The 122500-nt window shown below is 32.6% G+C and overlaps 2 protein-coding genes and 1 pseudogene across 3 annotated transcripts in view; all 3 read left to right on the forward strand.

The window, feature by feature from the left end:
- The window catches only part of LOC145263015 (retinol dehydrogenase 7-like), a 70932-nt gene extending 68201 nt beyond the window's left edge, over positions 1-2731 (forward strand). Inside the window, exon 5 of one of the 2 annotated variants that reach the window (XM_080119848.1) lies at positions 2438-2731. In XM_080119848.1, the coding sequence (XP_079975974.1) occupies positions 2438-2667 (230 nt within the window). In that variant the 3' untranslated portion in view covers positions 2668-2731. The remainder of the gene's footprint in view (positions 1-2437) is intronic. The other variant, XM_080119847.1, reaches the window with a different exon arrangement.
- On the forward strand, positions 713-831 carry LOC145263510 (5S ribosomal RNA; annotated as a pseudogene).
- Positions 2732-35547: 32816 nt separating the features above from the next.
- Positions 35548-106106, forward strand: LOC145263186 (glycogenin-1-like). The gene is made up of 7 exons (XM_080120242.1): positions 35548-35660; positions 43946-44081; positions 78282-78456; positions 93862-94024; positions 96226-96352; positions 102817-102997; positions 105861-106106. The coding sequence occupies exons 1-7, from the start codon at positions 35648-35650 to the stop codon at positions 105984-105986; spliced, it is 921 nt and encodes a 306-aa protein (XP_079976368.1). The 5' UTR covers positions 35548-35647; the 3' UTR covers positions 105987-106106.
- Positions 106107-122500: the final 16394 nt, after the last annotated feature.

A 122500-nucleotide genomic window follows, 5' to 3' on the forward strand; every position in this document is an offset into this window, starting at 1 on the left:
TCTACACGGCCGCTATTTACCAGTGCTGGGCTTGTGTATCTACCGCTAGTCTTTCTCTCTTGGACATCGTAATACAGCTTCTTATTCCAGTAGCTTTTTTTCAAGAACTGTAGCTTGTGGAACTCTCTTTCTGCTCACTGTTTTCCCTATTACCGACAGCCAAGACTAAGGTCAATAGGCATCTTTTGTCTTTGTGATAATCATCTTTTGTTCTTAGTAGTTCCTTGCATCAAGTGGCTTCATGCCTTGTCTCAAGCGATTGTCATAAAAAAATTTCGTGCAAGATGGTCCAAAAGCAGTCTGAAGCATTCAATACGTTTCTGTGGTATTTTTTTTCCAAGTTTAAAACAGAATTTTATTGTATATCGTTTTTCTAAAGTCTCCTCATGTCCAGATTGCATTTTTGAAATTCATCAGCTGTGACAATCAGGCTTTAGTAGGGTGTATTCCAATTCCTGCTGTAGTTGTTTATTTGAACGTGAAATCATAAAAATTGGTCAGTCATCTCATGAGATGCATAGCAATAACATATTGAATTTTTAAGAGTCTACAATTTTAAATGCCTGTACAAAAAGCGTTTGAAACTTTTACTTAAAATGCCTCGTGTGTTTACTTTAAATATGGTTGTATAGACTCAAGTAATGCTGAATATGCAGGCCGCCCAAATTCAGCAATTGTGCTGGAAAACATTTTTTTAAAAGTCCACATACTTTTATTCGGCATAATCACGTTGACACACCGGTTCCCATCAGATCACCGGAGTTAAGCAACGTTGAGCCTGGTCATTACTAAAATGGGTGACCAATTTGGGAAGTCCAGGTGTTGTATGTAGGAGGACGTCAACACCTCCCTGCAAGAGTTGCAAAAACCTAACGTCGTCATTTCCCCTAATGGGGATATACATGTGACTGGGGACCGCTTGTGAATTTCATACTCCCATGAAACTTCCTCTTTCGGAGGAAGCCGGTTAAACTCTGAATAGGGTTGGTGCTGACTACACATACTCATTTTAGCCGAACATAAATTGAAATTGTGTGAGATAGCAAAGGAGTTGAAAATATTCGCGGGCAGTGCATTCACCATTTTACTTATTTTCAACAAGACAATTGTGTTCAGTGTGTCGTGTTTGTTAACAGTTAACCATCATCATCATCACAGTTAACCATCATCATCATGCAGTCTGTCAGCCTTGACGATGATTAGTCGGAGCCTCAGTGCTTTATCCTTCCGTACAGGACTTTCCACCTTCAGCTCCTAACTTGCTTGTGCAGTTTAGGTGTCGTATCTGCTGTGCTTCAGATAAACACCCTCTGAACCTCCAATGCTCATTTCCAGTGGAGCAAATCCACGAAGACTGGCAGCAGAGGAGGCCACAGCTTCTGGCCGAAAGTAATCTCAGTGAGGTAGATAGTTGCCCTATAATGTCTGCTACTACACCTTTTCTTTCTGGATGAGGTTCCATAGCCTTTTAAGGAAAACTTCAAGGCAGCAGTAGGATTTGAAGTCAGTTCCCATCTCTTAGCCTTTTGCTGTGATAAGGTCATCAAGGCAGTGGTGTTTGATTTTGGGGTTGGTTTCCCTAGTCTTCGTCCAACCAAGGGCACCCAGAAGACAGTGGGGTAGGGGTTGGTAGTGTGCCATGGCGCGTCCACACATCGGTGAGGCATAACACACTGCCTCTGGTGCCCCCTATTATTCCAAGATCTCCTACAAGTTTAGCCTGGGGCCGCAAGGCACCCAGTTACCATATGTGGCCAATGTGGAGGCACTGTAGGAGTCTTGATGATGGAGAGGCTATGTACTGGCAGGGAAGACTCATGCATAGCTGCTCCCTTTTCACCGTGAGGTTAGCCAGCAGTGTTAGCTGGAAGCGAGAAGGCATGCAAGCGTGCAGTTAACACTAACTTGTATCTAACGCACTAGACGCATCACATCTCCTGCAGGATTAAGAATTCAAACACATACACAATAACCAAAAATAACACATTTATGAATTCAGTGTATTGATTACAATTGTTTCAGACGTGATGTTGCTAGTCTCTATCTTTTTTTATAAATACTATTGTGGCATATGTTCTTCAGAATTGTCTGATCTATTTTCTGCTTCCTTTGTTGCAGCTCATTTGACTCAGTGCTCTAGTGGTCTCCACCTGTTTGCTGTCTTAATACCTTATTGTAATACAGCTTCTTATTCTAGTAGTTTCTTTCTTAGAATTACAAGTTTGTGGAATTCCTTTCCTGCTCACTGTTTCCCTCCTACCTACAGCCTTGGTCTCCTCAAGATTAAGATCTATAGGCATCTTTTGTCACTCTTAGTAGCTTCTTACATCAAGTGGCTTCATGCCTTGTCTCAAGCGATTGTCATTAAAAAAATTAGTTTCTTAATATTTTTTTCTGTTTTTATTTTTATTTATTTTTTATTTTTTTTTTTTTACAGTTACCTGGGTCGTGAAGTTAATGGGTTTTGCCAGCAGCCAATTCCACAAGGTCGTAAACTCCCACGTCCATGCCATCACCGCAAAATACCCCAAGTACAGGTACCTTGTCGGTTACGACGCACATTGTTATTTCTGGCCGTTAATGTACTTACCTGAGTGGATCAGCGACTTCTGTTTAGACATTGAATTTGTACCGCCTGCTGGAGCACAGAAGAAGAAAAATAACTGAAGCGACAGATTATTAGTGTATATATATATATATATATATATATATATATATATATATATATATATATATATATATATATATATATATATATATATATATATTGGTGCCTTTGCACATAACATAATATTAACTAATATGAGTACGACAATCAAAAGAGACATTGAAACATGCTTGGATATATAGATCTTTTTTAAACATATACGCTTCCAATATAAGGTAATATACTATGTATATTACTTATTTCAATATTTACTCAACAGTTCTCAATATATGGATAGAGCTTAACAGTATTATAAAAAGAAGCTTACAGCACGTGGACTACACGGGAACGTTCGTATTTCATTCCATCATATATATATATATATATATATATATATATATATATATATATATATATATATATATATATATATATGTTATTTGTTTTGTTTTTACGATACATCTTGAATTAATTCAATTATTTAAATATATATATATATATTATAAGGTATATATATATGTGTGTATAGATATATATGCTTATATATATATGCATATAGATATATATGCTTATATATATATTATTATATACATTATAAAGTATATATATTATATATTATATATTGTATATTATATATTATATATATATATTATACAGTATATCTATATACATATGTATGTATACATATATACATATTATATATTATATATATTATTATATATATTATAAAGTATATATATTATATATATATACATATATATATATATATATATATATATATATATATATATATATATATATATATATATATATCGGCCACCTCGTTCGTGCGATTATTTCCTTTGAGGATATGTAAAGTCCCATGTCTACGCTGATAAACTAGACACAATAAACCACTCGGAAGACAACATTCGGCGTGTTATTGCCGAAATACCACCTAATTTAATGCATAGAGTTTGCGAAAATTCAACTCCTAGAGTCGGCCGCATATGCGCGAGCCACGAGGAGAGGGGACATATGTTTGAAATTGTATTTAAATTATAAATGCCAAAAATTAATCTTTGAAATAAACCACATATTTGTATAATAAAAATATTTTTTCTGATTAATTTTAATTTAAATTTCGTCGCCTCTAAAAACACTCTCCACGTGTGTGTATGTGTAGATATATGTGTGCGTGTGTGTATATATATGTATGTGTGTATATATGCATGTGTGTATATGTGTCTATATATATATATATATATATATATATATATATATATACTCGGGTTTTTTATATTCAAAAGTAATGGACTAATGAATTCAACGAGGTTGTTAGATAGTGCTCAATAAAAAGAGCTGATAATACTTGTTTATTGTTATATAAACATGCTCACATCCCGCTGCTACAAATAGCCACTTGTTTCAATCAAACAACAGATATCATCAGGCAGCGACTTGACTATTCAAAAGTTCAATGAATAATGGATTTTTATTTTAGGTAGGAACTCTTTAAAATGTGTGTGTGTGTGTGTGTGTGTGTGTGTGTGTGTGTGTGTGTGTGTGTGTGTGTGTGTGTGTAGGTACATATGTATATACATGCATGTATATGTATATATATGTATGTTCGTATGTATATATCTATGTAAGAGAAAATAACAACTCCATACCTTTTCTGGACATCAATATCATAACTAACAATGATCATCTAAGTTTTAAAGTCCATCGAAAAGTCACGAATAAAGATGATTGCATACACTTTTACTCTCATCACGATGATAAAGTAAAAGGAGGTGTTCTAATAGGATTTTTTCTTAGGGCCCTGAGAATATGCAGTGAAGAATATATCGTGGAAGAATTTGAGTATATCGAACGTACATTCATGAACTTGCAATACCCTCAACATTTTTTTGGCAAATACAAAAAGAAACGCATTAAAAATTTACCATAACCGAAACCGAGACCATTCCCTAAATAGCCAGACACACAACAGACAATTAACATTACCAACTAATAAAAACAACGACACAATCTATAAGAACCTAACTAAGACAGGCATTCAAATAACAAAATTAAACTCTTTAACAATTAGGGATCTAACACGTAAAATTATGACTAACACCAAAGCCGGAATATATTCCATACCCTGCCTTGATTGTTGAAGAATATACGTAGGAGAAACTCAACGTAATTTAAATAAAAGAATATATGAACACAAAAGAGATGTAAAAAAACAACAATACACTCAACGCCATATTTTGTCACATCATGGAGAACGACCACCATTTTAATTTTAACAAAGCAACTTTCCTTAAACACATACATAACAGATCCACACGGCGTTTAATTAAGTCAGCTATAATCTCCCATTCCAGCAATATAATTAAGCAAAGAAAAGGTTTTTTCCACGTTGCTCCCTTTCTGTAGAAAATAATTATTAAAGAGAACAACTTAGACACCGGTTAAACGCGATATATATATATATATATATATATATATATATATATATATATATATATATATATATATATATATATATATATATATAAAATTCGTAATTTCACTTAATTTTATTATTTTTATTTTACTTATTTACTGTATTTTATTTTATCATTATCTATTTTTAGACTCCATTTTATCACCTCCTATTCTTATTTTTAGACACCATCTTTTAAGTTACTACGCTATTTTATCCCAATTCAATTATCTCTTATTAAAAAAAAAACTTCCTTCGTAATCTCGTGTCATTTTATTTACTTAATCTATCACCGCTATATTTCCAGACGCATTTTTTTTAATCTCTACGATATTTTAACTTTTAGACGTAATCCACCACACTAGTTTAGTCTAATTTATTTTCTCTCATAAAATGTATATATATGTATATGTGACATCTAATTTACATAAGAAAAACACGTTGCTCTCCCCCATCATTATATATAGCCCCAATCCTCCGACTCTCTCGTCAATGATCATCCCTCTTGAAGAAGCCCGCATAAATCGGGTGAAACGTTGAGTATTCAGGTCCTTCCACCTCCATTTTATTTCATATCTATGTATATATATATACGCAAATGCATATATCCATGTGTATATAAAGTATATATATATTGATGTGTATATAAAGTATATATATTCATGTGTGTGTGTGTGTGTGTGTGTGTGTGTGTGTGTGTGTGTGTGTGTGTGTGTGTGTGTGTGTGTGTGTGTGGCAAGCGTCGTCAACACAAGCCTAGGAAGAGGAACTCTACAAAGAATAATTTGAAAGTCTTACAAATCGACATCGACACATAGGACGAACTTACTCTGCAAAGGCCGAAGTGGCGAAAGCTTGTACGTGAAAGTTGTGATGCTCTAGAGAAAAGAAAGCAGGCCCACAGCAATCTGAAGCGAGAGCTTCGCAAAGGTTTAATTGGTGGTCTTAACCATGGTACACAGAGCTGGAAATGCGACACTTGTGAACGAGTGCTTTTGTCAAAAGCTGGCCACCATCTTAAGTCGCACAAAACTCCTGTTTAGGTCAACTTTGCACCTATTAGTCCGAACCAAACGATCTGTTTAACGTGCAGCAAATTTGTATGTCAAATCTGCTTCAAGATGTGCAAATCTGCGGCGGGAGTGCAAAGTCATCTGAGATGGCATGGATGACAAGATTGGGAGAACTCAATGTGACGGCAATCATCTGGAAAGATGCAGCAATCATCATGTGTGTGTGTGTGTATATATATATATATATATATATATATATATATATATATATATATATATATATATATATATATATATATATATATATATAGTGTTATAATGGAATAATTCCAGAGGAAATCCGGGTATGAGAGCTCAATGTGGTATACAGAGCAATAACATAAAAATATAACACGGAAAATTACATAATTGTCGATGCAATAATTTATTTCAACCTTATGGTATTTTCAAGCATCTAAACTAGACAATTACATTTTTGATACTGTATATCTGTATATATTTTGATACTGATAGAGTATCAAAAATGTAATTGTCTAGCTTAGATGCTTGAAAATACCATAATGTTGAAATAAATTATTGCATCGACAATTATGTAATTTTCCGTGTTATATATATATATATATATATATATATATATATATATATATATATATATATATTATTGTTGTTGTTATTGTTATTGTTAGCATTACGATTATTATTATTGCCTTCATTCCTAGGAGCGCTTAAACTACTAGGATAATAACCATTATAAATAGCACCTTCTTTTAAATTCCCTTGGTAAAGGACTCCATGAAATATTGTGGCATTGTAACCCTTTTTAGTGGCACCAGGTGCATGATAGGCATACCAGGAATGAAGACAGCTCTTGAGGAACTAATGTGCCGAGTACTCGGTAACCTACTGGTAGAGGGACATGTGGCAAAATTCACTGATAATCTTTACTGTGGTGGGAACAGCACTGAGGACCTATTCTCAATTTAGCACAGAGTCCTTTAAGATTATCAGCTAGCAAATCTATAATATGCCTGAAGCAAACCTCCATCCTTGGGTGTCGTCTGAAGGATTCTCGTTAGCTGGACCCCGCCGAATCACTGCACTTAGCTCCTGTCAACCTCCAAAAACAATGAGGGGCCTATGATCATTTATTGAAGCATGCAAGGTCTTAAAACTATATCATCTCAAAATATTCCCACTTGCTTAGCCCTTAATTGACATCATTTGTATGAACCATCTGTCATTTCCAGGCTTCTGTCCAATATTTTGTGAGCAGGGTTAACATACCTACTGATTTTACCAGACGTGATGCTCCTGAATGCATCCAACCGACATGTCAAGTTTGACCCTTCTTGTAAATGCAAATGGGGGCCTCCGTGTTTAGGACTTCTCTTAAAGTCGCCGTCCCGCATGAAAAGAGATACAAGCCGAATGCCAAGATCTCAGACGAACACAGGCACAACTGGTGCAGGGAATTTTCCCTTTGGAGCAACTTGACAATATTAAAGGTGTAAAGATATCTACAAACTGCCACATTGGCTCAAGACGGCCTTGTAGTTGTGTAACAGATGAAATGCCGAGCTGTGTGTGAAGAAAAAGACTATAAAAGAACGTGTGTACAGACCGGCGATCATGTTCGAGAGCATGTTCGTGATCATGTTCGAGACATTATAAGTCATGCCTGACAGGAGAATGAAGAAATAAATGCTGTTGTTATAAAAAAAAGGAGTTAGTCTAAGTCTTGGCCTCCTTTACGATGTACTCAGAAATCTACATGGAATTTCGAATGGAACAGTTTATTTAATCCACAAGAGTAACATAATATCGTCCTCTCAGACATGACTAGATAGAAATCCTAAATAATTTGTAATTGTATTTTAAATGTCACTCGCACTAAGAACTTTCAACCGTAGGACTCCTCCTTCATGGCTGACAGAACGAAAACATACTACCCTGATTAAATAAAGAATTCCATTCAAAATTCTGTGTAGATTTCCGAGTTCAGTAGAAAGATTCCCGAGTTCAACAGATTTTGAGTTTGACAAGATAAACCTGAAGAAAGTCAGAGGTGCCATCGACTGAAACGTTGTGAAAATAAAACTCAAGATGAGACCATTAGTGCGATGAATCCGAATGATGCGAAATATCTACCTTAATCACATAAATTTTGAAACATAATACTTACACAAGTACTGACATCAGATTACTCACAATCATCATCTGGTTGAGCGATCCCATCTTTTAAAAAAGGGGAAAAAGGTGAGTACATACGAGCATGAAATTTTGTTTGAAGGGAGTTGGGTAAGATAAAAACCTTGCTTTCGATGCGGTTCGAAAACTGCTCATGCACTAACTGTCGTTACTTTCTTCCACTTTAAAAAGCTAAATTTTCAACGTTATGGCATCTGTGACCTCTTGGGCCCATCGATAACGCGTTCACTTGCTAACTTGAGTTATGTGAGTTTGCATCTGACATATGTCGGGGGGGTTTCATTTTTTTTTTTCAGTTTTTTTTTTTTCATTTTTTTTCATTTTTTTTTTTTGTTTTTTTTTTTTTCACTTATAAAATTTTGCTTTCAGTTTCGCTGATGTCACTCAAGTTCCGTTTTTTATTTATTTTTTTTTTTTTAACGACCAGGCAACATCAGGCGCCTCCTCCCTCGCTAGTATATAATATAAAAAAATGTTTAAATGGATATTCGTAAATATTATTTGCACCACTAATCTACGTATAGAATTTTATATGTTCCCACATGGGAACGTTGCTGGGGCAAAGATTAAAAATATTTTCTCTCTTTTACTCTCTTCTTTGTTTTCTCTTTTTATTTTGTGATGTTTTTTCTTTGAATTTTAAGGTATCGACTGAGTTCCAATCTGTGGTCCCACCCTGTAAAACATTCACAAATACTCGCCTCGCTGCAACCATTGTCAACAAATTCCCCCACTCTCTGTCTGTGCCTAAATCTAAACGCAGATTCCATGAACAAAGTTTCTTTCTCAGAACTGAGCACCTGTTGAACTTTATAAGCATGTCTGTTTTCCAGCTGACTACAACATGATAGTCTTCAAGTCCAATGTAAACAAGTTCTTTTAAATAATCAAATTCAACCCAATTTCAACACTAACAATCACCATGCCGTTGTCTCACTGACCACCTTACACTCATTAACCCTTGGCCTCAAGTTGCTTTAAGGCCTTTATAAGTGGTGACATGAATTTTTTATGCTTATTCAGATTGGCACTCATATCAATAAACAATATATTGCATGTACTTGTTACGGAATGAAGAGTGTATATTCCAAAAATCACAAAAATTGATTTTTATTTTTATTTACAAAAAACAAATTTGCTGTTTTTTACAGATAAATGACAGACGATATCATATTTCTCTAGAGAACATAATAAGGGGGGTAATCAGTGGTTATTTGGAGTGTCCAAGTGCATTAGGGTTGTCTGCTCTTGTCCACCGTTTTGTAGACTTCATTTTTTCACCCTCATCAAAACAGAATAAAATTTAATTTCTTGAATGAAAAAAAAAAAAAATCTTATTTTTGGAATTTTCCATCTTCGTCTTGTGATTGGTACATACATCATAAGGACATTTTTTTATTTTTTATTTTTTATTTTTTAATTTTAAATGTCGCCATGAGTGCCAATTTGAATAAGCACCAATTTTTTTTTCTCTCTAAATTCACATTGTACTGCTTGAAAAACAGTTTCGATTTAAATATTCCGAACCAGAAGATCTTTTCCTTTCCGGTTGGAATCGAAACACGCAAACGATATTTGATTTTAATTATCCTGTTAAGCAACCCATTCAATTCGTCAGTCTATTGTTAGCAAGACTTATTTTGAAACGTTGCACAGGAATAAAAGCATTTATTTTTGAAACCTTGTGCACATGACCGTGGTGCGGACAAATGGAGGGGTGGGGGATAAAGGAGGGAGGAGGGGAGTGGAGGAGCCTGAACGAACATGTTATGCTGCTAATTACGCCAATAAGCAACACTTTCCCTCTGTAATTATTCGGCATAAGCTGAATCGGTTAAATTCAACAGAATTATGTCACTTCGACTTCCGCTTTCTGTGTAGCAGAAGTCAAGCCAGTGAAGCAGAAGTTAAGCCAAGGAAAAGTCCCTTTTGATTAATGTTTATGTAATTCCAGTTTAATTTTAAAAGTTTACATTGTTTTTTAATATGGAAATCGCTTAAGACAAGACATGAAGCCACTTCAAAGTAATCAGCTAGCCAACGATAAGTGTTAGGTGGATATATTCAAGTCCGGAAAACAGCAATTCTTTCTCCTTTGTCAGAAACATCGCTCATGGAATGTAGGAACTAAACGACGAAATAAGGAAAATGATAGTTATGAGGCTGCCAAAATAAACCTAAGAGTCTATACTTTGAAATGATGTGTTTTTTTCAGCACGGTTTATATTTAATTAAAATATTTTTTTTTTTAGTCTTGTAGTGGACTGGTGGATATATTATACATCCACCAGTCGTACAAAATATGAAAAATGATTTGAATTGGGAAAGGAAAAGTCAATTGCTTTGAGGAAGGAACGAACAAAACGTTTACTTGAATTAAACGAACTAGGATTTATTTCGTGAAGAAACAAGTGAAAGAAAAGTGTACAACACGTGTTCATTTCCGCGTTCGTGTCTCGCTGTTTACTGGTGAGGAGGAAAGTCTATTGTTGTAGAGAGAGAAAGAAAGAAAATGTCAATCCAGGCCATGGAGATAGAAAACGTATAAAGTGTACATACTGTCTGTTAACTCGTGCCCCCATACATAGTAGCAGGTGGCGTGAGGCACGCGCCACCCGAAAGAGAGGCGGCTGGTTCGTCAAACCTCTCAGCTCGAGAGCTGGTCCGGAAAAAGGGCTGGAAACAGCTTGTCTCTTGCTTTTATAATTGTTTCCGGTGGTCTTTTGCGCATGTGTGGATTTCCTTTGAAAGGGAAGTGATGTTGTCCATCTGTGCGTACATGTGCGTACGTTAGCGTGTGCGTGTATACACGTGAATGTGAGTGTATGTACGCGAACGTGAATATATCTACTTGTGTGTGTACATGTGCGCGTATGTTTGTGTGCGCGTATGTATATGACAAGAAAAGTGGCTTGAAATGTGAACGCGTGTTTTTGTGTGAGACTAGGAAAGGCTCCCACAGTCTTTACTTTGCAACGTTGCTTTTTGTTTTGTTGTGTTTTGTTTTTCGGAATGATTTTATATAAGTAAAAATATATTTGAAAAGTTTGCATGAAAAGCAGTCGGTACTTATGCACTTATTATCTCGTGCTGAAATAATAACATTATTATTCATAAAGCCATTCTTAACATGGTGAGAGGAGAGTGTTTTGTAACTATTCTGTACTTTCACCTAGTAATTTAATTACAAAGATATCGTAAAACTTGAATTTAACTTGGAAATATTAAAAAATAGCATGGTAACGTAATTGCATAAACACCAAATAGTCTTTACTTTGAAATTTTTTTTTTTATAATAGATAATTTGAAAAAAAAAAGACCAATTAAGCTCACATAACAAAGAATTCTGAAATTATGATTCCCAATTCAATAGAGTATTTGTAAAATGAAATTGAATTGCGGAGTGTAACCCAAGAACGCTCATCCTTTCTTTAAATGTGGTTATAATTTATAATATAAATCTCACTTGTCTGTTTAAATGTATGTATGTATGTATGTATGTATGTATGTATGTATGTATGTATGTGATATGTGTTGGTCAAGGTCTGGTGTGGATGTGTGTTAAAAGCACACAGATGCCTTAGCGTCATACTGTGCTTCTCCCAGACAAATCAACCCCACATGCACGTCATGACCACTGCCACACAGATGGGGCTCTGATGAACGGTGGGTATCCTGTGCCATATAACTGGACCTCCACTGCCTTGCGGGCCAAGGTTCTTTTAACCAAAAGCTAAGGGTGAGGTAACCCTGACAGAAACTCCAGAGGAGCTTAGCTGCGGCATACATTACCCACCAGCGTGTGGAATATGCTCTGGTGCCCAGCAACCTAAGTCCCAGTCATGGATCAAATGGCATGATGGGTGGAGAGGGCTCTGTAAGCCATGGTGAAGGCAACCTCTCTAGAAGAAGGAAAACTCAGATATAAAACCTGCAGCAACTGCTGCATCCAATGATGTTGACTTGCTCTTCTTTTTGGTTCAATGTGGCAGTTGTTCAGAGAGTGAGATTGTCTCGGTTCAAAGTCTTTCCTCATTATAAAAAGTTTCAAACACAGGCATTACTTGATATGTAATGGAATACACATTTTACCATCAGAGTGTATTTCGATAACAAAAAGGCTGGCTGTAGCCTAAAACAGCAAACGGACACTCAATGAGGACTGATGGGGATATAGGCGTCAATGAAAAAAAGGCTCTGGAACATCCAAGGTTTGGTCTGTCAGGTGTTTAGGGCACCACAGCCTGGACCCGGTCATCAGCAGATGTGCAGGACTGTAGAAGGTTCATAGAAGTGACCGTCCGGCTCATGCTGCTAGTGGCTCTCATGTCTGCCTCATTTGAGCCAGAGATGTATTAAGTAATGGCAATACTTGAGAACGAGTTTGCGGCCATCATTTATGTATGTATGTATGTATGTATGTATGTATGTGGTCCTGGATATGACCTTAAACTATATTCGATGGTGAGGCCTCAGCTTGCAGGATTTGGAGAGTGTGGAGCTACACTTTAATTGACATTGCTCCCAGGTCCACTCTACCCCAGAGTGGTAGTACCTCGTAGGGTCCCAACTGTGGGTTAAATAGAAACCGACTTAAAAAAAACACAAAAAAAAACAAATATATTCTATTAAAAAATTTTCTTCAAAATCACTGGATTCGGCATTAAATAACCTGAAAAGGCTTGATATGCCGTAAAACAAAAACAACCAAACCTTGTATGTGTGCCAAAAAATTTCGACAGAGGCGATGGATTTTCACGAGATCGGTATCGTTTTTAAGCTTGACTCTTCGGACGACAAATATCGAAAAAATTGGTTAAAAACATTAATTCTTTCACCCTCGACTTAGCATTTTTCTACAGAGAGAAGTCGCTTTTTTTGCCGAGATTTTCGAAAATCATCCCCCTCTTTTTGATTAACTAGCCTAAATTTAAATCTTTGCCACTGCTCGTTTGGTGATGGGCGCAACGGCAAAGACGTCACTTTTTTTTTGGGGGGGGGGGTTCACATTCTTTTCCTCATCCATGGTACAAGTTCGAACCTGCCACTAATTTTTTATTTATTTATTTTTTTTTTTTGCTCAACACACACTTCCAAACACCCGGGCAACGCCGGGCACCCAGGCTAGTTACTTCTATAAATAACATTTTCAAATAACTATTCACATATGCTAATTCGGTTAAATTAAACAAACTTACGTCATTTTGACTTCTACTTTCTGTTTAGCAAAAGTCATACCGGTGTATGTCAAAGAAAAGTACCTTCTGATTAATACTTACATTTCCAACTTAATTTTAGAAGTTTAGGTATTAGTCCATATTGTGAATCAGACGTATCTTTGGTCGGAACATGACGTCAACAGCCGGATTATGCTGACATAACACGCCGATCAGCCAATCATAACGCAATGCACTGAATTTCAATGAGGCAGTGACGCGCGTGCCTAGCAGACGACTTTTTAATTATTTGTAGAAATCTGCGGGGAGAGGGGATATATTTCTTCTTTTTCTTTCCTTCTTCTTCCTTTCTTTTGAGTTTGCTTCACTGCTGCTGATGTTGGCCATGTGACTCATTTATGTCTGTTGATTGATCTGCGCATTCCTATGTTTTGTGATAAAATTCAAGCTGAAATTGGCAGGTCAGACTTGGCACTTGAAACGTGTTGACATGCTCTCTCCTCAGCGTCTTAAATGTTGAAGTGAACTCGTCTAAGTTACCTGTCAACGTTTTTAATGTGAAGTGATTATGTTTAAGTGATCTGACAAATTCGTATCTCGCTGTGAGAAATCTACTTCAAGTAAATCCAAGAAAACTGTCGAGGGTTGTAGAGTTAAATATGTTGGAAAAGTACCAGCTTACAGGAGAGAAGACACATGTGGGAAATATTCTCACGATGAACGATTGAATTGGAAGTGTCTATCACTATAACTAGATATGTTCTTCTAAAGCCTGAAGAAAATGGATACGTCTCAAGCTGCGGTTTTTCTAAGCCAAAAGAAAAGAGCATTTCTATTCTGACAGGACTCAAAGAAGGAATCAGGAAGTTTGTTTTACTTCTTTTTTTTTTTACCAGACTTCTTGCCTCTTCAGAGAACGTTATTATACAAAGAACTATTTTTTTTTCTGCTTATTCCTTCAGGAAAATGAGGAAATAAATTCCTCACTACAAAAGAACTCTCTGCGAACATTTTTTTTTTCAGATAATAAGTTATCTTTGCAGATATTTCCACTAATCTATACGAGAATATTTTTACTTTAAAAAAAAAAAAAGATGACATTAAAAATGTAAGCTTAAATTACAAATAAAAAGAGTGAACATTTTGGACTTTGCTAAAGTATTTCGACCTCTCTTTAAACCCTACGTTGATTGAAATCTCATATCACAGCAGTAAGTAAAAAAGGCCTTCTCAATCCGACTTTCTATCTTTCGTAATTGTTACCACACAAAGGACTTTCTTTGTAGCTGAGAGCAAAATCTTAGTAGCAAACAACTCGTGAACTTTTTTATTTTGCTCTAAATTTGTTTTCTTCTTTTCCTAATAAAATTGTTTCTATCCATCAAGTCTCTTCTCTTCACATTTTTTTTTTTTGTATTAGTAACGTTTATATGTGTCGAAAAAAAAAACATATCATAAAACTTTAATTAAACTTGGAAATACGATTTAAAAAATAGCGCGGATCACTCTCTGCATCACCACCTCATTATTTTCATCATTTTTTATTAGACTAAAAGTACGACATTCGAGGCCGCCATAAAATTACGCTGGTCTCTGCTTTTTTCCTAGATTTTATGCCATCATTTTACAGGCTAAGCCAACAGGAGGTCGTTTGCGAGAGTGATAATTTTTATTACAAATAGTGCATTATGTTTTTATTTCTGCTTCTGCAAATCGAATGGTCGTAGCAGCTGAGAAGATTTTACTCCCTCCCCTTCAAGAGGTTTCTGAAAATGTTTTTGCCGGTTTTTAGAAGCGTCATTTTAACCGATTTTAATTTATTTTATGCATACTGTCATTGCTTTAACATATCGCCATGATCAATTTATAACTTTTTCTTTCAGATTATTGAAGTATCATTCATATTTTCTGCAGTCTTCTCACCCATGTTGACCTGAAAACAGAGAGGGAGCCATCTTCCATCATGATAAGGCTCATTTTCACACAGCACTAGTGACCAAAGATCTCCAAGGAGAATTTGGTTGGGAAATCTTGCCTCATCTTGCATATTCTCCTGATCTCTCAGAGTATCACTTATTTTGATGATTACAAAACCATTTAGATTTTTTTTTTTTTTTTAAACAAAGGAATCACCACTTATCAAGGCCCAGAGACCACTCGAGGATAAGGGTTAAAGAGTGTACAGTGGTCAAAAGGACAATATCATACTAATCGTGAGAAGTGTAAATTTGATAAATTGGATTAATTAAAGGGAACGGTACTAGTGCACTTATTGATACGTGATGAAATAATAACGTTATTATTTAAAAAGCCATTCTTAACATAGGGAGGGAAGAGTGTTTTGTACCTATTCTATACTTTAATCTTATAATTGAATAAAAAAACATATCATAAAACTTTAATTAAGCTTGGAAATACGATTTAAAAAATAGCGTGGATCAGTAAGTGCTCTAGCACCAAAGGAACGGCTCATCAAGAACTTGTTTACATTGGACTTGAAGACGGCCATATTGTAATCAGCTGGAAAGCAGGCAAACGGAAGAGAGTTCCACAAGTGTGCACTTCTTAGAAATGGAATCTACGTTTAAATTTAGGCACAGATAAAGAGTGGGGAAAATTATTGATATTGTTGTCATCCAAGTAAGTGTTTTTTGAGAATGTTTGGTGAGGGGGGACCATAGATTGGCGCTCAGACGAGCACTTGCCATGAAAATAACGATAAAACAGAGACAGGCTCACAATGTCTCTTCTGTGAAAAAGAGGTTGCAGGAAAGAGAAAAGGGCATTCCCCACTAGGCTACGAAGTCTATTCTGAACTCTGTCAAGGCAGGATAAAGTCTTCCTAGCAGCTCCTGCCTAGATGTGGCAACAATACTCCATCCTTGGACGTACCTGGCTCTTAGATAGGTGGAGAATTGCATCAGCAGGTGGATAACTACTGGATCGATAGAAGGATCCCATCATTTTTCCAGCGACCTGGGCAACAGATTTGATGTACATATTCCATTTTAGATCAGGAGTAAAGGTCAAGCCCAGAAGCTTGTCAAAACATAGAGCCTCCCCAAGACGAGAGCCATTCATTTCAATTGATGCCAGATGGGGATCAGAACGTCGATAGCCATTACAAATGAAGAGTTAGCTTTAAATTTCACATCAAAACCTAAAGAATTTTACGAGCGAGCCATATATATATATGCTCGTTAATGGATGGAATCAAGTTATAGAGGGCAAAAGTCGTTATTACAGTTTTTCTTAAATTTTAAATCAGCAGAGACATTTAAAATCATTGTAATTTATTTTATTCATATTGTTATTTTTTTTTTTACATAGGAATCACCACTTATCAAGGCCCAGAGACCACTCGAGGATAAGAGTTAATGGGTATACATTAGAAAATGTGATTATGGCGTAGTAAACATAAGTAGTGGGAATTTTGTAACTTGGATTACTTAGGGGGACGGATCGTCAAGAACTTGTTTACATTGGACTTGAAGACAATCATATTGTAGTCAGCTGGAAAGCAGGCAAGCGGAAGTGCAGTTCTAAGAAAGAAGCTTTGTTCATGGAATGTTTAGGTTTAGGCACAGATAAAGAGTGTTGGAAATTATTGATAGTGGTTTTGGCTAGATGAGTGTTTTTCATGAAAGTTTGGCGAGGGGGGACCATAGATTGAAGCTCAGACGAGCACTTGTCATGAAAATAACGATAAAGGGTATTACTTTAAGATATCGCCATGATTGATTTATAATGTTTTGTTTTGTTTTTCTTTTTAAATTATCATTCATATTTTTCTGTAATATTTTCACTCATGTCAGCCCCAAAACAACCTTCTTTCGTCAACTGAAAGGGAATCAGCTTTCATCATGATAATGCGTGTCCTCACACAACACTAATGACCAAAGATCTCCGAGGATGATTCAGTAGGAAAATTTTGCCCCATCCTGCATATTCTCCTGACCTAACTCCCTCGGATTACCACTTATTTCGAGGATTACAAAACCATTTAGATGGCCTTGGGTGTAAACAAAATTTAAGAGGGGTGATGCTTAAGTTAGGTGAGTCCATTCGTTGGGGGATAAAGGAACCAACATGAGCAAAGCATAGCAAATGGTATTATGGTCAAGGGGGTGAGAAGTCGTTTAAAACCTATAAAACAGGTTCTTCCATTCCATTCCGAGTTATCATGGCGACTAGACCAGGCAGTTTGACTTGCTCCGGCAAGTATTTTTCATACTGTCAAAAACAGCATCCAGGAACTGTCAATCCAGTACCCTCAACCCATCAGAGGACGATAGAGCTTGTTTGTATTTCACTTGCACTCGATTCATTGGGTATACTTGCTAAGTACTTTTTAAAGTTCTTTTTCATGAGCCCAGTTGGTCCTATGATGATTGAGTATAATTGAAACCTCTTTTAGTCTTCAGTTTCGTTTCATGTTATACATAAGTCCTTGATACTCTGTTATTTTTCCCTTTCAGCTCTGTTAAGCCTTGTATGATTGGGTGCATTGACCTCTACTATGGTCGCTTTTTTATACGCTCTGTCCCAAATCACTGTCTGCAAACATGTATGGTATTTACACATTGTCTAAAATAAAACTTGGTCAGTGTACACTTCTTTTTTTTTTTACACAGTGGTCACCAATTATCAAGGCCCGGAAGCCACTCAGGGATAAGGGTTATTGCAAGTACATTACGTTAGTGTGGAGATTTGAAGTGTTTACTTAAGGGGGGCGGTTCATTAGGAATTTGTTAACGTTGGACTTGAACACATCCAAGTTGTAGTCAGGTGGGAAGCAGGCAGACGGAACAGAGTTCCACAGGCGTGCAGTTCTAAGAAAGAAGCTTTGTTCATGGAATCCACGTTTTGATTTAGGCACAGATAAAGAGTGGGGGAAATTTTTCACAGTGGATTCAGCTAGACGGGTGTTTTTTGTGAAAGATTGGCGAGGGGGGACCAGAGATTGGAGATCAGACGAGCACCTGCCATGGAAATAACGATGTTCCACTTGACCTCTCGTTCTTCACTTTCTTTATTTTTATTGCTTCTCCATCTCCTCTCTATCCATAGATAGATAGATAGATAGATAGATAGATAGAAGAAATACTGACCCAATGGATCATTGGATGTCCCTATTTATTTTTCTTTCCACAAGGGTTGGAATCAGACACCGGGTCAGTTTTTTAATGTGGGGAAAAATCTAGCTTCCTTATAAAAGGGCATTTTAAATTGAGACAAAAAATTTTAATTACCTTGGTCTAGAAGGATTTCTCCTTCACTGACTGAGGAGAGAAAAAGATTAATTGTGGTATCAGAACTACACTTTGCTTATTGCCAAAATGACAAGAAAAGACAATGACTGGAAGAAACGTGCAAACATAATATTTATTCAACTTTTGCTCACAGAAGAGAGGTTGCTAGTCTTTTTATACTCTATCGTTATTTTAATGCTTGAGAGAGCTCCAATCTATGGTTCAACTGTAAAATATCAACAGCAAGAACTTGTCGACGGACCTGAACAAGTTTTCCTCCTTCAGACCTGAATGAGCTTTCCCCCTTCACCTGAACGAGCTTTCCCCCCTTTGAACCTGAACGAGTTTTCCATATTCGGACCTGAATGAGCTTTCCCCCTTCAGACCTGAATGAACTTGCCCCTTCAGACCTGAATGAGCTTTTCCCCTTCGGACTTGAACGAACTTTTCCCCTTTGGACTTGAAGAGCTATCCTCCTTCAAACCTGAACGAGCTTTCCCCTTCGGACCTGAATGTTTTCCTCTTTCCGACCTGAATGAGCTTTGCCCCTTCAAACTTGAACTAGCTTTCCCCCTTCGTACGTGAACGAGCTTTCCCCCCCTTTTGATCTGGACAAGCTGTCTCCCCTGCCGAAAAAATAATTTTTCACGTTTTCTTATTTTTTCGGCGGATTATCGTTGATAACAGACTTAATTTTCATATTAGTAGGAAAAATTATTTTTTAAAATTTATTTAATAACTTTTAATGCGGAGGATCACTTTTCAATTATAACGTTCTATTAAATTAATACCCCCACTTTGTGATTGTTCTTCTTTATAAACGTTAAAAGTCATTAAATAAACTTTTTAAAATAATTTTCCTGCTAAGATGAAAGTTAAGCCTATTATCGACTAGAATCTGAAAAAATAATAAGCAAACATGAAAAGGAATTATTTTTATGGCAGGGGGAAAAGCTCATTCAGATCCGAAGAGGAGAAACCACATTCAGGTCCGCCAACTCATCTAACTACCACCACTGTAAATAATTTTTATTTCTCCCTCTGTGTACCTCAAACTAACCGGAACACATATGAGAAAAGTTTCTTTTCAAGAACTTCCCGTCTGTGGAACGCAATATCACTGAGCTGCTTCCCACCTGACTACAACATGGTTGTTTTCAAGTCTAATATTAGGAACTTTAATATCCGGAAATATTGGGGGTTAGCAGCCTTGGTCGCAAAGGGTGGAATTAGCTGCAAAATTCTTGGCAAAGAGTTTGGCTTTGTCTGGGCATGAGCTGCTAGAAAGGACTTGTCCTGCCTTGATAGAATTCAAAATAGACTTCTTAGCCTCATAGGAGATGTCCTTTTCTCTTCCCTGCAACCTCTATCTCACAGAAGAGATGTCGTGAGTTTGTCTCTGCTGTATCATTATTTTCATGGAAAGTGTTCGACTGAGCTTCAGTCTATGGTCCCTCCTCGACAAACTTTCACAAGAAACACTCGTCTAGCTGTAAACACTATCAATAATTCCCCCCACTCTTTATCTGTGCCTAAACCTAAACGTAGATTCCATGAACAAAGCTTCTTTCTTAGAACTGCACGCCTGTGGAATTGTCTTCCGTTTTCCTGCTTTCCAGCTGACTACATTATGGTTGTCTTCAAGTCTAACGTAAACAAGTTCTTGATGAGCCGTCCCACTTGTTAACAAATATACCGAATTTCCATTACTAGCGATTACTATATTGTTCCAATTTCTACTGTACACGCTTTAACCCTTATCCTCGAGTGGCCTCTTGGCTTTGATAAGTGGTGATGCCTATGTAAAGAAAAAAAGAAAAAAGAACTTTTTGTTGAGCCATCCTCCTAAATAATCAAACTCTGTCTAGTCCCAACCAATGTTACCAATATTCCGAACACACTCGAGTGGTCTTTGGGCCTTGATATTTAGTGACTCGCTAATATATATATATATATATATATATATATATATATATATATATATATATATATATATATATATATACAGAGTGTCCACAAAGGCTGGCTACTTAATGTAGTAAGACTTTGTGGGCACCATATATATATGAAAAATTATTCGACTATTTACATAGTACTAAAACTCTGTTTGTCTCTGTGCACACGGAATGATGTCAAAAGGATAACATCATAAAACGTTCTCTCTCTCTCTCTCTCTCTCTCTCTCTCTCTCTCTCTCTCTCTCTCTCTCTCTCTCTCTCTCTCTCTCCATTGTTTGATGGATGATGTCATCATTTTATTAGGTCATTGATGGTTTACCGTTAGTTTTTTTTTTTTAGCGAAATCGCTGCAGACACTGCATGAAGCCACTTGATGTAAAGACCTAAAAAAAAATACTTTAAAGTAAAAAAAAACAGCCAAGTGAGATGGATGGATTCTGATTGAGAAAACAGCAATTCGTTCCCCTCTGTCAGAAACATTGCTCATCGAACGTGAGGACTAAAGAAGAGAAGTGAGAGTTACGAGCTTGCTAAAAGTAAACCCAAGGTTCACTTTAATGAATGATGGCTTCCTTTAGTGATGTAATCCAGTGTGCACGGTTATCTTCAGCTGTTTTAATGGATTATGTAACAACATTATGACGTCATTCAGTGTCAATCACAACATTATGACGTCATATATAGATAGATAGAAGAAGAAGAAGAAATATTGACTTAATGGGTCACTAGATGTCCCTATTTATTTTTTATTTTCTTGAGATCAGAGTTAGGCACAAGGTCAGTTTTTTTAATGTGGAAAAGATTCAGTTTCCTTAATGTGGAAAAGATTCAGTTTCCTTATAAAAGGGCATTCTAAATTGGGGCATCCGGTGTCCAGTATGACATCACAAGATTCAGCATGTATTGGAACAAAGAAGATCACTAAGTTATAGATAGATAGATAGATAGATAGATAGATAGATAGATAGATAGAAGAAATACTGACATGGATCATTCCAAATTTGGACAAAAAAATTTAATTGCCTCAGTCTAGAAGGATTTCTCCTTCACTGATCGAGTAGTATCAGAACTACACTTTGCTTCTTGCCAAACTGAATATCAGACAAAACAAGGGAAATAACTCTTCCTGCTTTAAAACAATTATGCTAGCTGTAAAATTGCAAGTCATTTCATCTCATTTTTATTTTTCTTATTGATTTTTTGTAATACTTCAAGGCATTGTATAACTCTCGATTAAGCACCAATTTTGCAACAACATAATTCACTACTTGCATATGAGGATGCATTTTGCCGTCTAAGTTAGCATTTTCCTTGCTCTCAGTGCAGGAAGATGTGCAACAAATTCAAAAGGTGGGCATTGAAAAGCCAGAGCTCAAAAAAGCTTTAGCCTCCAAAAAAACGCCTGAGCAGTTCCGTCGACATTCCCCAGTAAGGGATGGAAACCTCAGACGATTAGTAATAAACTAACCCATTGGTTCCAAAAGTAAGGCCTCCTATTTTATAACTATAAAACTAAAATGTTGAAGAACTATGAAGATAGGAGTGGTATCATTAAAATGCGTGACTTTTTGTGCTCCAGAAATTATTTTTGTACATAGCCACTCCTATTCGCAATACTCTTTTTCTACCTTCTTTTGATGCCTTGATCATAAAAGTCTGGAACGTGCTTTGTCACTTACATCTCTGCCGTCACTCTGAAATCGATGAACCCATCTCCCAATAGTGCTGGCATCAACTGTATCAGCTTTGTAAACGTCTAACAGGAACCGGTCAATGTTGATAGGTTCAATTTCTTTTTTTGCATGGAGAAATTCAAGGACGCATCTTTGCTTCTGACGCACGCCCATAATAGGGGTTGATGTTTTTAGAGTTTCACACCGTCAATATCTGCAACAGAGGGATTAAACTTTAAGGTCATGAATGCATACGTTCAGTTCATAACAATGCAACTTAGAATACCTTTTGATCCATTCAGGCGGAATAAAAAATTAGAGGCATTACTTTTGGTGAAAGACACAGGACATCGGGAGGAGCCATACATTCCGATGTCTAATGGTGAAGTCTTTTTGTTTAGTTTTTGGGTCGGACTCGTTTCGTGATTTGTTATAAAAACGATATCACCCTTAAGGCTAGATGATCCCATGGTTGTAAGTTCATCATAGAACAGCTTCCCCCCCCCCCACCATTTCAAAAACCAGCATATACTTTATGACGTTCATTCTATTCTACATCACAGCTTCGGATTTAATATTATCTTGTTTTATTTTGCTTATCTATATATCTATAAAAGTGAAAATGTGTGCGTGTGTGTGTGTGTGTGTGTGTGTGTGTGTGTGTGTGTGTGTGTGTGTGTCTGTCTGTCTGTCTGTCTGTCTGTCTGTCTGTCTGTCTGTGTACATTTCCCTAACAAATAACTCTGTCAATTTTCAATCTACAGACTCGAGATTTGACATAAGAGTTATTGAGATTTGGGAAAATGTTTTTGATCGGTTTTCGGACAGAAATTTGACTGGTGAGGAGTCAAAGTTCAACGATTTGACCTTTGAAAACTCTACCAAACTCCTCTGCCAATTTTGGGTCTAAACACTTGAAATTTTAAATATATATTACTTGGACATGGATTTGAAACAATAAATGCTAAGGGGTCATAACTGGGGTCAAAGTTTTTTTAAAAATTGACCTCTGCGATTTCTACCAAATTATTCAGCCAACTTTTGGTCTAAACATTTGAAATTTTACATAAAATGTATTCAGACATCGGCCAAGCTTTTTAATCGTTTTTTTTTTGTTTTTGTTTTTTTTGGCTGAAAATTTGGCTGCCAAGGGGTCAAACTTCAAAAGATTTTATCTTTACGGTCTCTAGCAAACTATTCAGCCAATTTGGGGTCTAAACATTTGAAATTGTACATAAAAGGTAATCAAACATGCAACAAGCTTTGTAATTAGTTTTGGGGCGAAAATTTGGCTTCCAAGAGGTCAAAGTTGACAGAATTAATCTTTGTAGACTCTACCAAACTCCTCCGCCAATTTTGGGTCTGAACACTTGAAATTTTAGATGTAGGTTACTCGGGCATGGGTCAAACATTTTAATTTGATTTGAGCCCAAAACAATAAATGTTAAGGGGTCAAAATTAAGGTTAAATTTAAAATAAAAAAATTGACCTCTGCGGTCTCTATCAACTTTTTTCTATTGTAGTTAAGGAAGCCTATTATATAGAAAGTACATATTCACACTTTTTAATATATACATATGCACATAAAGTTATGAACAGTACATAAGGCCCGGGCAAAGCCGGGCGGAACTGCTGGTAGATGATAAATTGAATGGGTTTTGGCACTTATGTATGACAACAAAGGCGCAATTTTTTTTTTTTTTTTTTTTTTTTTTTTTGTGCATTTCGCTAAACTGTCGCCTGGTGGTGTTTCAATCTAATTCAACAGTGACAGTAAGTCAACCAATTTCATTCAAATTGTTTAATAATTTAGAAATTAAAACTATATTTTGTTACAGTGGCAATTTTAATTTAATTAAAAAAATGTTTCATTAAAAATATATTTTCTTACGGTGACTTTCCGTTAAATTGTTCGGGAAAAAAAATTCATTTTTATTTTAATTCAAAAAAATTCAATTTTACTTTAATTCAAAAAATGTTTCGGAAAAAAATTCATTTTTATTTTAATTCCAAAAAAATCAATTTTACTTTAATTCAAAAAATGTTTCGGAAAAAAAAATTCCAATGTTGATTTAATTCAAAAAATGTTTTATAAAAATTATATTTTCTTACGGTTACTTTTCAAAAAATCCTTTGTTTTGTTTTCGCTGTTGTTTTTTGTTGTTTTGTTTTTTGTTTTTTTACAATTATATTTAAATACATTTTTGGGTATTATTTTACTTTAAGGCCCGTCTCACGTTCGTATAGAAGAAAATGTTTTTTTTTTGTAGATTCCAGTGTGCTGAAAAAGAATATGAAAACCGTTTCCGTCGGAAATTTACCGTTTGCATGGTATGAACCTCGGAATGTTGGAAGTACGCGCGAGCGCGCGGAAACATAAGCGAGCTTTTTTAATGGCGGAATCGCGCGCGCACTCGCGTACCTGACGGCCTTTTCAGAGTAATAGTAATGTTTGGCGGAAAATTTCAAAGTAGATGAAAAACAAGAAAAATAAAACAACTTTGCGGGGGAGGGGGATGTCGGAAAGACCCTTTTTTTGTGGCGGACAAATCAGTTTTTTTTTTTTTTTTGGAGGAGGGGGTTAAGTTGGAATAGCATTAATAATCTCGGAAAGACTTTTTTTTTTTTTCAAAACAATTCTTTTTCTTCAGTGGCAGACAAATTACTTTTTTTGGGGGGGGGGATAAGTCGGAATCAGAATGATAAAAAATGTCAAAATGACACTTATATTATGTCCGTTGTTGGCAAATGTTCCTTGGCGCGTGTAACCGGTGGCTGGGTAGGTGCTATAAACAAATATAACTTCCGGCGCAAATTAAACCCCACACCCCCACCCCCACCCACCCCAATATATACGCGGAAGAATATCAATTAAAGAATTTTCGAATTTTTCGAAATTATTGATTCTTTCTAAAATATATTATAGCACTTTTTGGGTGGAAAATTTGAAATTAGCTGAAACATTAGCGCGCCCCAACATCACATCCGCCCCCCCCCCGCTCGCGCCCCCAATGTACACAGTAAAATCTTCGGAAAATGTTAAATGGTGTTCTAATTGGTAAATGTCGGTGCGGTGCGTTACTTTTTGAAAATTTGAAAATTCTATGTTCCAGGTAAAAAAAAAAAAAAAAAAAAAAAAGAAGATAAATTACCCCCCCTCCCTACTCCAACTTCGAGTGCTGTTTTATTTCTTTTTCAGCTACAACTAATTTTAAATTTTCCACCAAAAAAGTGCTATAATATATTTTAGAAAGAATCAATAATTTCGAAAAATTCGAAAATTCTTTAATTGATATTCTTCCGCGTATATATTGGGGTGGGTGGGGGTGGGGGTGTGGGGTTTAATTTGCGCCGGAAGTTATATTTGTTTATAGCACCTACCCAGCCACCGGTTACACGCGCCAAGGAACATTTGCCAACAACGGACATAATATAAGTGTCATTTTGACATTTTTTATCATTCTGATTCCGACTTATCCCCCCCCCCAAAAAAAAAGTAATTTGTCTGCCACTGAAGAAAAAGAATTGTTTTGAAAAAAAAAAAAAAGTCTTTCCGAGATTATTAATGCTATTCCAACTTAACCCCCTCCTCCAAAAAAAAAAAAAAAACTGATTTGTCCGCCACAAAAAAAGGGTCTTTCCGACATCCCCCTCCCCCGCAAAGTTGTTTTATTTTTCTTGTTTTTCATCTACTTTGAAATTTTCCGCCAAACATTACTATTACTCTGAAAAGGCTGTCAGGTACGCGAGTGCGCGCGCGATTCCGCCATTGAAAAAGCTCGCTTATGTTTCCGCGCGCTCGCGCGTACTTCCAACATTCCGAGGTTCATACCATGCAAACGGTAAATTTCCGACGGAAACGGTTTTCATATTCTTTTTCAGCACACTGGAATCTACAAAAAAAACATTTTCTTCTATACGAACGTGAGACGGGCCTTAAAGTAAAATTTTACCCATTTTTGTACACTGTTTTGATTTTCAAATATTCTTGTGTTCGGAAGAAAAAAAAAAGTGTTATTTACTTGTCGTGTTATTTGACCAAGAAAAATTAGAGTTATCGCCCCCTAACGATGGCGCCGTCGTTGTCATGCATAAGTGCCTGTGTTTTATATTGCTGTATTAATTGCTCCTCTATTGATGTTACGTTTTGATAGGGATCAAAATTCATTCGAGGGTAAAACGGATGAACATGCTATTTACCAGGGGGCAGAACTCTTGATTATTTTATTTTTCTGCTAAGGGGTTACTTCCCATAAGTAACAGATATTTTGCTTTGATTCATTTATTACAATGATAAAACAGTTTGAATTTACTTTGACTCATTTTATTCTTTATTCTCTTGAGAAATTCTTGTAGATGAGCACTAGTTCTTCACCCCAAAAGAAAAATAGGATTCTACTTTTTTTAGGAAATTATATGTAAATAGTCTGAAAAGTAGGTAGTCAAGTAGTTTTTTCGCATATAAATTTAGAGTAAAATGATCACACTCTTCCAGATCATATCACGTCTTTACGGATATCTAACTACACCTTTTTTCTTTTCTTTTTTTTTTTTTTTTGAATTTTGCCGATTTTCATAATTTCTTGCAGATCAAGTGTGAGTGTTTAAGGAGACAATTGGGTAAAAATATATTTTAAAACATATCATAAATAAAATAATTACTTACTTTTCTGGGAAAAAAATTGAGGTTTAACAGTTCGTAACCTATAAATTAACTTTTAACAAATCCATTACATTATGTTGCAGGAACCATTTCTGTTTATTTAATTGTTTATTTATTTATTTATTTATTTATTCATTTATTATTATTATTATTATTATTATTATTATTATTATTATTATTATTATTGGCTCACAAAGAGCTTTCACACAGGTCATCAAAGATCTGTCCTTGAAAATAGTCTGTGGTGTTCCCTGGAAGCTGAATGACAACAAGTCTCCCCAGATTTTCAGTGATGTCCACCTCTTTCGATAACATTTGCAAATAAATTTGCATTATCGCAACAGCTGCTTGCCATTGATTTCTCGTTGGTAGCAGCCATTGGTGTTCACTGGAATTTGAGTGGAAATAAGCCTCCCCAAAGTCCCAGTTCTCTTTGCACTTATCCGGCAAAGGTCTGGTCAGTTCTTCAGTCTTTTCTTTCTCCTTGACTGTACTTAGCTATTTGGTCTCACTATTTTTTTGTGGGGGGGGCAGTGATGTGGCAATGGGGGGATGGAGGTTGAGTTAGAGAACTTATAGATATGCGGCTTCAGTGTTCTTGGTTCCATGTAGCACTTCATATTGTTGCTTATGTTTGTCTCCACATTCAAGGGTTTTTCTTAATATTTAAGCTGTTTTCATTATTGTTGTTCGTTGTATTTTTTCAGTCATTTCTTTGATTCCAATTTCTCCCATTCTTTTTTCAAAGTTTTTCGGGATTGTTCCTAGTGCTCCTACTATTATAGGTATTATTTTGATTTTCTTCATCTTCCATATCTCTTTCAACTCCTTGGCTAGCTCTTTGTATTTGCTGCCTTTCATCTTTTCTTTGATATTCACCCTGTGGTCAGCTGGAACAGCGAAGTCTACGATTTGACAGAACTTTTCTTTCTTGTTAATTATTACAACATCCGGTCTTCTTGCTTGGATGGGTTTATCAGTTTGTATGTCCATGTCCCATAGGATTTTGTGATTCTCCTTTTCAAGTACTGTTTCTGGCTTATGTTTGTACCACTTGTCTGTGCATTTGAGATGCAGTTGTTTGCATAATTCCCAGTGTACTACCCTTCCCACTTGGTCGTGTCTGTTCTTGTATTCCTTTTGGGCCAGTTTGTTGCATTCACTTACCATATGGTTTATCGTTTTGTCTCTTTGTCTACAGAGTCCGCATTTACTGTTATCTTGTGTTTTATCGATCTTTGCTCTGATGTAATTGGTTCTTATCGAGTTATCTTGTGCTGCGGTTATCAGGGATTCAGTTTCTTTTCTTATGTGTCATTTTCACATCCATGTGCAAGTGTTTTCGTTATTTTCATCTTTTGTCATCCTTATGAATCTTCCGTGTAGTTGTTTTTCTTCCCATTTTTCTTTTCTGGTCTTATCCTTTATCTCTCTGTTTTCTGTTTTGTCGATTTGTTCAGTGTCTTTCGCTGTCATGATTATCTTTTCCGTGTTTTGCGTTATGTATTTTTCAATTTTTTTTTTTGTGTGTGTGTGTGTGTGTGTGTGTGTGTGTGTGTGTGTGTGTGTGTGTGTGTGTGTGTGTGTGTGTTCTGCACACAGTCTTCTATACAAACTAGTCCTCTCCCGCCTTCTTTCCTTTTCACATAGTGTCGGTCAACATCGTGCATTGTGCATAGTCATGAGTTTCCTGGTCTTCTGATCGAGCTGTCTCAGTTCTTGGTTGGTCTACCCTATGAACGGTCCTGAGTATCTTACTAGTGATACTGCCCATGTGGTTATACCTTTTAATAGGTTTCTGCTATACAATTTTGTTTCGAGAAGTTTTCTTGTTTTCCTGACGTATTCCTTTCCAATTGTCTCTTTCATTTCTGCTGCTTTGATGGTGTCTGCTTCCAGAACATCTAAATATTTACAGGTGTCTTGTTCCCATAGTGCTCTCATCTCCATTTAGTTGAGTAGTTCCATGCCTTCTGTTGTCTCCAGTTTTCCCTTTCTTATCACTAGTAGTGCACACTTTTCCATTCCAAATTCCATTTGGGTATCCTGGCTGAAGATCCTGGTAGTGTTTATTAGTGTCTCTAGTTCCTTTTCAATCCTTGCAAAAAGTTTCAGATCGTCCATGTACATCAGGGGATTCATTTTTTACTCTGAGAACTTGTATTCGGCTTGGCTCTTGCTCAGTATCTTGTTCAGGAGCATCATGGCTATAGTTGTTAATTTCAGTCTCCATGTTCTCATCACATTTTCTATCACGTTGATTATCCTGATTGGTATTTTATACGTTTTTAGGCATTTTATTATCCATGTTTGTGGGATTCTGTCGTATGCCTTTTTGTAATCCATCCATGCCATGGCTAAATTCTTTCTCCTTCTTTTTACCTCCTTTAGGATCTTATGATTTATATATAGCAGATCATGTGTTCCTCTTTTTTCTTTCTGGCATCCTTTCTGTTCCTCTGCGAGAAGTCCGTGATTATTCAGGGAGTGGTAGATTTGTTCCCTCAGTTGTGCTGTCAGTATTTTCCATTTTTTTTTTTTTTTTTTTTTCATTTTTCTTCCTTTGAAGATTGTAATGTTGGTTATGGGGCAGCCAAACCAGCTGCCAACATTGCCCCGCTTTTTATTGAAACCAACCGAGAGCTCTTTTTAGTGTCCTCGCTGTTCCCTTAAGTGCAATTGTCTGGATCTCTTTTGCACTTGGTTCACCAGGAATATTAGTTAGGTAGGACTTCAGGTTCTTCTTCATAAGCCCTGTGGCATCTATGATAACTGGTATGATTGATATCTCTCTAAGATTCCAGTTTCATTTCACATCATACATGAGACCTTGATATTTGGTCTGTTTCTCTCTTTCAGCTCTGTTCAGTCTGCCATCATTAGGAACACTCACTTTAGTGGGTAAGCACGTGATAAGCCTATAGTTGCTGGGGGTGGTTCCTTTCTCTGTGTCCTTCTGTATCAGTGTGGTTCTGCCTTTTTTCATCCAAGCTGGAACGTTTGTTTCCTGTATACATCTTCTCATGTTTTGGGCTAGTCTTTCGTGTAGTGTTGTGAATTTTTTGAACCAGTATGCATGTATCCCGTCATGCCCTGGTGCTCTCTAGTTTGGCATTTTTCCTATGGTTTTCTTTAGGGTTTCTTTGCTGATTTCATTCACTGATCCTTCTTCGATTTGTTGTAGCTCTTCTTTCATGTCTTTCAGCCATTCAGAGTCCTTTCCCTGAAAACAGCCTGTCGTGTTCACTGGAAGCTGAGTGACAACAAGCCTTCCCAGGTTTGCAGTACTCTCCACCTCTTTCGATAACATTTGCAAATAAATTTGCATTATCGCAACAGCTGTCGCTCTTCCCATACCTTACTCCAATAGAGTTTTGTTTCTGTCGGGTTTGGTCGTTCCGTTTTTGTTTTAATTATTATTATTATTATTATTATTATTATTATTATTATTATTATTATTAAACTCCTTATTTAAGCATTGCAATATATCTAACTTTGAGTTTTATTTTCAGCATTAATTGTTCTTATTCTCTGATCTAACTGGCATATTGAGCTTCCAATTATTGTGATAGCTTCTAATTTAAAAACAATGCTTTTCCGTTATCTTTATGTATGTATGTATGTATGTATGTATGTATGTATGTATGTATGTATGTATTGTTCAAAAACAAAGCTAAGTGTTTATGAAGCATGCGTTATCACTACATTGCTATATGGGTCAGAGACCAGGACCATATATAGAAAGCATATCAAGTTATTGGAAAGGTTTCATCTAAGTTATATTCAGAGAATACTTAATATTAACTGGAGGTTTCTAACGCCTGACACTGTGGTTCTTGAGCAATCAAATAGTAATAGTATTGAAAAAAAAATCATTCAAAATCAGATGCGCTGGACTGAACACTTGGTTAAGATGGTGGACAAAAGACTTCCTAAACAACAGTTTTATGGCGAGATAGATGGAGGTAAAATACCACAACATAAACCAAGGAAAAGGTATAAAGATTCTCTGAAAAACAACTTGAAAATACTTGAGATGGATGGATATAACTGGGAAGCTCAGACGGAAGATCGATCACTCTGGAGGAAAACCATCAGAGAAAATTGTAAGATTTTTGAAGAGCAGTGTGTAGATCTTGCTGTCTTAAAACGCGTTTTAGGAAAGCAGGATGATAGTGTACTGTCAGAGAAATTGCAACAGGAAATAAAGTGCACTGTATGTGGCAGATACCTTTTGCCAAAAGCTGGTTTTGTTAATCATATGAAATCACATAATGCAGCGAGGATACTAAAAAGAGCTCTCGGTTGGTTTCAATAAAAAGCGGGGCAATGTTGGCAGCTGGTTTGGCTGCCCCATACCCAGCGTTATAATCTTCAAAGGAAGAAAAATAAAAATAAAAATTTAAAAAAAGACCATGTAATCCCTACAGCTACCTACCTTGAAAATGCTGCTGTGAAACCTGACATAGTTGTATGGAATAAGTCAGAGAGAGTTGCAACCTTGGTTGAAGTGAATGTTCCTAATGATGGAGGTCTGAACAGGGCTGAAAGGGAGAAACAGACCAAATATCAAGGTCTCATGTATGATATGAAAATAAACTGGAATCTTAATGGGATATCAATCATACCAGTTATTATAGGTGCCATAGGGTTTATGAAGAAGAACCTGAAGTCCTACCTAACTAATATTCCTGGTGAACCAAGTGCAAAAGAGATCCAGACGATTGCACTTAAGGAAACAGCGAGGATACTAAAAAGAGCTCTCAGTTGGTTTCAATAAAAAACGTGGCAATGTTGGCAGCTGATTTGGCTGTCCCATACCCAGCATTAAAATCTTCAAAGGAAGAAAAATAAAAAGATGTGGACGATAGTCTTATGAGGAGGCTTCTACAGCACACCTGGCAACGCTAAGTTGTCATATTTGTGGTCTAATCGGCAAATCTAAAAATGGTCTTACACGGCATTCGAGGATTCACAATATTATCATGCGATCACCTTTACAAGAAGGGAAGTCTTTATGCCACATTTGTGAACTTTCATGTAGGACTAAAGCTGGATTGAAGAGTCAATTACGTCAACACGGACGCAAAAACACTTAAAGAAGAGATGACAAACTTCTGTCAAAAAGTAGCAATCATCATGTATGTATGTATGTATGTATGTATGTATGTATACGAGTGTGGATGTGTGCGGAAGCAGAGAGGGAGGGAGAGACGTATGGATACACAGACGGGCAGAGAAACCTTAGATATCAAATAGTCACAAATCTAAGAGTTTTCGCTGATATTTTATTATGTTTGAACCGAAGTAGAAATAAAATTAAGTAAATAAAATTATGTAAGTAAAATAAAGAAAAATATCCTTCGTTTACTTTTATAAAACAATAAATGTGTGTATCAAGTAATGCTCGACATTAAAATCTACAGTAAGCGGTTGAAATAAATATGTGTTATGTTTTATTGTTAATATAGCTTTATTCAATAGAATACCGACCTCTCTATTTGTCTTAATTCGGCTTTCTTTTGATTTTCGGAAGTTGGTTTTTTCTCCCCCCCCCCCTCTCTCTCTCATATATATATATATATATATATATATATATATATATATATATATATATATATATGTGTGTGTGTGTGTGTGTATGTATGTATATATGTATGTATGTATGTATGTATCAGGTCATGTCATATGCTACTGGTACCATGTAACCCAGTACTACCTGCCTCATGGTCGGGTCACCGGCGACTAAACTGGTTCCCCCACCAGACTTGTTTGGTGAGGAGGGCGGCTAGTCTCCCTGGAGGATTAAAAACAAGACCTTCCAAAGGGCGAATGAACTCTTTTTCTGGGTCAACGGCCAACTAGCACCGTGTATATTTGTGTGTGAGTGTATATGTGTATTGGGGTGGAGAGGGCTCCCGTAAGCCGTGGTGAAGGCAACCTTTCTAGGAGAAGCAAATCTCTGATTTAAAAAACCATAAAGCGGAAGACCATTAACCGCATTAAGCTGGTCTGCAGTTTAATTTGTTGCTGGCTATCTTGCTCTTGCTTGTTGCTGGATCTCAACATTTTGAACCGAGAGAGAGACTTAGCTGTCATACAAAGCTAAGACTCTGTAACATCATATTTGTATAGATACTCCCTCAGGCATTTTGGCTCATGGATTTTAAATGTCTGAGGGAGTGGCACTCGTCTGACCAGACGTTGCAATTATCATCATCATCATGTATGTATGTATGTGTCAGGTCATGTCATATGCTACTGGTACCATGTAACCCAGTACTCCCTGCCTCATGGTCGGGTCACCGGCGACTAAACTGGTTCCCTCACCAGACTTGTTTGGTGAGGAGGGCGGCTAGTCTCCCTGAAGGATTAAAAACAAGACCTTCCAAAGGGCGAATGAACTCTTTTTCTGGGTCAACGGCCAACTAGCACCGTGTATATTTGTGTGTGTGTATATGTGTATTGGGGTGGAGAGGGCTCCCGTAAGCCGTGGTGAAGGCAACCTTTCTAGGAGAAGCAAATCTCTGATTTAAAAAACCATAAAGCGGAAGACCAGTACCCGCATTAAGCTGGTCTGCAGTTTAATTTGTTGCTGGCTATCTTGCTCTTTCTTGTTGCTGGATCTCAACATTTTGAACCAAGAGAGAGACTTAGCTGTCGTACAAAGCTAAGACTCTGTAACATCCTCTTTGTATAGATACTCCCTCAGGCATTTGGGCTCATGTATTTTAAATGTCTGAGGGAGTGGCACTCGTCTGACAAGACGTTGCAATCATCATGTATGTATATATATGTATGTATGTATATATATATGTATGTATGTATGTATGCGTGTATATGTATCTATATATGTATGTATATTAGACATTAAGAGTAGATTATAGATAGATATATAAATATCCGTTCACATACACCTTTTTACGATAAAGCTAGAACCCAGAATTAGATAGAATCGAGCAATTGCATCGACAACGGACAACGCCAGACCCAAAGTGGGTTTCGATGTACTGCATCTCATCAGTGACGTGCTCCGACATAGGCGCAAACCCAGGTCGTCGCACTCATGAAGTGTGCAATACTGACGACCTAACCATATGGTCTGGGGAGTCGGCTAATTTCAGTTAATGTTTGTAGATGTGATATCTACTGCCTGCATACCAGCGGTAACTATCTTAGTTGTATATGACGCGTTGCTTGTCACATCGTAGAATAGAGAACTGGATAAAAATATAAGAATTTAAAAATCGAGGCATAGTCAATAGATTGCGCCGTGGCCCATATGGTTAGGTCGTCAGTATTGCACGCTTCATGAGTGCGACGACCTTGGTTCGCGCCTATGTCGGAGCACGTCACTGATGAGATGTTGTCCGTTGTCGATGCAATTGCTCGATTCTATCTAATTCTGGGTTCTAGCTTTATCGTAAAAAAGTGTATGTGAACGGATATGTATATATATATATATATATATATATATATATATTCCATTCCCATTTTTCCCCATGTATGCTCATACTTTCACTACACCGATGAAGACTGAAGGATCGGTCGAAAATCTGTATCTGTAAAAAAAGTTTTTAAATTTTTTTTTCATAATATTATTTTGTATTTCTGCACGTCACCAACTGAAAACGAATAAAGAAAAATTATAAGTTTTTATACTTTTCGTATTCTTTTTTTATATATTTCCATTCATATATATATATATATATATATATATATATATATATATATATATATATATATATATATATATATATATATATTGGCTAGGATCTCCTTGAAAGTATTACTTCAAATAATATCTATCAGGATTTTTCATCTTAATTCTATCAGTGTCTTATCTCGCTTATATATATATATATATATATATATATATATATATATTGAGATGTGTACATCTTCCCACTTCCCATCTTTACTTATGTATATATATATTTATTTTAGGTAGTATGCATTGTAGAGCCCGCAATTTCCACGAAGTTGGCTCATGCTTGTTCAGCAGCTGACGGAAATAACCGGAAAAGGCCGAGCTTTCCTCAATTGTAAAAACGCTACACATTTATCTAACCCCCAACCTTAACCCTAACCATAACCCTTAACTCTAAATCCTAACCCCTAACACTAAGCCTAACTCATAAACCTAAACCTTTAATCTTAACTCTTAACCCTAACTCCTTACCCTACACCTTAACTCTAACCTCTAATCCTAAACCCTAAGCCTTTATCCTAAACCTTAACCTTAACCTTAAACCTTAAACCCTAACCCTAAACCCTAACCTTAAATCTAGCTAAGAGTAGATAAAAGTTTTACTATCAAAACAGAATAACACTCAACCGCATCCCTTTCTCCAGCTTCCAATTTTTTATTTGACTAAATAAATTGGCTAAATAAAACGTCATTAAGAATTTCTTTTATCAACCCCCCTTTTTCTCTGGTTTTAAAAATAATATCATTGATATGTTTCGTCATCCTTTATGACGTGATAAAGGATATTCCTGATGTCTTCCACTTCCGTTTTAGTGGAATACGTCATTCCTTTGTGACGTCATTTATGGTGACAAACAAAATTCACAGTTTGATTTATCTTCTTTAACATGGGAGAAAAAGGTATGTCTTTCAGACGATTTTTTTTTTTCAAACATTTTAACATTTGTTAAAAACGAATTATTTTTATCAAGAACATTTTCTATTTACTTTATTTTCTGTTTTATTCTTGAGAAAATTGTTAGACTTAAGATTGCAAAATATTTTCAGTTATGTTTTTTTTTAACGACAAAAAATTAGATGCATGCAGCTTTTAATTCTTTAATACATAAAAAAAATAAAATTATTAACTATGAAAATTTCTGAACTCGTTCGGCTACAACAACTACCACGATTTATTCTATTTTGACTTCATTCGGAAATTCATAAACATATCTTTTAAATATATTCTTCTTGCTTAAATAAAAATAAAATCTTTACTTTATATATATATATATATATATATATATATGTACTTTACATACGTATCACAACTTGTCAAGGCCTAGAGGCCATTCGAGGATAAGGGCTAAAGAGTATACAGTAGTCAATTGGACAATATAGTAATCGTTAGTAATGGAAATTCGGTAAATTTGTGAAGTGGAACGGCTCATCAAGAACTTGTTTACGTTGGACTTGAAGACAACCATATTGTAGTCAGTGTGAAAGCAGGTAAACGAAAGACAGTTCCACAGGCGTGCAGTTATAAGAAAGAAACTTTGTTCATGGAATCTACGTTTAGGTTTAGGCACAGATAAAGAGTGAGGAAAATTTTTTATAGTGTTTTCAGCTAGACGAGTGTTTCTCGTGTAAATTTGGCAAGGATGACCATAGATTGGAGCTCAGACGAGCACTTGCCATGAAAATAACAATAAAGCAGAGACAGACTCGCAACATCTCTTCTGTGAGAAAGAGGTTGTAGGGAAGAGAAAAGAGTATCCCCTACTAGACTACAAAGTCTATTTTGAACTCTATCAAGGCAGGATAAGTCTTTAATAATAATAATAATTCTGATTTTGTTTTGAACGTCGTTCTGGAAAGGGATGGGATTCATTTCCAAAGGATTTCCTTCAATCCCGGCTTCAAACTAGGAGCTTCAAAGATCAAGGGTTTTCCTAAAGATGTTGGTGGTACCTACAATTGCAGAGGTCTGAAGGCCGCCTAAAACATTGGAGATTTGTAGTTTTTTTCAATTGTCCTTCCAGACGACTTGATACTACCCCTAGCGTATCAACTACGACCAGGATTGTTTATGCTTTAACCCCGTGTATACGCCTGATCTCCAAGGCCAATGGAGCATAATTGCTCCAATTCTCATTCTCCTTCTCTTTCACATTCCTGCCCCAGGGTACTGAAAAGCCTACAATCTGCCAGTTTTTTGAGACCTTGTCAATGACATCCAAATCCAGACGATTATGTTCCAATTGCTTGGTCATTATGACACTTTTGTCCCACCATACCTCTACCTTGCCTTCCTCACTTGTTCTCACTTCATCAGGCACCTCCTCAAACCATTTTCCAGTACACTTCACCCCAACCCTCTTACACACCTCCCAATATATCCGGAGTCTCATGTGATCGTGTCTTTTGTGGTACTCTCTCTGGGCCAATCCACTACACCCTGTTGCAAGGTGCGCAATTGACTCTGAGGTCTTACCACAAATCCGGCATTCTGCAGCAACTTCTTCTAGAACCACTTTTTTGAACAATCATGTTCATAATGCCTGCTCTCGTGCTGCACAAATAAAAGCTTCAGTACTCTTAGCTCTAAGCTCTTTCATCGGCCACTTCTGCTATACCCTGGAAGAACCTTCCGTGCATTTTCTTCCTAGCCAGTTCCTCTGTCCTTTCTCTATCCATAAGTTTCACATAATCAGCTTTGGTCTCATATACCTCCACTTCATTGGCCACAACCTTAAGCATCCACTCCTCACTTCTAACCACATGCTCCTTCAACGACATCTCCTTGGTTCTAACACAATTTTTTACACTTTTCAATCCTCTCCCAACGTCTTTCTTCTTTTGATACAGCCTTGCTACGCTACTTCAAATGTGAAATATACCAAACATTGCTAAAACTCTTCTTGTTTTGGTATTCATGGCATGCAAATCCTTGTCAGACCATTCTAAAATTCCCGCACTGTATCTCAAAACACTGACTGCCTATGCATTCACTGCTTTCATTAGGTTTCCTCCATACAGTTTCGACTTTGCAATTAGTTTCACTCTTCGAAGATACTCCTTCCTGACTTTCTCCTTCATTTCTCTGTTCATGATGCCTACACCCTCCAGCACTCCCAAATACTTATATCCGGTATCTTTATTTCTTTCATGATTTCTCCATTTGGCAGCACTGTTCCATTCGAATGAACCTTTACTCCTCTTTTTATCACCAGCACCACACATTTACTAATTCCAAACTCCATCCCATAGTCTTCTGAGTATGTCCCCACAAGTTCTACCAGTCTCTCCATTTCCTTTTCATTTCTACCGAATATTTTCAAATCATCCATAAACAATAGATGGTTGAGACGTCTGTCGCCAGATCCAAAGTTATACCCTAGTTTTTCTCTCTTCAAGAAGATGCTCAGTGGCATCATTATCATTACAAAAAGAAATGGCGATAATGAATCTCCTTGAAATATTCCACGTTTAATGCCAACCTGCCCCATCTCCTCTCTGTTTGCTGTCAGCACCGTTTTCCATTGAGCCATACTTGTCTCCAAAAGCCCTACCACATTCTCAGCAATCTTCATCATCAATAGTGTTGTTAATAATAATAATAATAATAATAATAATAATAATAATAATAATAATAATAAAGACTAGAACGTGGTCGTCTTCAAGTCCAATGTAAACAAGTTATTGTTGAGCTGCCCCTCTCTAAATAATCCATTACTACACCATTTCCACCACTAACTAGTAATACACTATTTTTTCAGTGACTACTGTATTTAGGGATGTCAGTCATTAGTTTTTAGGGATAGGTTTCGCATCAGTTTTGGGGTTTTTACTTTAGTTTTTTTGTTTTTTTTTTGTGGTGGGAGATGTATTTTTGGGATGAGATGGATTCAGAAAAATATTTTCAGTGAAAAAGGTTTGCAGGGTTTCTGATCAAATGTTAGAACACTAGGCAACTCCAAAATTCACCACAGAATCAACTCCCCACCCCTTATATAACACGATGTAACTTTATTATAAGCTAATATTATCAATATGACTTTTATATCATTTAAAAGAAGGGCAAAATAAACTAGTAATAATTTTTTTAAAAAAATTTTTCATCGTACGAAAATAATGAAATTAACGTTCCCACGTAGTAAGCATTCCGAACGTGAAAAGAATACGAGAGACATTTCTATACAGTAAACAAAACAAAATAATGAGTTAAAAAAGTATATATTCATAAAAGAGATAATTTATATGTTTTAAATGGAAGGGTTACAGCAATAGGAAAAACATAGAATGTTTGTGAATATTTTAGAGTTCTTCAAGGGGAGGGGGTTCATTAGCTGAGACATTAGAAGAAGTCTGGATCGATTTATTATGAGCCGTGAGTTCAGGGGTCGGGAAAAATCGTATTTAAAAACTTCTCTGCTCAATTAAATAAAATATAATTCATTGAAAGTTGGGCCCTCTTGCACTATAAGGAAACTAAAATAGGAAGAAAGAAAAAGGAACAACAGTCGTCTTACACCGGTTGAAAGAATGCCATTGATTGGATAGCGAAATTATGACGTCATGTCATAAATAAAATGGAATAATGAAATTGACAATATTAGAAAATAATGTTAGTTTTCTTTTTGATAAATGATTTTTATGAATGCAGGGATTTTTAAAACAATTTTTTAAACGTAATTTTAAAAATAGAATAATTAGAAATGATAAAAGAAATGATATTGCAATTGACAATATTAGAAAACGTAGAATCTGCATATACGTTTTTTTTTTTAATGGATGCTCCCTGAAAGCGCATGCACAAAGGGTTTTCATTTGTTTATTAATAAATAAATAAATAAATACACATGATTAAAAAAAAAACAGAAAAAAAAGGTTTATGAGATATATACGAAGAAAGTGGCAAAACTGTTTGCGCATTTCGGGGAGCAGCCATTAAAAGGAAACTGTTTACGCAGGGCCCACGTTTCCCGTGAAGTACTTTTTTTTTTTTTTTTTTTTTTTTTTTTACAAACAACCAAACAAAGATAATTAGAACTGATATTGTTCTCTGATACAAATTATACGCGGAAATATTTGCACCGATTTCCTTTGTTTTTTTAATTTTTAAAATAAAGAAAACTGGTTAACTATAAATAGACAATCGAATTGTGTAACTTAAATGTGACTAACTTTTAAAAAATTATTTTACAATGTTTTTTTTTATACAAATAATTATTAAATACTTAGTAATTAAAATTTTTTTTACAATAATTTCAATTTCTATCAATATTTTATAGTAATGACAGAAAATAAAATGGTTCACTATAAATAGGCGATCGAATTGTTACTTAAATGACTTTAATTCTTTAAAAATTCTTTTACATTAATTCTTTTTATACTAATGTTAAATACTTATTAAATTCTTTTACAATAATTTCAATTTTTAAATTCTATCTTAACTTTAAAAAATTCTTTTACAATATTATTTTTTATACTATCAATTATTAAATACTGTTTTAAAACTGTTTTTCTAATATTGTCAATTGCAATATCATTTCTTTTTATCATTGCTAATTATTCTATTTATAAAATTACGTTAAAAAATTGTTTTTAAAAATCCCTGCATTCATAAAAATCATGTATTAATAAAAAATTCTGTTTTCTAATACTGTCAATTTCATTATTCCATTTTATCCTCCCTATATATAAAAAATGAACTCATTTTCCCCCTCTGATTTTGACCTTAATAGGATTGAAAATCGAGAGATTTCATGCAAATGCTATATGCACAAACTGCAGCACATTATCTGAGGTGTGTTATAGGCCTATTACCTTTACACTTCCTTGATAATCGTGGATTCTTATATTTTTTCTGGTGAGAGTTCACGGGAAAAATCGGTTAGAATCAATGAAAGTTGTAAAATCTTTTCTCTCTAATAAATTCCTCCTACCCCCGCTTCCACTTACACTGTTGCGGATCAGTTCACAGGGGACAGTACGAAAAAACACCGGTTTGGGTTCGTAAAAAAAAACTGGACTGGACTGGACTGGACTGGATGAAACGCACCATTGGATCTAAGCCATTTTTTTTTTCGCTTTTCACTTTGCACTGTGTTTTTTTTATTGTTTTTTTTTTTCGTTTTTCAGAATATGTCTTTCTTAAAGAAACTTCGCTGTTTTTTTGGGGGGGGGCGATTTTGTACAGAAGTTTAAGATCGTTTTTATTTTTGTTTTGATATTTAAACAGGGTTAATTCTTTGCTTATTCTTTACTTTAGCCCCCCCCCTTTTCCCCCCCTTACACTCCCCCTCCTTTTGCACACACCTCCAAACAGCCGGGCAACGCCGGGTACTCCCACTAGTTTATTTATAAAATGATGCCATAATTTCGCTATCCAATCAATGACATTCTTTCAACCGGTGTAAGACGACTGCGGTTTCTTTTCTTTCTCCCTATTTTACTTAAAGTGCAGGAGGGCCGAAAGTTGTTCATAAGAGTTAATGTTCATTTGAGTTTGCATTAATAAGATATTTCAGTGAGAAGATTGGAAATATTTCAATGAATAAAGTTTATATATTTGCAGACGATAATGAGACCATGTGTGTGTCTCTGTGTTCGTTAATGCTTGTGTGCGTGTGAGTGGAGAGATGTAGCTGAAGGAAGCGCCCACAATGGGTGTGCCTCACGACACTGATCCGTATATTCTGGTCCACTAGTTTATTGAAAAAAAGAATTTGAATTTTCAAGGATCTAGGGAGCTCTCATAAAAACCATTTCAAATAAATTCAGAAAGTTTTCTGATTAGTCCCATGTTTTTATTTGGGATAGTGTATGCGCAGACGACATGCGTACAAACGCATTTATGCATTTCGATTTTGTATGTCGATATCTAAATATGGACTACTACATGTACACTCATTAACCCTTATCCTCGAGTTGCCTTCGGACCTTGATAAGTGAAGACTCCCACGTAATTTTGTTTTTTATTGTGATAATTATTTACTATTATTTTCGTTTCTGTTGTTGCTGTTGTTATAATAATAATAATAATAATAATAATAATAATAATAATAATAATAATAACAACAATAATAATAATAATAACAATAATAATAACAATAATTATTATTATTATTATTATTATTATTATTATTATTATTATTATTGGCTCACAATGAGCTTTCACACAGGTCATTAAAGATCTCCCCTTGAAAACAGCCTGTGGTGTTCCCTGGAATTTGAGTGACAAGTCTCCTCAGATTTCCAGTATTCTCCTGGCAATAAGCCTCCCCAAACTCCCAGTTCTCTTCACACATTTCCAGCGGAGATCTGTTCAGTGCTCACTTCTTGGTCTTTCCTTCCTCCTTGACTACTTGGCTATTAGGTCTCACTCTTTTATGGGAGGGGGGGCGCAATGATGTGGTGATGGGGGTTAGGTTAGAGAACTTATGGATATGCAGCTTCAATGTTCTTGGTTCTATGAAGCACTTCATGTTTTGCGGTAGTTTGTCTGGCCTGCGCTTGTTGCTCATATATGTTAGTTTCCACATTCAAGGGTTTTCCTTAATATTTCAGTTGTTTTCATTATTGTTGTTCGTTGTATTTTTCCAGTCATTTTTTTAATTCCAATTTCTCCCATTCTTTTTTCAAAGTTTTTCGGGATTGTTCCTAGTGGTCCTACTATTATAGGTATTATTTTGATTGGAAAAGAAAACTAGATGACACATATACTCGTATGCAACGAACAGTATTAAATATATCTTGGCAAAATCATCCCATGAAGCAGCAACTTTATGGCAACCTACCTACCATATCTAATACCATCTGGGAAAGACACCTACGATTTGCCGGTCACTGCTTGAGGAGCAAGCATGAACTGGTGAGTGATGTATTGCTATGGACTCCACGACACGGACGAGCAAGCAGAGGACGACCTAGATCCACGTACATCCATCAAATAGCACACGACACCAACTGTGAACCTGAAGATTTGAGGCAACTGATGGAAGATAGGAAACTCTGGAGAGGAAGAGTCACATTGATCCAGGCAAGAAGCCCATCCTGCTGCTGCTGATGCTGCTGATGATGATGATGATGATGATGACGACGACGACGACGACGACGATGATGATGATGATGATGATGATGATGATGATGATGATGATGATGATTTTCTTCATCTTCCATATCCCTTTCAGTTCTCTGGCTAGCTTTGAGTATTTGCTTCGTTTCTCCTTTTCTTTGATATTCACCCTGTGGTCAGCTGGAACAGCGAAGTCTACAATTTGACAGGATTTTTTGTTGTTAATTATTACAACATCCGGTCGTCTTGCTTGGATGGGTTTATCAGTTTGTATGTCCATGTCCCATAGGATTTTGTGATTCTTGTTTTCAAGTACTGTTTCTGGCTTATGTTTGTACCACTTGTCTGTGCATTTGAGATGCAGTTGTTTGCATAATTCCCAGTGTACTACCCTTCCCACTTGGTCGTGTCTGTTCTTGTATTCCTTTTGAACCAGTTTGCTGCATTCACTTACTATACTTACCATATGATTCAGTGTTTCGTCTCTTTGTCCACAGAGTCTGCATTTACTGTTTTCTTGTGTTTTGTCGATCTTTGCTTTAATGTGGTTGGTGCTTATCGAGTTATCTTGTGCTGCGGTTATTAGTGATTCAGTTTCTCTGCTTATGTGTCCTTTTCGCATCCATGACCAAGTGTTTTCGTTATTCTCATCTTTTGTCGTCCGTATGAATTTTCTCAGTTGCACATCTTAAAGCAGGGTGTAGCGGATTGGCCCAAAGGGAGTACCTCAGAAAGCATGATTGCATGGGGCTTCGGATTTACTGGGAGGTTTGTAGGAAATTTGGTGGGAAGTGTGCTGTGAAGTGGTTTGAGAAGGAATCTGATAATGTAAGAACTAGTTAAGATGGCAATGTTGAGACATGCATGAATTCATAGTTGCTCATCATTCACAACCCGCATTCACACTGTTTTCACGAAAGTGTTTTTATAATGAGAGAGATTGGAATCAGGGTAAAAATGTAGCTATTAATAAGTGTTACATAGATAGATATCGACCCAGACACCGGCAGTTCTTCTCCCTGTTTCAGAAACATCACACATGGAATGTGAGGATTATTTATATAAGATTGAAATTGCAATTTCATTTTGATTATAACTATTTGATATTTTGTTGGTTTAACTTTAGGTGAGGCTTTTGTAACACTTACTACAAATGATGCTTATGTGTTGGGTAGCTTGGTGTTGGCGGAGTCCCTTCGAAGAGTGGGCACAAAAAGAAGGCTTGTGGTTATGATCACCAATGAAATATCCGAAACGTTAAAGTAAGTATTGATTTACTTGTGCTATACTTATGATCACCAATGAAATATCCGAAACGTTAAAGTATTGATTTACTTGTGCTATAGTTATGATCACTAATGAAATCTCCGAAACATTAAAGTATTGATTTACTTGTGCTATAGTTATGATCACCAATGAAATATCCGAAACGTTAAAGTATTGATTTACTTGTGCTATAGTTATGATCACCAATGAAATATCCGAAACGTTAAAGTATTGATTTACTTGTGCTATAGTTATGATCACCAATGTAATATCCGAAACGTTAAAGTATTGATTTACTTGTGCTATAGTTATGATCACCAATGAAATATCCGAAACGTTAAAGTATTGATTTACTTGTGCTATGGTTATGATCACCAATGAAATATCCGAAACGTTAAAGTATTGATTTACTTGTGTTATAGTTATGATCACTAATGAAATCTCCCAAACATTAAAGTATTGATTTACTTGTGCTATAGTTATGATCACCAATGAAATATCCGAAACGTTAAAGTATTGATTTACTTGTGCTATAGTTATGATCACTAATGAAATATCCGAAACATTAAAGTATTGATTTACGTGTGCTATAGTTATGAACACCAATGAAATATCCGAAACATTAAAGCATTGATTTACTTGTGCTATAGTTATGATCACTAATGAAATATCCAAAACGTTAAAGTATTAATTTACTTGTGCTATAGTTATGATCACCAATGAAATATCCGAAACATTAAAGTATTGATTTACTTGTGCTATAGTTATGATAACCAATGAAATATCCGAAACAATAAATTATTGATTTACTTGTGCTATAGTTATGATCACCAATGAAATATCCGAAACATTAAAGTATTGATTTACTTGTGCTATAGTTATGAACACCAATGAAATATCCGAAACGTTAAAGCATTGATTTATTGTGCTATAGTTATAATCACTAATGAAATATCCGAAACGTTAAAGTATTGATTTACTTGTGCTATAGTTATGATCACTAATGAAATATCCGAAATATTAAAGTATTGATTTACTTGAGCTATAGTTATGATCACTAATGAAATATCCGAAACATTAAAGTATTGATTTACTTGTGCTATAGTAATGATCAACAATGAAATATCCGAAAGGTTAAAGCATTGATTTACTTGTGCTATAGTTACGATCACCAATGAAATATCCGAAACATTAAAGTATTGATTTACTTGTGCTATAGTTATGATAACCAATGAAATATCCGAAACAATAAATTATTGATTTACTTGTGCTATAGTTATGATCACCAATGAAATATCCGAAACAATAAATTATTGATTTACTTGTGCTATAGTAATGATCACCAATGAAATATCCGAAATATTAAAGTATTGATTTACTTGTGCTATAGTTATGATCACTAATGAAATATCCGAAACGTTAAAGTATTGATTTACTTGTGCTATAGTTATGATCACCAATGAAATATCCGAAACGTTAAAGCATTGATTTACATGTGCTATAGTTATGATCACTAATGAAATATCCGAAACGTAAAAGTATTGATTCACTTGTGCTATAGTTATGATCACCAATGAAATATTCCGAAACGTTAAAGTATTGATTTACTTGTACTATAGTTATGATCACTAATGAAATATCGGAAACATTAAAGTATTGATTTACTTGTGCTATAGTTATGATCACTAATGAAATATCCGAAACATTAAAGTATTGATTTACTTGTGCTATAGTTATGATCACTAATGAAATATCCGAAACATTAAAGTATTGATTTACTTGTGCTATAGTTATGATCACTAATGAAATATCCGAAACATTAAAGTATTGATTTACTTGTGCTATAGTTATGATCACCAATGAAATATCCGAAACATTAAAGTATTGATTTACTTGTGCTATAGTTATGATCACCAATGAAATATCCGAAACATTAAAGTATTGATTTACTTGTGCTATAGTTATGATCACCAATGAAATATCTGAAACATTAAAGCATTGATTTACTTGTGCTATAGCTATGATCACTAATGAAATATCCGAAACATTAAAGTATGGATTTACTTGTGCTATAGTTTTGATCACCAATGAAATATCCGAAACATTAAAGCATTGATTTACTTGTGCTATAGTTATGATCACCAATGAAATATCCGAAACATTAAAGTATTGATTTACTTGTGTTATAGTTATGATCACCAATGAAATATCCGAAACAGTAAAGTATTGATTTACTTGTGCTATAGTTATGATCACCAATGAAATATCTGAAACATTAAAGCATTGATTTACTTGTGCTATAGTTATGATCACTAATGAAATATCCGAAACATTAAAGTATGGATTTACTTGTGCTATAGTTATGATCACTAATGAAATATCCGAAACATTAAAGGATTGATTTTCTTGTGCTATAGTTATGATCACCAATGAAATATCCGAAACATTAAAGTATTGATTTACTTGTGCTATAGTTATGATCACCAATGAAATATCTGAAACATTAAAGCATTGATTTACTTGTGCTATAGCTATGATCACTAATGAAATATCCGAAACATTAAAGTATGGATTTACTTGTGCTATAGTTTTGATCACCAATGAAATATCCGAAACATTAAAGCATTGATTTACTTGTGCTATAGTTATGATCACCAATGAAATATCCGATACATTAAAGTATTGATTTACTTGTGTTATAGTTATGATCACCAATGAAATATCCGAAACAGTAAAGTATTGATTTACTTGTGCTATAGTTATGATCACCAATGAAATATCTGAAACATTAAAGCATTGATTTACTTGTGCTATAGTTATGATCACTAATGAAATATCCGAAACATTAAAGTATGGATTTACTTGTGCTATAGTTATGATCACTAATGAAATATCCGAAACGTTAAAGCATTGATTTACTTGTGCTATAGTAATGATCACCAATGAAATATCCGAAATATTAAAGTATTGATTTACTTGTGCTATAGTTATGATCACTAATGAAATATCCGAAACGTTAAAGTATTGATTTACTTGTGCTATAGTTATGATCACCAATGAAATATCCGAAACGTTAAAGCATTGATTTACATGTGCTATAGTTATGATCACTAATGAAATATCCGAAACGTAAAAGTATTGATTCACTTGTGCTATAGTTATGATCACCAATGAAATATTCCGAAACGTTAAAGTATTGATTTACTTGTACTATAGTTATGATCACTAATGAAATATCGGAAACATTAAAGTATTGATTTACTTGTGCTATAGTTATGATCACTAATGAAATATCCGAAACATTAAAGTATTGATTTACTTGTGCTATAGTTATGATCACTAATGAAATATCCGAAACATTAAAGTATTGATTTACTTGTGCTATAGTTATGATCACTAATGAAATATCCGAAACATTAAAGTATTGATTTACTTGTGCTATAGTTATGATCACCAATGAAATATCCGAAACATTAAAGTATTGATTTACTTGTGCTATAGTTATGATCACCAATGAAATATCCGAAACATTAAAGTATTGATTTACTTGTGCTATAGTTATGATCACCAATGAAATATCTTAAACATTAAAGCATTGATTTACTTGTGCTATAGCTATGATCACTAATGAAATATCCGAAACATTAAAGTATGGATTTACTTGTGCTATAGTTTTGATCACCAATGAAATATCCGAAACATTAAAGCATTGATTTACTTGTGCTATAGTTATGATCACCAATGAAATATCCGAAACATTAAAGTATTGATTTACTTGTGTTATAGTTATGATCACCAATGAAATATCCGAAACATTAAAGTATTGATTTACTTGTGCTATAGTTATGATCACCAATGAAATATCTGAAACATTAAAGCATTGATTTACTTGTGCTATAGTTATGATCACTAATGAAATATCCGAAACATTAAAGTATTGATTTACTTGTGCTATAATTATGATCACTAATGAAATATCCGAAACATTAAAGGATTGATTTTCTTGTGCTATAGTTATGATCACTAATGAAATATCCGAAACATTAAAGGATTGATTTTCTTGTGCTATAGTTATGATAACCAATGTAATATCCGAAACATTAAAGTATGGATTTACTTGTGCTATAGTTATGATCACTAATGAAATATCCGAAACATTAAAGGATTGATTTTCTTGTGCTATAGTTATGATCACTAATGAAATATCCGAAACATTAATGTATTGATTTACTTGTGTTATAGTTATGATCACCAATGAAATATCCGAAACATTAAAGTATTGATTTACTTGTGCTATAGTTATGATCACTAATGAAATATCCGAAACGTTAAAGCATTGATTTACTTGTGCTATAGTTATGATCACTAATGAAATATCCGAAACGTTAAAGCATTGATTTTCTTGTGCTATACTTATGATCACCAATGAAATATCTGAAACGTTAAAGTATTGATTAACTTGTACTATAGTTATGATCACTAATGAAATCTCCGAAACATTAAAGTATTGATTTACTTGTGCTATAGTTATGATCACCAATGAAATATCCGACACGTTAAAGTATTGATTTACTTTTGCTATAGTTATGATCACTAATGAAATATCCGAAACATTAAAGTATTGATTTACGTGTGCTATAGTTATGAACACCAATGAAATATCCGAAACATTAAAGCATTGATTTACTTGTGCTATAGTTATGATCACTAATGAAATATCCGAAACGTTCCAGTATTAATTTACTTGTATTATAGTTATGATCACTCATGAAATATCCGAAACATTAAAGTATTGATTTACTTGTGCTATAGTTATGATCACTAATGAAATATCCGAAACATTAAAGTATTGATTTACTTGTGCTATAGTAATGATCAACAATGAAATATCCGAAACGTTAAAGCATTTATTTACTTGTGCTATAGTTATGATCACTAATGAAATATCCGAAACGTTAAAGTATTAATTTACTTGTGCTATAGTTATGATCACTAATGAAATATCCGAAACATTAAAGTATTGATTTACTTGTGCTATAGTTATGATAACCAATGAAATATCCGAAACAATAAATTATTGATTTACTTGTGCTATAGTTATAGTCAACAATGAAATATCCGAAACATTAAAGTATTGATTTACTTGTGCTATAGTTATGAACACCAATGAAATATTCGAAACGTTAAAGCATTGATTTATTGTGCTATAGTTATGATCACTAATGAAATATCCGAAACGTTAAAGTATTGATTTACTTGTGCTATAGTTATGATCACTAATGAAATATCCGAAACATTAAAGTATTGATTTACTTGAGCTATAGTTATGATCACTAATGAAATATCCGAAACATTAAAGTATTGATTTACTTGTGCTATAGTAATGATCACCAATGTAATATCCGAAACATTAAAGTATGGATTTACTTGTGCTATAGTTATGATCACTAATGAAATATCCGAAACATTAAAGGATTGATTTTCTTGTGCTATAGTTATGATCACTAATGAAATATCCGAAACCTTAAAGCATTGATTTACTTGTGCTTTACTTATGATCACCAATGAAATATCTGAAACGTTAAAGTATTGATTAATTTGTACTATAGTTATGATCACTAATGAAATCTCCGAAACATTAAAGTATTGATTTACTTGTGCTATATTTATGATCACTAATGAAATATCCGAAACATTAAAGTATTGATTTACGTGTGCTATAGTTATGAAAACCAATGAAATATCCGAAACATTAAAGCATTGATTTACTTGTGCTATAGTTATGATCACTAATGAAATATCCGTAACGTTCCAGTATTAATTTACTTGTGCTATAGTTATGATCACTAATGAAATATCCGAAACATTAAAGTATTGATTTACTTGTGCTATAGTTATGATCACTAATGAAATATCCGAAACATTAAAGTATTGATTTACTTGTGCTATAGTAATGATCAACAATGAAATATCCGAAACGTTAAAGCATTGATTTACTTGTGCTATAGTTACGATCACCAATGAAATATCCGAAACATTAAAGTATTGATTTACTTGTGCTATAGTTATGATAACCAATGAAATATCCGAAACAATAAATTATTGATTTACTTGTGCTATAGTTATGATCACCAATGAAATATCCGAAACAATAAATTATTGATCTACTTGTGCTATATTTATGATCACCAATGAAATATCCGAAACATTAAAGTATTGATTTACTTGTGCTATAGTTATGAACACCAATGAAATATCCGAAACGTTAAAGCATTGATTTATTGTGCTATAGTTATGATCACTAATGAAATATCCGAAACATTAAAGTATTGATTTACTTGTGCTATAGTTATGATAACCAATGTAATATCCGAAACATTAAAGTATGGATTTACTTGTGCTATAGTTATGATCACTAATGAAATATCCGAAACATTAAAGGATTGATTTTCTTGTGCTATAGTTATGATCACTAATGAAATATCCGAAACATTAATGTATTGATTTACTTGTGTTATAGTTATGATCACCAATGAAATATCCGAAACATTAAAGTATTGATTTACTTGTGCTATAGTTATGATCACTAATGAAATATCCGAAACGTTAAAGCATTGATTTACTTGTGCTATAGTTATGATCACTAATGAAATATCCGAAACATTAAAGTATTGATTTACTTGTGCTATAGTTATGATCACTAATGAAATATCCGAAACATTAAAGTATTGATTTACTTGTGCTATAGTAATGATCAACAATGAAATATCCGAAACGTTAAAGCATTTATTTACTTGTGCTATAGTTATGATCACTAATGAAATATCCGAAACGTTAAAGTATTAATTTACTTGTGCTATAGTTATGATCACTAATGAAATATCCGAAACATTAAAGTATTGATTTACTTGTGCTATAGTTATGATAACCAATGAAATATCCGAAACAATAAATTATTGATTTACTTGTGCTATAGTTATAGTCAACAATGAAATATCCGAAACATTAAAGTATTGATTTACTTGTGCTATAGTTATGAACACCAATGAAATATTCGAAACGTTAAAGCATTGATTTATTGTGCTATAGTTATGATCACTAATGAAATATCCGAAACGTTAAAGTATTGATTTACTTGTGCTATAGTTATGATCACTAATGAAATATCCGAAACATTAAAGTATTGATTTACTTGAGCTATAGTTATGATCACTAATGAAATATCCGAAACATTAAAGTATTGATTTACTTGTGCTATAGTAATGATCACCAATGTAATATCCGAAACATTAAAGTATGGATTTACTTGTGCTATAGTTATGATCACTAATGAAATATCCGAAACATTAAAGGATTGATTTTCTTGTGCTATAGTTATGATCACTAATGAAATATCCGAAACCTTAAAGCATTGATTTACTTGTGCTTTACTTATGATCACCAATGAAATATCTGAAACGTTAAAGTATTGATTAATTTGTACTATAGTTATGATCACTAATGAAATCTCCGAAACATTAAAGTATTGATTTACTTGTGCTATATTTATGATCACTAATGAAATATCCGAAACATTAAAGTATTGATTTACGTGTGCTATAGTTATGAAAACCAATGAAATATCCGAAACATTAAAGCATTGATTTACTTGTGCTATAGTTATGATCACTAATGAAATATCCGTAACGTTCCAGTATTAATTTACTTGTGCTATAGTTATGATCACTAATGAAATATCCGAAACATTAAAGTATTGATTTACTTGTGCTATAGTTATGATCACTAATGAAATATCCGAAACATTAAAGTATTGATTTACTTGTGCTATAGTAATGATCAACAATGAAATATCCGAAACGTTAAAGCATTGATTTACTTGTGCTATAGTTACGATCACCAATGAAATATCCGAAACATTAAAGTATTGATTTACTTGTGCTATAGTTATGATAACCAATGAAATATCCGAAACAATAAATTATTGATTTACTTGTGCTATAGTTATGATCACCAATGAAATATCCGAAACAATAAATTATTGATCTACTTGTGCTATATTTATGATCACCAATGAAATATCCGAAACATTAAAGTATTGATTTACTTGTGCTATAGTTATGAACACCAATGAAATATCCGAAACGTTAAAGCATTGATTTATTGTGCTACAGTTATGATCACTAATGAAATATCCGAAACATTAAAGTATTGATTTACTTGTGCTATAGTTATGATAACCAATGTAATATCCGAAACATTAAAGTATGGATTTACTTGTGCTATAGTTATGATCACTAATGAAATATCCGAAACATTAAAGGATTGATTTTCTTGTGCTATAGTTATGATCACTAATGAAATATCCGAAACATTAATGTATTGATTTACTTGTGTTATAGATATGATCACCAATGAAATATCCGAAACATTAAAGTATTGATTTACTTGTGCTATAGTTATGATCACTAATGAAATATCCGAAACGTTAAAGCATTGATTTACTTGTGCTATAGTTATGATCACTAATGAAATATCCGAAACGTTAAAGCATTGATTTACTTGTGCTATACTTATGATCACCAATGAAATATCTGAAACGTTAAAGTATTGATTAACTTGTACTATAGTTATGATCACTAATGAAATCTCCGAAACATTAAAATATTGATTTACTTGTGCTATAGTTATGATCACCAATGAAATATCCGACACGTTAAAGTATTGATTTACTTTTGCTATAGTTATGATCACTAATGAAATATCCGAAACATTAAAGTCTTGATTTACGTGTGCTATAGTTATGAACACCAATGAAATATCTGAAACATTAAAGCATTGATTTACTTGTGCTATAGTTATGATCACTAATGAAATATCCGAAACGTTCCAGTATTAATTTACTTGTAATTTAGTTATGATCACTCATGAAATATCCGAAACATTAAAGTATTGATTTACTTGTGCTATAGTTATGATCACTAATGAAATATCCGAAACATTAAAGTATTGATTTACTTGTGCTATAGTAATGATCAACAATGAAATATCCGAAACGTTAAAGCATTTATTTACTTGTGCTATAGTTATGATCACTAATGAAATATCCGAAACGTTAAAGTATTAATTTACTTGTGCTATAGTTATGATCACTAATGAAATATCCGAAACATTAAAGTATTGATTTACTTGTGCTATAGTAATGATAACCAATGAAATATCCGAAACAATAAATTATTGATTTACTTGTGCTATAGTTATGATCACCAATGAAATATCCGAAACATTAAAGTATTGATTTACTTGTGCTATAGTTATGAACACCAATGAAATATTCGAAACGTTAAAGCATTGATTTATTGTGCTATAGTTATGATCACTAATGAAATATCCGAAACGTTAAAGTATTGATTTACTTGTGCTATAGTTATGATCACTAATGAAATATCCGAAACATTAAAGTATTGATTTACTTGAGCTATAGTTATGATCACTAATGAAATATCCGAAACATTAAAGTATTGATTTACTTGTGCTATAGTAATGATCAACAATGAAATATCCGAAAGGTTAAAGCATTGATTTACTTGTGCTATAGTTACGATCACCAATAAAATATCCGAAACATTAAAGTATTGATTTACTTGTGCTATAGTTATGATAACCAATGAAATATCCGAAACAATAAATTATTGATTTACTTGTGCTATAGTTATGATCACTAATGAAATATCCGAAACAATAAATTATTGATTTACTTGTGCTATATTTATGATCACTAATGAAATATCCGAAACGTTAAAGTATTGATTTACTTGTGCTATAGTTATGATCAGTAATGAAATATCCGAAACGTTAAAGCATTGATTTACTTGTGCTATAGTAATGATCACCAATGAAATATCCGAAATATTAAAGTATTGATTTACTTGTGCTATAGTTATGATCACTAATGAAATATCCGAAACGTTAAAGTATTGATTTACTTGTGCTATAGTTATGATCACCAATGAAATATCCGAAACGTTAAAGCATTGATTTACTTGTGCTATAGTTATGATCACTAATGAAATATCCGAAACGTTAAAGTATTGATTCACTTGTGCTATAGTTATGATCACCAATGAAATATTCCGAAACGTTAAAGTATTGATTTACTTGTACTATAGTTATGATCACTAATGAAATATCGGAAACATTAAAGTATTGATTTACTTGTGCTATAGTTATGATCACTAATGAAATATCCGAAACATTAAAGTATTGATTTACTTGTGCTATAGTTATGATCACTAATGAAATATCCGAAACATTAAAGTTTTGATTTACTTGTGCTATAGTTATGATCACTAATGAAATATCCGAAACATTAAAGTATTGATTTACTTGTGCTATAGTTATGATCACCAATGAAATATCCGAAACATTAAAGTATTGATTTACTTGTGCTATAGTTATGATCACCAATGAAATATCCGAAACATTAAAGTATTGATTTACTTGTGCTATAGTTATGATCACCAATGAAATATCCGAAACGTTAAAGTATTGATTTACTTGTACTATAGTTATGATCACTAATGAAATATCCACAACATTAAAGTATTGATTTACTTGTGCAATAGTTATGATCACTAATGAAATATCCGAAACATTAAAGCATTGATTTACTTGTGCTATAGTTATGATCACTAATGAAATATCCGATACATTAAAGTATTGATTTACTTGTGCTATAGTTATGATCACTAATGAAATATCCGAAACATTAAAGTATTGATTTACTTGTGCTATAGTTATGATCACCAATGAAATATCCGAAACATTAAAGTATTGATTTACTTGTGCTATAGTTATGATCACCAATGAAATATCCGAAACATTAAAGTATTGATTTACTTGTGCTATAGTTATGATCACCAATGAAATATCTGAAACATTAAAGCATTGATTTACTTGTGCTATAGCTATGATCACTAATGAAATATCCGAAACATTAAAGTATGGATTTACTTGTGCTATAGTTTTGATCACCAATGAAATATCCGAAACATTAAAGCATTGATTTACTTGTGCTATAGTTATGATCACCAATGAAATATCCGAAACATTAAAGTATTGATTTACTTGTGTTATAGTTATGATCACCAATGAAATATCCGAAACATTAAAGTATTGATTTACTTGTGTTATAGTTATGATCACCAATGAAATATCCGAAACAGTAAAGTATTGATTTACTTGTGCTATAGTTATGATCACCAATGAAATATCTGAAACATTAAAGCATTGATTTACTTGTGCTATAGTTATGATCACTAATGAAATATCCGAAACATTAAAGTATGGATTTACTTGTGCTATAGTTATGATCACTAATGAAATATCCGAAACATTAAAGGATTGATTTTCTTGTGCTATAGTTATGATCACTAATGAAATATCCGAAACATTAAAGTATTGATTTACTTGTGTTATAGTTATGATCACCAATGAAATATCCGAAACATTAAAGTATTGATTTACTTGTGCTATAGTTATGATCACTAATGAAATATCCGAAACGTTAAAGCATTGATTTACTTGTGCTATAGTTATGATCACTAATGAAATATCCGAAACGTTAAAGCATTGATTTACTTGTGCTATACTTATGATAACCAATGAAATATCTGAAACGTTAAAGTATTGATTAACTTGTACTATAGTTATGATCACTAATGAAATCTCCGAAACGTTAAAGTATTGATTTACTTGTGCTATAGTTATGATCAGTAATGAAATATCCGAAACGTTAAAGCATTGATTTACTTGTGCTATAGTAATGATCACCAATGAAATATCCGAAATATTAAAGTATTGATTTACTTGTGCTATAGTTATGATCACTAATGAAATATCCGAAACGTTAAAGTATTGATTTACTTGTGCTATAGTTATGATCACCAATGAAATATCCGAAACGTTAAAGCATTGATTTACATGTGCTATAGTTATGATCACTAATGAAATATCCGAAACGTAAAAGTATTGATTCACTTGTGCTATAGTTATGATCACCAATGAAATATTCCGAAACGTTAAAGTATTGATTTACTTGTACTATAGTTATGATCACTAATGAAATATCGGAAACATTAAAGTATTGATTTACTTGTGCTATAGTTATGATCACTAATGAAATATCCGAAACATTAAAGTATTGATTTACTTGTGCTATAGCTATGATCACTAATGAAATATCCGAAACATTAAAGTATTGATTTACTTGTGCTATAGTTATGATCACTAATGAAATATCCGAAACATTAAAGTATTGATTTACTTGTGCTATAGTTATGATCACCAATGAAATATCCGAAACATTAAAGTATTGATTTACTTGTGCTATAGTTATGATCACCAATGAAATATCCGAAACATTAAAGTATTGATTTACTTGTGCTATAGTTATGATCACCAATGAAATATCTGAAACATTAAAGCATTGATTTACTTGTGCTATAGCTATGATCACTAATGAAATATCCGAAACATTAAAGTATGGATTTACTTGTGCTATAGTTTTGATCACCAATGAAATATCCGAAACATTAAAGCATTGATTTACTTGTGCTATAGTTATGATCACCAATGAAATATCCGAAACATTAAAGTATTGATTTACTTGTGTTATAGTTATGATCACCAATGAAATATCCGAAACATTAAAGTATTGATTTACTTGTGCTATAGTTATGATCACCAATGAAATATCTGAAACATTAAAGCATTGATTTACTTGTGCTATAGTTATGATCACTAATGAAATATCCGAAACATTAAAGTATTGATTTACTTGTGCTATAGTTATGATAACCAATGTAATATCCGAAACATTAAAGTATGGATTTACTTGTGCTATAGTTATGATCACTAATGAAATATCCGAAACATTAAAGGATTGATTTTCTTGTGCTATAGTTATGATCACTAATGAAATATCCGAAACATTAATGTATTGATTTACTTGTGTTATAGTTATGATCACCAATGAAATATCCGAAACATTAAAGTATTGATTTACTTGTGCTATAGTTATGATCACTAATGAAATATCCGAAACGTTAAAGCATTGATTTACTTGTGCTATAGTTATGATCACTAATGAAATATCCGAAACGTTAAAGCATTGATTTACTTGTGCTATACTTATGATCACCAATGAAATATCTGAAACGTTAAAGTATTGATTAACTTGTACTATAGTTATGATCACTAATGAAATCTCCGAAACATTAAAGTATTGATTTACTTGTGCTATAGTTATGATCACCAATGAAATATCCGACACGTTAAAGTATTGATTTACTTTTGCTATAGTTATGATCACTAATGAAATATCCGAAACATTAAAGTATTGATTTACGTGTGCTATAGTTATGAACACCAATGAAATATCCGAAACATTAAAGCATTGATTTACTTGTGCTATAGTTATGATCACTAATGAAATATCCGAAACGTTCCAGTATTAATTTACTTGTATTATAGTTATGATCACTCATGAAATATCCGAAACATTAAAGTATTGATTTACTTGTGCTATAGTTATGATCACTAATGAAATATCCGAAACATTAAAGTATTGATTTACTTGTGCTATAGTTATGATAACCAATGAAATATCCGAAACAATAAATTATTGATTTACTTGTGCTATAGTTATAGTCACCAATGAAATATCCGAAACATTAAAGTATTGATTTACTTGTGCTATAGTTATGAACACCAATGAAATATTCGAAACGTTAAAGCATTGATTTATTGTGCTATAGTTATGATCACTAATGAAATATCCGAAACGTTAAAGTATTGATTTACTTGTGCTATAGTTATGATCACTAATGAAATATCCGAAGCATTAAAGTATTGATTTACTTGAGCTATAGTTATGATCACTAATGAAATATCCGAAACATTAAAGTATTGATTTACTTGTGCTATAGTAATGATCAACAATGAAATATCCGAAAGGTTAAAGCATTGATTTACTTGTGCTATAGTTACGATCACCAATAAAATATCCGAAACATTAAAGTATTGATTTACTTGTGCTATAGTTATGATAACCAATGAAATATCCGAAACAATAAATTATTGATTTACTTGTGCTATAGTTATGATCACCAATGAAATATCCGAAACAATAAATTATTGATTTACTTGTGCTATATTTATGATCACTAATGAAATATCCGAAACGTTAAAGTATTGATTTACTTGTGCTATAGTTATGATCAGTAATGAAATATCCGAAACGTCAAAGCATTGATTTACTTGTGCTATAGTAATGATCACCAATGAAATATCCGAAATATTAAAGTATTGATTTACTTGTGCTATAGTTATGATCACTAATGAAATATCCGAAACGTTAAAGTATTGATTTACTTGTGCTATAGTTATGATCACCAATGAAATATCCGAAACGTTAAAGCATTGATTTACTTGTGCTATAGTTATGATCACTAATGAAATATCCGAAACGTTAAAGTATTGATTCACTTGTGCTATAGTTATGATCACCAATGAAATATTCCGAAACGTTAAAGTATTGATTTACTTGTACTATAGTTATGATCACTAATGAAATATCGGAAACATTAAAGTATTGATTTACTTGTGCTATAGTTATGATCACTAATGAAATATCCGAAACATTAAAGTATTGATTTACTTGTGCTATAGTTATGATCACTAATGAAATATCCGAAACATTAAAGTTTTGATTTACTTGTGCTATAGTTATGATCACTAATGAAATATCCGAAACATTAAAGTATTGATTTACTTGTGCTATAGTTATGATCACCAATGAAATATCCGAAACATTAAAGTATTGATTTACTTGTGCTATAGTTATGATCACCAATGAAATATCCGAAACATTAAAGTATTGATTTACTTGTGCTATAGTTATGATCACCAATGAAATATCCGAAACGTTAAAGTATTGATTTACTTGTACTATAGTTATGATCACTAATGAAATATCCACAACATTAAAGCATTGATTTACTTGTGCAATAGTTATGATCACTAATGAAATATCCGAAACATTAAAGCATTGATTTACTTGTGCTATAGTTATGATCACTAATGAAATATCCGATACATTAAAGTATTGATTTACTTGTGCTATAGTTATGATCACTAATGAAATATCCGAAACATTAAAGTATTGATTTACTTGTGCTATAGTTATGATCACCAATGAAATATCCGAAACATTAAAGTATTGATTTACTTGTGCTATAACTATGATCACCAATGAAATATCCGAAACATTAAAGTATTGATTTACTTGTGCTATAGTTATGATCACCAATGAAATATCTGAAACATTAAAGCATTGATTTACTTGTGCTATAGCTATGATCACTAATGAAATATCCGAAACATTAAAGTATGGATTTACTTGTGCTATAGTTTTGATCACCAATGAAATATCCGAAATATTAAAGCATTGATTTACTTGTGCTATAGTTATGATCACCAATGAAATATCCGAAACATTAAAGTATTGATTTACTTGTGTTATAGTTATGATCACCAATGAAATATCCGAAACATTAAAGTATTGATTTACTTGTGCTATAGTTATGATCACCAATGAAATATCTGAAACATTAAAGCATTGATTTACTTGTGCTATAGTTATGATCACTAATGAAATATCCGAAACATTAAAGTATGGATTTACTTGTGCTATAGTTATGATCACCAATGTAATATCCGAAACATTAAAGTATGGATTTACTTGTGCTATAGTTATGATCACTAATGAAATATCCGAAACATTAAAGGATTGATTTTCTTGTGCTATAGTTATGATCACTAATGAAATATCCGAAACCTTAAAGTATTGATTTACTTGTGTTGTAGTTATGATCACCAATGAAATATCCGAAACATTAAAGTATTGATTTACTTGTGCTATAGTTATGATCACTAATGAAATATCCGAAACGTTAAAGCATTGATTTACTTGTGCTATAGTTATGATCACTAATGAAATATCCGAAATGTTAAAGCATTGATTTACTTGTGCTTTACTTATGATCACCAATGAAATATCTGAAACGTTAAAGTATTGATTAATTTGTACTATAGTTATGATCACTAATGAAATCTCCGAAACATTAAAGTATTGATTTACTTGTGCTATAGTTATGATCACTAATGAAATATCCGAAACATTAAAGTATTGATTTACGTGTGCTATAGTTATGAACACCAATGAAATATCCGAAACATTAAAGCATTGATTTACTTGTGCTATAGTTATGATCACTAATGAAATATCCGTAACGTTCCAGTATTAATTTACTTGTGCTATAGTTATGATCACTAATGAAATATCCGAAACATTAAAGTATTGATTTACTTGTGCTATAGTTATGATCACTAATGAAATATCCGAAACATTAAAGTATTGATTTACTTGTGCTATAGTAATGATCAACAATGAAATATCCGAAACGTTAAAGCATTGATTTACTTGTGCTATAGTTACGATCACCAATGAAATATCCGAAACATTAAAGTATTGATTTACTTGTGCTATAGTTATGATAACCAATGAAATATCCGAAACAATAAATTATTGATTTACTTGTGCTATAGTTATGATCACCAATTAAATATCCGAAACAATAAATTATTGATCTACTTGTGCTATATTTATGATCACCAATGAAATATCCGAAACATTAAAGTATTGATTTACTTGTGCTATAGTTATGAACACCAATGAAATATCCGAAACGTTAAAGCATTGATTTATTGTGCTATAGTTATAATCACTAATGAAATATCCGAAACGTTAAAGTATTGATTTACTTGTGCTATAGTTATTATCACTAATGAAATATCCGAAATATTAAAGTATTGATTTACTTGAGCTATAGTTATGATCACTAATGAAATATCCGAAACATTAAAGTATTGATTTACTTGTGCTATAGTAATGATCAACAATGAAATATCCGAAAGGTTAAAGCATTGATTTACTTGTGCTATAGTTACGATCACCAATGAAATATCCGAAACATTAAAGTATTGATTTACTTGTGCTATAGTTATGATAACCAATGAAATATCCGAAACAATAAATTATTGATTTACTTGTGCTATAGTTATGATCACCAATGAAATATCCGAAACAATAAATTATTGATTTACTTGTGCTATATTTATGATCACTAATGAAATATCCGAAACGTTAAAGTATTGATTTACTTGTGCTATAGTTATGATCAGTAATGAAATATCCGAAACGTTAAAGGATTGATTTACTTGTGCTATAGTAATGATCACCAATGAAATATCCGAAATATTAAAGTATTGATTTACTTGTGCTATAGTTATGAACACCAATGAAATATCCGAAACGTTAAAGTATTGATTTACTTGTGCTATAGTTATGATCACCAATGAAATATCCGAAACGTTAAAGCATTGATTTACATGTGCTATAGTTATGATCACTAATGAAATATCCGAAACGTAAAAGTATTGATTCACTTGTGCTACAGTTATGATCACCAATGAAATATTCCGAAACGTTAAAGTATTGATTTACTTGTACTATAGTTATGATCACTAATGAAATATCGGAAACATAAAAGTATTGATTTACTTGTGCTATAGTTATGATCACTAATGAAATATCCGAAACATTAAAGTATTGATTTACTTGTGCTATAGTTATGATCACTAATGAAATATCCGAAACATTAAAGTATTGATTTACTTGTGCTATAGTTATGATCACTAATGAAATATCCGAAACATTAAAGTATTGATTTACTTGTGCTATAGTTATGATCACCAATGTAATATCCGAAACATTAAAGTATTGATTTACTTGTGCTATAGTTATGATCACCAATGAAATATCCGAAACATTAAAGTATTTATTTACTTGTGCTATAGTTATGATCACTAATGAAATATCTGAAACATTAAAGCATTGATTTACTTGTGCTATAGCTATGATCACTAATGAAATATCCGAAACATTAAAGTATTGATTCACTTGTGCTATAGTTATGATCACCAATTAAATATTCCGAAACGTTAAAGTATTGATTTACTTGTGCTATAGTTTTGATCACCAATTAAATATCCGAAACATTAAAGCATTGATTTACTTGTGATATAGTTATGATCACCAATGAAATATCCGAAACATTAAAGTATTGATTTACTTGTGTTATAGTTATGATCACCAATGAAATATCTGAAACATTAAAGCATTGATTTACTTGTGCTATAGTTATGATCACCAATGTAATATCCGAAACATTAAAGTATGGATTTACTTGTGCTATAGTTATGATCACTAATGAAATATCCGAAACATTAAAGGATTGATTTTCTTGTGCTATAGTTATGATCACTAATGAAATATCCGAAACATTAATGTATTGATTTACTTGTGTTATAGTTATGATCACCAATGAAATATCCGAAACATTAAAGTATTGATTTACTTGTGCTATAGTTATGATCACTAATGAAATATCCGAAACGTTACAGCATTGATTTACTTGTGCTATAGTTATGATCACTAATGAAATATCCGAAACGTTAAAGCATTGATTTACTTGTGCTATACTTATGATCACCAATGAAATATCTGAAACGTTAAAGTATTGATTAACTTGTACTATAGTTATGATCACTAATGAAATCTCCGAAACATTAAAGTATTGATTTACTTGTGCTATAGTTATGATAACCAATGAAATATCCGAAACGTTAAAGTATTGATTTACTTTTGCTATAGTTATGATCACTAATGAAATATCCGAAACATTAAAGTATTGATTTACGTGTGCTATAGTTATGAACACCAATGAAATATCCGAAACATTAAAGCATTGATTTACTTGTGCTATAGTTATGATCACTAATGAAATATCCGAAACGTTAAAGTATTAATTTACTTGTGCTATAGTTATGATCACTAATGAAATATCCGAAACATTAAAGTATTGATTTACTTGTGCTATAGTTATGATAACCAATGAAATATCCGAAACAATAAATTATTGATTTACTTGTGCTATAGTTATAGTCACCAATGAAATATCCGAAACATTAAAGTATTGATTTACTTGTGCTATAGTTATGAACACCAATGAAATATCCGAAACGTTAAAGCATTGATTTATTGTGCTATAGTTATGATCACTAATGAAATATCCGAAACGTTAAAGTATTGATTTACTTGTACTATAGTTATGATAACTAATGAAATATCCGAAACATTAAAGTATTGATTTACTTGAGCTATAGTTATGATCACTAATGAAATATCCGAAACATTAAAGTATTGATTTACTTGTGCTATAGTAATGATGAACAATGAAATATCCGAAAGGTTAAAGCATTGATTTACTTGTGCTATAGTTACGATCACCAATGAAATATCCGAAACATTAAAGTATTGATTTACTTGTGCTATAGTTATGATAACCAATGAAATATCCGAAACAATAAATTATTGATTTACTTGTGCTATAGTTATGATCACCAATGAAATATCCGAAACAATAAATTATTGATTTACTTGTGCTATATTTATGATCACTAATGAAATATCCGAAACGTTAAAGTATTGATTTACTTGTGCTATAATTATGATCAGTAATGAAATATCCGAAACGTTAAAGCATTGATTTACTTGTGCTATAGTAATGATCACCAATGAAATATCCGAAATATTAAAGTATTGATTTACTTGTGCTATAGTTATGATCACTAATGAAATATCCGAAACGTTAAAGTATTGATTTACTTGTGCTATAGTTATGATCACCAATGAAATATCCGAAACGTTAAAGGATTGATTTACTTGTGCTATACTTATGATCACTAATGAAATATCCGAAACGTTAAAGTATTGATTCACTTGTGCTATAGTTATGATCACCAATGAAATATTCCGAAACGTTAAAGTATTGATTTACTTGTACTATAGTTATGATCACTAATGAAATATCGGAAACATTAAAGTATTGATTTACTTGTGCTATAGTTATGATCACTAATGAAATATCCGAAACATTAAAGTATTGATTTACTTGTGCTATAGTTATGATCACTAATGAAATATCCGAAACATTAAAGTATTGATTTACTTGTGCTATAGTTATGATCACTAATGAAATATCCGAAACATTAAAGTATTGATTTACTTTTGCTATAGTTATGATCACCAATGAAATATCCGAAACATTAAAGTATTGATTTACTTGTGCTATAGTTATGATCACCAATGAAATATCCGAAACATTAAAGTATTCATTTACTTGTGCTATAGTTATGATCACCAATGAAATATCCGAAACGTTAAAGTATTGATTTACTTGTGCTATAGTTATGATCACCAATGAAATATCTGAAACATTAAAGCATTGATTTACTTGTGCTATAGTTATGATCACTAATGAAATATCCGAAACATTAAAGTATTGATTTACTTGTGCTATAGTTATGATCACCAATGAAATATCCGAAACATTAAAGTATGGATTTACTTGTGCTATAGTTATGATCACTAATGAAATATCCGAAACATTAAAGGATTGATTTTCTTGTGCTATAGTTATGATCACTAATGAAATATCCGAAACATTAAAGTATTGATTTACTTGTGTTATAGTTATGATCACCAATGAAATATCCGAAACATTAAAGTATTGATTTACTTGTGCTATAGTTATGATCACTAATGAAATATCCGAAACGTTAAAGCATTGATTTACTTGTGCTATAGTTATGATCACTAATGAAATATCCGAAATGTTAAAGCATTGATTTACTTGTGCTATACTTATGATCACCAATGAAATATCTGAAACATTAAAGTATTTATTAATTTGTACTACAGTTATGATCACTAATGAAATCTCCGAAACATTAAAGTATTGATTTACTTGTGCTATAGTTATGATCACCAATGAAATATCCGAAACGTTAAAGTATTGATTTACTTGTGCTATAGTTATGATCACTAATGAAATATCCGAAACATTAAAGTATTGATTTACGTGTGCTATAGTTATGAACACCAATGAAATATCCGAAACATTAAAGCATTGATTTACTTGTGCTATAGTTATGATCACTAATTAAATATCCGAAACGTTCCAGTATTAATTTACTTGTGCTATAGTTATGATCACTAATGAAATATCCGAAACATTTAAGTATTGATTTACTTGTGCTATAGTTATGATCACTAATGAAATATCCGAAACATTAAAGTATTGATTTACTTGTGCTATAGTAATGATCAACAATGAAATATCCGAAACGTTAAAGCATTGATTTACTTGTGCTATAGTTACGATCACCAATGAAATATCCGAAACATTAAAGTATTGATTTACTTGTGCTATAGTTATGATAACCAATGAAATATCCGAAACAATAAATTATTGATTTACTTGTGCTATAGTTATGATCACCAATGAAATATCCGAAACAATAAATTATTGATTTACTTGTGCTATAGTACTGATCACCAATGAAATATCAGAAATATTAAAGTATTGATTTACTTGTGCTATAGTTATGATCACTAATGAAATATCCGAAACGTTAAAGCATTGATTTACTTGTGCTATAGTTATGATCACTAATGAAATATCCGAAACGTAAAAGTATTGATTCACTTGTGCTATAGTTTTGATCACCAATGAAATATCGGAAACATTAAAGCATTGATTTACTTGTGCTATAGTTATGATCACCAATGAAATATCCGAAACATTAAAGTATTGATTTACTTGTGCTATAGTTATGATCACCAATGAAATATCCGAAACGTTAAAGTATTGATTTACTTGTACTATAGTTATGATCACTAATGAAATATCGGAAACATTAAAGTATTGATTTACTTGTGCTATAGTTATGATCACTAATGAAATATCCGAAACATTAAAGCATTGATTTACTTGTGCTATAGTTATGATCACTAATGAAATATCCGAAAAATTAAAGTATTGATTTACTTGTGCTATAGTTATGATCACTAATGAAATATCCGAAACATTAAAGTATTGATTTACTTGTGCTATAGTTATGATCACCAATGAAATATCCGAAACGTTAAAGTATTGATTTACTTGTGCTATAGTTATGATCACCAATGAAATATCCGAAACATTAAAGTATTGATTTACTTGTGCTATAGATATGATCACCAATGAAATATCCGAAACGTTAAAGTATTGATTTACTTGTACTATAGATATGATCACTAATGAAATATCGGAAACATTCAAGTATTGATTTACTTGTGCTATAGTTATGATCACTAATGAAATATCCGAAACATTAAAGCATTGATTTACTTGTGCTATAGTTATTATCACTAATGAAATATCCGAAACATTAAAGTATTGATTTACTTGTGCTATAGTTATGATCACTAATAAAATATCCGAAACATTAAAGTATTGATTTACTTGTGCTATAGTTATGATCACCAATGAAATATCCGAAACATTAAAGTATTGATTTACTTGTGCTATAGTTATGATCACCAATGAAATATCCGAAACATTAAAGTATTGATTTACTTGTGCTATAGTTATGATCACCAATGAAATATCTGCAACATTAAAGCATTGATTTACTTGTGCTATAGCTATGATCACTAATGAAATATCCGAAACATTAAACTATTGATTTACTTGTGCTATAGTTTTGATCACCAATGAAATATCCGAAACATTAAAGCATTGATTTACTTGTGCTATAGTTATGATCACTAATGAAATATCCGAAACGTTAAAGTATTGATTTACTTGTGTTATAGTTATGATCACCAATGAAATATCCGAAACGTTAAAGTATTGATTTACTTGTGCTATAGTTATGATCACTAATGAAATATCCGAAACATTAAAGTATTGATTTACTTGTGCTATACTTATGATCACCAATGAAATATCCGAAACATTAAAGTATTGATTTACTTGTGCTATAGTTATGATCACCAATGAAATATCTGAAACATTAAAGCATTGATTTACTTGTGCTATAGTTATGATCACTAATGAAATATCCGAAACATTAAAGTATTGATTTACTTGTGCTATAGTTATGATCACCAATGAAATATCCGAAACATTAAAGTATTGATTTACTTGTGCTATAGTTATGATCACTAATGAAATATCCGAAACATTAAAGGATTGATTTTCTTGTGCTATAGTTATGATCACTAATGAAATATCCGAAACGTTAAAGCATTGATTTTCTTGTGCTATAGTTATGATCACTAATGAAATATCCGAAACGTTAAAGCATTGATTTACTTATGCTATACTTTTGATCACCAATGAAATATCTGAAACGTTAAAGTATTGATTTACTTGTACTATAGTTATGATCACTAATGAAATATCGGAAACATTAAAGTATTGATTTACTTGTGCTATAGTTATGATCACTAATGAAATATCCGAAACATTAAAGCATTGATTTACTTGTGCTATAGTTATGATCACTAATGAAATATCCGAAAAATTAAAGTATTGATTTACTTGTGCTATAGTTATGATCACTAATGAAATATCCGAAACATTAAAGTATTGATTTACTTGTGCTATAGTTATGATCACCAATGAAATATCCGAAACGTTAAAGTATTGATTTACTTGTGCTATAGTTATGATCACCAATGAAATATCCGAAACATTAAAGTATTGATTTACTTGTGCTATAGATATGATCACCAATGAAATATCCGAAACGTTAAAGTATTGATTTACTTGTACTATAGATATGATCACTAATGAAATATCGGAAACATTCAAGTATTGATTTACTTGTGCTATAGTTATGATCACTAATGAAATATCCGAAACATTAAAGCATTGATTTACTTGTGCTATAGTTATTATCACTAATGAAATATCCGAAACATTAAAGTATTGATTTACTTGTGCTATAGTTATGATCACTAATAAAATATCCGAAACATTAAAGTATTGATTTACTTGTGCTATAGTTATGATCACCAATGAAATATCCGAAACATTAAAGTATTGATTTACTTGTGCTATAGTTATGATCACCAATGAAATATCCGAAACATTAAAGTATTGATTTACTTGTGCTATAGTTATGATCACCAATGAAATATCTGCAACATTAAAGCATTGATTTACTTGTGCTATAGCTATGATCACTAATGAAATATCCGAAACATTAAACTATTGATTTACTTGTGCTATAGTTTTGATCACCAATGAAATATCCGAAACATTAAAGCATTGATTTACTTGTGCTATAGTTATGATCACTAATGAAATATCCGAAACGTTAAAGTATTGATTTACTTGTGTTATAGTTATGATCACCAATGAAATATCCGAAACGTTAAAGTATTGATTTACTTGTGCTATAGTTATGATCACTAATGAAATATCCGAAACATTAAAGTATTGATTTACTTGTGCTATACTTATGATCACCAATGAAATATCCGAAACATTAAAGTATTGATTTACTTGTGCTATAGTTATGATCACCAATGAAATATCTGAAACATTAAAGCATTGATTTACTTGTGCTATAGTTATGATCACTAATGAAATATCCGAAACATTAAAGTATTGATTTACTTGTGCTATAGTTATGATCACCAATGAAATATCCGAAACATTAAAGTATTGATTTACTTGTGCTATAGTTATGATCACTAATGAAATATCCGAAACATTAAAGGATTGATTTTCTTGTGCTATAGTTATGATCACTAATGAAATATCCGAAACGTTAAAGCATTGATTTTCTTGTGCTATAGTTATGATCACTAATGAAATATCCGAAACGTTAAAGCATTGATTTACTTATGCTATACTTTTGATCACCAATGAAATATCTGAAACGTTAAAGTATTGATTTACTTGTACTATAGTTATGATCACTAATGAAATATCGGAAACATTAAAGTATTGATTTACTTGTGCTATAGTTATGATCACTAATGAAATATCCGAAACGTTAAAGCATTGATTTACTTGTGCTATACTTATGATCACCAATGTAATATCTGAAACGTTAAAGTATTGATTTACTTGTACTATAGTTATGATCACTAATGAAATATCGGAAACATTAAAGTATTGATTTACTTGTGCTATAGTTATAATCACCAATGAAATATCCGAAACGTTAAAGCATTGATTTATTTGTACTATAGTTATGATCACTAATTAAATATCCGAAACGTTAAAGCATTGATTTACTTGTGCTATAGTTATGATCACCAATGAAATATCCGAAACGTTAAAGTATTGATTTACTTGTGCTATAGTTATGATCACTAGTGAAATGTCCGAAACGTTAAAGTATTGATTTACTTGTGCGATAGTTATGATCACCAATGAAATATCCGAAACGTTAAAGTATTGATTAATTGTGCTATAGTTATGATCACTAATTAAATATCCGAAACGTTAAAGCATTTATTTACTTGTGCTATAGTTATGATCACCAATGAAATATCCGAAACGTTAAAGTATGGATTTACTTGTGCTATAGTTATGATAACCAATGAAATATCCGAAACATTAAAGTATTGATTTACTTGTGCTTTAGTTATGATCATTAATGAAATATCCGAAACGTTAAAGTATTGATTTACTTGTGCTATAGTTATGATCACTAATTAAATATCCGAAACGTTAAAGCATTTATTTACTTGTGCTTTAGTTATGATCACAAATGAAATATCCGAAACGTTAAAGTATTTATTTACTTGTGCTATAGTTATGATCACTAATTAAATATCCGAAACGTTAAAGTATTGATTTACTTGTGCTATAGTTATGATCACTAATGAAATATCCGAAACGTTAAAGCATTGATTTACTTGTGCTATAGTTATGATCACCAATGAAATATCCGAAACGTTAAAGTATTGATTTACTTGTGCTATAGTTATGATCACTAATGAAATATCCGAAACATTAAAGTATTGATTTACTTGTGCTTTAGCTATGATCACTAATGAAATCTCCGAAACATTAAAGTATTGATTTACTTGTGCTATACTTATGATCACCAATGAAATATCCGAAACGTTAAAGCATTGATTTACTTGGGCTATAGTTATGATCACTAATGAAATATCCGAAACGTTAAAGCATTTATTTACTTGTGCTATACTTATGATCACCAATGAAATATCCGAAACGTTAAAGCATTGATTTATTTGTACTATAGTTATGATCACTAATGAAATATCCGAAACGTTAAAGCATTGATTTACTTGTGCTATAGTTATGACCACTAATGAAATATCCGAAACGTTAAAGCATTTATTTACTTGTGCTATAGTTATGATCACCAATGAAATATCCGAAACATTAAAGTATTGATTTACTTGTGCTATAGTTATGATCACTAATGAAATATCCGAAACATTAAAGCATGTATTTACTTGTGCTATAGTTATGATCACTAATGAAATATCCGAAACATTAAAGTAATAATTTACTTGTGCTATAGTTATGATCATCAACGAAATATCCAAAACATTAAAGCATTGATTTACTTGTGCTATAGTTATGATCACTAATGAAATATCCGAAACGTTAAAGCATTGATTTACTTGTGCCATAGTTATTATCACTAATGAAATATCCGAAACGTTAAAGTATTGATTTACTTGTGCTCTAGTTATGATCACCAATGAAATATCCGAAACATTAAAGCATTGATTTACTTGTGCTATAGTTATGATCACTAATGAAATATCCGAAACATTAAAGTATTGATTTACTTGTGCTATAGTTATGATCACCAATGAAATATCCGAAACGTTAAAGTATTGATTTACTTGTACTATAGTTATGATCACTAATGAAATATCGGAAACATTAAAGTATTGATTTACTTGTGCTATAGTTATGATCACTAATGAAATATCCGAAACGTTAAAGTATTGATTTACTTGTGCTATAGTTATGATCACTAATGAAATATCCGAAAAATTAAAGTATTGATTTACTTGTGCTATAGGTTTGATCACTAATGAAATATCCGAAACATTAAAGTATTGATTTACTTGTGCTATAGTTATGATCACCAATGAAATATCCGAAACATTAAAGTATTGATTTACTTGTGCTATAGTTATGATCACCAATGAAATATCCGAAACATTAAAGTATTGATTTACTTGTGCTATAGTTATGATCACCAATGAAATATCCGAAACATTAAAGTATTGATTACTTGTGCTATAGTTATGATCACCAATGACATATCTGAAACATTAAAGCATTGATTTACTTGTGCTATAGTTATGATCACTAATGAAATATCCGAAACATTAAAGTATTGATTTACTTGTGCCATTGTTATGATCACCAATGAAATATCCGAAACATTAAAGTATTGATTTACTTGTGCTATAGTTATAATCACCAATGAAATATCTGAAAGATTAAAGCATTGATTTACTTGTGCTATAGTTATGATCACTAATGAAATATCCGAAACATTTAAGTATTGATTTACTTGTGCTATAGTTATGATCACCAATGAAATATCCGAAACATTAAAGTATGGATTTGCTTCTGCTATAGTTATGATCACTAATGAAATATCCGAAACATTAAAGGATTGATTTTCTTGTGCTATAGTTATGATCACTAATGAAATATCCGAAACGTTAAAGTATTGATTTACTTGTGTTATAGTTATGATCACCAATGAAATATCCGAAACATTAAAGTATTGATTTACTTGTGCTATAGTTATGATCATTAATGAAATATCCGAAACGTTAAAGCATTGATTTACTTGTGCTATAGTTATGATCACTAATGAAATATCCGAAACGTTAAAGCATTGATTTACTTATGCTATACTTATGATCACCAATGAAATATCTGAAACGTTAAAGTATTGATTTACTTGTACTATAGTTATGGACACTAATGAAATATCGGAAACATTAAAGTATTGATTTACTTGTGCTATAGTTATGATCACTAATGAAATATCCGAAACGTTAAAGCATTGATTTACTTGTGCTATACTTATGATCACCAATGAAATATCTGAAACGTTAAAGTATTGATTTACTTGTGCTATAGTTATAATCACCAATGAATTATCCGAAACGTCAAAGCATTGATTTATTTGTACTATAGTTATGATCACTACTTAAATATCCGAAACGTTAAAGCATTGATTTACTTGTGCTATAGTTATGATCACCAATGAAATATCCGAAACGTTAAAGTATTGATTTACTTGTGCTATAGTTATGATCACTAATGAAATATCCGAAACGTTAAAGTATTGATTTACTTGTGCTATAGTTATGATCACCAATGAAATATCCGAAACGTTAAAGTATTGATTAATTGTGCTATAGTTATGATCACTAATGAAATATCCGAAACGTTAAAGCATTTATTTACTTGTGCTATAGTTATGATCACCAATGAAATATCCGAAACGTTAAAGTATTGATTTACTTGTGCTATAGTTATGATCACTAATTAAATATCCGAAACGTTAAAGCATTTATTTACTTGTGCTATAGTTATGATCACCAATGAAATATCCGAAACGTTAAAGCATTGATTTACTTGTGCTATAGTTATGATCATTAATGAAATATCCGAAACGTTAAAGTATTGATTTACTTGTGCTATAGTTATGATCACTACTCGAAATATCCGAAACGTTAAAGCATTGATTTACTTGTGCTATAGTTATGATCACCAATGAAATATCCGAAACGTTAAAGTATTGATTTACTTGTGCTATAGTTATGATCACTAAGGAAATATCCGAAACATTAAAGTATTGATTTACTAGTGCTTTAGCTATGATCACCAATGAAATCTCCGAAACATTAAAGTATTGATTTACTTGTGCTATACTTATGATCACCAATGAAATATCCGAAACGTTAAAGCATTGATTTACTTGTGCTATAGTTATGATCACTAATGAAATATCCGAAACGTTAAAGCATTGATTTACTTGTGCTATAGTTATGATCACGAATGAAATATCCGAAACATTAAAGCATTGATTTACTTGTGCTATAGTTATGATCACTAATGAAATATCCGAAACATAAAAGCATTGATTTACTTGTGCTATAGTTATGATCACCAATGAAATATCCGAAACTTTAAAGCATTTATTTACTTGTGCTATAGTTATGATCACTAATGAAATATCCGAAACGTTAAAGCATTTATGTACTTGTGCTATACTTATGATCACCAATGAAATATCCGAAATGTTAAAGCATTGATTTATTTGTACTATAGTTATGATCACTAATTAAATATCCGAAACGTTAAAGCATTGATTTACTTGTGCTGTAGTTATGACCACTAATGAAATATCCGAAACGTTAAGGCATTTATTTACTTGTGCTATAGTTATGATCACCAATGAAATATCCGAAACATTAAAGTATTGATTTACTTGTGCTATAGTTATGATCACTAATGAAATATCCGAAACATTAAAGCATGTATTTACTTGTGCTATAGTTATGATCACTAATGAAATATCTGAAACGTTAAAGTAATAATTTACTTGTGCTATAGTTATGATCACCAATGAAATATCCGAAACATTAAAGCATTGATTTACTTGTGCTATAGTTATGATCACTAATGAAATATCCGAAACGTTAAAGCATTGATTTACTTGTGCTCTAGTTATGATCACCAATGAAATATCCGAAACATTAAAGCATTGATTTACTTGTGCTATAGTTATGATCACTAATGAAATATCCGAAACATTAAAGCATTGATTTACTTGTGCTATAGTTATGATCACTAATGAAATATCCGAAACGTTAAAGCATTGATTTACTTGTGCTATAGTTATGATCACTAATGAAATATCCAAAACGTTAAAGTATTGATTTACTTGTGCTATAGTTATGATCACCAATGAAATATCCGAAACGTTAAAGTATTGATTTACTTGTGCTATAGTTATGATCACCAATGAAATATCCGAAACGTTAAAGTATTGATTTACTTGTGCTATAGTTATGATCACCAATGAAATATCCGAAACGTTAAAGTATTGATTTACTTGTGCTATAGTTATGATCACCAATGAAATATCCGAAACGTTAAAGTATTGATTTACTTGTGCTATAGTTATGATCACCAATGAAATATCCGAAACGTTAAAGTATTGATTTACTTGTGCTATAGTTATGATCACCAATGAAATATCCAAAACGTTAAAGTATTGATTTACTTGTGCTATAGTTATGATCACCAATGAAATATCCGAAACGTTAAAGTATTGATTTACTTGTGCTATAGTTATGATCACCAATGAAATATCCGAAACGTTAAAGTATTGATTTACTTGTGCTATAGTTATGATCACCAATGAAATATCCGAAACGTTAAAGTATTGATTTACTTGTGCTATAGTTATGAGCCGAAGAAGAAATAAAAACCCAGGATTGTTTGTAAATGAGAGAGAAGGGAAACAAGACACCAAGGAAACTTTACACAGGGGCAGTCAAGCGTTAACGTGGGCAAACACTCCTCTTTGTGACCGCTACACACACAACCAACAAAAAGGAACAAAAAATAAGTACTGTTTATGAACATTATCCCTTTTTTCTCTGTTTATTTCAACACCTTACTTTGTATTATTTTGAAAGGTGGCGACACATGAAAATGAATTTTTTGAACACGCATATTCAATCTAGTCTTTTATTGTTGAAAAAAAATATTCAAAACCTTAAATGTTCATAATGTGTCTTGTGCTAAGTTGAGTTTCTATTTCATGCGTTTTTTATGCTGTAATACACAAAACAATCTCTATATCTCCCCTGTACATGTACTCATTTTTATTACGTTCTTTCTATTTTTATTTTCATACTTTATTATACTTTTATATATTTTTATACATAGAGGAAAAATGGCCAGCATATTAAAAGCATATGGCATTCCAAATGAAGTCATTAATCCTATCATGATGCTATATGAGCACACTCGAGCAATGGTTAGGTCCCCAGATGGGGACACTGAATTTTTCGACATCCGCACTAGGGTTCTACAAGGAGATACTCTTACCCCTTTTCTTTTCATTGTCTGTCTTGACTTTGTACTTCGCACCTCTGTTGATATACACAACATGCTAGGCTTCACCCTAAATGAATCCAGAAACAAACGTCATCAATCAGCACACATAACTGATGCAGATTACGCAGACGATATTGCTTTGTTCGCGAATAACACTGCTGATGCGCAAACACTGTTACATAAGTTAGAAAAGTCTGCAAATGACATTGGTCTCCACATAAATGCGGATAAGACAAAGTTTATGACTTTCAATGTGAAGGGAGAGATCAGGGCTTTGGTTGGATCAACACTGAAAGAAGTTGCTGAGTTTACGTATCTGGGCAGCAACATAGTTTCCACAGAGAGGGATTGGACACTCACCAAAAGATTGGAAAGAAAACTAGACAGCACATACACCCGTATGCTAAGAACAATATTAGATATATCTTGGCAAAATCATCCCAAGAAGCAGCAACTTTATGGCAACCTACCTGCCATATCTAATACCATCAAAGAAAGATGCCTACGATTTGGCGGTCATTGTCTGAGGAGCAAGCATGAATTGGTGAGTTATGTATTGCTATGGACTCCATGACACGGACGCGCAAGCAGAGGACGACCTAGATCCACGTACATCCAACAAATAGCACACGACGCCAACTGTTAACCTGAAGATCTGCGGCAACTGATGGAAAACAGGAAACTCTGGAGAGGAAGAGTCACATTGGTCCGGGCAAGGAGCCCGTCATGATGATGATGATGATATATTTTTATACTTTTATATATTTTTATATATTTTTAACTTTTATTTATTTTCATACTTTTATATATTTTTACACTTTTATATGTTTTTATACTTTCGTATATTTTATACTTTTACATATTTTTATACTTTTATATATTTTTAACTTTTATTTATTTTTATACTTTTATATATTTTTATACTTTTATATATTGTTATACTTTTATATATTTTTATACTTTCGTATATTTTATACTTTCATATATTTTTATACTTTTATATATTTTTATACTTTTATATATTTTTATACTTTCGTATATTTTATACTTTCATATATTTTTATACTTTTATACTTTTATATATTTTTATACTTTTATATATTTTTATACTTTCGTATATTTTATACTTTTATATATATTTTTAACTTTTATATATTTTTATATATTTTTAACTTTTATTTATTTTTATACTTTTATATATTTTTATACTTTTATATATTTTTATACTTTTATATATTTTTATATATTTTTAACTTTTATTTATTTTTATACTTTTATATATTTTTATACTTTTATATATTGTTATACTTTTATATATTTTTATACTTTCGTATATTTTATACTTTCATATATTTTTATACTTTTATATATTTTTATACTTTTATATATTTTTATACTTTCGTATATTTTATACTTTCATATATTTTTATACTTTTATACTTTTATATATTTTTATACTTTTATATATTTTTATACTTTCGTATATTTTATACTTTTATATATATTTTTAACTTTTATATATTTTTATATATTTTTAACTTTTATTTATTTTTATACTTTTATATATTTTTATACTTTTATATATTTTTATACTTTTATATATTTTTATATATTTTTAACTTTTATTTATTTTTATACTTTTATATATTTTTATACTTTTATATATTTTTATACTTTTATATATTTTTATATATTTTTAACTTTTATATATTTTCATACTTTTATATATTGTTATACTTTTATATATATTATACTTTTATATATTTTTATACTTTTATATATTTTTATATATTTTTAACTTTTATTTATTTTAATACTTTTATTTATTTTTATACTTTTATTTATTTTTATACTTTTATATATTTTTATACTTTTATATATTTTTATACTTTTATATATTGTTATACTTTTATATATTTTTATACTTTCGTATATTTTATTACTTTCATATATTTTTATACAGTATCTGCAACAAAGAGATGAAACTTTCAGGTCATGGATACATAAGTTCAGTCATCATAATAATAAAATTTTCAATCCCAATCTGATCCATTCAGGCAGAATAAAAAAATAGGATCCATTACTTTTGAATTCCCCCTGTATAAAGGTTTTTATTTTTAAAATAATTGCAAAAGTGCGATTACAATATAGAGAAACCGACGAATAATAAGTGGCCACAATTAGCATGCGCCTGCTGCAAGGAATCAGCTACTACATGTGGGTGCAAACTTGGAGTTGCTTGATTTCGAGACGAGGGTCCTGATGATGCACAGTAGACGCTGTTGCCATTCCAAAATAGTTAAGTAAAAGGGAGTATAATTACAGTTCCAAAGTTTTGAGATGAAGTATGAATGCCTGTATTATTTAGATCAATCGGAAAATCGTTCTTATCTTAAGTGTTGTCTGCACAATGTTTCAGTCAATGTAACCTTTGACCTTCGTCAGGTGTTAAAGTTGCCATAATTGTTCTCATCTTAAGTGTTAAAAATGTATAAAATTCTGAGGATGGAGTCTATTTCTAAAATATTAATTTTAAACAAATAAATATTTGTTTACTTTCGTAATGTGTCGTTGTAATTTGGTTTATAAGCAACACTTCTATCACAGAAAGCACAACTCTGACTTTTATATCATGTGCACCGAGTGTATTCTTCTGGCATTTCAAAATAACACCGCAAACAGACAAACAGAAAGCATGCGGATTCTTTACTAACTGTCACTTGGACCAATTTCACATCATGGCAAGAAAAAAATGTATAAAATTCTGAGGAGGGAGTCTATCTCTGAAATATTAATGTTAAACAAATAAATGTTTGTTTATTTTTTATTGTATTGCATTGCAATTTGGCTTATAAATGTATATATATATATATATATATTGTTATGTTGTTTAAATTTTTAAATAAAATACATATATATATATATATATATATATATATATATTTTATTTAAAAATTTAAACAACGCTTGTATCACGGAAAACACAACTCTGACTTTAAACATGTATTGTTTATTTTGTAGACATAACTTGCACACCGTTTTTGATGATGTCCATGTTGTTGACCTACTGTCCAGTGAAGATTTCAAAAATCTTCAGCTTCTTGGCCGACCCGATTTGCACGTCACTTTCACAAAGTTGCACTGTTGGAATTTAACGCAATACTCCAAATGTGTATTCTTGGATGCAGACACTTTGGTAATCAGAATTTTTTTTTCTTTTTAATTTACTTTATTTATTCTTTTATTTATGAATAAAGTCAGATCTTTATATGGAATGACAGACAGAAGAAGTTACAGTGATTTTCCCCCTGCTGCAAGCGTAACGTTGCCGTTACATACAAACAAGAGAAAAGAAATAAATACAAATCCAGGTCGGCATTTTTTTTTTCTAACAAAAATTTTTATTATCGTTACTTTCCTGTCTCGACATCACTTAAAAGTTTCTCAACATCGTCCATCTCACCCAATGTACATTTTTTTCTTCTTCCTTTGACCACATGTCCGCCACAGCCAACCCATTCTTGTCTTTGAAGACGTTACACATCCATTTTCTTTGATGCCGACTTCCTTTCTCCCAACCACGTGGTGCATTTTTTCTCCTTTTTGTCCTTTTTCTTTTCGTGCACACTTTCTAATTTGCATATGCGTATTTTTTGGTTACTGCTGCTGTTACTGTCAATTTTATCTTTCCATAATTTTGTTTAGTTTTATTGTATCTTTTTCGATAATGTCCTTTTCTTATATTTTATTTCAATAAATCGCTTCACAATAAAAATACTGAAGAACAACGAAAGTGAAGCAACTGATTTGCCTTGGCACTGCTTCCGGTAGCGCGACGCCAGAAGTTAGGAAGTACGTTAGCTGACTATATTCTCCATTTCAGATGAGAAGATGGTTTTGTACCAAGGTTTTGTATCAAGGCAGGAAAGGATACTCATAGGAGCTCCTCCCCAGATGTGGTAACAGTTCTCCATCTTAGGATGTATTTGACTCTTATAAACCGAAAAGAACTACTTTCTGGAGTAGTGGAATGATCCCACCATTTTCCAGTGATTTTGGCAACGGAGCTTATGTAGGTATTCTATTGGTTATAGTCAGTTAACATACTTCCTAACTTCCTGCGTAGCTCTACCAGAAATGATGACAAGGCAGATCAATTTCTTTGCTACTTTTCTCTCGCACTTATATCTCCCCTGTGCATATTTTTTTTTTTTTTTTGCATAGGCATCACCTTTTATCAAGGCCTAGAGACTACTCCAGGATAAGGGTCAAGAGTGTACAGCAGTCAATTGAACAATATAGTAATCGTTAGTGATGGAAATTTGGTAAATTTTTTAACTTAAGTGGAACGGCTCATTAAGAACTTGTTTACATTGGACTTGAAGACAATCAGATTGTAGTTAGCTGAAAAGCAGAAAAACGAAGGACAGTTCCACAGGCGTGAAGTTCTAAGATAGAAGCTTTGTTCATGGAATCTACGTTTAGGTTTAGGCACAGATAAAGAGTGGGAGGAATCATTGATAGTGTTTTCAGCTAGACGAGTGTTTCTTGTGAAAGTTTGGCGAGGGGGGGACCATATATTGAAGCTCAATCGAGCACTTGCCATGAAAATAACGATAAAGCAGAGACAAACTCGCAACATCTCTTCTGTGAGATAGAGGTTACAGGGAAGATAAACGAACATCTCCTATGAGGCTACGAAGTCTATTTTGAACTCTATCAAGGCATGATAAGTCCTTTCTAGCAGCTCCTGCCCAGATGTGGCAACAGTACTCCATCCTAGGACGTACCTGGCTCTTAGAGAATAGAGAATTGCATCACCAGTGAGATATCTACTGGATCAATAGAAGGATCCCACCATTTTTTCAGCAGCCTTAGCAACAGATTTGAGGTATGTGTTCCATTTCAGATCAGAAGTAATGGTCAAGCCCAGAAACTTGTCAAAACATGAGACCTCCCCAAGACGAGAGCCATTCATTTCAATTGATGCCAGATAGGGATCAGAACGTTGATGATGTAAAGATAGAAGCTTGGTTTTAGATGCATTAAAAGTAACTAGCCACTCCTTTCCCCATTGGACTCTTTTTTTTTTATTACATCTTCCCGATCATTCTTTTTTATTTAATAATTATTAAAAGGGTTTTTTCGGTCTTATTTAAATTAAGAATTATAGAAATTAGTTTGTTTTTGTTTTTAAGAATTATTGGAAACACTTTTTGAAATCTTTTAGAACTATTTTGGGGAATATTATGTATTGGATACGTTTTTTTATGATGTTTGAAAATTTGTAAATTGCAAGCCAGCTATCCTTCGCTGCTGCTGATATTTTCCCACGTTTTCATATGCACTATGTTACACAAGCAAAGCATGAAGCCACTTGATGTAAGAAACTAAAAAAGAAAGAAAAATGACTATCGCAAAGACAAAAAAATGTTACAAGCCTGTAGTTCTTGGAAAGAAGATACTGGAATAGAAACCCATATTACAATGAAGTAATAAAACAATTGAATTGATAAAGACCACTAAATCAATGAGTCAAAGAGCTGACACTAAAGAAGCAGGGAATAGATCAGACAATACTGAAGAACACATGCCGTAGTATTTATAGAAAAGACTGAGACTAGTAATATCGCATGAAAGGGAGGGTACAGAGAAGGGTGGGTTCAATAAAATGAGATACGTTTGTGGACTTTATTAAGAACTCTGAAATGGGACAAATTCACCAGCCCAAATATGGTAACAATACTCTATAATCTGATAAAGAATATCCTCGAGTGTGTGAAAGGGTTTGGAGCAATCCTCCAACATGGAAGGAAAAAAAAAAAGCAGGGGCTAAAATTGCTTCATCAACAAATGTTCATAACTTTTGATAGTTTGGTTTGTCTGTTTTTATGACATGCCAATCACTTTTGAAGGAAGAAATTGTGAGTTTTCTAACAATATGGGTATTTATTTGCTTCTCCAGGAGAGCAAATTAGGCATAAGACCGTTTTTTTAATGTGGAGAGGGAGGAATGGGGAAGGGGGAAGGGGACCAGCTCCCAAGCGGTGGGAAATGGGAGCTGGATAGTGAGAGACTCTTGCTATATAGGTTACCCCTACATGAACCAGAAACTCATTGCCACAAGGACAATGGACTCTGATTGCAGTATCTGCCGGAACAGGGTATTTATTTGCTTCCCCACTGAGCAAATTAAGCACAAGGCCGTTTTTTAATGTGGAGAGTGAAGGGGAAATGGGGACCAGCTCCCCGGGGAGCTGGATAGTGACTATTGGTATGAAGGGTTTCCCTCACATTGACCAATAACTTATATGTGGTGTTGGTATTCATTTGCTCCCCCACTGAGCAAATTAGGCACAAGGCCGATTTTTAATGTGAGGAGTGAAGGGGAAATGGAGAACAACTCCCCGGGGAGTAGGGGAGCTGGATAGTGATAAATTGACCAAGGTCTTATATGTGGGGTTTGTATTTATTTGCTTCCCCACCAAGCAAATTAGGCACAAGGCCGATTTTTAAAGTGAGGAGTGAAGGAGAAATGGGAACCAACTCCCTGGGGAGTAGGGGAGCTGGATAGTGACAATTGGTATGAAGGGTTGCCCCTACATTGACCAAGGTCTTATATGTGGGGTTGCCCCCACATATGGTCTTTGCTCGCAGTATCTGTCGGAGCAGATACTACACTGTGATCTTGTCACCCGGGCGACGGAGGGCCAGGTAAGTTTTCTAATAATATGTGTGAAAGTGTTTGCGGCGATCCTCATATATGATGATGGAAGAAGCTTGCAGTAACTTTTTTACGTTTAGAAATCATCCCAGACAAGGTATTGTTAGAAATTTTTTTTTTATTTTTAAGTTAGTTATTTCCAAAACATTCCTTTTTTTTTCTTTCTTTTTTTTTTTTTTTATAGAAAAGAACAATCTTTTGTAGCTGAAGAACCTTTCGTTTTTTGGACAAAGACAATTAAAAACCAACAAGTTATTGCATTCAAAAACAAATTATATTCGATTATCGGTCCTGGATATGACCTTAAACTTAATTGCCATTGCTCCCAAGTCTATTCTGACCCAGAGTGGTAGTACCTGTTAGGGTCCCAACTATGGGTTAAATAGAAACCGACTTGAAAAAAATAAAAAACAAAAAGAACAAAAACCTATACTCTATTAAAAAAATTTTCTTCAAAATCACTGGATTCGGCATTAAATAACCTAAAAAGGCTTGATATGCCGTAAAACAAAAACAACTAACTAACAAATCTTCAATTATCTATATATTAATAAGATAGCGTATGTGTTATTTTCTGTGGCATGCTTATATCCGTACATTGTTATGTACTTTCATTTCTTGTAATAAATAATTTTACCAAAAATTCTTCATAAGTTTTGGTTTGGGTTTTAGTTTCGATTATAGCTAATGGCACTTAAGTCATCTATTTTTTTTTATAAATAATTTTATCAAGAATTCTTCATAAGTTTTAGATTCGGAACTCAAGTTATATATATATATATATATATATATATATATATATAGTTAGTTATAAAATATATATGGCGATTAAGCTACACTGAATATTCCGCGTTTCATCCACTTTAGGATTCTTCAGGCTTATGCGCATAAGCCTGAAGAATCCTACACAGATGAAACGTGGAATATTCATTATTAATCGCCATATATATTTTATAACTAACTAACCAGCTCTACCTACGTATTGAGCACTTTTGAAGTAAATACTTAAAGTTTACGCATAAATTTATACTTTCGTATATTAATTTTATGTGAGTAAATGAAGTAGTTATATATATATATATTTTTTTTTTTTTTTTTTTTTTTTTTCATAAGTTTTTATTTCGGTTTCGATTCAAGCTAGTGCACCAAAGTCATATGAATATATATTTTTTTATTTTTGAAATCGCAACTTTATAATATATAAAAATCGATAGAACATTAACTCCATAATAATAAATACAAAATCTGCAAGAATTAAAATATAATATTTAAGCGTACTTTACGACCGGACTTTGCCGGGCATTCATGATAGCTTAAATAAATACTTTTGTAGTTTTAACAAAAAAGCTACAATAATATCAGAGTGTCTCCATTTACACTGAACATCTACAGAATGCCAACATCAATATATTACATATGAATGAGTCCCCGGGGGGATTTCCACAGGTCGTGCTAGTAATTACAAATACAATAAAAAGCAATACTAATGTCAGTTTGAAGATTGATAGTTTCCAAAACGGTTGTTCTGGAGAATGTTCTTATTTGTTGAAGAAAATTAGGTAGCAGAAGTCAGGAGTGTTTTCATTCCTTTCAGTAAATTCTTTTTGACCTTTTCTCGTCCAAGGTTCTTTTTCTTTTTACTTTTTTTTAGTGTTTATAGGTAGCCTCTCCTCAAGTAATAGTAGGTAATGTTGTATATCGGGATTATATTGGAAGAGATGATATATTAAAACGTGCCATGTATTATCTAGTGGATGTGAGATATTGTTCTTTTAATGGACAGATCATCATCATGTGCTGTCCTTCGTGTCCGAAGACAACTTCCTGTGAATCATCATTCTCCACTTGTCACGGTCGCGACTGAGGGTCTGCCAGCTTCCAGTAGGGATCAACCTGTCCTTTAGATTTCGTTTGACGGTGTCACAAAACCTGAGCTTAGGTCTGCCTATGCCTCATACCTCATCCTCCAGTTGTGAAAACAGTATCTGTTTTGGTAGTCGGGAGTTTTCCATTCTGTTTACATGCCCGGCCCATCTCAGGTTCTTCCGGATGAGCAGATCATACATGCTTGGGAAGTTGGCTTGTGATAGGATCTCCCTGTTGCTGACAAAGTCATACCACTTGACATTTAAAATCTGCCAGACAGATAATAAACGTATAAAGCGTATGTATGTTGTTTAGCCAGGAGGATATGATATTGGTGTGTAAACTGAGTCATGTTGTATCAGACTTATCACACGGGAATATTTTACAGTTCATATATAAGAAGAATAATATATGCTTCATACCTTTTTTCTTGAAGAGTTCTTTTATCTTCCTGCTGCTCCGTGACGAACCATGGAATGATTAGCACCATCCAATTGAGACATCTGTTCTTACTTGTGAAACCACAAAACAACACTTTATATTTTTATAATATAAATTTATTACAGATGTCTCAAATGGTTTTCACAGGATCTGCAGTTCCTCTACATTTTCTATTCTTACAACCCGTTTCTTGGCTGTCTGTTCACCCCTGTCTAGACGTCTGTCCGCTCTCATGGTCAAACTTCAACCCTCTCAATCTCTCGAAACCAACTACATCACATGTTCCTTTACATCACCTCATTACGTGTCTAAGACCAACATAATGTCCCCATCTAGTTATTTGTTTATCCAAACCCCAAAATAATGTTTACATCTATTTTCTATTTTCGCATTCCTTTTGCGATTTCATGTCAATCATCTCTTCCCCAATTTAATTGTTTATTCTTCTAATCATAATAACTGATCCAGCAACCATCCGTTGCTCAAATCAATTATTAATAATAATAATAATAATGTTTTGACCCTTGGCCCTGCTTGCCACAGTTAACACAGATACTACGCTATGATTACACTCTAAAAGGGACATAACATTACAGTAATTTGAATAAAGTCACTTATGCAAATTACCCTACAAAGTCTTGTTAAGAATATTTTCAACAGTATGAAGCCATTTGATGTAAGGAACTAAAAAGAAAACACAAGATGACTATCGCAAAGACAGAACGTGTCTATTGGCGTTAGTCTTGAAAAGATCAAACGTGCAGGTAGGAGAAAAACAGTCAGGAAGAAAAATATCTCACAAATTTGTAGTTTTTGGAAAGAAGCTGTATTACAATAAAATATCAAAATTGAGAATTGATGAAGACCACTAAACCAATGAGTCAAATGAGCTGAAACAAAGGAAGCAGACAATATTGAAGAACACAAAAGACTGAGACTAGCTGAAAACATTATCAATAATTTTCCCCACTCTTTATCTGTACCTAAACCTAAACGTAGCTTCCATGATCAAAGCTTCTTTCTTAGAACTGCACGCCTGTGGAATTGTCTTCCGTTTTCCTGCTTTCCAGCTTTCTATAATATGGTTGTCTTCAAGTTCAACGTGAACAAATTTCTGATGAGCCGTTCCACTTAAGTTAACAAATTTACCGAACTTCCATTACTATCGACTACTATATTGTCCTTTTGACTACTCTACACTCTTTAACCCTTATCCTTGAGTGGCCTATCGGCCTTGATAAGTGGTGACGTTTATGTAAAAAAAAAAAAAAAAACACACACGAAAAAGAGGAGACCAGAACGAAAGATGATTTTTCACAAAGACAAGAGATGCCTATTGACATTAATTTTGAAAAGACTAAAGCTATAGGAAGGCAGAAAACAGTCAGCAGGAAAAGAGTTCCATAAGTCTGCAGTTCTTGAAAAGTTCCTGGAATAGGAAGCTATATTACATTGAAATATAAAAACAATGAATTGATGGAGACTACTAGATTAAGTCAAACGAGCTGAAACAAAGAAGGCAGTAAATAGATCAAACAATTTTGAAAAACATGTCATAATAATATTTAGAGAAAAGACTGAGACTAACACCATTATCTGGGTTGGCATCTATCCATCTAATACTTGAGCTAATTTTTTACCTTGAAGTACTATTTTTTATCAATCTCTTTACGTCAAGTGGCTTTATACCTTGTCTTCAGTGATTTCCATAAAAACATTTTTTTAAAATGATAAGTACTACTGTGTGTTTTAAACACGCCGAGGCCTCACATAGCTACACAACTTCCGGTCCTTCATCCAGCATGCTTTGAATCGACCTGTTACGCACACCATTTGAAAAGGGAAAATTTTTCCGAAATTAATAATGGAATACGTCGCACAGACTTACAAGTAAGACATTTTACCATACAACTGAATAAATATATATATATATAAAAAAAAAAAATATATATATATATATGTATGTACTTATTGATTTGTAAATCGCCACTTGTTCTCGTCTCCTCTTACCAACAGCGACTATAATTCATTCCTCGCATTGTGACAGCCTTCTAAATCTCTTTTACACAAATATTTTTAATATTTTAAAGCTGGTTAGAAAGTTTATTTACTACTAGTGGGAGCATCCAGTTTTGCCCGGTCGTAAAATACGCTTAAATATATTTCAATAAATGCAGATTTTGTATTTATTATTACAGAGCCAATTCTCTATTGAATATTATATTGTACCTAATTGAGAATTGATGGAGACCTCTCTGAGTACAGCACAATCACATTGACACACCGGTTCTCATCAGATCACTGAAGTTAAGCAACGTTGAGTCTGACCAGTACCAGATGGGTGACCATTTGGGAAGGCTAAGTGCTGTATGTAACTTCTGGGAAGGTTGGGCGTGAGGCCAGCACCCCTCCCCCCATAGAAGAACTCCTTGCTACAAAAGCATCTACAAAGTTGTTGATGGCCTATACCCCTTCAGGGGCTCAAGGCTATGAATAGATGTGATAATGTATAGTACTAATTTTAAAAGTTTTTAAAAAATGACTTGGGTACCATCAACTAGAATCGAAACCAAAACACTTGGCGCTCTAGCTGCATTCCCTAGCATTTGAGCTATCGACATATAAGAAATCTTTAAAATTAAACCACTTTAAGCTATGAATGAATTTGTTCATGCACAAAAGTAATAGAAATATGCCGGCAAGTTGAAATAAACATTTTTCTATTTCAAATTGCTGACATATTTCTGTATGCTTTATTCATTCATCCAAAAATATTTTAATCCTTAGTTTATTTTTTTGTTTTTGTTTTGTTTTGTTACATGGGGGTCACCACTTATCAAGGCCCGAAGGCCACTCAGGGATAAGGATTATTGCGTGTACAGTAATCAATGAGATAGTATTGTAGTAATCATTAGTATTAGGGGTTTTGATAGAGTGTCTTACTTAAGGGGGCGGTTTGTCAGGAGTTTGTTTATGTTGGACTTGAAGACGTCCAAGTTGTAGTCAAGTGGGAAACAGGCAAGCAGCAGAGAGTTCCACTGGCGTGCCGTTCTGGATGATTACTATTTTTTGTTAATTTCAGTTTTATGTGTTGGGTTAAATATTTACAGACAGACAGACTTACATCTACTGTTTTATTTATATAGACTTGGACAGGGGTTGCATAGATAGATAGATAGATAGATAGATAGATAGATAGATAGATAGATAGATAGACTTGGACAAAGGTGGCCTAAATCAGAGATTTTCAATCAGGGGTAAATTTACCCCTTAAGGAGGTAGAAATTATATGGTGGGGGTGGGGAGGGTAAATGATTGAAGTACCTGATAATTTAAAAGTAATTATTTCTTTTCAGATTGTGTCATGTCTAAGAAACGTAATAACATCATAATTTTTCGATTTTGATTTTCTTTGTTTTTGTAATACGAATATATAATATTATTTTTATACAAAACCCAAAGTCCTAAACAATAATTTAAAAAAAACAAACCCTTCTGTTTGACCTTCTTGTTTTACTATCACTTCATGATGGCCATGAAATTTTTTGTATGGTAGTAGGGGGTAAATGGATAAATACATAAAGCCGAGGGATTCAGTGATGGAAAAATTTGAAAATGGCTGGCCAAGATAGATAGATAGATAGATAGATAGATAGATAGATAGATAGATAGATAGATAGATAGATAGATAGATAGATGCGGCGATAAGCAATATCATATTAAAATTGCTGAACAGATTTTTATTAAGAACAAAATGTTATGTTTATTTTTTTAGGTAAGCAAAGCGAGTATAACCCATGCTTTGAGAGAAAAAAAAAAAGAAAAAAAAAACTAAACCATAAACTTGTTCCTTTTTCTTTCCGATTGGCGTCGTTCTATAGCTGCTTGGCGTAGTTCCATATCGAAAGTGTTCCATGTCATCTTAATGACCTTTTCCTTCTTCGTGAGGTGCGTAATTTGTCCAACTGACGCTTTCTTATCTGATTAAGGTGTCTTTTATGTGTGAATTTATGACCTTCAATTATGGACACAATATTTCCGATTCTTTTTTCTATTGTGCCCAGTTCCCAGAAAGACGTGCTGTTCTTGTACGTTTTGTAAGAAAACTTTTTTCTTAAGCACAAAAAAAAAGTCATTAATTTTGTTTGCTTTGGTAACAGTTTTGCAAATACAGATCTTAACTTCCGCTGGAACATAGTCTTTGCTTGTTCTAATACTTTGTCGCAAGGCCGATGCTGTTGAGTAGGGATCTTTTTAATACCACGTTGCTTTTTAATACAGTTCTTGTGGAACACTGCGGTATTTTAAATTTGACTTTTTAATGTGCGTTCTCGTATCTTTATCACCAGTTTTGTGGAATCTAAAATTTGGTTTACCCTCACGAGTTCTTGAAACCTCGTCATCAGTCGTTGTGACCTTAGGGAAGGGTCATGAAGAAAGACACAAACAAGAGTGTTAGGTAGAAAGAATATATTGTACAAGTGTTGCGGACCAGGATATAAAATACCCTAACTCGCTACAAGAAAAAATAATGAAACGAATTGAATGAATAAAACACAGAACTCAAATGCTGGAATAAAATAAACATGTTGTTTATTTTCTGTTGAGAAATGATGGTCTTCGTGTACACGTGTTCATTCAGCCGTTGACGACTACGCGCGTGGAAGGAATAGAGAAATGCGAAGTGGCAAGCCGGCTGTAGAAAGAAAGGGTTAAACTCAGTAGAAAGTCGCGCACATGTCTGTGTCGATGGGCCAAAGCGAAGGGGAGATAGAGAGAGTAAGTCAATCCAGTTCATGGAGATGGAAAAGTGTATTAAGTGTGTTTGCGCTTGCCCCACATTACAGTAGCAGAGAAAGTGACGTTAGAACATGCGGTCAGTTCGTTGACTAAGCAGGTCGAACGCTGGTCCAGACGCAAAAAGAGAGGAAGTTGACAGGTTTTGTTGACTTTTATACTGGGGTCAGTGTTCTGACTGCGCATGTCTAGCTTTTACTTTAAAGGAAGTGACGTTTCGCATGTGTGTGTACTTGTGCGCGTATGTGTGTACGTTAGCGTGTGCGTGAATGTGAGTGTGCGTATGAGGCTGTGTATATGCGTGCGTGTGTGTGTGTGCGTATGTGCTTGCGTACGTGTAGGTGTGTATATGAAAGAAAAGTTGTCGGTATTTATCGACTGCAAATTTGACAGTCTGTAGTTTTGTATTAGGTCACGATATTTCCCCCATGAGACTACTAACCTTATGGTTTATATAATGGCTAGCAGAGTTCGTTATGAGTGGATACGTAAGTCTCCATAATAGTTATAAAATTTCGTTTTTCTCCATTTTTAATTTATAAAACTCTATTTATCTTTTATTACTCGCCTTCTATTCTTTCAAATAGATAGGTAGTTGGTTATTTGGTTGTTTTTGTTTTACGGCATATCAACCCTTTTCAGGTTATTTAATGCCGAATCTAGTGATTTTGCAGAACGATTTTTTAATAGAGTATATGTGGGGGTTTTTTTGTTTGTTTTTTATTCGGTTTCTATTTAACCAATAGTTGGGACCCTAACAGGTACTACCACTCAGGGTCAGAGTGGACCTGGGAGCAATGGCAATTAAAGGGTGGCTCCACACTCCCCAAAGCCCGCTAGCTGGGGCCTCACCATCGGATATAGTTTAAAGTCATATCCAGGACCATAGATAGATAGATAGATAGACTTGAACAGAGGTGACCTAAATTAGAGATTCTCAGGAGGTATAAATTATATAGTCAAGGGGGGGGGTAGAAATTATATAGTCAGGAGGGGATAAAAATTAAATAGTCGGGGGGTGGGGTAAATAATAATTAATGATAATTTAAAAAATAATTATTTCTTTTCAGCTTATGTCATGTCTAAGAAACGTAATACAAATTAACTTCATAATTTTTCGATTTAGAAAAAGTTTTGGTTTTCTTTATTTGTTGTAATGCGAATGTATATAAAACTATTTTTATACAAAAACCTAGAGTCCTAAGCAATAAAAAGGTTCTTTTTGACTTTCTTGTTTTTCTGTCACTTGTGAATTTTTTTTGCACGAGAGTAGGGGGTAAAAATGTAGAAATATAAAATGTCGAAGCGTTAATGATGGAGGAAACGTTGATAATGGCTGGGTCAGGAGATGCAGAACAGTTGACGTGGTAGGCTTAGTTCACAGAGGAAGGCCAGGGAAAATACGGGAGGGTGTTTTAAGAATGGATTTAAAAGAGAGAAGGTTGACCAAAGACCTGGCCAGAGATAGGTTAGTTTGGAAATCAAAAACAGTTTCTCGCATAAACAAACTGATTGACTCAATGAATCAGCAGTATTTCCACTGATAATACTTCTATTGTTTCTCTTCATTATTTTTTGTGATACAAATTTACTTCATAATTTTTTATTTAGAAAAGTTTTGATTTTCTTTATTTTTTGTGATACGAATGTATAATACTACTTTTATACAAAACCTAAAGTCCTAAACAATAAAAAGGTTCTGTTTGACCTTCTTGTTTTACCGTCACTTTATGGTGGCTATGAATTTTTTGTATGGGAGTAGGTGGTAAATGGAGAAATACATAAATGGGGGGGGTCAATGATGGAGGAAAGGTTGAGAATGGTTGGCCTAGCTAGCTAGCTAGATAGATAGATAGATAGATAGATAGATAGATAGAAATGCTTAATTTATTTTCATTTCTATATGCATGTATGTCTGTACAAATATCCTTCATTTTCTTCCTTCACTAAAAAATAACTTTCATACACAATATAAATTAGATGTCGGTGTGACTCGGCATCGAAAATGACCCTACGAAGGTCAATGACAAGACTACTAAATCTTTTTATCAAACAATTCATCTAAAAACCTTTTCTACTATAATACCTAGGTAAGACAATTATGCAGGGTGCCCCCCCAAAAAAACAGAGGACATTCAATTGTTTTTCTACGCATTTTACAGTCAACGGAGAAAAAAAAGACCACAGACCCTAGTGTTTTGATGTGATGTTTTGAATATAATAAACTAGTTATGACCAAAGTTTCATTTCATTCGGACAAAACACTAAGAAACGGGGCCTAATTAGAGTTGAGGCCCGTTTTTTAGGGGGTCACCCTATATTTAAGTGGGCAAACTGCCATAACTATAAGGCAATGCATTTCTGCCACATGAAATCTTTAGGCTAATGTCAACAATTTTATAAAACGCAGGGATCCCATTATATGGCAGCAAGCAAGTACTCTCCATATAAATTTAGTGCCCACATATAGAAACAGTATTATTTGTATTCTTTGGACTTTTCATTGAAAAATCGGTGATTTCAGCGATTTCGATTTCGATGACAATAAAAATATGGGTTTATGAAACATTCGGTGATCTCTGCCGATTTCAGATAAAAGTCCACATGAAACCTATTTCAAATCTCAGTGCGTATACACTTGCTATATCTAGCTACACTGATGAGTGGTACATGATGAAACAGTTTGTATTATTTGTATTCTTTGGACTACTATTCTTATCTATTCTTATCTTGAGTGTCGTTTCGGTCGATGTAACCTCCGACCTTCTTCAAGTGTATCGCGTCGAACTCCGGAATTTTTCTGTCGAACTCGGGAATCTTTCTGTCGAACTCAGGAATCTGCAATGAATTTGGAACTGAACCCTTTGTTTAATTCACAGGAGTAGCATAATCTTATTCTATAAGTGATGATTAGGTAGAAATCCTAAGTAATTCACAACCGTATTTTGAGTGTCGCCTGCTGGGCCCCGTGGCGTAATGGATAAAGTACTGGGTAAATCCCAACTATAAAGTTACACTCTTCTGGAGGTTGAAGGTTTAATCCCCAGTGCAGACGACACTAAAAATAGAATTGCGAAAGGATTCAACAGAAAGATTTCCAAACAATTTTAGCAGAATTTGAAAGAAAGATTCCAAAGTTCAACAAGATACACCTGAAGAAGGTCGGAGGTTACATCTGCTGAAATATTTTGAGCATAACACTCAAGATGAGAATGGTAATCTGAAGAATCCAAATAATACAAATTATCAATCTTCATCTCAAAAAATTCAGAAACGTAATATACTGATAATATATACCTGAAAAGCCTGCCATATAAAATCAACAGTAGTATGTTTGATATAACAGGAGCGCGTTTGAAATGAATGTTTCTGTTTAGAGCACGATTGAAGCATGATACTTGACTTTTTCTTTGCAAACTTTAACCCAAGCCAATATACAAAATTATTTTTATAAAATCACCATTAGTTTCTCTACAGTGCAATGTAGACTAAAGTGCATTGTGGACTAAGTCACGTGAAGGTTCCTTCCGGTGCACCGCAGTGTGTCCCCAATTAGAGCAGGCAATCATTTCGATTTCATTGAAAAATCGGTGACAATAAAAAATATGGGTTTATGAAACATTCGATGATCTCTGCCAATTTCAAATAAAAGTGCACATGAAACCTATTTCAAATCTCAGTGCGTATACACTTGCTATATCTAGCTACACTGATGAGTGGTACACAATGAAACAGTTTGTATTATTTGTATTCTTCGGACTACTGTTCTTATCTTGAGTGTCGTTTCGGTCGATGTAACCTCCGACCTTCTTCAAGTGTATCTTGTCGAACTCCGGAATCTTTCTGTCGAACTCAGGAGTCTGCAATGAATTTGGAACTGAACCCTTTGTTTAATTCACAGGAGTAGCATAATCTTATTCTATAAGTGATGACTAGGTAGAAATCCTAAGTAATTCACAACTGTATTTTGAGTGTCGTCTGCTGAGCCCGTGGCATAATGGATAAAGTACTGGGTAAATCACAGCTGTAAAGTTAAATTTTTCTGCAGACGACACTCAAAATACAATTGCGAAAGAATTCGACAGAAAGATTCAAACAATTTCAGCAGTTTGAAAGAAAGATTCCAAAGTTCAACAAGAGACACCTGAAGAAGGTCGGAGGTTACATCTACTGAAACATTTTGAACATAACACTCAAGATGAGAACGGTAATCTGAAGAATCCAAATAATACAAATTATCAATCTTCATCTCAAAAAATTCAGAAACGTAATACAGGGTGACCAAAAAAAAAAGAGGACATTCAATTGTTTTTCTGAGCATTTTACAGTCAACGGAGAAAAAAAGGCCAAAGACCCTAGTGTTTTGATGTGATGTTTTGAATATAATAAACTAGTTATGACCAAAGTTTCATTTAATTTGGACAAAATACTAAGAAACGGGGCCTAATTAGAGTTGGGGTCCGTTTTGGGGGGGGGGACCACCCTGTATATTGATGGTATATCTGAAGAAGGTCGGAGGTTACATCTGCTGAAACGTTGTGAAAATAACACTCAAGATGAGAACAGTAGTCAGTAGAATCTCAATGATATTAATTATCAATCCTCATCTAAAAAATTGAGAAACGTAATATACCGAAGCAATGTCTAGAACTACTTATAAATTGCAAAATATTCACAAGGTTTGCTTTTTTTTTTTTTTTCTTGCTCTCCTCTTCAATGAAAATGATCAAATACAAAAAACCATGCAACTACAATATTAAATTGTTTTTTCAGGTCATTCAAAATGTAGATGATATGTTTGAAAGGGAAGAATTCTCAGCAGCTCCTGATTCTGGATGGCCGGATTGTTTCAACTCTGGTGTCTTTGTATTCAAACCAAACGTAGATACTTACAAGTCATTGCTTCAGTTTGCAGCAACTCAAGGAACTTTTGATGGTAAGTTCAAGAATTTGTAATTGTTATATGTTATATTTTTATAAGTATATTTCATATATATATATATATATATATATATATATATGTGATAAAAATTTTTAACTCAAAAAGTTGAAGAGCTCTGAAGACGGAGGTGGTACTATTAAAATGAATGATTTCTTGTGCTCCGGAACTTATTTTTCTACATAGTCACCACCATTCTCAATGCACTTTTGTCAGGAAGTCAATGACCCATCTCTGCTTCTGACGCACGCCCATGACAAGGGTTGTTTCCGTAGAGTCCCACACCGTCAATATCTGCAACAAAGAAATGGAACTTTCGGGTCATGAATCCATAAGTTCAGCCATCACAACAATGCAGTTTGCCATCCCGTCTGATCCATTCGGGCGGAAAAAAATAGGAAGCATTACTTTTGAATCGCCTTTCACATATAAAGTACAGCCAGTCTCCGTTTTTTTTTTTTTTGGTCCCCCCGATTTATCGGAGAGGGAACTGTTTTCAGTGGTGTCCATACGTCCGTCTGTGAATCCGTTAGTCCGGACGATTGCCAGATAACCATCCATTAGTTTTTCCTGAAATGTTGCCACAAATTGTATTTCATTAAATAGATGTGCACAGTAAAAAAGCTTTTTTTGTGAAAAATCCTGTTGCGTCCCCACGGGCTCAAAAGAGATCAAAAATGCCCCAAAATGGCAAAAAATAACACGTTTTGCCCCATAACTTTTGATCTATCCATTAGATTTTTCTAAAACTTGGCCAAAATGTGGAGCCTATTGTTCTTAATATAAATCCAGTATGGGTGACCCTGGCAAAATTCTGGTTCACATCCTTGGGGATTTTCAGTGCTAAAAACGCCCCTTTTTGTGGCTCTTTTTTTCATATTTCTCAACAAAACTATGTCTGACTATATAGTGGTTTTTCATAGTGGTCAACTCAAATATATACGTGTTAAGGCCTGAATCTGCACCGTTATCCATTTACATTGGGATTTGGTGCATCCAGGGGCGCAAAAGAGGTAAAAAATGACCCAAAATGGCCAAAAATGACACTTTTTGACCCATAGGATTTGTTCCATCCATTAGATTTTCCTGAAACTTGGCCAAAATGTGGAGCCCATTGTTTTTAATATAAAGTCAGTATGGGTGACTTTGACAAAATTCTGGTTCGCATCCCTCTGGGACATTTAGGGCTAAAAAAACATGCTTTTTTGGAGGTCTTTTCATATTACTCAAAAACTTTATATAATGGTTTTCCATGGTGCTGAATTCAAATATACATGTCTTAAGGCGTGAAACTGTATCGTTTGTCCATTTTCACTGGGATTCGGCATTCCTAGGAGCTTAATAGGGGTCACAAATGCCCATAACACTTTTTACCCCATAACTATTGCCGCATCCATTAGATTTTTCTGAAACTTGGCGAAAATGTGAAGGTAACGTTGGCCCTTCATACGTCTCACATTCATCATTTCTTCACTATTTTTTGTGGCATTATCTCACATGCAGCACTAGAGGGGGACCAAGCACGCACAGCTTGTTGTTATTCATAATAAATTCCATATTTTATTTTATTTCCATATAAACGTTTACTTTTATATTTTTAAAAATATCTATTTTAAATCAATTATATATCTGGATCGATTTTTTTTTTTTTTACTTAGTTGTATTTCATAGAAACTAGGAGACAATTTCACCCAAGAAGATTTATCTACTCATGCTACCACTCATAAAGAACATTGGAGGGAAAATTTAGTAAGGGAACATTTTCAAGGATCACCACTAGTAAATCATATTTCAATCGTTTTTATTGGCATATAGTAGATGGCTCATTGGATAGCAATGTCTCTTAACTATGGTGGTCGTAACAATTGCAAAGATTTGTACTATTTGAATTCTTTCGACTACTGTTCTCATTTTGAGTGTCATTTTGAGTGTCATTTTGAGTGTCATTTTCACGTTTCCGTCGATGTAATCTCTGACCTTCTTCAGGTGTATCTTGTCGAACTCGGGAATGGTTCTGTCAAACTCTGAAATTTGGATAGAATTTTGAACAGAATCCTTTATTTACTTCACGGGGGTAGCATGCTCTTGTTCTGTCAGCCATGACTGGATAGAAGTCCTAAGTAATTCGCAAATGTATATTTCGGTTTCTCACACTGAGAATTAAACCTTCATGTTTTATATATTTTTTTATTTTTCAGGTGGTGATCAAGGTTTATTGAATCGTTATTTCAACACTTGGCCAACAAATGACATAAAGACCCATTTGCCCTTCACATACAATGTCGTGTCACGGCCATTTTACAGTTATCCATCTGGCTTAAAAGCGTAAGTCATTTTTCTCTTCCTCCTTTAAAGACAGATTCTGCTTTTTTTTTGCTCATTTTTAGGAAAGAGACCACTTATCAAGGCCTGGAGAGCACTCGAGGATAAGGGTTAATAAGTGTACAGCAGCCAATGGGAACATGTATTAATCATTAGTAGTGGAAATTTGGTAAATTGGATTACTTAAGGGGATGGCTCATCAAAAATTTGTTTACATTGGACTTGAAGATGACCATATTGTAGTCAGTTGGAAACTTTGTTGATACAATTGGAGCAGAGGTTTGGGAATGTGGGGGGTGGGGCAGGTGCTAGTGTAGTTGCAAATATATGGAACTTCTCTCATTACTAACTAGCTGAGTGTTACAAGTGTTAACTGAGGGAAGAGTCTATCATGCATGTATCCACTGTGTGATTATGTATAAAGGTGGAACCTGGCCAGTGAGGATTGAGGACATGCGTTGCATGGAAAGAAAAGATACAAGAATGATATAATGGGCGTGTGTAATATGTCTTAAAGACAGGCTCAGATCTGATGATCTTTGAGCACAATTGAATAGGGATATATTAGCAGAACAGGAGACTTCATTAATTTGGTCACATTAAAAGATTGGCTGAAAGTTCTTAGGTTACTAGATGTAGTACATATACGGTATAATCACCTTGACACACCGGTTCCCGTTAGATCAACAAAGTTAAGCAACGTTGAGCCTAGTCAGTATTAAAATGGGGGAACATTGTGGAATTTCTGGTGCTGTATGTGCTGTCTGCTTATCTCTGCATTTTTCCAGTCGTCCTAGACTTCTCCTTACCACTGGACTAAAGCAGTGCCGATTCAGGAGAGGTGTGGTTGAAGATTGTGCAATTACATGCACAGCTCCGTTTACAGGGCATATCCATTGTCTTTTGAGACTGAACGGAGGTGATGATGATGATGATATAGCTGGGTCATTTTGAAGGGGAAGGTCAAGGAAAACATGGGAGGAAGTCATAAGAAAAATGTTTGGACTTGGAAGAGAGAGATAAATAAAGACCTGGCCAGAAATAAGTTTGTTTGGGAGTTAATAGTCAGCATGAAAAATGGACACAAAATCGATTTTGATGATTGTAAAGTATATCCGTTCAGAGCATTGGTTTTTCTCTATGGTTACATCCATATAAAACAAGCCGCGCATGCATGATCCCCTCTGGTATTGCATGCGAGATGACACCACAAGAAATAGTGAAAAATTATTGAACATGAGAAGTGTGCAGGGCCAACGTTGCCTTCACATTTTCGCCAAGTTTCAGAAAAATCTAATGGATGGGGCAAAAGTTATTGGGTAAAAAGTATCATTTTTTGCAATTTTGACCCCTATTGAGCTCCTGAGAACGCCGAATCCCAGTGAAAATGGAAATAGGACACAGTTTCACATCTTAAGATATGTATATTTGAATTCAGCACCACGGAAAACCACTATATAGATATATACATCAAGTTTTTGAGTAATATAAAAAAAGAGCTCCGAAAAGGCATTTTTTTTTTTTAGCCCATACTGAATTTATATTAAAAACAATGGGCTCCACATTTTGGCCAAGTTTCAGGAAAATCTAATGGATGGAACAAACGATATGAGTCAAAAAGTGTCATTTTTTACCATTTTGGGGCATTTTTTTACCTCTTTTGAGTCCCTGGATGCGCCGAATCCAAGTATAAATGGATAACGATGCAGGTTCAGGCTTTAACACATGTATATTTGAGTTGACCACCGTGAAAAACCACTATATAGTCAGACATATCAAGTTTTTGTTGAGAAATATGAAAAAAAAAAGCCATAAAAAGGGGCGTTTTTAGCACTAACCGTCCCCAGGGATGTGAACCAGAATTTTGCCAGGATCACCCATACTGGATTTATATTAAAAACAATGGGCTCCATATTTTGGCCAAGTTCCAGAAAAATCTAATGGATGGATCCAAAGCTATGAGGCAAAACATGTCATTTTTGACCATTTTGGGGCATTTTTTTTTACCTCTTTCAACAGGAATTTTTGCAAAAAAAAATTTTTGCTGTGCACTTCTAGTTAATGAAATACTATTTGTGGGAAAATTTCAGGAAAAACTCATGGACAGTTATTTGGCAATAGTCCGGACTAACGGACGCACGGACACTCGGAAGCACGGACGCACTGACACCACTGAAAACATAGCTCCCTCTCTGATAAATCGGGGAGCCAATATTGCACTTATAAATAAACTAGCAGAAAGAGTCGACGTTGCCCGGGATTGAATGATGATCAATGAATGTTTCATACTCCTATATTTTTATTGTCATCAAAATCAGTAATATTTTTCAATCAAATCGATTGATTGCCTGTTCTTGTTGGAGACGCATCGCGGTGGACCAGGAGGCAGCTTCACATGCCTCACCAGTCACTTAGTTCATAGTACATTGTAGTCTACATTGCACTGTAGAGAACCTACTGTTGATTTTATAAAATTATTTTTATATATAATGGCTTGAATTTAAGTTTAAAATGCAAAAGTCAAGTATCATGCTTCAACTGTGCTCTAAACAGAAACATTCATTTGAAATGTGTTCTTGTCATACCAAAGAACTTACTGTTGATTTTATATGCCCCCCTACCATTTAGCCCCAAAAGTCCCTAAGGCCTTAACAGATTAAAATTTGAGTTCAGCACCATGCAAAATTGCTAAATAGACATACACAGAAAATTTTGGACAAATACGGTAAAATAGTTCCAAAAATTGACTGTTTTTATTAGCCCTAAAAGAACCCTTGGGGCACACCCAAGAGTTATTGCAAAGTATAGACAAACAAAATTATATAGAAATCAGTTAGTTACAACTTTTCAGAAAGTTTATAAAAGTCCAAGGCATCAATTTTTTTGATAAAACCCGAAAGGCACCCCTAGGGGGGCAACCGGAGTTTTCCCGTAAAATATCTGTTACTTTTTTACTCATATCATGTTTAATGTTTGTGAAAATTTTTTTTAAATTCTAAGGTGTAATTATTGAGAAAAGTGCAGACGGACGAACGGATAAGGGTGAATTTACAGGTCCACCCTCGTTTTGTCGGGGGAACCAAAAAAAGTTAGTTATTATTCTTTCTCTAGTAAAGTAGTTTAACCTAAGGATTCCAGTTTTTCTTTATAATCGATATATTAATCCCTTTATTAGTTTCATCACACTCAGCAACCGGTGACCCCTCCCCCCAACGTTGTTTCTGTGGTATTCTTTTTCATCTTCTATTCTGGCTGTGTTGGCAGCTGTCGAGGGGTACGCAACAGCTCACAAATATAACAGTTAATGCTAGAGAAAATTCAGAAAATGCAAACTCAAAAGAAAAGATTCAAACATACGCAGTGCCTTCAATAAGTTTCTAGACTTTTTTTTCTACAGGCGTTTAAAATTTTCATAGACTCTTGAAAATTCAGTATGTTATTGCTATATATCATAGGAGCTGACTGACCAATTTTTATGATCCCAGGTTCAAATGAACAGCTACAGCGGGAATTGGAATACATCCTACTAAAGCCTGATTGTCACCGCTGGCGAGGACACTTCAGATAAACAATATGCATTAAAATTCTTTTAAACTTGGAAAAAATTCAACAGAAACGTATGGGCTGCTTTTGGATCATCTTGCCTGAATCGAGAATCAATTTTTGAGTGACATAAGAGATTCAAGAAAGGCAGAAAGTCTATAAGGAATGATGAGAGGTGTGGGGGGAGTAAGGAAGTCAGAACACCAGAGTTAATTGGACAAATAAAGAATTTCGTGGATAAGAACCGTCACGTGCCTATAGAGACAATATGTGCATAGTTTGATGTCAGTGCAGAAACTGTACACACAATTATTTTCAAGGAACTAAAGATGCAGAAGATTTGTGAAGTTGTCCCAAGGGTGATCCATCATTGTCACAGACTATTTGACCAAGACGGGCATCAAGACAGTTCCTCACCCTCCCTATAATCCAGACCTTGCTCACAGTGACTTTTGGTTATTCTCTAAGCTCAAGGAAAACCTTAGCGGCTATCGTTACGAGATAATTGAGGAGATGATAGAGGCTGTGACGAGGGTCATTGACACACTCACACAAGAGAACTTTCATGGGGCCTTCCAGAAATTGTTGGAACAATACAACAAGTGCATTGCAGCCGGAGGAGATTACTTCAAAGAGGACTAGAGTTTCATGTGTGTATTATCAGTAAAGTGCCCATACGAAAGATTTATTAAGTCTGGAAACTTATTGAAGGCATCTGATATTATTAAGTCTGGAAATCATTAAGTTTGGGAATTCTTAAGGCTGGAAATTATTAAATCTGGAAAAGTGTCCATACGAAAGATTTATTATTAAGTCTGGAAACTTATTGAACGCATCTCATATTTTGTACGTATCGGTTGGCCTCTGTGTGCATGTATGATACACTATCGCAAGAAAATTATTTGCTCTTTTTCTCCAATTTTCTATTTCTTTCTTTTTCGTTTTTTTTTTTTTTTTAAGAATCATAATTTACTTCGTTCTTCTATTTATTTCAATCCGTATTCAAACTCTTGGGTTTTTATTTTTTTTTTATCTTTGGGTTTCCTTTACGTGATACTAGTAAGGTGATTCGGCGTTGCCCGGGGGGGGGGCATGAAAGCAAAACTTCTATCTGTCTATCTCTTTAAAGCTAAATATCGTTTATGTCTATGTTCAAAGCACTAAGGTCCACGTCTACACCTTCTCTCGAGGCCATGTTCGTCAGTTAGTTGATCGATTTATTTCCTCATCTCTGCCTCCTAAAGTTCTGTTGATCTGGTCCAAGACTGTCCATAATCTGTTCCTGTCATAAACTGTTGCAAAACTCATTGCCATTTCCCACTAATTTTTTTCTTGACCTGATCTACTCTCCAATCATTCCGATCTCTTTCAGGGCCCTCCGAGTTTCCAACTCTTTCAACGTGGGCACTGTCCTCCACAGTCAAAACCCAAGGCTGTCCCTAACTGTTGTAAACTATTGCAAAGCTTATTACCACTCGTAAAACTGCCAGTAAACTAACCTTAAATATTGTCGATTTTTTCCTGCCATTTCACAATGACGCCTCAAAGTTTACCTACCTATGAGGGAATTTTGCAGCGTTAGATTCGTTTCGTTTCGTTCAAAATATTTATTAATTTATTTTCATTTTTTTGTTGTTTTTTTTTTGTTTTGTTTTTTGTACGAAGATAAAACAAACTTTTCGTATCGTTTCATTCATTTTTCGCTTTGCTTCGTACATCTATAAGGATTTAATTACAGCCAGGATGTGGCAAAAGGTACCAACGGTTAACAAAAAACTATGAAACATGAAAAGTTATAATTAGGGCAACCCAAACAATGGCATTTATTAAACGGGTTGAGTAATTTGACAAAGTAATTATATAAAAAAAATGATAAATCAATTAAAATATTTAAATTTCATTCAACTAACATTAACTACAATTTTTAGGTTGCCCTAATTATAAAAAAAAAAACAAAAAAAAAACACAAAACGAAACTTTACTAAAACAAAACGAACAAAATATAATATTTTGTAAAATTTTTGCTACAAAGTTTCCCCCCCCCCCACTTGGTCCTTCTAGACTACACCCTTGATTCCTTGCTTTTTGGAAGCAAAGGAAAGACTATACGATCTTCATTGTAACAACACTAACCATTTCTCTCCTTCTTATGAGAAGGACGAAGTATTAATTATACAGTCAGTAGTGGTTGTTTATTGCATTATTTACATTATATTTACTTCCCTTATTTTATCCTTTAGTCCTCACATTCCATAAGCGATGTTTCTGACAAAGGGGGAATAACTGCTATTTCTAGATCAGAATCTATATATATAATGCTTATCATTGGCTAGATGGAAGGTGACAGCAAAGACTGACGACCTTTTCTAAGTTCAAATCCAGTTCGTTCCACACTTCCACTTAGGATATTGGCAACCTTCATGTGGTCCCTTCTGTAAGTACCTGATGTCTTTCTAGAAAGAATTCAGGTTAAAATATCGGGGAAACCAATGCCAACAACAGAATCACAGGATTCATACAATGTAATGATTTGCTAAATTCTGACTTTGAAGTGTTTTTTATAACTCCTTGCATCAATACATCATCATCATGTACATCATAATCACGTTTATACATTGGTTCTCATTAGATCGCCAAAGTTAAGTGAAGTTGAGTCTGGTCAATACTAAAATGGGTGACCATTTAGAAATACCAGATGATGTGTGTGCTCTGAAGCCTGGAAAGTAATAGGCACTGTCAGGCTATTTTTGCCCAAGACACATTGCATGAAATAACGCAGTGCCCTTATGACCCTGGAGGACTAAGGAACTCATTCATCATCAACATTAAGTGGTTTTATGCTTTGTCTGAAGCGAATTTCATTTATTTTTTTTAATCAAACTTCAATTGTTTTATTTATTTATTTTTGTTCAAATTTTCTTCAGATTTAAACAAAATATAAAGATTGTACACTTCATCGGTGCCGATAAACCTTGGCAGCATCCTTACAACTATTCCTCAGGAGTTGTGACTCCTTTGCCAGATTCCAGACATGATGCTGAATTTCTTCAATATTGGTGGAACATTTTTATTGATTCTGTGCAACCAACATTGAATCCATCCGCAGTAAGTTTTGCGCTTATTTCAAGTTGTTTGTTCCAGTTCTTATAATTAAACTAGAAGAATACCCATCAAAGGACGAGTAAAATTAATCCCTCAAACAGAACTTTTACACCAACTTTATATCATATACCCTTACAAAGATTAACATCAAGTATAATGATTCGATACTTTAAATCTAGAATCCTTATTCCAATTTTGATAAAATTCATTGCATGATTTGATTTTACAAAATGTCTAAAATTTAAGATTAAGGGGTCTTAAAAAGAAAATGAAATTCAAGGAATCTTGCTTAAAAATTAAAAAAAAAAAAGATATAATGAACCAAATTTAATGCAAATCTGAAATATTTGAATTTTCAAATAGGAGATCATGCTCACATTATGTCCATATAACCTTCTTAAAATACTCCAAAGTAAATGAAATTTGAGGAATATTTATTGAATTGTTCAGACTGAGTTGTCTTTCCCTGGATTAGCATTAACTCTAGAATCTGTTGGGGACTTGCATAAATCCCCTGAAACAAATACTACCAAATAATGTAAATTAAACTTTTGTTTATTTTCGTGAAAAGAAAAGAAATTAGTTTTTAGTGTGCGCCAAGGTGGCAGTCGGTAAGAAAGAAGGAAGGGAGGAAGAAGGTGAAGCTTTGAGAGTGTGAGAGAAAAAGTCTGACTATGTGTTGTGGCGAAGTGAGTGAAAGAGAGAGTCAAACACTGTTCTTTGACTTGCGAGAAAAGCTGTCATTTCAGCTACTGAATTTCACTCGGGAGCGTTGCTGTTGGTGTCGGTTATCCCTTTCTCTAAGAGAAGTTCTCCGTGCCTTTTCGGAAGAGGACGGGGGGGGGGGAAGTGAAAGAAGGGTACAAAGTCATAGCATTCCTTCTGAAGCCAAGCCTGGGTTTCTTTGGACTTGTGGGGCGGCGCTGAGTCCTGTTGCCACACCCAGGGTCTGTCAGCAGCCACCTGATTGCACCAAGGGGATCACCACACTCTTTAGCACGTCTAGGTACACTTTGGTGTTGACTTTGAAGATGTCAGGTGGCATGATGCGACCCTCACTTGAAACCACACCAAAGACCATAATTGTTGCCGGAAACTTTATTTTCATCATCCTGGACACATTCCTGTTATTCATGGCAATCCAGCGATGCATTTTGAGGGTGCTGGCAATGGTCCTGTTGTCATAACTTGGATCGGTACAGAGCATGAGTTGTTCAGTGGCACATCTCCAATCTTGCTCATTAAACATTATGTCATTTTCAGACATGATAGAAGACTCCTATCGCTCTTTGGATTTGTGCATAACTGGCCAACTTGTAGATGGTCTGCAACAAAAAAAGAAAACCGGTTTTCATCAAACGGAAATTGAATCATGTCTTTTCTAGAGCGACAATTTGATCGTTTCACCCGGTATATATATTTTATTTTTACTTTTTGGAATCCTTTGAGATGAAGCTTCATAATTTGTGTGTTCATTTTTTTTTTGCGAATTTGCCGCATTTCAGCCCACTCATCCTCTGGCCTTCTTCAGGTGGTAAACTGCGATGGGATAGAAATGCTGAGTCTTTTAACTGTATCCCCAATAATTACTGCCTTCCATAGTTGTTGTTGTTTCCCCACGTTTTTGGCCAACTAAACCCCTGGCCTACTTTGGGTAGGATTGAAACCGCTATTTTCTCACAATGCTCACCTGGAACTGTAGAGAAATAAACGCCTATATCCAGTGCGCCTTCGGGGTCCATGACGCAGTGGCTAGAGGCGTTAAGTCTGTACTGTTTCAGGTGAGCATTGTCTGAAGATAGTGGTTTCAATCCCACCCGAAGCCGGCCAGACGAAGAGTTGGCCAAAAACGTAGTTGAACAACAATAATTATGGAAGATGAGGATAACAGTCCAAAAAAAATGAATACATTTGGATGTTGTCATTATAGGCACATATTCGAGCAATGTCATTTGCGAGACCGAGTGGAGCATTTTAGTTTCCATAATTGCGAATCTTCACTCCGGCTACCTCATCGTCAGAAAGCACTTACAGTTGCGCAAGGCAACAGGTCCCACAATAATCGGATTTATTAATTGGTTATCTAAGCTTTTAGAAAGTTATCAACACTTATAGCGCCGGTGAAAATAAAAATGTTTAAGGTAATTTTTAATTGAGGAACTTTATTTATTTTTCTTTCTCGCTACTTCCTAAGATGGACTTATCGGTCGGCTTCACTTAAAACAACAAATAAATAAATGACCTTTGAAGTAGACTAATCAAACAATAATCTCTCTCTGACGTTTCTGAATTTTTGAGATGAGTATTGGTTATTCATATTATTTGGATTCATCGGACTACTGTTCTCATCTTGAGCGTGATTTTCACAACGTTTCGGTCGATATAACCTCTGACCTTCTTTAGGTGTCTGCAACGACCCGTGGCGCAGTGATTAGAGTACTTGGAAAAATTAATTGTAAAAAGTTATATTCTCCTGAAGGTTGAAGGTTCAATCCTCAGTTTGGGCGACCGAATTGTAATTTCATGACTGACGGAACGAGAACACGCTACCCCCGTAAAATAAAAAAAGGGTTTCGCTCGATATTCCATACAAATTCCCGAATTCGACAGAAACATTCCCCAAGTTCGACAAGATACACCTGAAGAAGGTTGAAGGTTACATCGACCGAAACGTTCTGAAAATGATGTTCACGATAAGAACAGTAGTCTGATTAATCCAAATAATCTAATACAATTCATTCTATTCTAAAATAAAAATAAATTCATAAACCAATAATTCAATTACTTAATTCTTATCAATAAAAGAATGTTTGTTCCTCCCTTAATTGAAAGACTTAAGTTATTTTTCTTTCTATCTTCTTCTTAGGAAGGACTTATTGGTCGACTAGCTGCACTTAGTGTTGACAATCCAGTCGATAGCTCCATCATGCCTTTGGAAGAAATCCAAAATCTTGATGTCAAATTAAAAAAGAACTGTGAAGAAGGCAGGTGATGTTGCCATATTCAAAAATCCAAATTTATTTCTCATACTTTTCTGTCGAAACATGAAAGCTTTAGTGATCCAATTTTTAGTTCATTTCCGTCTGATCAAAATAAAATGATGAAAACAAATTCTCTTCGTTATCATCTCTTCTTACTCATTTAGCTGTTAATCTTTTAACAACTGGTCAATTGGAAAAGTAAAGAACTAGTTGTTAAAACTGGAAAAGAAAAGGACAAGATATTCTAGTAAAAAAATATAATAAACTAGACTACCTGTGACCCGTTGGGTCAGTATGTTATATTAGCTATTGAATTCATGTATGAGTGTGACACTTGTGACGTAAAGAAAATAGTTTTTCTTTTTCTTTCTTTTTGACATAACAGAAACATTTCTATGAAAGTATATTAAAATGAAAAAAGAATATAGATAGATTTCTATAGGAGTCGTTCTGTTTATTATAATTGATTATTTTTTTTTTTAAATTCACAGTTACTGAATTATAAGTGGTTGGCCATACTGTTAGGTAAATGTACACTGAACAGATACCATAATACTTATTATAGTAAAATTTAAATTTTGATATATCTGCTTTTTTTTTTTTTTTTTTTTTTTTTTTACATCGTTAATTGTGACCTTGCAACGTGGTCTTACACGACCTTGAACCTCTGATCGCGGCCCAGTTATGATCTGCACCCTGGTCGGTACAGTTATGATATGTCGACGGGGCAACCAGGTCTGCCAACCGTTAGTACGTCGTGTCACCCAGTGAGTTCTTCGTTAAGGCGTTGGGGATTCTTCTCGGATGCTCGGTCTTCAAGGCCTGTTCTCCGTGGATCGTCTAGTTATTCTGGGTGTTCGTCGGATACGGTGTCACAAATGGCAAATAAAGAAATATCCACATATAGGGATCAACGCACATCAGCAACAAAACTCCGGAGGTTGGTTAATATAATATATATTTCAGAAATTCATAAAAGAAGTATTTACAGCATATACATATAGTTGACAATTAATTCAAGCAAGCAGTTAGTTCTACAACTGAGCTTCTGTTGTTGAAATACCTGGTCGGTATCGCGGACTTTGTGTAATTCACATTAAGTGATCGACACGTTATAAGCGTTGAGTTATCAGGCAACAAGCGAGGGGGAGAGAGAGGAGAGGTGATTCTGCCGAGACAGAACAACTTGACTTAGCTCTCTTTGACTCTGATTCCGGACTCTCTGTGACTTAATCTCTGATTTTTCATTTCTTTTATAATACAATTATGGAATGATGACGACACCCATGTGCGTCATCGACCAATCAAATTGCTTGATTCGACGGGGCCTTTTCTCATTGGTTGATTATACTTCGACAGGGCCCTTTTTCATTGGTTGATTATACTTCCACAGGGCCCTTTTTCATTGGTCCATTTCCAAAATTGGATTGACTCCTCCTTTAATTAACGCCCAACTTACACGTTGTATTATTTAACTCCTCCCTGGCTTACTAATGGAATTTTTCCATATCCAGGAAAATTAATTTTCCTTTGACTTAAAGTAAATCACGCAATTTTATTTGTTTTAAAATTATCTATTGCTCTCATTTTTCGCTTTGATAATTCGAAGGAATTTTAGTTTATCTTTGAATTAAGTTCTGGTTGTCGGCCATTCCATTATATCAGAAGGCATTTTGTTTACGTCAAAAGACCAAGAATGCATTTGTCGCTTTGAACTTATCGGACAACACATTTTCCCATCCGAGCAAAAATATTTCATAACTTCAATTTTCGTTCGACCTGATTCACTAAATGACAATTCTCGATACGTCATATTATTGTTTTGAAATTTCGGACAATTCATTTTTTTCCTATTCTTTGTTCTAAAACATAATGCAGAGTCACTGCGTGTGTTTCTCTCAGATCAAAAACAACCCGACTTTTTTCAACTTGTCAAACTCACAGATCAACCTTGGCTCATAGTTTTGCCAATTGCGGGTGTGAAATCCCCAACCCTCCGGCTCCTGCAAAACTATGATTTCGGCCATTTCAGATCAAATGCTTGTGTATTTTGGCTAAAATATTTTATGCATTCTTTTTCGCTTTTGAAGATTTTGTTATTTAACCTCTCGCTACAAAGGCACTTTTGCCGCCGCCATCTCAACAACAGACTTAGCTCAAAATTTATTGACAAAATAAATTAATAATAATTTTTATTCCTTCAACACCCGATCATCGTCCGGGAACAAAAAAATTACTTTTAACCAAAAGAAACGTCACATCAACCCTACAGGTCTGATGCGGCCTCTCTTTAGTGTTACATAATTTCTGTATTGTGTTTAAGTTATTTTAAACACCACTCTTCCCATGATAATTTCGAAATAATAACGCTAATATTTCAGTGTGCAGGTCAAAATCTGCAAAAGAAGCGATTTGTGTTTATTCGTTTACGTTGTTATCGGTTAATGTTTATGCGCGCATGCGCAACTGGATGTTGTAAACCGGAAAGTGGGTTACCTACATCATTACAAGGTCATTTGAGTTTTATAATTATATAGATTTATAACTTAAAATATTGCAGCATTAAGAATTGATTATAGAATGTTATAATTTAAATTAAAAAAAAAAGAAAAGAATTTTAATGCTTTGATAAGTTTATTTTGTTACTTAACATTATATATATATATATATATATATTTTAAGTCCATTAATTAACTTATTTTCCTTTTGAAAACTGCATCGGAAATTTCCAGGACTAATTTCATCCGGCACCTGCAGGTATAGTATTCGTTTTTTTTTTGTTTTGTTTTTTTTACTGCTTAGGCAATTTCTGGAACTAACCTCAATCAGGTATAGTTTGATCGCTAACTTGTTTTCTTTTCGTAAACCGTTTTGTTTGCAACTTGGCTATAGTAGTCATGTGATCTCTCTTTTTTTTTTTCATTTAACATTCTTTCATTGTTTCACTGAATTGCTCAGCGTCCTAAATTATACTTTTGAAAATATGCTAATTTTTTTTTTATGTTTATGCTGGTTATCTCCCTTAGATTTGAGTTTCTCTTGGCATAATTCACCTTTGTTAACTTGAATAAATATTCATGCAACAATTCTTTCAGAACAGATCAAAAGACATCCACTACATCAGCATATTTTCATGAAACAAAAATTCAGAGAAGAAATGAGCGATAAAAACTGCAAGTTGTCATTTTCATAGTTTTTATTTTATTCAAATAAAGATTTGGGTAAATTTAATATCCTGATAACAAATGAGTGGGCTTGGGTGTGATGTGCTTTTTAGGCAACTAAAATCACCATTTGCAGTTCTGTTCGAATTGTTACAAAATCTTTCTTTTTAACTGCGTCAATGTGTTGAGTTTAACTTATCATATTTTTCTCTTTAACTCAAACCAAAGTCTTTAAAGAATTGAATGAATTAGAAAGAAAAATAATCTAAATGATGAAATAAAAACGACGCATTTTTCTCTCTGCTCAATGAAGAAGATACTTGAAACAGCAAAAAATACAAAATAAAAAATAGGATTTGATACACATTTCATTTTAAAAATAAAAAAAACGATTGGATACACATTTAATTTTAAAAAATAAAAAAAAAGATTTGATAATAATTTAATTTCAAAAAATAAAAAAAGATTTGATACTAATTTAATTTAAAAAAAATAAAAAATAAAAAATACTATATAAAATAAATATATTTTAAAAAAATAAAAAATACTCAATTTTAAAAAATTAAAAAGGGATTTGATACTAATTTAATTTTAAAAAATAAAAAAGGATTTGCTACTAATTTAATTTTACAAAATAAAAAAAGATTTGATACTAATTTAACTTTAAAAAATAAGAAAAAAGATTTGATACTCATTTGATTTTAAAAAATAAAAAAGGATTTGATACTAATTTAATTTTAAAAAATAAAAAAAGATTTGATACTAATTTAATTTTTTTTAAATAAATAAAGGATTTGATACTAATTTAATTTTAAAAAATAAAAAAAGGATTTGATACTAATTTGATTTTAAAAAAGAAAAAAGATTTGATACTAATTTAATTTTTTAAAAATAAAAAAAGGATTTGATACTAATTTAATTTTAAAAAATAAGAAAAGGATTTGATACTAATTTAATTTTAAAAAATAAAAAAAGATTTGATACTAATTTAATTTTTTTTAAATAAATAAAGGATTTGATACTCATTTAATTTTAAAAAATAATAAAAGGATTTGATACTAATTTAATTTAAAAATAATAAATAAAGGATTTGATACTCAATTTTAAAAAATTAAAAAAAGGGATTTGATACTAATTTGATTTTAAAAAATAAAAAAAGATTTGATACTCATTTAATTTTTTTAAAATAAATAAAGGATTTGATACTAATTTAATTTTAAAAAATAAATAAAGGATTTGATACTCAATTTTAAAACATAAAAAAAAGGATTTGATACTCATTTAATTTTAAAAAATAAAAAAAAGATTTGATACTAATTTAATTTTTTTTAAATAAATAAAGGATTTCATACTAATTTAATTTTAAAAAATAAATAAAGGATTTGATACTCAATTTTAAAAAATTAAAAAAAGGGATTTGATACTCATTTAATTTTAAAAAATAAAAAAAGATTTGATACTCATTTAATTTTTTTAAATAAATAAAGGATTTGATACTCATTTAATTTTAAAAAATAAGTAAAGGATTTGATACTCAATTTTAAAAAATTAAAAAAAAAGGATTTGATACTAATTTAATTTTAAAAAATAAAAAAAGATTTGATACTAATTTAATTTTTTTTAAATAAATAAAGGATTTGATACTAATTTAATTTTAAAAAAATAAATAAAGGATTTGATACTCAATTTTAAAAAATTAAAAAAAAGGGATTTGATACTCATTTAATTTTAAAAAATAAGAAAAAAGATTTGATACTAATTTAATTTTTTTAAATAAATAAAGGATTTGATGCTAATTTAATTTTTTTTAAAATAAATAAAGGATTTGATACTAATTTAATTTTTTTTAAATAAATAAAGGATATTATACTCAATTTTAAAAAATTAAAAAAAAGGGATTTGATACTAATTTAATTTTAAAAAATAAAAAAAGATTTTATACTAATTTAATTTTTTTTAAATAAATAAAAGATTTGATACTAATTTAATTTTTAAAAAATAAATAAAGGATTTGATACTAATTTAATTTTTTAAAAATAAAGGATTTGATACTAATTTAATTTTTTTTAAATAAATAAAGGGTTTGATACTAATTTAATTTTTTGAAAATAAATAAAGGATTTTATACTCAATTTTAAAAAATTAAAAAAAAGGGATTTGATACTAATTTAATTTTAAAAAATAAAAAAAGATTTGATACTAATTTAATTGTTTTAAAATAAAAAAAAGATTTGATACTAATTTAATTTTAAAAAATAAATAAAGGATTTGATACTAATTTAATTTTAAAAAATAATAAAAGGATTTGATACTTATTTAATTTTAAAAAAATAAATAAAGGATTTGATACTCAATTTTTAAAAAATTTAAAAAAAGGGATTTGATACTAATTTAATTTTAAAAAATAAAAAAGATTTGATACTCATTTAATTTTTTTATAATAAATAAAGAATTTGATACTAATTTAATTTTAAAAAAATAAATAAAGGATTTGATACTCAATTTTAAAAAATTAAAAAAAGGGATTTGATACTCATTTAATTTTAAAAAATAAAAAAAGATTTGATACTCATTTAATTTTTTTAAAATAAATAAATAGTTTGATACTAATTTAATTTTTTTTAAATAAAAAAAGATTTGATACTAATTTAATTTTTGTAAAATAAATAAAGGATTTGATACTAATTTAATTTTAAAAAATAATAAAAGGATTTGATACTAATTTAATTTTTAAAAAATAAATAAAGGAATTGATACTCAATTTTTAAAAATTAAAAAAAGGGATTTGATACTAATTTAATTTTAAAAAATAAAAAAAGATTTGATAATAATTTAATTTTTTTAAAATAAAAAAAGATTTGATACTAATTTAATTTTTTTTAAATAAAAATGATTTAGTACTAATTTAATTTTAAAAAATAAAAAAAGATTTGATACTAATTTAATTTTTTTTAAATAAAAAAAAGATTTGATACTTATTTAATTTTTTTAAAATAAATAAAGAATTTGATACTAATTTAATTTTTTTTTAAATAAATAAAGGGTTTGATACTAATTTAATGTTTTTATTAAAATAAATAAAGGATTTTATACTCAATTTTAAAAAATTAAAAAAAGGGATTTGATACTAATTTAATTTTAAAAAATAAAAAAAGATTTGATACTAATTTAATTTTTTAAAATAAAAAAAGATTTGATACTAATTTAATTTTAAAAAATAAATAAAGGATTTGATACTTAATTTTAAAAAATTAAAAAAAAAGGATTTGATACTCATTTAATTTTAAAAAATAAAAAAAGATTTGATACTAATTTAATTTTTTAAAATAAATAAAGAATTTCATACTAATTTTATTTTTAAAAACATAAATAAAGGATTTGATACTCAATTTTAAAAAATTAAAAAAAGGGATTTGATACTCATTTAATTTTAAAAAATAAGAAAAGATTTGATACTAATTTAATTTTTTTTAAATAAATAAAGGATTTGATACTAATTTAATTTTTTAAAAATAAATAAAGGATTTGATACTAATTTAATTTTTTAAAAATAAAGGATTTGATACTAATTTAATTTTTTTTTAATAAATACAGGGTTTGATACTAATTTAATTTTTTGAAAATAAATAAAGGATTTTATACTCAATTTTAAAAAATTTAAAAAAAGGGATTTGATACTAATTTAATTTTAAAAAATAAAAAAAGATTTGATACTAATTTAATTTTTTTAAAATAAAAAAAGATTTGATACTAATTTAATTTTTTTAAAATAAATAAAGGATTTGATACAAATATAATTTTAAAAAATAATAAAAGGATTTGATACTAATTTAATTTTAAAAAAATAAATAAAGGATTTGATACTAATTTAATTTTAAAAAATAATAAAAGGATTTGATACTAATTTAATTTTAAAAAAATAAATAAAGGAATTGATACTCAATTTTAAAAAATTAAAAAAAAGGGATTTGATACTAATTTAATTTTAAAAAATAAAAAAAGATTTGATACTAATTTAATTTTTTTAAAATAAAAAAAGATTTGATATTAATTTAATTTTTTAAAATAAAAAAAGATTTGATACTAATTTAATTTTAAAAAATAAAAAAAGATTTGATACTAATTTATTTTTTTTTAAATAAAAAAAGATTTGATACTAATTTAATTTTTTTTTAATAAATAAAGGATTTGATACTAATTTAATTTTTTTTTTAATAAATAAAGGATTTGATACTAATTTAATTTTTTTTAAATAAATAAAGGATTTGATACTAATTTAATTAAAAAAAAAAGCTGCAGTTCTTTTACTTTGTGGGGAAAATAAAACAAAAAGCTTTAGTTTCTTGGCTCCAATGAAAAAAGACATACTTCGTTGTGCTCCATAAAATCCAATCATATAATATATATACATATATACATACATTATATATATATATATATATATATATATATATATATATATATATATATATATATATATTACAAATAACACTTTTCATGTAGACAATTAGTTATCAATGTCTGCATCAAACTGCAAGTATCGATGGGCACTTAAATTAAAGTTTCTAAAATTATTTGCAATATTTTTGGAAACTCTCGATCGAGAACTTAATTTTTCTTTTAGCCAATTTGTAGTACATGCTATATATATATACATATATAACAGTAATCTACAAAAACATGTTTCACAGTACTACTGCTCGTTAGCATAGCTGGACTATTCTAGGATTCGAACTAATTACTGTTAAAACAAAATTCAAGAACAAAAAAAAAATCAACATAAGTTTAAAAGCTATAAAAATAACGTGTAAAAGCATCTAGGACCTCATGGCATAATGGTTAGTGCACTCAGCCATAGCACATACAGTCTAAAGTCTGAATCCTAGAATAGCCCAGCTATGCTGACGAGCAGTAGTACTGTGAAACATGTGTTTGTAGATTACTGTTTATATATATATATATATATATATATATATATATATATATATATATATATATATATATATGTAATATACTGAGTTCGTGTAATTCAGTAAATTTTCATATACCCATAGGTTTTAAGCCAAAAATGGTTGACTTAAGTGTTACATGATAAGGGCTGTCCCCTTTTCATGTAAGTATAAAAATGGAGAATTTAGTTTAAAATGAAAATGAAATGGCATAGGCGAAATTCGAACCTCGTAATCTAGTTTAGAAATAGATTACGTGTGAGAATTTAAAAATGTAAAACAAAACATTTGTTTAGAAATAGATAAATATTCAAGAAAAGAATGTGAGCTGTCAAGTTTATTATGAAATTTTAAATTGAAAGAATGCAGCTTATAAGATAATGTTTTTAACATATTGAATATAGGTTAAAATTCCTTTTGTAGAAATAGGAAAAGTTTGGACACGTATGTCTAGGATACGTGAAAGAATGCACATGTTTTAACATGTGTATGACGTCGCGGAAAATAGAAAGTTCGAGGGAGAGAAAAACTTTGGAGTTAGTCAGTCAGTGAGAAAACTCAGAGGCAGTCGTCTGGGAGCGAGACGCCACTTCAAGAAAAAATGTGAGACTTTGAATTCTTGGTGATGGAACGGCCGGTCGTGAAGAATAAACCAAGTGTTTTTTGTAAAGCTCGTCTTGTGTCTTATGTTTCTTATACAAAGGTAAAGTCCAATTGTATTATATAATTGTGTTATATGTATTTACATACACGTCTCAACATCACCATGTCTACACAATGTCCGAACTGTCTGAACACTATATCCCTTCACTCTAAGAGCTTATCTAATTTATCTCTCTAAGTCTCTCTACAACAACATCCCTCTCTAGAACTCTTACAACATCTCTCTCTCTCTCTCTCTCTCTCTCTCTCTCTCTCTCTCTCTCTCTGAGTCTTACAACATCCCTCACTGTAATAAGACTCTTTCTAAGCCTCTCTCTCTTTCACTAAGAAAAAGCATCTCTCTCAAGAAAAAGACTCTTAATAACTCTTTCTAAGAAATTCTCTCTAATCCTCTTTTAATAAGACCCCCTATATGTAACATAAGGAGCAAGCTACAAAATTATCACATTTCATAATTGAGCACTAATATACTGTGTATGCAAAATCAAGACTTAAAAAAAAGTGTATTTCAATTTACGTTACAATTGTTTCATTGTCCAGTTTGACAATTTCAAGCATTATATCGTTTGAAAATTTTCAAAAACCAGCATTTCTTCAGACTTTATGAATAAACACACTTTTGGCAATGGAGCATTTTTTGAAGAGAAAGAAAAAAAGGGTGGAATCCCTAATGGGAAAGGCATGCTAGAAACATTTACCTTTGTTGTGCTTATGGAAAAGCCCGTTTAAATATTAATGTATCGCCTAATTTTCGTATCCTTATTTAAGAACAGAGTTATGGGAAGTTTTTACATAGAGCCCTAAGCCATTTAAAAATATTTTTTTTATATATCCCAATTGTTGGGTTCTTGAATTAGATCCTGTTATTCCTTTATTTTCCAACTAGCGGGGGTACCCGGCGTTGCCCGAGTGTTTGTTTCCGGGACGGGGGGGGGGGGAGTTTTAAAAAATGTTATGGTAGGTAAGTAGGAAGGATCAAACCCGGAGTCATGAGTAAAAGTAGGAAAATAAAGTGTGAAAAAAAAACAAAACAAACATCTGCAACGTTAACAGTTCGGCCACCAAGAAAAGTCCATTCCAGTTGTTTAGGAAAAAAAAAACAAAAAAAAAAACGACTACGGTAGGTCGGCGCGAACGTGAAAATATAATGTGAATTGTCCAGCACGCTAACCACTACGCCACAGAGCACTGCAGCTTAGTTTAGTGATTTTAAATAACTTCACATGAAAGAACTACGAAGCCAAACCGGTGTTCTCTTCTCAACTGTTCCTTGTGAACGATCCCCAAACGGTGTTAAGTGGTGGCAGGGGGAGGAGGAATTTATTAGAGAGAAAATATTTTACCACTTCCATTGATCTTAACCGATTTTGGCCGTGACTTCTCAGCAGAAAAAGTATAGAAATCTAAGATTATCGAGGAATTTGAGAAATAATAAGCCTATAACACACCTCAGATATTGTTCTGCCGTTTGTGCATATTATATTTGCATGAAATATCTTGATTTTTAATCCTATTAATGTCAAAATCAGACGGAAAAATGAGTTCATTTTATTTATATAGAGATAATTGAATTTTTATAAAAATAATTTTTTAATTTTTGTTTCTATATTTATATTATGACCGTAACAACCTTGTAAAAACGTTACGGTTAGTTTTAGTTTTGTATTAGTAGCAAGATTATCATTATATTGGTACATGGATAAAAGACCATCTTAGGTTTAGAATTTAATTGAATATGATAATAAAATAAAATGGGTGTATTAAATATAAATATAAAACCTTGTACAACATTTCGGGTGAAGTGTTCTAATCTATTTACTGTCTGAAAGTTCATTGTTATTCTACTTGAAAAATGTTTTTATATCGTTGCTTAAGATAATTATGAAAGGGAGATAATCCAATTATGTTGTTAAGTACTGCTAGTTAATTCTGTTTGAAACTGGGTCGATTTTGTTTCTTATAACGGTTAAAGGGAGGTAATTCAGGCCGTTTGTGTTTTCGGTTCATTGATTTCTAGAAGGCGACTTTGATTTAATAATTAATTTAATCAGATAGGTTCAGAACGTGTTATGATGGTTTATTTAACAAATTTAGTATATAAATTATGTTTTGGTTTAAAGGAATTGGTTTATTACGCATGTGTTTAACCCGCATCTGTTATTAATCACTTATGCTGCTCATGTCATATAATTCATGCGTTGTGTTCTTGGGTGTCTACATAAATAAAATAAATAAAATATTATATGTCCTCCACTTATTATTCTGACAGCAGAACCATCCATGGCTCCAAGTCTGTTTCACTCCGGTGGGAAGATGTCTACTCCTGCATTTATGGGTAAAAAAACACTTAGACCATGGAGTGAAATAGGAGAATAAGTAAGTAGGGTTTCAGATGACAAAATCCATTGAATTAATATTTAAATAGATCTACAGCCCCCAAATTGCTAATTTAACTTTTAATAATAACTAGTTTAATTGCTAAGTTGTTTTATTGATTTGAAGAGGGTGTTACTTATTTCACCATTAATACTGCTATGACTGAATACAGTATATAGATCATCTAAGAATGGGATTTTTCTCCATAACGGCGAACATTCTTGTATTATATTGATGTAATGGAATGACCTAACATCCCTTCATAGATGAAATGAACTATACCCTCTCATGTGACTGAGAGAGAAGAGAATAAGACAAGATGTCGAGTAACTCTGATGTCACCTGTATTCCCTTGTAAATAAACCCTTTGTCTTTCACCCATAGCCCTGTGTTTCTTGCTGTATTCTTATTTAAAGTAAGGATATAACAAATGACAACAGAATTCGAGCTCACAAAAAAAAAGAACAAAAAAAATGGAACTTTAAACCAAAAATATTGGAAAACCAAGAGAAGAATATTCGGCACAGATAAATTCAACTACTGATAAAAAAAAATTTAAAAAAGGCTAAGACACACAAAAAGTAAGTTATATATTTTTTTTAATTCAGTCTGTTACGGTTCTACTGAAAAAAAAAAAGAGAGAGAAATTGACATTTTATGAAGCATTGAAAGGAACAATCTTTGAAAGTGTCCATTTCAAATTTCTTTTGTTTCATAAGAAGAAAAAAAAATATGGCGGAAAAAAAGGTGTAGGATGTGTTTTAGTGTCAATTTCATGTACGTTGCAAAAACCTTGTCTACGGAAGAATGTTTTTTTTTTGTGTGTTTTAAAAAAAAAACTATTCAGTGAATTTATTTAATACTTTGTGCAGGTACTGTTAACCTTTTGTTTTATTACTGTGTTTAAAAAAAAAAAAATTCTTCATCATGAAACAATTAGCCGAGTTTACAAAAACGATACAATTAGCATTGGCAGCACAGCAAAATCAGATGGAATTTTTACAAAAAGAGCAGTTGAAACAAAGTGACATATTAAGAACAATATTAATAAAACAAGAAGAAAAAAGGATAGTCGGTTCACTCCGGAAGGAATTGCAAATTCGCTGACAGAATTTTTATATGAACCAACGAGTGGCGTAACGTTTCCAGCATATTATCGTAGATAAAAAAAAATTTTTTCCAAACGATGCCTGGTCGGATGAAGAAAAAATTATTTTACTGTTGCAAAAACTGGGTTCCCACGAAAATACCAAGTATACAAATTTTATACTTCCAAGAAAACCCGAAGAAATTTCTTTTAAAGAGACTATAGAAATTTTATCGAACATTTTCGGGAAACGGGATAGCTTATTTGATACTCACAATAGGTGCTTAAATATTTTGTAACAAGATGATGAAGACTTTATCACCTATGCTGGGAGAGTAAATGACCAATGCGAGTTATTTAAGTTGAAAGACCTAAAAGAGGACATGTTTAAATGCTTGATATTTGTCCAAGGGTTAACACCCTCGAAGGATAAAGAGATTCGTTCTAGGATGTTATCCATTATGAACCAAGACATAGAAATAACCTTACAGAAAGTTACTGAGGAATGCCAGAAACTGTTAAACTTAAAACAGAATAATACTAGTATAGAAGAGAAGAATGTTGACAAAATACAAAGGGTAAAGCAAGGTGACCACTTTGTAAAAAAATACTGTAAGACGTGTGGAAGAAAGAATCGCTTCACAAAAGAGTGCTACTTCAAAAGCAAAATATGCTATAAATGCGGGCGTAAAGGACACAAGTCAACAGTATGCAAAAAGAAGAAATACTGTATGCTTGAAATAAAGACCGTTGATTCTAAAAAAGAGTCTATGTATGGTAAAAAAAGGAAATATATTGAAGTTAGAATCAATGGCCGGAAAGTAAATTGTCTTTTGGATACTGGAAGTGACATATCCTTAATTGATGAAACAACATGGAAGAAAATTGGTTCTCCAAAGCTGCAAAACACAAAGAAAATTTCCAGAGGAATGTCTGGAAATAGATTAAAATTTAAGGGTGAATTTTATACTAATGTGACCCTGAATGAAAAGACGTTAAAAACTAAAATGTATGTGATACCTGGAAAACATTCTTGTCTATTCGGTATAGATTTGATGATACTTTTTAATTTATGGGAGAAACCAATAAACTCATTTTGCAAAAGAGTAAATGTGACAGGATCTGAAAGTCCCAAACTGCCAGGAAGATTTGTTGGGGATTTGAAGAAGGATTTTAAAAATGTATTTTCTGAAGGTCTGGGTTGCTGCACTAAAACGGAAGTGAAATTTGAACTGAAAGATGAAGCGAAACCAGTGTTTAAACCCAAAAGGAAGGTTCCGTATTCGGCATTAGAAACAATTGAGAAAGAATTAAATAGACTTGAAGAAATCGGAGTAATAAAAAAATAATAAAAAAAAACTGTGAATGGGCATCACCCGCAGTTTATGTGAAAAAGAAAAATAAAAAAATCAGGATATGTGGAGATTTTTTGACAGGACTTAATGATTCCTTAAAGGATCATAACTATCCATTCCCTACCCCTGGGGAAATATTTTCTAAGTTAAATGGAGGAAAAATTTTCACAAAAATTGACTTGTCAGAAGCATATTTGCAGGTCAAAGTCCACGAAGATTGTTCTAAATACCTGACAATGAATACTCATAAAGGATTATTTTCCCTAAAACGATTGCCGTTTGGATTGAAAGTAGCACCAAATTTATTCTAACAAATTATGGATGCCATGCTAGCAGGCTTGGATTTTGCAGTGGCTTATTTAAATGACATTTTGATAAGAAGCAAAAATGTTGAAGAACATAAAAACCATATTCAGAAGGTATTCGAGAAAATAGAAGACTACGGATTTAAAGTGGCTCTTGAAAAATGTAATTTTGGTATGGACAAGATTGAATATTTGGGACAAATAATTGATTGGAAAGGTAGAAGACCTAACCCAAATAGGACAGAAGCAATTAGAGACATGCCTAGACCAGACAATGTAGTGAAGTTACATTCATTCTTGGGTCTAGCAAACTACTATAATTCTTATATGGAAGAAGAATAAAACATGGCTCTGGACAAAAGAATGTGAGGAAGCATTCAAAAAAATTAAAAGATGTTTGTTATCGGATCTAGCGTTAGCACATTACGATCCGAAAAAGGATCTAATTGTAGCGGCAGATGCGAGCGAATATGGTTTAGGAGCGGTGTTTCTACACAGAATGGAAGATGGATCTACTAAACCAATTTCTCATGCCTCGAGGGTTTTATTACCCGCTGAAAGAAAGTACAGTCAGATCGAAAAAGAGGGTTTGGCGATTGTGTATCACATGAGAAAGTTTCATAAATTTCATTCATGGGAGATCTTTCGTCTTGAAAATGGACCATAAACCATTACTATCAATTTTTGGTTCGAAAAAAGGGATTACTAATCATACGGCAAATAGATTACAGAGATGGAGTATTATTTTGCTCAATTCCGATTTCAAAATGAAACACCTAGCATCTAGTAAAATTGCACATGCAGATGGTTTGTCGAGATTGATCCCCAGTAAAACTGAATTTGAAGAAACTGTTATAGCAGCACTAAAAGAAGAAAATGAACTAACAGATATATTAATAAATACTCTTAGGGAACTTCCTGTTACACTTGAGGAAATAAAGAAAGCAGCGAAAACAGATAAATATATTAATAAGATTAAAAAAACAAGTAGGACAAGAGGAAAAGAATACAAAAGGATTAAAAGTGTTTCCATTTTCTATGTATGATGAAAGTCTGATGTATGCAGACAGAGTGGTAATACCGCAAATATTACGAAAGAAAATCCTAAAGGAATTCAACATGGGACATCCTGGAATCTCCAGAATGAAGGCCCTAATGAGAGGATTCACATACTGGCCTGGAATGGATCAGGACATTGAGGAAAAGGTGAAATTATGTAGAGGTTGCCAACTTGCCGCAAGATCTTCCCCCGTACGGATGCAATCTTGGCCTAAAACAGATGTACCCTGGACACACATCCATATCGATTATGCAGGACCTCTGAAGGGATATTATTATCTAGTAATCGTAGATAGTATATCAAAATGGCCAGAAATTTTTAAATACAAACACCCTACAGCGGCAAACACAATAAAAGCGCTAGACGAGGTATATAGTCAGTTCGGAGTTCCGAAAACAATTGTTAGTAATAATGGCACTATGTTCACAGGTCAAGAATTCAAGCACTACTGTGAGGCACTGGCCATTGAACACATTACAATACCAACTTTTAATCCTCGATCAAACGGACAAGCGGAAAGATTTGTTGATACTTTTAAACAAGCCTTAAAAAAGAATAATAACATTGACACGGAAGAAAAAAAGCATTCAAAAATTCTTAGCAATATATAGGATAACACCAAATCTAAATACAAATGCTAAATTATCTCCCGCTGAAATTATGTTTACCAGGAAGGTACGTTCGGTGTTCAACCGGTTAATCCCAAGAAAAAAGTTTTAAAAAGTATCAAGGATAATGTAAGGTACAAGACTTACAATGATGGGGATAAAGTTTTCTTCAAAAATTATCGGGCAGGGAAGAGTTTTTGGGAAGAAGGCATAATCTCGAGAAGAATTGGGAGAATGGTTTACATTATAAAAGGGCAGACTTTTTTCCACAAAAAAACATTAACCAACTGAGACCCCGATACATAGAAACAGTCAGAAACCAAGAGTTACCAATGGAAGTGCTATATGACACTTTCCATATACAACATCCAAACAAGGAAGTACCAGTAACTCAGAAATCCAGTCACTCTCCAAAAGTAAAAAATCGGCAAACACAAATGGTGAGGAGAAGTGAAAGGAAAAGGATCGAATTTTTTGGACAAAGTCTAAAAAGAAAAAATGGTAGAAGCAAAATTCTATGGAAGAATTTAGCTTGGGAGAAAGGTGATGTAATGGAATGACCTAACATCCCTTCATAGATGAAATGAACTATACCCTCTCACGTGACAGAGAGAAGAGAAAAAGACAGGAAGAGAATAAGACAAGATGTCAAGTAACTCTGATGTCACATGTATTCCCTTGTAAATAAACCCTTTGTCTTTCACCCATAACCCTATGTATCTTGCTGTATTCTTATTTAAAGTAAGGATATAACATATATATATATATATATATATATATATATATATATATATTTCAGAATGTGTGAGATAATATATAATTATTTATATACATAAATACATTTATTGATATATATATATATATATATATATATATATATAAATGCAACTTTGTGTGTGAGTTCATTCCTTATAGACTTCGAAACGGCTGAACAGATTTTCTTTAAAATTTTACAGAA

Source organism: Euprymna scolopes, chromosome 38, assembly GCF_053919585.1.
Source record: "Euprymna scolopes isolate OS-2025 chromosome 38, ASM5391958v1, whole genome shotgun sequence".
Lineage (NCBI taxonomy): Eukaryota > Metazoa > Mollusca > Cephalopoda > Sepiida > Sepiolidae > Euprymna > Euprymna scolopes.

Coding starts and splice junctions, on each gene's coding strand:
- LOC145263186 (XM_080120242.1), top strand. Junction 94,025..96,225: donor AACTCAAGGAACTTTTGATG/GTAAGTTCAAGA, acceptor TTTATTTTTCAG/GTGGTGATCAAGGTTTATTG. Junction 96,353..102,816: donor TATCCATCTGGCTTAAAAGC/GTAAGTCATTTT, acceptor AATTTTCTTCAG/ATTTAAACAAAATATAAAGA.